This window comes from Leptonotus elevatus, chromosome 7 (genome assembly GCF_054856555.1).
Source record: "Leptonotus elevatus isolate MCC_2025b chromosome 7, RoL_Lele_1.0, whole genome shotgun sequence".
In the NCBI taxonomy this organism is placed as follows: Eukaryota; Metazoa; Chordata; class Actinopteri; order Syngnathiformes; family Syngnathidae; genus Leptonotus; species Leptonotus elevatus.
The window spans coordinates 6,364,452-6,486,347 of record NC_141245.1 but is presented as its reverse complement, the minus strand read 5'-3'; the positions used below and the strand labels follow the sequence as shown (position 1 = coordinate 6,486,347).

The 121,896-nt window shown below is 39.4% G+C and overlaps 3 protein-coding genes and 1 long non-coding RNA gene across 10 annotated transcripts; 1 reads left to right on the top strand and 3 right to left on the bottom strand.

The window, feature by feature from the left end:
• Window positions 1-2,589: 2,589 nt before the first annotated feature.
• LOC147170672 (SPRY domain-containing SOCS box protein 4-like) lies at window positions 2,590-15,713 on the bottom strand. Of its 3 annotated transcripts, XM_086081435.1 has the most exons (4): window positions 15,289-15,713; window positions 13,294-13,358; window positions 7,337-8,187; window positions 2,590-3,746 (listed from the first exon to the last, which is right to left on the bottom strand). In XM_086081435.1, the coding sequence occupies exons 3-4, from the start codon at window positions 8,043-8,045 to the stop codon at window positions 3,619-3,621; spliced, it is 837 nt and encodes a 278-aa protein (XP_085937561.1). In that variant the 5' UTR covers window positions 8,046-8,187; window positions 13,294-13,358; window positions 15,289-15,713; the 3' UTR covers window positions 2,590-3,618. The 3 variants fall into 3 exon arrangements, with proteins under 3 accessions (XP_085937561.1, XP_085937562.1, XP_085937563.1); XM_086081436.1 differs by lacking the exon at window positions 13,294-13,358; XM_086081437.1 differs by lacking the exons at window positions 13,294-13,358; window positions 15,289-15,713 and adding an exon at window positions 10,452-10,641.
• Window positions 15,714-16,308: 595 nt separating this feature from the next.
• LOC147170671 (solute carrier family 25 member 36-A) lies at window positions 16,309-27,784 on the bottom strand. Of its 2 annotated transcripts, none has more exons than XM_086081221.1 (7): window positions 27,340-27,784; window positions 25,437-25,601; window positions 23,909-23,986; window positions 20,631-20,731; window positions 19,424-19,490; window positions 18,663-18,952; window positions 16,309-18,587 (listed from the first exon to the last, which is right to left on the bottom strand). In XM_086081221.1, the coding sequence occupies exons 1-7, from the start codon at window positions 27,378-27,380 to the stop codon at window positions 18,394-18,396; spliced, it is 936 nt and encodes a 311-aa protein (XP_085937347.1). In that variant the 5' UTR covers window positions 27,381-27,784; the 3' UTR covers window positions 16,309-18,393. The 2 variants fall into 2 exon arrangements, with proteins under 2 accessions (XP_085937347.1, XP_085937348.1); XM_086081222.1 differs by having other exon boundaries at window positions 16,309-18,584.
• Window positions 27,785-36,126: 8,342 nt separating this feature from the next.
• On the top strand, window positions 36,127-55,062 carry pxylp1 (2-phosphoxylose phosphatase 1). Of its 3 annotated transcripts, none has more exons than XM_086081160.1 (6): window positions 36,127-36,254; window positions 39,020-39,100; window positions 45,567-45,755; window positions 48,711-48,837; window positions 53,202-53,341; window positions 53,521-55,062. In XM_086081160.1, the coding sequence occupies exons 2-6, from the start codon at window positions 39,079-39,081 to the stop codon at window positions 54,549-54,551; spliced, it is 1,509 nt and encodes a 502-aa protein (XP_085937286.1). In that variant the 5' UTR covers window positions 36,127-36,254; window positions 39,020-39,078; the 3' UTR covers window positions 54,552-55,062. The 3 variants fall into 3 exon arrangements, with proteins under 3 accessions (XP_085937286.1, XP_085937285.1, XP_085937284.1); XM_086081159.1 differs by having other exon boundaries at window positions 39,020-39,146; XM_086081158.1 differs by lacking the exons at window positions 36,127-36,254; window positions 39,020-39,100 and adding an exon at window positions 40,780-42,380.
• A 51,039-nt stretch (window positions 55,063-106,101) lies between these two features.
• LOC147170669 (uncharacterized) lies at window positions 106,102-111,097 on the bottom strand. Of its 2 annotated transcripts, XR_015095640.1 has the most exons (4): window positions 110,932-111,097; window positions 106,812-106,991; window positions 106,481-106,639; window positions 106,102-106,407 (listed from the first exon to the last, which is right to left on the bottom strand). It is a non-coding gene; the product is annotated as an uncharacterized LOC147170669 (long non-coding RNA). The 2 variants fall into 2 exon arrangements; XR_015095639.1 differs by having other exon boundaries at window positions 106,102-106,639.
• Window positions 111,098-121,896: the final 10,799 nt, after the last annotated feature.

The window sequence follows — 121,896 nt, the reverse complement described above, 5'->3', positions numbered from 1 at the left end:
TTAGTGTTGCTTTAAGCAGCAAAATCCACCCGTTTTTATCCATCTCAGTGAGCTGCCATTTTGCCACTGGTTGTCGACTTAAAAGGACATCATAGTTGCTCAGTGCAAAGGTAACGACCAATCACGGCTCACCTATTTCAGAGTTTGGTCAGGTGACGTTTACAACATGAGCCATGATTGGTCGTTATCTGAGCCCTAAGCAACCGTGATGTCATTTTCAGTTCACACCCCCGAAATGGATAATATAAAATATTTATCAGAATATCACGTCTAGACTAGTGGGGCCGCATAGAACATATTATCGTCAAGAACATTTTTGGGTTGACTGTCTCTTTAAGAAAGTTTAAAACGAATAATGGGAAATGATGACAGTGTCACATTTGATATAGTAATTTAAACGGGTGGGTGATGGGTGGTTTTTGCTTCTTCTTATTTTCTCCTCAGCTGTAACTCACCAACACACGGAGAAGTTAATAATATTGTCTGACACTGTTAAAAGAACGCCCCCAAAATGGAGTCTGTGTAGACTGTAGCACTACTATATGTTCATGTAAAATACATGTTGTTTAAAAGTTTACCACATTAGTCTTGTGAGGTCAACCCTTTCACTACCTTGACTCATCTCCTGAAACCTTTCATTAAGCCCTAATGTTGACCTGACGTGTGTTTTAGAAGGGGAGGACAATGCAGTTAACATGGAAAGCTTGTATATTGTGTAAAATGTTGTTTTAATTTAATTTCTTTTTTTTCCTTTTGCTGGACTCTTTTGTCAGTTTTGCTTTGAATGGTCAGTCACTACAGCACTTTCTGTAAATTGGCCAATAAAACCTTGTTTTGGAATCTAGCCATCGTTTGCACATTGATGTGTTTCTATTCGTCATGAAATTCCTATGGAACTTTTTTTTTCTCCAAACACACGCACGCACGCACGTTTTTTCAGTGTGAAAGTTAGCGGGAATTATCCTGATCTGGCAGCTGCGCATATATATCAGCACGGATCTTAATCTGTAGTGTTGCAGATCAACTACAGGTATGAATGATTGAGTACCCCATTCTGAAAGGAGAATTCAATTGAAGCAGACCAAATGTGGCACGGTAACCAGATTCACCAAAATAGTGAAAAGACAGCACACTTAGCCAGCACACAACTACCACACGAAGCTGTTTAAAATCCAGTGAAGTTTAGCTTTTCGCCAGGAGAGGGCGCTATTACAGAAAAGGTGACCCCTGGCCTAAAATGTCATAACTTGTCATAAAACACGTAAGAAGGTGAATGGTAGAATCATCAGCCTATTAATTTTTAGATACAGGTACTTAAACTTAAATCATATGATTTGTTTAAGAAAATGTTACATCTGATGAGGAAAGGACTAGTAAAATGGTTGACTCCTTTAAACATTATCTTGGATTGTACATAGGCTATATGTCTTCCACATCCAATAGCAGCTGAAGAAAATATGTTATGCTTGCGTGAATATTGAAGGTCAAAGTCATCATGACAGAGTATCCATATGTTTGGGTAGACGTACGTCTAAATAAATACAGTATTTATTAAATGCACTCTTCTTCTCCCCTCATACGCCGTCACACTGTCCAACAGAAGAATGTTGCAATAAATAAAGATTACCAGAAGATGGCAGCAGTTTCCTTCTGCAAAATCTGCCTACGTCAGCCTAGTTGCCAAATATAACGAACTTGGGTGTTGCTATGGGTGTGGCGATGTTTTCCAACACAATCACCTTTGGGTGTCAATGGTAGCTTACTGTAACTTTTCCAAACTCATAAAAAGTGATAAAAGTTCTGCATGTGATTATCAGTACATTTCTTCTAATGAACATTTATAATACAAAAGTTTGTAACTTTTTCAGTCAGGGATTATCCAGTTAAATAGACCACTACTCGTTGACCACAAGTACTGTCCAAAGGCGAACCTGGTATCTCAGGAATTCCAAAACAGACCAACATGATAAAATCACACCAAATGTTTATTAGGTTATTTTTGCATCAGAAAATGGTTTCTTGTCCACACTCTTATACACAGGAAATGGTCAGGTCAACAATATGCAAAGTTGAAAATTGCACTCACCCAGTGACCGAGGTACTGCGTGTATCATTGGCATTGCAACGTGTCCCGTTAGACTTGATGAAACACTTCCATACCGTGTTGTTCCTTGTCGAAAACTTCGGGGCTCCCAAGCAGGCGATCGAGGGGCCCCATTAACCCGTTGAGGTCCTATGACTTCCTGAAGACAATTCAACGTAATTCAACAAAATCGTATTTTGCTATAAACAGAAATGCAAAAGCATGCTTTATTTCTCCATCTAACAAGCAAACCATTAATGTATTTTTTTTTTTTTTTTTTTACATCAACCCAAGAATAAAAAATAAATAAGTAAAGCCTGATGTGCCTTATGTACTAATAGAACGCTGGACAGGACCAGTGCCCAACATATGTTTAGAAAACGGATGAATGGAATCATTGTGCCCAGCATGAGTGCAGACACTCAAAGATGGGGGTGGGGGTGCGAGAATCATGTTTGTGTGAAAGTGCGTCATGACATTGAGAGCGCAGACATTGGAAGGAAGCGTGAGTTTAACAAAGTTTATTCTTATTCACATTTAAAGAGACGCTTGTGCCTTAAAAGTTTTCTGATCACTGCAAGTTCCTGCCCTGTAGACAAATATCAAAATATGCATTGTAAAAAACATAATTCAATTATAATTTTAAAAACTAAATTGGGGCTAAACACCACAAATGTAATCGCATGCAATGGAAGAAAAGCAGCATTTAAAAATCTGAAGGTAAAAAAACCGTCAGGTTCTTTTTTGTGTTTCTAAAAGTAAAGCCTTAAAAGATGTCAAAGACTTTCAAATCATCAGTCACTGAGGAGCAAAAGTGTGTCATAGAGTCCTTTGAGGTCATTAAGTATGACAGAAGTTTGTTTCTAACAAGAAAGAAAACTAGAGAACAATTTGGGACGTAGGGAAGACTGCAATTTGAATTTCCCAAACAAGGCAATATTTGTCTGCCTGCAGGCAATTACAGCTGTGATCCATTAATTGCGTGCCTGTAATCCAAGTGAACTAGTGTGGACATGACTGAAAATGGAACCAAAAGCCCTCCATGAATGGGAGTTTTGAGTGTGGGTGGACCATCTTCTCACTCATGATTGCGCAATTTTATTTCCTGTAGCTTGATGTTATTCATGTGCAACCCATGTTACTAGAAAGAATATCAATAACACATTTCCCAGCATGCAAGGCTCCAGAGGCTGTGCAGAACGTTCAGTGCCAGTCCACGGTTTTGCCACATGTTCTCATACTATTGCATGAGAAAATGTATACAAGCTGGTGCTGGAAGTCAAAATAAACTGTATTGCAAAACTACAGAAATTAAGACCTTGAGTTATGCTCATTTGATGTTTCTTATAAACGATCACATTCAAAAACATCTCTAATCATGTCCAGGAAAAGACGTCATCATATTCATGTTTAACCTCTCGTCACAGTCAACGTCCTTGTTAACATATTCAGCAGATATCTGGTGTTCCAATGTCAGTTTGGAGGGTTGCAGTGACAGTGACAGGTGTAGCTCCCACATTTGTGCGTGTGTGTTGTCATTGGTACTGGATGTAGTTCTTGAGAGTCGGAGGCAGCGGGAGTGTGTCGATGTGATGGATACGCTCCCTACCCAAAGCCAGGCGAGCTACTCTTCGGCATAGATGCATGAGGGGGAGGGGTTCCGCTGTGAAAGGAGAAAAACGGTTAGGACCCAGTTGTTACATTTAAACATTAACAACAACCAGCATGCACCGTGTCATCATCTCATTATAATAATCATTATACTAGACCTTTTTAAAATGATAATCAAAAAATGATAATGATAAAAAAATTATTAACAAACACCAAAAGACAAAGTAGGGCTGGGCAATAATCTCGATATTTACAGTAATTCAGGACGATTACGATTTTAATCTAATAAACCCAACAAACATTTAAAGGTTTAATTTGTTCAAAAATAATTCCTGTGCAAAGTGTTTAGACAACAATAATGTATACTGATTCTAAATTAATTTTAACATGAACTTAACATTCATCGTTTTTTCTTAAATGCCACAATTAAGTAGTCTTGTAAAGCAGTCATCCAGCATTCTGCCACAAAATTACAACTTAGAAAAACATTTGATTGTAACAGAGCATAAGAACAGCTTGTAATGATCCAAAAGACAAAATCCGATTTCACGATTAAGCACATTTTCAACGATTAGATTTTTTAAATGACAATGTATCGAATTAATTCAATATATTGCCCAGCCCTAGGACGAAGTAAAAATGTAAATGAATGGCTGTACATTTTGACATTAGAAGGCCAACTGGCATGCGCTTTCTGTGTGTCACAGAAGAACATTCAGTGAAGAAAATACAGTTCAACTAAACTACGAACTTCAAAAGGGTGCAACGATACTAGATGCTAGAGTCCAGTGGTGGGCAAACACGGTCCTCGAGGGCCGGAGTCCTGCAGGTTTTGGATGTTTCCCTGCTCCAACGCAGCGGAATCCAATCAACAGGATCGTTATCAGGCTTATGCAGAGCTTACTGGTGAGCTGATCATATATCAGCTATGTTGGAGAAGGGAAACATCCTAAACTTGCAGGAATCCGGCCCTCGAGGACTGATTGTGTCCACCCCTGTGCTAGACGCACACAGCTGGTCCACATGCCATACTGCATATTTGATTTACACAATATGACTGCCTAAACAGAGTCCTTATAAATCTAGGACCCTGACATGACAGACTTTTGGCTCACTTGGACCTCTGTGGAAATAGGGAGAGTCCAAGCCTCCAAAGACAGACAACTTAATGCTCATTAGCTGGTCAAATATCTCCATTCAAACGCAAACGTTTCCGGCCTCAAATGTAATGTGTTTTCACGTACGTTCACTCCCCACACACATACAATATGTCACACTGAGACATGAGTAGCATCTAAACATGCCTCTGTGACAATATGCTATGACAGGCTTTGTCTCGCATCCAAAAATTCGGATTCGATGTTCGTTTAACGGCCAGCTTGCATCTTATTTCGAGTCACCATCGATTTGTGCCCTCGATTTTAGAGAGATGAATAACAGAATAATCTCAACTACTTTCTTTCAAAACCATATCAAACAGCTACACCGAGGTTACCAAAATATCACATCACATTCATGCAAAGTCCAAACCCACGTCTACAATGACAACCCGGCATATAAACAAACAAGAAAAACTAGAAAAACAAGCCTGGTGTATAAAAAAAAAACACACGCACACACACACAGGAAAAGAAAAAAGCCAGTTAAAAGAAGAGTAGAGTGCACAAGTTGAAAGTCAAATGGGGTTCGCTCACAAAGCAGGTGGCAGTAACGGAGTTTGTGGAATGTTCCCCTTCTCCGGTCTGTTTCCTTCAGTTTAGTTAGTCGACTCAGCATGTTGTCATTAGCTGAAATGCCACCAGGCTTGTTGTCATGGAGATTGTTAATACAGTATAACAATACAACAGTAACAAATTGGGCTGCGGGGACTGTGGAGAGCAGTCAGTAGTGTTTCCTGCTTTGACATGGAGGATAGCCTGCAGACAGGTCCTCATGATTTCTAGTAGTTCTGTTTATTATATATTACATTACATCACTGTGTGCTAGCTTAACTGCATTTTTTTTGCTGCGCTGGGAAAACTTTTCTGAAGGCGATTTTATATGACTGTCTCCCTAAAGTAAACTGAATAAGCAAGCCCATAAACATGCAGGTGTCTGATAAGCCAGACAAAATTGGTAAGTTTTCTTCTCTCTTTTTTTACTTAGCATAATGCAAAAACAGGAAATGGACACTACAGTTTAGTTTTTGTTGTTGTACTGCAGCAAGACCTATGTGTGGGTTACTGTTGACCTTAACATACGCCAACAACAGCATACGTCTCTTTTTAGGACAAGCATAGCAAATAAAACAGGCTTTCTTGTTCTGCACCCATCATAAAGAACTCTCACACTCTGCCACATGCCCAAGTTTACTCTACAGACTCTAGAATTTAGAAATGCCATGAACAAAAACTTTAGCTAACCCCCTAACCGTCCCTGCTAAAATAACCCAGTTTGTAACACTATTTTTGCATTAGGTATTATTTGCTTGATCTGAGGAGTCTGAACAACATAACTGTTTTGTGACTTACAGTATTTGTGTAAATCTATAATATAATAATTGTTATATTACTTTATACATTACTATATACAGTGGATATAAAGTTTGCCCTCTTCAAATGCCGGATATTTGTGATTTAAACCGATTTTTTTTTTTTTAACTCAACTTAACGACCCACATTTGTAGGTTATTTGGAGCCGGACACCGTGCGGCGCACTTAAAATCGGCACATTCCCAAATTCACCAACGTTTAAAAATAAATGTCTTCGCAATCGGGTTTTGGGAACGGACTGCAAAGTCAGACGCGGCGTCCTGTACAGGTCTGTAGCCACCCGGAGATAGTGGCAAGTGTTTACTTGTTTAAAACTGTTGATAGCAATAGTGCTAACATTAGCTGAAGTATTTAGCATGGCCACCAGAATGCAAGTGGAAAAGTGGAAGCGTTCGAGGGGCATCAAAGAGAAAGAAGAAAAAAGAGAAGGCGCTGCAGGAGAAAGAGTGGCTCACCTGTAGTGCAGTACTCGGCAGCGCTCTCTTTTTCGACAGTTTACCAAGCGACGCCCCTGTCCTTCTCTGGTATGCACAATGAAGCTGCCGGTACTCACCACCGCGTTTGGTGTTTAATTCAAACAGACGCTTCCTTGCAGCGTTTTTTTTTGTGTGTGTGCTTGCGTCACCACAACATCCTCTTTCGGACAAATTCTTTTGGCTTGTATTTTATTTCGTCCGAATGCCGAAAACGCACATTTTTGCCATTTTCGGCCGAAAACTTTTGGTGGCCGAATATTATCACTACTTATAACTACAATCTGGCTGTATTCAGAATTAACCAAACAAACTCAAACGTCATCAAACACTTGGCTGGATTCTTTTTACTCCTAGTTTATATTTATAAGGAACTGAGTGGGAGATTGGCAGGTGGCTTGGTGAAATCTCTGCAGGGCCAGCTGATAGATAACTTTGGTGGTCAAAAAGGGCCATGGTATTATAACGACGAAGAAGCAGGGGGAAAAAATGAAAGTGTGATGACAATCACTATAGTATTGTTAAGCTTTTGCAAGGTAAATGACAATGCACAAGTAACCCCATGGCAGCTGGCTTAAAAGCATATACACATTAGCTGGTCTGAGCTCGGTGTTTGTGTCAGAAAGAGATGAACTTACGATCTAGTCCGTTGACGTAGCGAATAGTCACTTCACAGTGTCCCCACACGGCACTGACGATGGGATACAGTCTCTTGCCTTTTAACCCTCGAAACGCTACTCCCAGATACTGTCCGTCTACCATGTAGCTCAGGGAGCCCTCATCCATATCAAGTATGACTGCCAGGGAGTCTGGAAGCACAAAAGACTCATCTGGCTCAAGGAAGCAGGGGTATGTGGGCGTTGTCGATGAAACGGGCTGATTCGTTCCATCGTGGTACAGTCTGTTTCGACCCAGGTCCCAGCCCCAGGACTCCGAATCTGATCCCACTAAAGCAGTGTACCCCACTGAGTGTAAAGGTGCTTCAACTGTGGCCACTCCTACAACAGCGTGGGTGCCTCTCTGTCTTGCTGGCCAGTGAATGCTCCAAACATGGAGGCCCCTGGTGTAGCCCACTTTGCCTCGGATACAGTCTGTGCTCTGTGCTACTGGGTGTCGGTGGAACGTCAGCTTCTCATCTTCTTTGACAAAGACATTGAGGGACCGATCATCAGGATTCCAGGCGTGGCGTAGCTGAGTCTCGGGACTGGCTGGGGGCATGTCCAGCAGTAAATCCAGTCTGGGTGGCCGGCAGAAATCTGGACCTTGCAGTTCTCGTCGCACTGGCCTGTATGAAGGCTCCCCACCTACATCCACTGACTTAATGCTCACCGCAATCCTCTGGCCCATAATGAGGTGTTTTTAAGGGAAAGGGAAGAGAGGGGAGGGGAATGAATGCACTAAGGATCCTAATAAATAAGTGGTAAATCCTGACGTTAACTCATTGGCACAGATGTAGTTGAACACTCTTCTACCTGGGAGAATGTGACTCCTGAAACACAGACATAGCACACACTGATCATTTTCAATCAATAAAGAACAAACAAATGGATGATAACTTTCTACATTAAGCCTTTGATATCTAATTTACCCACTCACAATTAAAATGACAAATGTGCATCACCAAATTCTACATTACCTTCACAGGCATCGGCCAATATTACAGTATCACCGTGTCTCTGTATTAAAATTACAGCTCTAAAGTGACCTTTAAATTAAATACACGCACACGCGTATCTTATATATACACGCACACGCATATATATTATATATACATGCACATACACATGGGTAAATAAAAACAGCATTACCCCCTTAATCTATTTTTAAACAAAATATAGAATATTTAGCACAGAATAAAGATGTTATTTAAAGTAAACATTTTTCTGTTTAAATTTCTAAGAAATTCAAAGAAAGTCAATAGACCAACTACTCATGTTGTCCTTGCGCCTAACTAGTACCCACTGTCACCTTTATTTTTAGGACAATGTACATTAAGCATAAAAGCAACTCCGCAGCATCTCGTCTTGCTCCCTCCTTCCACCACGTGGGAAGATGGGAAAAATAGTTAATTAATGGCAATTAACTTCAAATGCATGGCTTGTTTACTCAACATTGCAAGCAGCCAATCATATTGTGCACTGCTTGGATGTCCCCTCAAAAAAAGAAAAGAAAAGAATACCTCATTACCTGTGATAGTAAATAGAGGTGGGTACGCCACTGGCCCGTCACTGAAAGACCCATGTTTTGTTTTGTTTTGACAAATGAGGAGAAACTTGAAGAAAAATAAATTGCGGACTAATAAACGAAGGACGTGGGTTTTCGTTTGTCTGTGTAATTGTCACTCTTTGGGTCAAATATGGCAACCAGTTCAGGGTGTACCATACCTACTGCCCGAGGACAGCTTGAATAAGCTCCAGCACGGCCACGACCCTTGTGAGGAATAAGCGGTTTGGAAAATGGATTGCAGTGCAGTGCAGTGCGTCTCTGGTGTGTTTGTTCGTGTGTGTTGCTTAAGAGGACTGCAATGAGTGAGTGAGTGAGTGTGTGTGCGTGTGTGAGAGAGTGACTACCGTGTTCAATAAAGGATCTCTGCTGACACTTGTTGGCTAAGGAGGCTTTTATTTTTCTTTGCAATGAATGAACTTTATTTAAACAAACAGTATGTAGAAAATTTGAATGCACTACAGTATACTCATTGCATAAACAACACAAAGGATATAGAATAGAAGCGGAGCAAAATAGATTGGTTAAGGAGGTTGAACAAGCCGAATTAGTAAAGATGATGTCACTTCACTTCGTTAATATGCAATATTTGATTTGTTTGAGTCTACTTATTTTATTTATGTGAATTTATTTGCATATAAACATTTATGGTTATGGGTTAAATTATTTACTTCAAGAATATTTTGTAAACAATTAGTTCAGGTTTGGGTCACAACCACTTTCTGTTTGGGCCCATATGTATGAGAGAATGAGAGAGAGAGAGACAGAGTCTAATCCTGGGTTACAAGGCGCACACAGTATATTTTGTGAATTAAATGTTTGAGTCAAGGAGATGATTGTAAATATGTGTATGATCGTGTATGATGTCACGCCAGTTTATGCTATTTCAGTTATGGCTAGCATGTCAACTAATTTAATGATGAACTTCATGTGACAATATTGACGGAATGCTCACCTTTATCGGTCAGTTCTAAACTAGCCGTGACAACGGAAGTGTGGGTATAATAAAACGGCGGACCAATGGACCAACGATTAGAGGTTGGTTCGGCTTGTAAAAAATGGCGGACTGACAACGACGAAAGGGAGAGATATAATATATCTAAAATGCCCGCCTCTATAAATAAAAATCCACTTATCACCAAAGTTAACAAAAGGATATTCAATTCTGTTCAACATCAATACAGCTCAAAATAGAGATGTTTGTAGCAAACCTGTCTAGCCTGTTTTGTCTAGAATGAGAAATGTAAATCTCAAATTTAATGCTGCTTAAGTATGAAATTGTGTACCATTTTTTGGAAAAACACAGTTAAATGCATTCTCAACTTGGGGAGACCAAGTGTGGATTTTTAATAAAGCAATAAAGGATTTTGCATGTTAAAACTCCTTCCACAATTTCAGTTTTGGAAATAAATTAGGTGATGTCTCTGACGCTCCATCACCCAGGAAAAGCAAGAAAATGTTGCAAGAAAGCATACATAAAAATAAATAAATAAATCATTTAAAAACACAGCGGTTGAAACGACACCTTACCATGAAAACATTTCGCTGAGCAGTCAGGAGTCTCTCACACAGAAATGTGAACACACAATCACAACTGCCAAGTGAAAGAGTGGGAATACAGTCCTGAGTCCAAAAGGAGGTCAGTAAACAGTCAACAGCAAGACGATTGTGGGATAGGACAGAGACAGCAAAGATATTTTGCGTGCGTGCGTATCCGTGTGTGTGTGTGTGTGTGTGTGTGTGCCATAAGTCAGTAAGTTCCAGCTTGTGACGCAAGGATGGAGAAAAACAACCCGGCTTTCCGGTTAAGACAAGAAAACAGCTGCTGGAAGGAGCCAGGCGGGGAAAGAGATGTGGGTTTACAGATTAGCACACTTATATACAAGCAGCGACTCCATTCCTGCTTCGAAATTGCTGGCGCATCAGAGGCATAACAGAGACAGGATTTATTCTCCTGTCCCTTCCAGACAGAACTGACAGAATTGTGACGTTATTTCCAATATCGGTTTACACAGATGAGGTGGCTCAAGCACACAGAGATAAATTTGATGTGCGGCGATGTCAGCATAATAGCGATAATTGCTTTCAACAAAGGGATATGGACAGTGAGCCTTAGGAATTAAACTTCACACATTGGTTACAGCTCTTGACAGAGGACCGCAAATTTGTCAGGAACTATAGCTGACTGAGTGCCTGTGTGAAAGAGACTAATGACTGCATCACCAATTGCAATGAATGCATATCAGGGCTCTAAACTGATTGAGACCAATTTGAGTGCCCAGGCACTTTAATTTCTCAATGATATGCCGACCAAAAACAAACAAAAAAAAAAACTTTCAAAGGGTGGGAGAGGAAGCGGTATGAGTGACGCTCAATACCTCTGAAACAAATGTTTCCTATTTGCTTAAAGGTCCCATAGTATGAAAATGCACTTTAGTGGCGTTTTCTATTAATAATATGCATCCCCTGCCTGTCTACAATCCAACCAGGTATGAAAAAAGTCCGTCCGTGACTTCTTTGGCTTTCGCCTCCTTTCTAAAATGTGTGCTTCAAACGGGCAGATTAAACTTCCGTGATTTAGTGACGTCATAGACACGGAAGTGCACTCGACCCAGCCCCCTCGGGTTAGTGGCACCACCTCTGGTAAAGGTTTGTCACGCCCACTGAAATTCAAGAAGCTGGCTGCTCCTTTCTTTTTCTCCCCTTGCTCGCAAATGCTCCGTGGAGAGGGGTAACAATGATCAGGAAAAAGTGGTTGCTTCCTTCGTCCCAAGTCTTTGAGAAGACAGTGGATTAATTTTATTTTTGAAGGACGTGTACCGACATCATTTCTCAAATAACTGTTTTGTTAGTGAAAGCCTGTTCAGAGCCGGATTAGCAACACGTTTAAACATAATGGAACGGTCCCAACAGTTTGACACGACTGCAAACGAGACAGATGTAAGTTTAACATTTTTGATTTAGCCTTCTTTCCTATCTTTTCTAATAAGAGATGTGCACCTCCTACCATGTTACTAGTGTATTTTTAGTGCCTAAAGTGGGAGCTACATTTGTCGTGTGGAGGTTGTTTGGTTACAAAAGGTCAGATATGATAAAGCAGACAATGGTTGTATAATATGAAGCGGTTGCGTATTGTTTTGTCAAGATACAATCCGCGGTCGTTAATTTGCCGTGACTGGCAACTCGTCACCTAGTTGACATGACTTTGTGATGCTAACCGGCCACCAAGTGGTCTCGACGAGACGGCTTGCACGTTGCAACCTAAATGTGCACATTTGTGGGTTTCATAACCGCTTGTAAATGTCTACAAGCTTTCACAGCAAATCGAAGACATTCACGGCGAAATAACGTTCACGGGAAATTTGCCGGTTGCGGCAAAATAACTATTGCCTAAACAATCACAAACTAACACTGCAACATAGTCTCTGTAGTAACTTCATTCTACTTGTTCTTATGGTAAAACGTTATGCCACTTTTCCACATATTAAAATAGTTCTCAAATGTGTAAAATACATGTCTGTATTTTTATTTTCTTCAGCTCCCATGGCCAGTTGTTTCCATTCACAACATTAGCGCATGGCTACCATGACCGAAATCACCGCCCCTTCGAGAGAGAAGGGTATGGGCCTAGCCGTGGCCTGGTGCAGCTATTTACATAAAAGTGACACACCACTAAAACAGGCTGTTTTGAACAGAGCATTTTTGGGCTAATTTAGGGACAGCAAAAATATTCAATCCAAAGTCAGACTTTGCCGAATGCATGTCACAGACATGTCTTTTACACATTTGAGAATAATTTTAGTATGTTGAAAAGTTGAATAATATGAGACCTTTAAATGAGCATTTGTCCGTTGTAGTTTGCATTTATCTAAGATTAGGGATGTCCGGATCTGATCGTGTGATTCAAAATAGAGTCCGATCACAAGACTTTCAGATGATCCGGTATCAAGTTAAAAATCTGTTCTGTTCATTTTTTTAACATTTAAAAGATCACAAAGCGACAAAAGAAACCATTCCACCAAGTTAGTTCCATTTGCCTCCACAGGAAAAAAAATGTATAAATGAAATTAACATGAAAATGTATTTTTATAATGTGTTCTACACATTTACATGTATTTTGCACAATGGTAACTATTAGCCTGAATGTTAGGGCTAATGTTCCTCCTGCATTTGCTAATTTTAAGATAAAATTGAATAAAATAAATAATAAAACTCTACATATAGTTATCAATCACAATGCCCTGCTTTTCAGACTGCAAGGCATGATGACCAATTTGGATTAGTTTTTTTTAAAGGGGAAGTCAACCAACCACCCACCAGTCCCAACCCCACCCCACTAGTGATGACATTAATTGTGTTAACAGATGAATACCTTGATGTTTGCCTGGAGAATTCTCAGGCACAGTTCTGAATTCATTGTCAGGATTGAGAGTCACTCTGGAATAGGAGCAAAGAAAGCTTTTATTATAAAGACACATTCCACAGATTGTGTAATTTACACTGTTAATTTCAAGAAAAATGTATAACTTAAAATTACTGTATGATAAATTTAACACCTTGTTTTTTAAGATATGGAGGAGTTGAGAGCAGTCAAGTGATGTAGCTTAGGGATCAGATGTTAAAGGTGCATTGTATTCTTTAAAATGTTGATTTTTCTACATCATGCATGCTCCAGCAATGCCCAGAAGAGTACAAAGAGCCCTGACTTTGCAACTGTGACTATCATCTTGCATCTTCTCTTCAGTTCAGAGCATTTCAGGGCAAGCACTAACACAGTATCTTGGGAGGGGGAATTAGCGCCATGCACGAGCTTGACACAGAGGCTGCAGTTCCACTTTAGGCCAAAGGAGACAGTCGCGAGTTAAAAAAAAAGTGACAACATCTGCAGAGCACCTTATCAGTTTTTTTTAAGCTAATGTATATATGTTGTCAGCTCTTTATGCCTGTGAGGGTTATCTAAATGTTTTGCTTCACTGTTAGGTTACATACCAAAAAACACTACTATGGATGCTAACCCTAAGCATGTCAATGGTGCTTTGCATGTTTTTTTCAGCATGAAGCTAAGCATACCTTTACATAAGGCCACACTGCTGATTTAAATACACAATGTGTAATTCTCAGTTTTATGGTTGATGCGACAGTAGACTTCAACTAGAAGCGGCATTAAACAGCTTAACGTGTCTTTTTTGTGAATTTCTAAATATTTCCCAAACTACTGCTCATTTCAAAGTTAGTTCAGTGAGTTCTGTGCAATTAATCAAAATGCAATTACTATTTTGATTACTACACTCTTGATTAAATGACATAATCCTTAAAAAAAAAGGGGGGGGGGGGGCTGAAACAAGTCCTCGCCATTTTTTCTGCCTCGGATACCCACTTAGGAACAGTTAACAGCACCAATGTGGTGAGAAAGCCAACTTCAAAAGATCAATGCCTTGAAATGCTTTTGTTTTGAAGTTGTTCCCGGCAGCAAAATGTGATTTTAAAAGTATTCATTGTACATTAAAAGTAATGAGGTCAGACAACTTTTTTACGGCTGAAGATGGTTAAACGAATCAAGTAACCCTTTAACTGGAGAAATTGTACCACAGCAGCAACCTGGTGCCCGTGGTCATGAGGTCGCCACCAAAAACTACATGAGCATGGCCCACGGACGGCTCTGTTCTAAAAATAGTTGATCAGAGATGGAACAATGTGATTTTCCTGTGTAGAAGCGACAATTTGAAAACGTGTTTTTTATCGATTTGATAGTGCTTAAGTGTTGTACCTTATTAAACCATTGCTGACCATGTGAAATGAATGACATGATCAGCGTCTTCACATAGATCAATATCAAAAAATTGATGAAAACGGTTATTCGAGCAAATCAAATATCGTATCTCTGAAGTACAGTATGTGTCAAACTGGCCCTTTGCATTCAGAACCAAAAAGCAGCTCTCATTTTCAAAACGCCGGGTGACCACAAAGAAGCCACTTCTATTTCCCCCACCAAGAATATTACTCACGAGTCACGACCAACTTCCTGTTCGCTTACACAACAAAACATGCTCAACTGGTATGAGAATACGTCGACAGCCTGTTTTTTTTTTTTCTTCAGTAGCCTATATGTAAGCCGAACGAATACATCCGTATTTAAATATCGGGAAACGTTTTCGCTTTTGTTGCTATGGTTTTGTATATTTTTCAAAGACAAGAAAGCACTAAAAATGACAAGATGTGCATTCGAGTTTGGTCATGGCTCTGCGTCCCCAACGAGAACGGCGCTCGTAACCCCAAACAACCAGTACGTTTTGAGAAAATATCCCTAAAAAATAGATCATGTTTGACACTAGATGTGTCGTCGTGTAAACTGACTTTTTAAACTTACCATAAGCTGACGCTGGGAGAAGTCGCAACAAACCAAGTTTCCCTTTCGGAAAAAACAAAAATCCCAACACACCTAATAACTACAAAGTCCTGAAAACAAACGTAAAACGTGTTTGCTAATACGCCTGCTAACCAGATAGACGAGGCAAGGTAATGAAGCAGCTTTCTTTGTTCTTCGTGGTCACCGTTCTCGTCCGTGGACGTGCATGTACTGAATTATCACTGTCCAAGCGTCCATGCGTGCCTCGCTGCCGCTGATTGGCTGCAGGTTAAGGATCACGAAAAGGTGACTGGTGAGTAATCACGCGTTGTCCTCTCGCGATGTTTGCAACGATAGAAGTTCATTTAGGACGATAGAAGTTCATTTAGGACGATAGAAGTTCATTTGGGATTTTCCATAGATCCATTTGTTTTACATACAAATATACATACAAATACAGAGCCTCTTTATTTAATTAAACAAAAAATATCACAAAAAGTAGATAAAAGTTAATTTTAGTTTTTAGCCTTGTCAGAAATATATGTCACACTAGCTGGATTCTGAAGTATTCGGTTTAGGTGAACGGTATGGGATTTTTAATAGGTTTTAAGTGAACTAATGAATACACACTCACACGCACGCACACATGCAAACGTACACACGCACATGCACATACTCACCCACATACAAAATAAAAATTAATAAAAAAATAAATAATAAAAAGAGAGCAATGATGATATGTCAAATCGGTAAAATTACCGAATGAACAATACTGAGCTCTCCAGAAAAAAAGAAGAAAAAAAGAAAGAAATATATGTCACTTCCGAGTCAAGCCCTTCAGCATTTTATTTGATATTCTAAAATATATTTGTCAATTATGTTCTCATTCTCCGAGTTGCAGGTTGCCGTGTGACTCGGAACGCAAGTCAAATGTTTAAAATTACAAAAAAGAAAAGAAAGAGCAGACTGGACAACTACCACCACCTGCTGTTAAAACGCCGCATTACAAAACTAAAAACCATGAAGACATGGAGACTGTACTTGCACTCTTTCCAGTTTATTGACTCACTTGTTTAACAAAACAAGTTATGGCAATGCATAGACAGAGTCCCACTTAAAAGTAGACTCATCAACAACAACATGGAAAAGGGTCAGCAGGAAAAAGGCAACAATTTATTTAAAAAGATAAAAACCTGCAGTTCCTTAACTGAGTGCATACATAAGTCCTAGTCTCTTACGCTCAAGACATGACTGAATAACATCAGACTGTTATTTGGGCAAGCACACACACAACACGTACATTCACAAGCACACAATGCAAACATGGGTGCAAAACAATAACCATTGGATGAAGGTGAGACTGCATGAACAGCAGGCAGACATGCAGTACAATATAATTGAAAAGATGCATACTGTATTGATATATTTCCAGTTTCGGTTAATTTCGCTGCAATTAAAAGGACATTCTAGTCCTCATGGCACGGAGCAATGTAGATAAGTTTGACTTTTTTAAGGTTTGGTAAAATTAACTCAACCAACCAACATTAGACTATCTGGACTGACTGTCTGACAAGCTTTAAACCCCAATTCAACCAGAACCAGCACCAAATTGCATGGTAACCCAATTAACTTGTGTATTTTGATGTTATGAGTAAGAATGCTTACAATGGGGCTCATCTAAAGCACTCTTCACATACGCATCTGACAAATATTGGGGTAACAGACCAGGGCAGTTTCCACAATCTTTAGTACATGTAAAGCACATCCCATTTAAATGTCTAGCCAAAACTACCCTTCCACTGAAGCTAGGCTGTTAGAATTGTTCAATATGTAGGCAGTGTGAGCTCAATTAAAGTGACCAATGACAGCAAAAATGGACAAATTCGATTTAGTGGTTGTGGGCATTGTCAATATTGTTATTAATTGAACAAAGTAATAGTTTAGCATAATACAGTATAGTATAATGATCACTGTTAACAGGTGGCAAATAGTTTGAAATTAAATATAAGCAGCAAAGAACTTCACTTAAAATGTATAAAATGATTGCCCAACAATTATAATGTATATTTATTATTGTGCGTGTAAGACAGCCATGTGACTTTGTAATTCATCAACATGAACTGACCCTCAAAATTCCAGGGGAAGACTAAGAGGATTGTCCTGAACAACAAGTCTGGATTTTCTAAATGACAAAACAGGAATGAGAATTCAAGAAAATATTGTGAGACACCATGAGTAAATGTAGAGAAATCGCATTTTCACAACTGTCAAATGTTCTCCAATCAACATGAATGGGTGTTTTTAATTTGCCTTTTACCAGTCAGACAAATAGAATTTTACTATTTAAGCAAATATTTAATATATCAATATTACAATGTGTTAGTCAATTCATGAATATATATATTTTGTTTTAAATGTCAAAGTGTACTTCCTTAAGCCTGCATATTTAAATTCCATTAGATAAAAAGCAGGCCCAGTAATGTGGTTTTGCTGACACATTATTGGTCCTGTACTGTAACTCAAGTATAAAGAACTAGTTTCCTACTAATTTCATGTGGGGATAAGATAATTCTAAATGCATGAAAAGCAAGAGCAGAAAGGTTAGGTGGTTGCAAAGCCCAAATCCACTCAACTGTATATATACGACAAAACCCTAAGTTTCCTTAAGTGCCTGAACCTCCACGATACATGTGTGCAAATTCATCAGAGCTTCATATCTCATCCTCATCCTGAACCTCATCTTTCACATCCTGTCTTTTTACACAAGGCACATTCCCCTCCATCTACACTGGACTCAGAATTGCTTCATTTAAGTCAATTATAAATCAGTAGGCATTATTACTTATGAAGTGCAACTACAATTTTAAAAATTTGTATTGTGGGAAATGGAGTAGTATCAATAGTAATGAGATGATGGAGGGCTTTTTTGTACTGCAACACCCCAAATCAGCATGGGTATCTTTCCAACTTCCTTGTGCCTTTGGTGCGAAAAGACAGCGTCGAGATGCTGCCTCTGTTGTCTTGTGAGCATTTGTGTAGCTTGTCAGCAGTTTTTCCAAGTTTTTCTCTCCAAGACTGAACAAGGGCTGGATTACAAGGACGAGTTACAATAAAGGAATGAAGACATTAACCATTCAGGATGTAGACCACCATCTCATAAGTACACATCATGATGGCGGTGTTGGGGATCTGTCGCACCAAGTGGGTGGTGAGGCCGCGGTAGAGGGCACGAAAGCCCTCCTCTTTGGGAACTGTTGTTAAAGTCTGGAAGAAGGAGCGATATTTGGTGCCTTCCTCACGTAGTCGCGTGCGGATCACTTCTGTAAAGGATTGCACAAAAGAGAGATTCAAGTAAATCCAATGACAAATCAAATGAGTATGTGATTTTTATTCACCATGAGGATAAGCAATGGATGTGGCACATGTCTTGGAAGTGGCAGCAGCAAGCATCATCCCCACAAAGTCTGAAGCATCCTTGGCTACCTCCTCTTGCTCGTCCATGTTCTGGGGTGCTTTAGCCTCCAAGAGCCGGCGTTTGATGTTTTCATATATCATAAAGTGGATCACAGTCTCTGAGATGCCGGCGTAAGATGCAGACATGCCCCTATAAAAGCCTCGTAGGCCATCTGACTGATACACCCGGCGCACACATTCAAACGCACTCATCCTATTCTCTCCTAGATTTCTGGAAAGGAACACAAAAAAACCCAGAATACTTTCAGAATAAAGTTTTTACAGCTGCTAGTTTGTTGTAACCATCATGGTTACTTAAGATCTCAAACAGTTCTCAACTTAAATGAACAGGCCAAAGACAATATTTGTTATTTTCCTTTCAGAATAAATATATAGCTTGACTGCAATATGCACACATAAAAACTTCTTTAAAAATAAAAATAAAATAAATTAATACTATTGTAAAAATGAGTACACAATGAACATCTTGCTAAGCCAAATTTTCAATATCAAAATTAATAATCTCCACAAATTTAACCACAGGTGAGTCAAATCATCATAACTTTGAAAGTGGAGTCTTGCGTTCTGTGCCAATTTGATGAGAAACTCATTTCGGGGATGGAACATTTTGTACTTGAAAGCCAACCCTATTTTTTCCCCGCACCAGATAGGTCAGTCTAGCGGTGACATAATGATGACGTACCTGGCATCCAGTTGTAGACGAGTCTTTATTAGCCATATGGGATTGGTTGCTGTAATAGCTGTAAAACCTATAGAAATCGAGAGAGAAAAACAAAATGCTTTAGAAGAAATAGAGCTATCAGGCTGATATGCAGCTAGTTGCTAAAAAAACAACTTTAAGGATTCTTTTTATTATTATTATTAAGAAATATGAAAACCTGGTATTAGCAAAGACAAACTTGACATAGATGCTGTGGAGCTATGGGCATTTGGTTTAATTTCACAGACAAAAAATACATAATTGTCTGCGAATGATTGGCGGCCAGTCCAGAGTATCTCAGGCCAAAGGCAGCTGGAAAGATTCCACCTCACCCGCTACCCTATTATAGAAATCAGATGGGTAGATATCACCCGTCACTGCAGCCCACTCCGGTCTCATTGCAGTTGGTCAGTAGCTTTGCCACCAGGGTGTCAGTGTGACTAATGCTGACTTTGGCTGCAAAAGTCTGAGTCATGCTGAGCTAAAAATAGCACTGTAGTGTACCTGTGAGATTCAGCTTTACACACACTGACGACATTCAGATTTGTAGCTCCAGCAGCATGAATGACCCACACTGTAATGTCGTACCTTCAGTGAAAACAACCTGACCCACAATCTGTACAACTCGATTGACAAATAAACGGACATCGTTGAAGGGGTTTAACACATATGATAACCTGGTGGCATTAATATGCACATCTTTAAACTTGTCATTTGTTGCCGTATTTTTGACATTTATGTAGGAGTCTATGAATTAAGCACATTCTTGTTTTGATTGGATTCTGGTCTACACCCGCAAAGCATAATCAGTTCTCATCTTTGGTGAGCAATTAAACACTTAGTAGCCTTTTCTACAGTCTCAGTGCAGACATTAAACCACAGACCGTCTGCACATGTAAAGCATGAAGCAGAAGAGACAGTTACATATTAATTTAATAATTAATAATTTCGGAAAAATCAGTGCTACAGGTGGTAAGCAATCATTGATCTCCATAAAAAAATATGGACGATCCGTAACATTTGGCAGCTTTGTAAGCCTGATCTTGACTGGTTTTCTGACCTTACCCACATGGTACGAGTCGCCATTTAATTTGTGATGCGTACAGTATTCTGGAAAAGGTCACTGAGTTGAAATACACACACCAAAAAAAACATTACTAAGTGGGGATGAGTGAGATTGTTAATATACCGGCCATTCCAGCTGATACCATGTGAACCTGTGTGGAGTCAGGTTCCAGTACACTGTTCAATTTCTCTTTGGCTGTGGAGTAAGCAGCGAAGTAGATGGCTCTGTTGACACAAAATAAAAAGCTTAAGTTACTTTGACATTACTAGAAAGCAAAATTATTTATTATATGTAAGCCATTATTCCGTGTAAATCTTATTAGTCTCATCTAAGAATATGACTCCAACAGATACATAATAATGCATTGACAACTACGCCTCAATTTACACTGGATGGTTATGTTCTGATTCATATTCTATTTACATGTACTTTCACATGACCCACATTCAGTATCATTGTGTCCCTTTAACCAAGTGAATCAACCCACATGTGCACATGGCCTTAATCTAGTGAACCAGAAAGTGTCAACATTGGGTGGCGACAGCACATAAGTAAACTGCCTCTGGTGATCCTAACTGAGATTTTCCCACTTCATTTCTTGTTTGTTATTGTTGTTGTTGTAGCACACTCCAGACATAAAAAGCCTAAAGATAACTATTACTATTATTCTTAAATTAGTCGCAAATCAAGCGATGCGTCCAAACCTGACTGAACTCTCACACATTGTGTGGGAGTCGGCAAACTAATTTTCATGTGTGGCAGACAATCGGGCACCGTTTTTTTTTTTTTTTACGAGATCCCGAGAAAAGCCCGGCCGCCAGGATACCAACCACACCAAGTGACCAAGGGTGGTCCAACAGGCCACAGAAGCAGAAAATAGTCATTTGTTGAATTTGCAGCATTGCATTGCAGCATAGGATGTTGTATTATCAAAAGCTATTTTCAATTAAAAACATCAACAGGTCAAGGGATGCACGATGTGTATCGGATTCGGACCAATAATTATTAAGGCCCGACCTAATTAATCCTATTAAATTGGCTGATTATGGCCTTTCAAACATTGGCCAAAATAATTGTCCAAATGGCCGATGTTTGCAGATTGTTTTACCTTTATTTACTCGCACTGTAAATTTAATTGTGATTTACATTTTGGCTTTTGTCGATCTTTAAACATTTTAATAAAATAAAAACAATTAACATGCAAGAAAAGCCCGGTGCGTTTACAAGTTTGCGTTGTGAAAGTACCATGAATCCACCATGTTGCTTGCATAGAAAAGCAAGCGTGTAGCATATGTGATTCTGCCGTCTCTGAGCATGCTTTAAGCTGTTTAATGACACTGCAGCAACAAAAATAATTATGCACATTGAGTATTTAATTACAAAACACATGCTACATTTTTAAAACATCATTAAGTTAATTTAATATCCTATTGAAACGCTAATGAGAAATTAGCACAGACTTCGGGAGTGACATTCCTTTAAATAATGAATATTCACACACAAACACTGTGGAACAACATACACACAGGTAAGATAACACTAATCGCACAAATGATTCTCACTATGAAAAACAAGTTATGTTAATAGAGTTCAATCGCAGCTTTCTTCTGTTCTCAAGGTGTGTGTGCGCCATTCATGCATGGCACCACACTGCCCTCAAGAGATTTTTGATTCTGTATTGACTGGAGTTCAGAAAGTAGCAAAACATGCGACTGCACATTGTTGTTGACCACTCTTTTTATGTCATCCTCCAACCCTGCTATATTAGTAGGAAGCAGGATTGGAACATTTAATTATTTTAAGCTGCAACAATAGATATTCGTGTAATTTACAAAAGAAAAAAGGTTGGCGGTTATTGGTATCTGTTTGTAGAAGCAGGAAGTTACTGATGGAAAGAGTCAGTTATCGTGCATCAAAAGCAACATTTTAACGTAGGACCTCTATTTTGATAGAAGCTTGGCAATACTTGCGTCCATTGAACTTGTGAGTTTTTTGCAGTTTCTCTGCTTGAATTTATTTAGCCTCCCAAAAGTTGCTGTTTTGGTGTGAACTGCCTGCCACCCTTAGATCTTTGCAAGAGGCCCTGTTTGCAACTGGTTGGCAAGAGGACTTTGCTCACAATCTGTTCTAGTTCTACCTGAGGATGTTTGATCACAGTCATATTCTTCCATGCCAAGCTCATGGAATCAAGCCTGAATGGATTATGCAAGAACAGACAAAAGACCTGACTGCAGTTTCCACATAGATGATTAAATATTTCATAATGATTATTTTAACAACGTCATACTTTTTAATAAAAATGACATTTCATTTATTTTCCAAGGTTTTATTAGATAAGACAACGTTTTTTTTTTTTTTACAAGGTCAGTTTTTATTTCATTCTATTACATATTGGCGTTTTACAGCCGAATGACTTGGTGTGTTGTCAATCAAAGTCAGTGGGTTGGGCCTCCTGTTTGATCCTCTACGACCGATTAGTTTTCCTAGACACGGGTTATAAGCGTTGTTAGTCGGCAGTGGTTGCGTCGAGTGGTCACCAGCGTTAGCATTTAGCGTCAAGGCTGGACTGTTAATTAAACTTCTAAACTGTGACACAGCCTCATGCTGCAACCCTCTCTCCGGTGAAGGCCTTAAGACGTTATGACCCGATTCCAAACGATTTGCTTCTTCTCGGAGTACTTTTGAAAGTGACTTATCTCCCGCAGCCATTCTTTCACAAACACGTGATTGCCACGGCTCCTCATCAGCCAATAAACTCTCCACGCGTGAATCGATACTGCAAGTTCTGCTACTCCTGTCTGTATAACGGACTCAGCCAATCACGTAACTGGCTCCGCCTCATGTGATTTGATTGACAAGGTCAAGTCATTCGGCTGTAAAACGCCATTATGTAATAGAAATGCCATTGTGGAAAAGGACATCATGAAATAAAAACTGACTTTGTAAAAAAAATAATAAAAAACATTCTTATCTTATAAAACCTTGGAAAATGAATTAAATGTCATGTATGACGTTGTTAACATAATCATTATGAAATATTTAATCAAAATAAAATATTTGTTACATATTAAAGAATAGCATGAACACTTCATAATAATACTAACACATTTTACAATTGAATGGCCACATTACATAATTGCCTGTTATTTATCTAAAATATATTCATTTCAAAATGACGTTTTTATTTATTGAATTTTGACACTTTCGGGCTTCCATAGAAGTGTACCTATGATGAAAATTACAAACCTCTTTCAACATTTTAAATGGGAGAACTTGTGCAATCGTGGCTGGTTAAACACTTTTTTGCCACACAGAATTGTAATGGGATCAAATTGTGAGGTCGCTAAAAATCCCCACCCCTAGTTGCTAATGTGAGGAAAGATATATTGTTATCAACTCACCTGGAAGGTGCCACACCCACCAGGTTTGGTCCCAAGCCTCGGAAGAGTGAGCGGGGTCCTTCCTTCTCTAATATTAATCTGAAAATAACATTGACATAGAAAAATAAAAAATGTGACACAACAACATTGCCTAAATATATTTAACGTTATACCTGTTACTTAGGCATGCCTTTACTTGTGTCAGGTAGTCGAGTTTTGTTTAAAAAAGAAAAAGAAAAACATTGGCCTCCCAAAACTAGTTTTCGCAAGTAGAGAGCTATTACCATGCCTTTTTTGTCAGCAAACGAACATATATCTTACGATGAACAAACTTTTCAATATCAAAGTTTGCGCTCTTCATTCTTAAAAGAACTATCCATCCATCCATTTTCTTAACCACTTAGTCTTCCCAGGGGTCGCGGGAGGCACTGGAGCCTATCCCAGCTGGCTTCGGGCAGTAGGCGGGGTCCACCCTGAACTGGTTGCCAGCCAATCGCAGGGCACACAGAGATGAACAACCACACTCACAATCACACCTATGGACAATTTGGAGTGTTCAATTAATCTGCCATGCATGTCTTTGGAATGTGGGAGGAAACCGGAGTACCCGGAGAAAATAACTAGTTGGGTTCTAAAAATAGAACAACTACTGACATTGCCAACTTGCTGCCAAAGTCCTTTTTTATTTTTATTTTGCGTGTTGTAAAAATAATGTTTTCTACTATGCTTTGAATGGCTCGTGATTAAAATCTACTCAGATTATTAACAAACCACAAGACAAATATTTTTTGTTACATTCTGCCTTCATCACCCACTGATGCTACCTACTCACCTATATTTTGGCCACTATGCTCACATGCTTATCACCTTTATCAAATGATAGGCCAACATATGATAATGAATTTTGTTCAGTATTGTTTTAAATCAAATTATCTAGATACTGGGTATTGGAGACTGTGGATTTTTTTTTTTAAGCAGCTGCCTTGATCACCCGTACTTGAGTGCATTTTGGCTGCTGAATCTACACGCTTCACTATTTCATCCACAGGTAGGCCTACATATATATAATTTGGAATTGTATTACATATTGTTTTAAATCAGGAGCAGTGCCAGTGTTGGCTGGGCCACCACAACTCAGCTCCAGTGTTTCCTCTATATTCATTTAGTAGCAGCAGCCCGCCGCTACTAAATCTTAGCCACCCACTCCTTCAAGGCTGGAGGGGAGGGGGAAGGGAATGCAGCACGCAGCGGTATACCGGATTTATAGTGAAAAAGACGAACAGAAAGCATTGGGAATTTCGTGAGTTTCGTAAACCGGCGGTCCATTTTCGCTTGTCACACAATTTGTGATGCTTTCAAAAACGTGTGATTTTGGCCTTGTTGGACTGAACAAGGCAGTATATTGGACAAGCAAGGAACTGAAAACAAGCTTCTTTGACAGCAGAGAAAACTGGACATGAATGATGCACATTACTGGCTCAATTAATTTATGCAAGATGGATTGAACCGTATAATAAATGCAACATACAGGAGAATTATAGAGACTCACTTGAGGCAGTGCAAGGGACCTGGTGGAGACATCCGGGCCACACTGGCCCCATTAACGGAACTGAGTTGAACCTCAGAAACATAGAGACTGATGGATGATGACTGCAGACGCGTCTTCACTACTTCCAGTGGGCAAGTCAATATGGCTCCCACCGTGCCACCACATCTATTAGAAAACAGCCAAAACGATTTTTTTTGGAATGAGGTAGTTACTTAACGAGATGTAGTCAAGTTGCTACATATGAGAGTAACCTTTTTGGGGGAGGGCTTTGTTTAAATCATTAAACAATACCAAATAAACAACCATCATCAGTCAATAAACAGTTACACAAAAAAATATTTTGTAATACATTTACTTAATCAATGGAATAATCAATAGAACAGTCAACACTAAAATATTGGATGGTGACATCCCTAGCTGCAGCCTGTCCCAGCTGACTTTAGGTGAAAAGCAGGGTACAACCTGGTCTGGTCATCAGCCAATCACAAAGCACATTATCAATGTTGCATAACGTTACCAGTGTCTTATTGGAATTCTAACGATCTGTAGCATGTAGGCTCGCCCAGGCGAGAGAATCGGAATGTTTTGTGTTTCTTGGGAAATAACAACAAGGTTCTATTCAATGTCACAGTCATTTAAAGAGATTTAGGAAAAGTTAAACAAGAGCAAATAAGTTTTTGTTTTGTTGAGAACCTTAAGAATCGAGTCAACTACACACAGGTACAGCTCTGTTCATTTACTAGTTTTTATGTGGAAGAAGCAACTAATAATTATATTATATTCACCAAAGGTATTGCTGGTACACATAAATTATGTTAATATATTACCGTTCATTTTTATTTGAAATGTTGATCATTTAAATATTTAAAATGCTTTTGACAAAATTAACAATGGCTTAGGTGAGGTTGCTGAACCAATTGAAAAACTAGCTAAAAAGAGGGGAAACAAATCGACAAAACTTGTTTCAGGTACGTTCAGTCATTTTTAAAAGGAGGTGAAATTGACAAAAAAAAAAGACAATTCTATTTTTAAGACAATTTTTTTTTACATTTTATTTTAGCCATATTGTATGGCCCTACTATATATACACTGTAGAGCAAAATATCTCTGATAAAATGATACGCTGAAAATCTATAAACACAACACAACTACTGGGTCAGGTCATACCATTGAGAATGTGCAGTTATCTTCAGTCAGGAGGTCATTTTCGACACCAAAGATGAGATAAGAGTTGTCCCGAAGTTTTTGGCATAGGTCAGTTAGTGGTTTTACTGTACAAGCTTCGGATAAAGCAGCTTCATAAAAAAGATAAATCAAATGACTTGCATGTGTTGTTGAACGATAACATTGAACACAATACAGTACACTGATGCAAAATACAGTAGTACAAATGGACGCATAGTCACTCTGACTCACACATTGTCTTTTAATTTTAAGAAATACGGTAGGAAATTCAGTTTAAGTTTCACTTTGAAAGAATGGCGTGGGAATGCGTGTTAAATCAGTCGCATGCCATTACACAACGTGCTTTTCACTTTGCTTCTGTTGACACATGACACATATAATTACACTTCACATAAGGATTTTGTAGTATTTCACGTAAGATTTGAAAGAGTTGGCGAGGTCGCCCTCGCTTATACGCCCACCTCAGTCTGACGTTTCACTCAACCATTGAATTGTCATTGAAACGTAAGGCGTTTACACTTCGATGTTACGTGATGCAAAAGCATGGCCGAGAGAAGCAAGTTAACATGGAACACCACAGAGCAAGGGTATCGCATCAATAGAGCCGTCAAACTGTTTTGGATCTGCGATGACAAGGGACAAGTGGCGACAGACTACGGCGTGGAGCTAGCGCTAGCTTGCTCTCGCTGTAGATGGCATGACAATACATTCTACTCACCCTCCCGCAAACAGATGAACTAGAGAATCTCTTTGACTCATTGTGTCTCATATTCGGGAACCGTCAAAGGGCAGCAACCACGCGGGAGACAAGTGGAGCCGGGTTGAGGAGACGGGCCGATATCAGCTCCACTAATAAATGATACTCAGCACGTCTGTGTGTTGTTGTAGAGGTCAGTGGCAGGGTAAAAACGACGGCATGCAATAGCTACCCTTGATAGATAGCTAGCTTGTAACGCTCGCACTCTCTTCCGGTGGTAAAATCGATGTCAGCGCGACAGGCCTGCGTCTCCAGCTTTACAAGCGGTAAAATTCCCCACTATGCATTATGGCTTGCGTTCATGTTTATGGTTTGTTGTAGCCAGTGGCGCAACAACGCAACGGATGGACACAGCACAGCCTGACTGACTGAGACCCGTGGCTGAAGTCTACTGTTTATCGTTGAATGAGAAACATATACAAACGCGGTGATTGGTTAGGGCTTCCGTAGCCCCGCCCATCGCTTTTACTTCACGTGATAGTGCTTTTATTTTGTGGGCAAAGATCGTCTGCCAGCTGGAAAGTGGAACGAGAAGGGTGCACTGCACGGCTGACCTCTTGTCTACAGATGGACAAATTGTTATTGTAACGTATGCACGTTGTAGATATTGATTGCTCATCAATCCTGGATGTAAAACTGCCTTATTCAAGAGTCCATATCTCTAAAAAGTGTATTTACGCAACAGTTATCATGAAAATTGGGCTGAATAATGAAACTTTGCACACCAGTCTTTTAGAATTGTGTGGGTGGGTGTTATGTAATGTTGGCATTTCCCAAGGGCTGATCCTGACCAAACTGGGGCCCTAAGCAAAAAAAAATTGTTCATGTTGTCATTGTCAGTTTCTTGTGTGACTCCATTGTCTCTGGTCAAGTCCACAGTCAACGCAGCTATCTACCAAGAAGTTTTAGAGCACTTCACGCTTCCCGCTGCCAACAAGCTTTTTGGAGACAATGATTTTATTTTCCAGCAGGATTTAAAGGCGAATTGGTTGAACACCTGTACACTTTTACTCCTGTAAACAATAAAGTATCTCCAACCCAGGATTTGTATTTGTTATTTTTAAGAGTGACAGGCTTTGAAACGAACAACTAATTCCATGCTTTTACACCTGCTACACCTCTCTCTGGGCATTTTCTCTGCATGCAAAATATGGTATCTGTACATATCTTGACAGTCTTATGTCTGTACTGTATTCTTAAACCTATTCAAAAAAAAAAAAAAAGACCTGTGAACTTTGATGAGTTTGTTTTTTACTCTCCTTGTTTGAGCTGTACAGACGTACAGTACATTAGCTAACATATACAGTTTTTCCATGCAGGTCTTGTCTGGAAATGGTCAAATAAAATGTTATTTTGAACTTTGAGAGCAAACATTCTTTTGAGGTTTTTGGTTGGCCCTTGTACACAAACAGACTCACGGCTAAAACATTTGACCCAAAATATAGTTTGTATGGTTGATTATGCTTGTAAGGATTTAAAATGTTTTCATAGATTATACAAACGGCTCTATATCTCTAGGTTAAAAGCTGAACACAAAACAAAAAGCCACATTTATCACATGGTTTTGTAGATTACGATATTGTATACTAGTAGTCACTACTGACCAGACCTGGGTAAAACTGTCATTACATAGGCCCGTCCAAGCTATGTTCCTCTTAAGTAATCTCTAATTGCCTCATTTTAGTATAATTGGACATGGGAGGCCATAACTGAGGAGCTGGGCCTTTCACTGGTGTCTAACTCTCTTGTGTGCTAGTGCTAGCTCCCTAAACTTAACTCAAATGTCGGGTGCTCTGGCCCCAGGAATACATACGTTGGCTGGGTTTTTACGCTTAATCTTACAAGAGATGGAGTCATCTATAACTAAAGTGTCAGTAGAATTAGGTGGAGTGGGCCTAGCTCAGGGGCTGAATATGTTTTGCGTCTGTACAGGCTCACCGTGATTAGCAAGCCTCTTAGGGCTAATACTAACTGGACTAATAGGTTGTCTACAACCTATGCTACAGTATAGTTGTGTCCACCGCATCTACAATTACCAAATTATAGTGCTCTAGTTGATAGACACGTGCCTCTAGCAGGGAATGCCTCTCAGGGAGAAGGGTGCAAGCGGCGCACAAGTTCATACTTAATGTTTAATCGGCTAGAGATTTGGGAACAAAGGCAGTTGAGAAGCCAAACAGCCGAGGCCCCCACCAGTGTCCAAGCAGTGGAGTAGCCGTCAGGCCGAAGTTGGTAGCTTAGCCTGAAAATTAGAATTTCTCTGCTTACAAAAGTTAAAAATAGTCTCCAAAAAAGTAAAAACTAGAAACGTAGGACATAGTTGGGGATTAGAAAGCAATAAGAGGTTGTCTATCAAATGAGCACAATGTATCAACCTGGCATAGAGACTGATTATTTCCTAGTACGGCCCAACAACATAATTTTATCATACATTTTGCATGAAATTTATCTTCGGCTAATCTTTTTTTTCTTTTTTTTTTGAGAAACAATATTTTGAAAGCCATTATAGGCCATTACATATTCAAACGCTTTATTGTGGAACATGGTGTATGTCAACATAGTGTCAATGATCAACCTTTGTTTGACCACAATGGGCTACTGAATGACTTGATTGATCAAATATATCCATATTGTATTTTTACAATACGTTGCCTTAGCTTAGTTCATTTAATATAGTTTATTTCAAAGTGTAATAATTTAGGTGGTTATTCAGTGAAGTGGATGTTTTATCTTTGTTTGAGTGTGTTGCTATATATAGACTGTGAAATCCATGAGAGAAAGGGCAGTTAAAGTTTAACTACTTTTTGGGGGGCGTTCGGTTCATGCTCCAGCACATAACTCGTGAGCCATCAGTCATTGTGTCCCATATTTATTCACATGCCTTTATACCTTGGCTGCTCCCGCCAGCCTTCAGTTTTCATTCATAGGCAGGGAGAAATTTTCTTCTTGGACTAAATTATCTTCATATAACTTTTAGTAAATATTCAACTAAACAACACGACTATGTAGCAATAAATACAGTACATGGATATCTCTCAGTATTGACTCAATCTGATGCCTCAAGCCACGGGAAGTGACAGCTGACCTAAATATAATCATACCCTATTTGAGAAATTAAGCACTTTTTTTTTTAGCTTGACATCTTAACACAAATGAGTTATTGAAATAACTCAAAATTATTTAATTTTATTTAACTGAATGTAGTCATGGTTCTGGCATGAATGACTGGGTAGGCAGCCACACTGAACGCCTCACATATCCTTGTCGTTGCTGCTTACCAAAGACAACAAATCAGGACCATCTTCAGGCAATTTCCAGGAAAGTTAGATTATCATAAGGAGGACATTAAAATGTAAATTCAATGCATTTCATTTTCAACTTCATACCATTCACATAAAACACATTTTTGTGGTTATGATTTTGTCTTCAGTGTTTTCATAGTGATCCACATTCCCTTTCTCTCGCTCAGCCAGGGCAGTGCAGGAAGGCGGGGCAGAGCTACATCTGCATGGAATCAGCAATCGGTGGCTTCTTAAGACGGCTCCAAACTTGTCTCCTTTGCCAGATGATTTTTTTTCCCCAGCAAGCTCTGCAGAAACCTGATAACAATCCTGATATTTTGAATCGGGTGTGGAGGACGTAAACATACAGTATAGCCTGCAGTACTCCGGCCCTGAGGACCAGGGTTGAGGAAGCCTGTTTTAAAGGGAGAGTGTGTAGAAATGTTTGCCATCTAGTGGTGAACTAATAGAATGCAATGACCTAAGATTGAACAGTACCTCAGAGAGACCACACTTCACAAGCCTACCACCAATTACTGCGTTCGCTAAGTCACCTCCTTTGGGTATCCGTAGCAGATATATAGTGGGTTTTTGACATGAACATTGAAAAAACATATATACACACTGTCTCTTTAAAAGGCTCATACATACTCTGCTATTTAGAGACTTTAATTTCACAAAAATACAAATTAAATATCTTTGCTATGCAAATTTGCATTGATGGCTGTGTGTGTTCTCCCCAACAGACATGACGTTGTGGCGTTTTGTGAAAATAATGAATTCACAGAAAACTTTTTGCAGGATGCCTCATGTGCGTATCATGCAAGTATCCAGGAGGAAGTATCAGGCCCAGTCAACCACATTCAGTGTAAGGAGCTTCACTCGAAGCATTACTTTGCATGTAACTTGTTACTTGTCACAAGTCAGATGAAATGTTAAGGACTGGCATTCATTTGAGTGCTATTTAAATTTTTACTATATTGGAGACCCGGTCTGAGAAAGGATTTTAAGGTGGAGGCACACAATGATATTATTTGAGTGAAACAAGTCACATGCCAACAAAGGTGCATTGAACCACTCGTGCAAATGCATGCTATTCCTAATCACCCTTCCTTTCTCAGCCGATCCCATGACTTCTATTCCTAAAAAGATTTGAGTAAATGGTAGCACGTTCACAGATCAGCTCATATGACAGTCATTCCTTCAGAAATTACTGCGTGAAAGGAGTCATCTGAAAACAATGACCTACCAAAGGCCTCTAACTTCCTGTGGCATGTCTTATTTAATCATCAATAATTACAAACGCGCAGGGATGCTGAAAGAAAAAGTCACAAACTTTTTAAGGGCCTTAAAAGAGAGAGAGAGAGAGAGAGAGAGAGAGAGAGAGAGAGAGAGAGAGAGAGAGAGAGAGAGAGAGAGAGAGAGAGAGAGAGAGAGAGACGGGAAAGCTATAAGATACTAACTGGCTGAGTTAGTGAGAGTTTGTACTTTGAGAAAATTATCACATTGGGCTCCACCATGTCAGCACCACGAATGAAAACATATTTATACTGTATATTTTTATTTATTCCCTCATACGGTGCCCCTGTTTGTTAGGCCTGGAGGCCCAATAAGTACTGCTATTGTTGTATTATTTTAGCCAGCAAATAGTGTAAAACAAGCAGTTGCTATACATCGGGGCTTACCAACTTAGTGCCCATAGGCACCTGAGTAGCCTGTTGTCCGGTTCTAAAAATATCTCGCCAGTGATGGGACATTGTGAGTTTCTCTAAATATTTTACAAGCGATCACATGAAAATGTAAACAGTGGCTGAGATTTATAGAAATCAAGTATAGTTGCATGTTGATAATTATTTGTTTCCTAATTATTATAAGTATTTTATATGATCAGTGTCTTCCCATACTGGAAATGTACTGCATGGCATTAATTATTAATAATATAGTCAAAATATTATTAACTGTAATTTAAGCAAATTTGTTATTTCAAAATTATGTATCAAACTGGTAACCTTTTGTATTCATCAGTCTCCAAAAACTAGCTCTCAGACTCAAAAAGGTTGGTGACCCCTACATTATGATTTTACATTTATTAATAAAAGTGCTGAATCAATTGAATTCCAGATGAAAAGAGTATAATGCACGGGTAATGCATTCCTCTAGTGCTTTATTAGCCATAAAATGTGTGCATTATGTCTATTGGTAATGTCAAGGAATGTTTATTGATGAAGCCAAGAATGGGAAGCCAGACATGGTAGTAGACATAAACATTAGCCCAGTGCTAAATAGGAGGGTGGGGGGGGGGGGGGGGCGCAGTTGTGTAACAGCAGACAGGCGTGCTGCTGGAAGGGTGACATTGATTAGCGGATGCCATGTGCTAGTCTGACAAACTGTTAGCAAGCAGTTGTCTTCAGAGGATGGGGCTCATAGCAAGTTTATGGTTTTTCAGTAAAAACCCAGACCCAAATCTGCACTTGTTTCTGCAGTTTGAGTCCTCCTGTGACCAGAACCCTAACAACGTTCTGCTTTACGATTGGTTCAATACCTCAAGGCAGACCCAATGCGTTGTGTAGAAGTCTGACTTTTACAACATCATACCAGGAAGCGTGCGTGCACAGACTGCCCTTTTAAAATCGGAGATCCGAGTTGCGAAGTCGAAAATCAATCAAACAAATTGACACTAAAGAATGCAATTTCTGAAGTAATTGCGTGTGACTGTAAAGGCTGAGGGGCTGAATGAAAAATTGTGAAATGATATCCAGTGGTGTGGAATGTTGAATGACATGAAATATAATATTACATGACCTGGAGTGAGCAGAACATGTTGATGTTGGATTTACATTATCTTTGGTAATAAACAAAAAACAATCAAACAAACAATCAAACAAACAATCAAAAACAAAGAACAAACAAACCAAAAATTCTGAGGAGCTGTTTAGGAACCAAAAGAGCCAACTCTTTTTAGTGAGCAGAGAGCTGGTATTCTGTCAGATCAGCATACCTAGTCAGATAAGCATACCCGTATAGCTGACCTTATGTACAGTAATCTCTATTTGTAGCCTCATCCTAACTCAACCCTAACACCCAACCCGTTTCTACTATGCATGCACAGAAGTGCAAGCTGTATGTTAATCCAACGGATATGCTGTTTTGTAGGTACGCCGGTGTCAGATGCGCGTCCATTGACAGACAAATCTACTTCCGGTGTCGGTACTAGATGTGATTGGGCTGCCAGGTCGTATTGGGGTCGCCTAACGAACACGTCACGCTACAGGATTGACTGGAAATTATCCAGTTGACGTCAAACATTAGAAAGAAAAATATTTAAAATGTAATTTAAGTAACAAAATGTACGGACTGAAATTGTAAAAACGTAAATAAACCTAAGAATATAAAAGCTAGCTATATCGAATAAATAATAAAATAGATTAAATAAATGATAAATACACAAATTAATTGCCTGAGATGTGACAAATATTGTCAGTTTAGATTGCTAATGTGTTCCTATTATCATTAAGACTATTTTTGTGATGTATTGTGATTTGTGAACTGCTAAAAACAAAAACAAAACAAAAAACAGAAGTGAACATGTCTGAATCGCGCATTTCGTTAGCGCCGCTGTAATGACGTCATTGGCAAACTCGAAGGCGCTTCAATCTATTTTTTGTATTTCTTCAATCTTAAAGTATCCTGCTTTTATATCCTTAGGTTTATTTACGTGTTGACAATTTCAGTCCATATATTTGGTTAACTTTATTGAACATTTGTAAACGGATAATCTCCGGATAATCAAGTAGCGTGACGTCATCAGTAGGCGACCCCGATACAATCTGGCAGCCCGATCACATCTGGTACCGACACCGGGTTAGCCAGTGTGCGCTAGCCTGCCGGCTGAATTACCGTCCGGCTTCCACGTCATATTTATGTCGCAAGATGCGTCTGCCGCTGCCTTTTAATGGATTAAAAAAAGTCATGCAAAGCGATGTATTGTAATGGGAGCCACCAAACGTCAATTGACGATGTTTAACATCCATCCAGCCTGACATAGTTGACATTGCGGGAATTCCTGTGAGTCCTCAAGTTACGTGCATAAGCATAAGTGAGTGGCAAACTTTTGTTTTAATCAGTCAAGCCACACACATAACACATGCATGGAATTTTTTTTGTCAAACAACACACACAGTGATGCGGTTAAACAGACTCACACATGCATCAAGGCACACAAGCACAACAGCAATTTATGTTGCAGGATAAAATTATTTATCACATTGCCGTACAATGTGAATTGAATTCTGTTTTTATTGCCAAGCTTGTTAATGTTGAGGACCGTCACCAAGTTCCGATAAACAATGCACTTTACACATGATCCTTTTAGATTGATATTTTGCTTAGTTTTCATTGAACCTATATAATATCGTTCTTGTATCATTATCAGTCTTGCAGTAGAGGCAAGTGAAATGAAATGATACTAAATCAAATTAATATTAATACATTAATAACAAGAAATGGGGAAGTGAATACTTGTAAGTAAATAAGTATCAATAAAATAACAAAAAATACAGCATGCAGACGCCATAAAACACTGTTCAGCCTGAAGAACATTAGATTTAGATTGAAGAAGTGTGCCCCCCCACGGAAAATGTAATGTTCCCTGTAATTTCTTTCTGCAGCCGGGTCTGTTTTCAAACGTCATTCTATGAAAGCAACGTGCATTGCTCGCAGTGCTCCACTAGATGGTGAAGTGGGGTTGGAGTTTGTTTATCACGCTGGCCGCAGGCAGCCAGAGTCTCGATCGTTCTAACAACTGCATTGCAGATTGCAAAAACATGACCGGATATGCATTTTACAGAATAAAAGCACACTATTTGTTCCATAGGGACTATGCAACGAATGCATTTATTTATTCATTCATTCATTCATTCATTCATTCATTCATTCATTCATTTATTTATTTATTTATTTTTAGAGAACGTATAAAAGAAAAAATATGAAATATGATACATTATTTAATAGCAGTTCTGAGATTTTGAGGACAAAAAGTACAATAGTGAAACTTATCGCTTAAACTTGAAACAACTAAACGCACATTAAAGACGTTTTCAATGTCTATGTTTGGTATGTTTGCCCAAAATATCTGGCATGGACTTGATCTGATAACTGTATTTCGTTGTCTGAGTAGCCTACTAAGCAACGACAACAAATTTTAATGGGACTCTTGAAACCAAATTCAACCTTTTACATTCTTAAAGCTGTAGGTACTACTTACAAAATACCAACTATTGCTATCTTATGTAGTATTACCGTCTGGTTAATAATAATAATAATAATAATAATAATAATAATAATAATAATAATAATAATAATAATAATAATAATAATAATAATAATAATAATAATAATAACAATTTTTTTAATGCTTACGTAAAATGTTCGTGCTGTTTTACTATTATAGTTGAAAGCGTGAATCGGAAACGTAGCGCCTTGTCAACGGGTACTTTACACTGATGATCGCGTCGTCAAAGAAACCTAGATAATGTACAAAGTACTACTGTACAGTTAGTTCACAGGTTCCGTGTGGGACCCGTCCAGGATCTGCAGGTAAAAGCTAATGCGTTTATTCCTACAGTGATGTTAAAGATTTTGTGATGAGGTTTCTTCCTCTGGAGTGAGCACATTGTTTATATAACTAAACGATTATTCCGCCGCAACTGATCTGGAGTTCTGAACATGAATGGCACGGGCCGGCTTCCACTCATAAACTTAAAAGTCAACACGACACCCGACATTTGTTCCTACATATTAAGTGCCGTTCACTAATATAATTGTGGGGGGTATTTGTGCTTGCTTTCATTAACGAGTGCAACGTTTATTGCTAGCTAGCATTTCGGTTGTTAAAAAGCTAACCATAGTTGTTAACGTGTTAACAAGACACGTCACTGATAATTGACTGACCCACATCAGCTGGCCATTCTTGCACATACGACTTTGCTTTGCCTTAAAGATAATTTCCCTCCTCGATTAGAGTAGCGATGCTATTGCACAGAATAGACTAAAAACTACACGTATTGTATTGTAGTTGTTGTTGTTATTATTATTATTATTATTACAAAACAAAAAAACTCAACGTTTCAACAGGACATTAATAGAATTGTAATTTCTCAATTTGATCCAACTGGTGATCTTCTCCTCAGTTTACAGGCTTATTTCTTAGCCTACTGGTCTTTTGTGCAAGAAAATGAAAGTTGAAAAAGAGACAATTTGCCAGGAATCAATACAATACATTGTGAGCTAACAACTGCTTTAAGATGCATTGGAGGCGGCAACAACAGTATATTGCATAATAATAATTATAATAATAGTGATAAGACAAACTCCAACACTTGACTTCATTTACATGCCTTTATGATTATTAAAGTGCTTTCAGATTTGCCACAATGTAAACGTTGTAATGATGTAACTCCGTGGGTGCCAAGCAAGTGTGTGTACTCTCTGTTTCCTTTTATGGATGTTTTGTCATTGTTGTGTGCCCCATATATGCAGCTGTCTGGCCTGCTCATCCATACTGGCCTCTTGGTGGAAATGTAAGATGTAAAACAGCCATTATTGTGCCAACAGTTTTCTCTAATTACCTTCTATAGTTACCCGAGCAGTGACACTGCTGTTGGTAACCAACCAGATGGTGTTGTGTGCAGGACAATGTTGGAGAAAGTAGTCTTAGCAGACAGACAGAGAGGCTCGCCACGCGTCATCAGATTCAAAATAATCACATTTTTAAAGGCAGATGCTGATTTGTGCCAAAATGCTGAATATTAAGCCAATGATCAGTCTATCACTATAGTCTTTGTCTCTGTTGGTGCTGCCATTTTGGTGATGTCAGATGACTCCATCTGCTTGAAGATGGGTTCATTGTCCCTTTGAGCAGCATTTTGAAACACTTTTCCTTAAGGGAATTTGACGTGTTCATTTCTGTCTTTGAAAAAAGGGTAGTTAAATAGTCATTGGACCCCTGTAGCGGTGACACTTTATTCATGAAGGAAATAATTTAGGACTGTGTTTATACTTTTAAAGGTAAAATTAACTTGGTGTTAGACCTCCTAGGCATGTTGGACAAAGATGTGATGCATCTTCCAGTGCCATGTTTGTGTGCACAGTCAGTGAAGGGGGTTGTTTGGAAGCAAGCAAGCATCATTTTATGGTGCTTTAGTGAGACCTGTGCTATCTTTAGAATGACTAATGGCAGGGTTTTTTTGTGTGGAGGGCTACATTTACTGCAGTTTTTCCCACTCCAGTGTCAGCATCATTTCCAACCTTCTATTTTCCCTGTGCTGACTATTTGTAGACACAGTATGCATTTGTGTCTGTTGAGGTTTAAAGAAAATGGAACAGGCCTCCACAATTTAGTGGGGGTCATCAAGTGTAAAAAAGAAATGGTGAAATAAAGTGTAAAACGTTTCTATACATTGGTAAAAACTATTCAGGCCAGGGTATGACACGTCTTTTTGAGTGGCCCTGTCAGAATAGGTACTGGCCCATTCTTATTCATAATACAATATGATGAGTTTTCATGATTTTTCATTCTTGCATTCATAGCTATGATGTTCACATGTTACTGATCTTAATAGAAAGTGCTATATAAACTCAGTCCATTACCATTTAATAATCTGGTGATTTGTATTGCCGCCCTTGTTGACTCGTTCTTTGCCATTTCTGTGGCCAATTCTTCTGCTTACTTGAAAAGTGGGTGTGTTCAAACAAAAGGTGCTCTGTCCTGAGTTGTTTGACACCTCTAGCTGTAAATACTATGCTGGAATTCTGAACTTTTGTCATCTGTTGATCTGAAACCCAAATGTCTTCAGCAAAAAACATTATATAGATTATTTTTTAATGTTTGGATAGTGTAATATAATTTTCTAATATTTGTTGTAATGTTGCTAACTATAGTGAATATTGCGCTGAAGCTTCATACGAGGAAAACAAAATTGTGAATCTTATTGAATTGAAATCATACATAGTATCTGTCAGAAAAATTGCAATTCAACCTTTTTCTGAAATTGTTCAGCCCTGTTGCACTATGCATTTTATTGTATTGCTGGCAGGGGAAAAAACCTATGAGGAAAAATGCTTTCTACATTACCCCAATCACCTTTATCCAAATATTACTTAACTTAAATTTAAATTTAGGCTCCTACAAAGTCTTTTTGTCCAGATATCATTAATTTCATTTTTTTCTACAAATATAATTGGGCTGTCCCTATAGTGTCTGTAATTCTTAGGCAATATTTAAAGTGTTGAAAATAGCTTTTATAGCCAGGTTTTCCGGTTTGGCCGTAATTTCTCATTTTCATTCACCTGTATGTTTCCAGACTGCATGGCTAACGGACAGGGACGTGGACCAATCACATGACAGTATGTTGGCTCGTAAATGCTTCCTCCTCCTGCTGGTGGTGAGTGGAGCAGTGTTGGCCATCATCTGTTTTAGCGTCCAGTACTGTAAGTAACTAGTTGAAATGTATATGAAAACTTGCATAAAATCATAGCATATGCATAATATCAACGTACTTTTCCATTATTTCACTTACAACCAATATAATTTGTATCTATTCTCGTGCTTTGCTCGTCCATTCAAATCACAGTTTGTACAAAACAACAGTTGGACATTTATCTGATCTCCCTGATCAATGTTCTGGAACTGGAAGTAATGTAAAAATAAAATAAATAAATACCAGCATTATACTGTGTTTCTTTACACAGTACTCGTGTTTATCACTAGCCTTTTGCAGTGCATTTTCTGCCTCATTTCTTGCATTGAATGATGCACATGCACATCAACTAATCTGATTTGAGAGATTTGAATTACTCATCATTGATTTGATTTAGCTATCCATCCATTTTCCTAAACCGCTTATCCTCTTGAGGGCCGCGGGATTGCTGGAGCCTATGTAATTCCATATTAAACAATTTTTTCTGATATTCTACCATTTCCATTCAAACAATTTCAAGTCCCCTATAGACATCCCAAAAATAACAAGTACTCTGAGAGGACTGCTGTGTTCTCTGAAACACTTGGAAATGTGGTGGCTCAATCACATCTCCTGTGGAATGCCCCTTTGTACACAATAGTAGGTTTTCCGCGTTGTGACATTGTTCAGCATTTCATTTACAGTAGGTATTGTATTGACAAGTATCCCTTCCAGCCGAAGTGAATGCAAGGAAACTGCAATTGCATACATGGAAAGACTGTCGTCACTGCACTAGACAAGAGCTTTATGATTATCAATGATGTGTGTATATGACATACAGGATGAAGAAGCAGACAGTTTGATTTAAAATGTGAAGATGCATCCATGTTATATGATATTCCTGAAGAAAATATGCATTAGTTTTTCAGTTGTTAAAATGTTTTTTGTTGTTGCTTCTATTGGTTCAGGCACTGGGGCCTCCCAAATCTTTGTCACCTTTGTTTTTACACGAAGGGCGACTTTCTTGTTTTAAGCTTTATTGATGTCAATAAAACCAAATTTTCATAAAAGACTGGTTAGATTCTAAGTATACGGTAGTTTAATGACTAAAAACAATTCAACATCTGTTGTCTGCGATTTGAGTCGCGCGCCCTCGCGTCTTTGGTTGTTTCCGGAGCTGTGATGTTACGGTAGCCGCTTCATTCAGTGGCTATTGCAGCGTGAATTTGAGAATGTCATTGTTTAGTGCTTCCATTGTTTTTACTATGCATATGACATCTAAAATTTTGATGAATGGAAAATGGAGTTCAAGACTGCCGCCGTGTTAACATTTCATGTACGGCCGATGCGTTATTATGATCCCCACACGCATGGTAGTGCAGACTGTTCATGTCTCTCATACAATACAGTCAGTACTCTGTGCCATTAACAACATAATTGCAATTTCTTTGAATAAATAAAAACTGTAACTCAAATTAACTGCCTTGATGACTCACAGTATGAGACCTCAAGACAAAGTGTCAAATGAAAAAAAAAGAAGTGAAAAAACAACAACCCAACAACGATGAACTTGACCTGTATGCTTTTTGCTGTCATGAGTCTGAGCGAACAAAGATGACAAGCGGGGTTCCACAAGGGTACATTCTAGAACCACGTCTTCTTATTCATGCTTCCGTTTGCTCAAATTTATACTTATCGCTGGCGGGCTAAAACCTTGTACCTCTAAATGGTCACTTTTCAGGAGACCCCCAAAATAGCATGTTTGTTCAACCATTAAACATTGCATCATCAAGAAAGCAAGCCATTTTCAACACTTTTAGATTGGTCAATAATTTGTAAAATTGACGTAACATTTGTGGCGTGGGCTGACCAAAAGTGTAGATTTTTGAAAAAATATCAAATTGATATCAAATTGACCACATTTTGAATTTGTCAGGTTTTGGCCCAACGGCAGCGTTATGCAGGTGACTTACAGTTACAACCTAATGTTTCAGTGTCATCACATGACTATAGTCCCTTACTTTCATTCCGTATTTATCAAATCAATGTGTGGATGGACCAGAATTTTGTCCAACTCAAGACAAGACACGGAGTAATTGTTTTTTGGCCTCTAAAATGAAAGGTCCACGATCAGTGTTCACCAACAACAGCTACAAATCAAGCCAGAAATCTTGGTATAATTATTGACTCAAACCGGAATTTTAACAACCCTTTAAAAGCTATTAGTAAATCTGCCTTTTACCACTTGAAAAACATAGCACGGATTTTCCATATCAACAAGATACAGAACTTGTTTATGCGTTGATGGTGGTGGAAAAAATCAATCAATCAAATATTCTTTCCTTGGTAGTCAAACATGACATTTATGTTCAACCTGATCTCAGACAGCATTTGTTACAACCCTGGAAACCTATTACTTTTGGACAACACATGCTTAGTTAGCACTACAACTAAATTGTCTCAGTTGTCCAACGCATTTCAGAGAGCTGAGACGCTTTGCGCGCTCCCGCCCATCGGCAGGATCGCGCGGTTGGGGAGCGCAGGGGCTGGGGTGCGAGTGTTGGAATGCGGCCAGCAGTTGCCGGAAACGGCGCTGATGTGTGAAACTCGGAAGTCGGAAGGTTCTGGCATCTACCCCATTTGAACGTGCACTAGCACTAAGCTAACCTAAGTATTCCGTTATTGACGTGATACGACGGAGAGGAGACGAAATACTTATTTGAAATAAGTGGCCAAACTCCCTTTGTATGCCGCTGTGACGGCATGAGAGGGCAGCAGTGAAATAACAAAGTCCAAGGCATTCATACAGTCTAGCTGAGCTTCACTGACTGCTTAGCAGATGAATCTAACGCTCGATTTGGCTAACACGGTTACCCTGTTTTTGAAGGCAGCGGGCTTTAGACATGACATATTTTTCCCTCTTGGTTGGTGGTAAGGTAACGTAATGTGGGGTTTTGTGAGTACGTGCTTGCACTATGCTCTACAGTATTTGGAATTCATTTGTATCCATCCATAATGTTTGTCAGGCCATTACAAAAGCCTTTTTGTGTGCCTGGACAGAGCTGTTTCCAAAAGTTTGTTTAGCTCATGCAGGCGTGTGTCAATTGGTAGGCGGGGGCAACAGCTTATGGGGCACAGAATGTCGAGCGAGACTGGCTGTGGTTCTGAATGGACTACAGTGTGTGTAACTGGTCCTCAAATCTCTGTGCAGTCGACAAAATGGTCTCCGCTGTTGCAGCACGCTTTCTCCTTTTCCTCATCATGGGTAAGTTTGGAGAAAACATACAGATGATTGTATTTAATGATTAATGACACTGGTATAATAGCTCTACTGCTCATTGTTTAATCCAAAAACAAGCATTTCAACATAAAGATGTCATTTTCTTTGGAATTGACTTGCTTGAAATTATTTCAAAAATAAGTTGTGATTGTTGTCACATGTGTAATGTAGACCATTACTATTTATTTTCTTTTAAACTTTGGTTAATACCACAAGGATAGTCAAGGCCGACTGAGTGTGGTTTTTGCTTTCTTCGACATCATAATCATTGTGTCATGTAGAGCTGTGCGTTGTGAGTAATTATATATATGGTAGGCACGATATAAAAAGTCTTATCGTGCAATATAATAATAAATTGTGTATACATAATTTTTTATGTATTTTTTTTACTTTTATGGACAGTGTGTACATTCATCAAAATCAAATTGTATTTGTCTTTCTACTTGTACACAGTATCGATCAACACTACTGTACTATTCTTCGTCTCCTATTATCTACTGACTCCTTTTACATGGTGCCGCTAATGTTGGTGACAATTTTGTGTTCTTAAAACTCAACCTCTGAAACAGTTCATATTATATTATTAGTACTTTTAATAGATAAATCATAAGCATATGGTACTTGAATGATACCTATGTGTTGTCAATATATCTTCCAACCCGTTTATTCAATTTATTTACATCGTTTGTGGTTTGCTACATTCCTTAAAGTGGTTATACTACCAGATATTTACATTGGTATTTATTCGGCCATTATAAATTTTTGTTTTTTTGTTGTTTTTTTATTAATTTTTAGCATGATGATTTTTTATTTTTTTTACAGTTTATTGTGTGATTATGTATTTTAAAAGTAAACTGAGGAAAGATTCCAGAAAATTGCCATTAATTTCATGTAATTTTAAGTAGGCGTGGGACAAAAAAACGATTCGACCGAATATTGTTCGTCAAGGAGTCATAAGGACCGTATTGGTAGCAGTCAACGCCGGGCACGTCACAGCGAGTGACAACATACAACTGCAGACAACATCATATCACATACATCTCGGCATTTCTCATGGCCCTCGGTCCATTGGTACGTTCCTGTGTTGGTACTGGGTGCGACCCAAATTCAGACTCCCGATACAATTTAATGTATGGATTCAAACTTCACACAGGTATGTCCCAAAGCTAACACACAAGCACCAGCTCTAAACTAAGCTAAAAGCTCGCCTCAAGCGTCTAATTTCTCTGTTTGTGGCTCCCTGTCAATGTATACAACTAGGACGAGAAGAGAAGTAGATAAGAGAATCTGCCCGCAATTACGTCATCAAACAAATCTGTTGACGAACATGATTCCGTGGTCATTGTGTCTCAGAACGTATTTTAAAAAATACATAAAATAATGTCGTACATTAACCAAAAAAAAAAAAAATCTATGTGGCGGCAAAATAAAAATAACAATTGTTGATAAAAAGGGATGGTCACTTTCAATCAAATCAATCAGGTGGCTAGGTTTATTTCACGTCTCAAATGTATGTTTCTGAAATACATGGCACTGTGCACATATTTTGATTAATTGTGTTGGTGACTTTTTAAAGGTTAAATATTTATATTTCAAATAAAATGATCAGCCTTTTCTTTTCCTGATCCTTTTTTGAATAGAAAAAAACAACAATTGCAACTGTCAATAACGACTAATAAATACTTAAACTGTGATACATTTTTCAGTCATATCGCCCAGCCCTTTTTTCCGGTCTACTTAAATAATGGATTCAGTATATGAAAATAAAGATGTTTTGTTGTTGTTTTTTTAACATGTTTGAATATACTGTAAGAATTTGTGGTGTTTTATCATTGTCTACAAGCAACAAATGTCAACTATAATATTGTGTTTAATATTGAAATTAATCGTATCAAATCGAAAATCGTATAGCTCCCAAACTTAATCAAACCGTATCGAGCCGTTCTGCTCTGAAAGATATCGTTTTTCAATCGGATCGCAACCTGTGTATTGAGAAACATACCGAATCGGATTCATGTCAGAGATTCCCACCCCTAATTTTAAGGGTGAAATGCTACATGTATTTGCATATTTTTCATAATAGGGAAATGCAATGTACAATGCTCTGTATTTGGTTAGATTTTTTTTTTTTAACCAAATTGCACACAGTCGTGTGATATGGGTTGAAATGATTTAATTGATTAGAATCTTTGCAATTTTCTGTTGGCATGCTGCAACAACACATATGTTATCAGTAATGAATGTTTTTTTTGTGCATTATGTAGTGAAGCTGTCCTGTTAACACCACATTTTGAGTGTTGGCATTTCAAAAACAATTTTGCCTTTTATTAAACTAGCTTTTATCCCCTTAGAGAAGTTCTCTGTACACTGCTGTACATTAAATGGTAGATTACACTACCCAAAGAAGTAGACTACACACAGGCAATAATAAAAGTAGCAAGATTTATTACATTTGTATTTGCCCTGTTACCTCAGAAGGCAGAATTTTGGCAAAATGACTCACACTGCATAATTTGTACCATTGCCTCATGAACTTAGGTTTTTCTAACGTGTGTTTTTTCTTTCTTTCCATGATTTATGTCTCAACATTTGTCTTGCGAAATGGCTTGGACCCAGTATAGCCCCTTTGGCTTAAGAGTAGGGCCCTTTTGAATGGGTCTTCCAATTCATACAATGCCCCTGGAACCTATTGGATTTTCTCACGGGGTTTACAGGTCACTGGTGTCCAGGCAACTTGCTGGTTGCAGTAGAGGGTTTTAATTTGCTCAGATGTTGACATGGGAATACTTCATTGAAACACATTTGTCATTCCTTTATTTAACCAGGTAAGAAACTCATTGAGATTAAAAATCACTTTTCCAAAAGTGACCTGGCCACAGGGGCAACAAACACACAATGGTTACAACAATTTAAGACAAACAACAATATATATGTATACACAAAATCCTCATCATACTATCAATAAATTCAACAAATTTGCAAAAACTTTAAAAACAGTCACATTGCCCAATAGCATTTGTTACGCGTTCCTTGACAATAGCCTTGAATGTGTATTTGCTTTTACTTTTGCTTTATTTTGGATCACTAAAAAGCTTGGAGTTTGAAATGTTCTTTGTTTTTACTTTACTTAATTGCCTGAAATACTTTATCTTTTGTGTGCCATTTTTGCAGTCAATCTAATCCCAACAACTCCTCTTGTGGTGGAGAGACCTCTCGAGGCTGCTGATGGAGTTGTTCGGGTGGCTCAGGGCAAGACAAGGAAGCGGGTGTTCCCAGTGCCCCACACCCAGAAGCCCAACCCTGTATCTGAAGCCTATGGCTACTGCAACAGCCCCAGCCATACTGAACAAGCCTGGGAAGGTGCTCACATCGACAGTTATCCCTTTGTCATACTCAATTATGATGATGTGGTTTCTCACATCATCTTAATTGAGACACCCAGTTCATTGTTTACTCTGCCACACTTGGACTCTGCTGCTGCTGCTCTGACAGCATGATTTTTCTGGAAAAAAATACCCATATGCTTACAATTTAAAGCAACACTAAGCAACTTTCAGTTTATGTTGATTATGGCGGCGCTATATGGATAAAAGCGGTAATGTTATGCAAGCCGGGTCAATGTTGATCCTTGACTGTCATTTTATGTGGGTAGCTTCCCTTTTTCTGCCAGGAAAGCAGTAATTGTGCGTCGACATTCAAATTGACTTCCGTCTTTGTAACGAATGAAGAAATGAGGAAGTGACATATGCCATAAAGCAGTAAGCATATTTGTAGCTTTTATGTGTGGCAGTGTTCGTACCATCTTCCTCAAAGTTGCTTAGTGCCAGTAAAAATGATACAGACCCCCTGAGGCCATGGCAAAGGTACCATTCTATTAGTTTTAAGTCAATGTTTCATTATAAGACTTATGAAAATATTTTATTAACTCTTTGACTGCCAGACGTTTTCAGAAAAGGGATGCCGTCAGTGCCAGCCGATTTAAGCATTTTGACTGATCTTTCAAGGTCCACAGAAAATGTTCTGTTTGGACTATGGAAACACACGTACTACCAAATGAAAGATACAAAAAAGTTTGTTTCTACCTTATTCCGTTCTTTAGTAATCAACAATAGAAAATGGTTAGTTTGACCCAATTTCGCCTGTTTTGGACCAAAATACGGAGAAATCAAGCTTTTAGTGAAACGATATTATTTCATGCATTCTAGTGAATTTGACACTTCTTTTTGTCCATGAATGATGCCACAAACACCTAAATAGTGCTTTACTTCTATAAAACACTACCACCAAGAATGAAAAAGTGTTTTTTGATAGCAAAATACGTTTATTTACATTCAACAGTGTAACAATTTGACAACAATTTGGCAAACTATTTACAAATGTGTGCAACTGTGGTGCTATTTACAAATATGTGGATGTTACAACGACAGTTTTTCTTTGTGTAACACTCTCCTGCGTGCAAGAAGACGCAACAGCATTTGCATGATCCATTTTATCCACTCCATTCATGGTGGCATCGTAGTCCAGAAACAGTGTCTTCTCCGTGATCAGACTGTACCCGCTCCTCCGATGAATATGCATTGGACTCGGGGTACTCTTCATTGTCCGATCGAATGTCCGCTTGTGCAGCTCCGGCGTTAGCAGCGGTAGCCGCGCTTAGCCGGTGAGGCTTACTACGTAATCATAACAGTCGCGTCAAAGCTTCCAACTTTGGCGTCAAGCTCGGAGTCATCATCATCATCATCATCAATCTGCATTGGTCGATGCCAACTCTCCATCGCCCGATCGAATGTCCGATTGTGTAGAAGTACCCGGCCGGCTATTGTGCGCGTTTTCCGGCCTTAGCAGCGCTAGCCGCGCTTAGCCGGTGAGGCTTACTACGTGATCGTAACAGTCGCGCCAAGGCTTCCAACTTTGGCGTCAAGCTCGGAGTCATCATCATCATCATCATCAATCTGCATTGGTCGATGCCAACTCTCCATCGCCCGATCGAATGTCCGATTGTGTAGAAGTACCCGGTCGGCTATTGTGCGCGTTTTCCGGCCTTAGCAGCGCTAGCCGCGCTAGCCGCGCTTAGCCGGTGAGGCTTACTACGTGATCGTAACAGTCGCGCCAAGGCTTCCAACTTTGGCGTCAAGCTCGGAGTCATCATCATCGTCGACATCAATGCGCTTTTTAGTATTGATTGATGCTTTCCGTCTTTGAAAAAAATGCTCAAGCGTGAGTTGCTTGCAACCGGTTGCTTGGTCAAGCCACAATGGCTTGAACCAGCCATTGTCTCCTCAACACTCTAGCTCCGCCTCACGTCTTCTACTGACGCCCACGGTGGGCGGCCCATCCAACCTTGTGCAAAGAGAGTCATCGCTGCCCTCTAGGGGCCAAAACGAGTCTTTTACTAATCAGATCTGCCTGATACTTTCAGCACAGCTGCCCAAGGCTTTCCTGCACCCGTTTTTGAAAAAAACAAAAAAAAAAAACATAGTCTTTTAACGTCCTCGGCGCCCTTCCCTAGGTTTATGCTAAACGTTTTATAACGTTTATGGCAGTCAAAGAGTTAAGGTTAAAAAGTTATTTAATGCTACTTTAATGGTGTTACCTGCTTTCCAAGTGGAAATCTAGTACGACATAAATCATTAAATTAAACTACTGGCTTGCAGGTGTGTGGAAAAAAATTGATTCTCATAAGAATCGCGATTCTCATTTTGTATGATTCAGAATCGATTTTAAATGTCCCAAAATCAATTTTATTTAAATTATTTTATACTGTCTTGCTTTTGTCTGTGTGTGCCTTTTATTTGGAGCGCTGTTCATGTTGTACCCGATTTGGCCGCTTAGGGGCAGTGTGGTTCCACGCGGTCCAACTGTTAAGTTGTAGCCACATTAGAGAGTAGAAGGAAAAAGTCACGATCAAGTTATTCCAATAAAAGTAGTTTTTTTGCAGTGTGGAACTGTTCTTTTGAGTGATAAAAGTGCCACGGGTAGCGCGCTAATTAGCATTAGCGAGTCAGACTATAGTAGATCATTATGATTCCTTGCACATCTATAGATTGAACCAAAAATCATTTTGAATCAAATCATTTTGAATCAAAAATCTTTCTTAATCGAATCGCGGACCCAAAAATCGGAATTGAATCGAATCGTGACACATTTAAAGATTCCCACCCCTACTGGCTTGTATACTGATTATTGGTAAAATAATACATTTGTAGAAATAAATAACACATCTTGTAAAAAATGCAACCTAAAAATATGTAAATATTTCCCCCAATTTTAAGTTCACTTTGTTGAAGTGTGATGTTGTGGATTGTCCACTTTCAGGTCACACTCCAGCAGACTATAAGCTGCTGTCTGCCCAGGTGATGATTCGCCATGGGGACCGTTACCCTCTCTACTCTATACCCAAGACCAAACGACCAGCCATCAACTGCACCTTGTCCGTCAGCAGGTATTCACTCAGCCATGTGTCATATTGATTGGCAATGCCTCACAGGCGGCAGCTGCCAGCTTCACCAAATGTCTTATAGCCCCAGTTGCCACCCCTACTCTTGGCAATTTAAACCAGTTTAAAATTCAACTGCACTCTCTCACTGGCGATCGCTCTCTCAACTAACTTTTTGTCTCGTAAGTAATTCTGGTTCTGTCTTTTGATTTTAAAACCTGCTAGGAAGTATTTGGGTGAACTATAATAGGGCACATTGCCATGCTGTTTATGATATACTTGGTCCAATATTGGCTTAATTATATTTATGAACACATGGAAGCCTGGCCTTTTTTGTTTTTATTGTTTCAGGTTACAAACAAAAATGCATCTATGATTAAGCTGTGTTCAGCATTGACAGCAAGCCTCTTATAAGTACACTACCGGAATACTGTACAGCACCAAGTAACATATACTCAACCTGAATGCAGGTCCAGAAAGTAAAAATCCTGCCACAGTATGGCTTTAGACACAGGTGCTTCTACTCAACCGAGTTCATTTATCTGCCCGTTCAACTTCACTGAATAGAAGGTTTGATTTCACTGGGTCACTACAAAGCTCTCGGGGTGATCCTCGAGCTCTGGCAGTTGACTTGTGTGGTTAAGGGCTTGTTGAAGAGGATGTTCCAAGTGCTCTTCCCTCCACAGGATGGTGAAGCTCTTCTTCACCTCCTCCCACAGTGGCATCAGGCCTTGTGTTTTTGGTGCCAACTTCTGAGGGACTGACTCTCCATGTTCTCCTCCTGCCTACCTTCAGCTGCGTGAGATCCTTCCGTTCTGTGGTGTGTGCGACCTGGCTTTGGGCTTCTTGTGTCTGACCTGTGTTTGCTGCTGGCTTTATCTGTACACCTCGAATCACATTATGAAGTGCGTGACCTTCACCCCCACACTCCTGTATTTCTGTGTGAGCCTTTATCAAGTTCCATTACAGTTGTTGATTTGAAGTTCGCCCATGTTTGGCTCCTTACACCCAGCCTTCATCTTGATGACCCATTATGTATTTTTATCTTACTTATTTATTTTTTGGTACGTAATTGTAGTGAATTTGTCGATGTCAGTTGCAGGACAAGACAAAAAAGCAGAAGTGGCTTTCGTCGAGTCTTAAATGTCAATACTGATTTAACATGTTGATGTTATGTGGTGGAGAATTGCGCTCGTAATCTTATAACATTGGTTTTCTCCATTCATATTCATGAAATTCTTACTGTATGTAGTGCCGGAGTTTTATTGTCCTGTTGATTTTTAATGAATATTTTTCTGGATGTGTTTTGTAACACTTTTTTCTGTTGCACGTGTAAACTTTACGACTTTAAGTTGGTACATCTTTTCTCCAGTGCTGTGGAGTGATGCACATACATCAAGACAAACCCAGCTGCAGCGTATGTCATGTGCAGGAGAATTATTGATAGTATTGCGTGATCCAAGGGAACACTCTACTTCAGTTATCAAAGCAAAGCAATGCACTTCAGCTTGACAAAGTGCTTGGAGAACTGGCTCACTCTCTCCAAGCTGTGAATCTAAAAAAAAACACAGGCATGCTAAGTAACAGTGCTATTCTTTGAATGAGAGATATAAGGTATAAAATGCATATTTTATTTCTCTATACCAGGTTTTTGATTAAAGCATTGAAATCATTTCCCACAGATGTTTTACTGCTCGCTGCAGTGTCTGAACAGCACGATAGTTGTGCTTAATCTTCAGATCTGGCACAGAGGTTGTGATGTGAACATGTCCATTTCATTATTACTGTATGTGTCCTTGAACTTCAGCAAATCAGCAAACCTGGATCTCATAGGGAGGGTTAGATGCTCCCTCACATAGTTTCAGAATCACACTAACTACTGCCGTCACTGACCTTTCCCATACAATACAATGCCATGCTTTAGTCCATTTGGTTTATGTGTATGTTAGTTACCGGTAGGTCGGTTGCATCAGCAATTCTATTGCAAGTGTCCAACATAGCCATTTGTAAAGTAAAATTCCCTTGTGCTAGTCTTTCTTCGTCTCTGTTCTTTCCTTCCTCTCATTATGTCTGCAAGCCTTTTCTGATCTTGCCAGCCCTTACTTTGCCTCTGCACCAACCACTAAAATAATCTTATACAGTGGGTTGGTTTTAGTCATCAAGGATTAGCAACAGCCAAATTGGTCCAGCCACAGGCCCATCAAGACTCACTCTCATTTCATCAGTCCATAAAACCTTAGAAAAATCTGTCTTATATTTCTTGACCCAGTATTGACGTTTTATCTTGAGTGTCTTTTTCAGCCTTCTTACCTTGGCCATGTCAATGAGTATTGCACATTTTGTGCTTTTTGGCACACAGTGATGTTGCAGCTCTGAACTATGGCAAAACTGGTGGCAAGTGGCATCTTGGCAGCTTCACGCTTGATTTTCCTCACTTCACGGGCAGTTATTTTGCGCCTTGTTTTTTCAACACGCTTCTATTTTGAATGAAACGCTTGATTGTTCGATGTTCATGCCTCAAAAGCTTGGCAATTTTAAGAGTGCTGCATCCCTCTGCAAGACATCTCACTATTTTTGACTTTTCGGAGTCCGACAAATCTCTCTTCTCACCCATTTTGCCAAGGGAAAGGACGTTGCCTAATAATTATACACACCTGATATAGGGTGTTGATGTCATTAGACCACACCCCTTCTCATTACAGAGATGCACATCACCTGATATGTTTAATTGGTAGGAGGCTTTCAAGCCTATACCGCTTGGAGTAGGACAGCATTCATAAAGAGGCTGATGTGGTCAAAATACTCATATGCCTAATAATTCTTCACTCCCTGTATTATAGTGTTTAAAAATAGAAATGTGTAGCTCACTAGGTGTGACCAGCTCAGTGGCCTAGTGGTAGAGTACCCTGAAACTGGAAGGTTGTGGGTTCCATCCTTGGCCCGTTCATACCAAAAGCTATAAAAAGGGGGCCCATTTCCCTCCCTCGTATATAAACTCAGTATTCAGGCTTGGAATAGGGGGGTTAGATCACCAAATGATTTCCAAGTGCAGCCCCCGCTGCTGCTCACTGCTCTCTCCCTTTGGGATGGGTCAAATGCGGAGAACGAATTTCACCCCATTTAGGTCTGTGTGGCAATCAGTGGTACTTAAAAATGTCAGCCTCGAACAGATTAACCAATATCTTGGTCAGAAGGACCAATTTGTATCGGTTGGCCCAATCACCAGTATATATTGGTTGAAAACGCCTACCATTTTAGTGGTTGTTTTAACCAAAGGATCTGTCGGACACATAACTACCAGCGAGATTGGTCAATTTGATCAATCTGTTTTTAGGGTGTACATGAATTACATTATGGCCAGACAATGTGCTTCTGAATTGGCTGGCAAACTCCTACTGCCCGAAGCCGGCTGGGATTGGCTCCAGCACCCCTGTGACACTTGTGAAGATTAAGCGGATAAGAAAATGGATGGATGTGCTAATGCAAAGCATAAGGACCTCAAAAGGACTGCCGTTAGTGTAATACTTTGATGCATATTTATTTGTGGTGTGAAAAGCAACAACAAAAAAAGGGCTTTTTTTTTTTGATGATCACTGTGGAAACAGTTGTGTGTGCTGCCACAGATGCCCCCTCCGTTATTTTTAATCTGAGTTGAGCTGCAGCTCCAACAGATTTGTTAAATTTAACCGTAATCTCCAATAATTTCCCATTTCAGAGCAGCAACTGCTCTTCTTGCTGCCCTCATTCGTGTGTTTGTGTTTGTCTCCTTTTGTGCATTCCTGAGAGCATGTGAGTTTTTGTGAATAAATGTAGTAATACAACATATTCTTTAATGTTATTGTAAATCCATGTTACTGCTAGCCATTAGCAGGATTGGCATGTGTTAGAGAGACACCTGGTGGTGAATAAGGGGGAAAAAAGTATCATGCATTTTATATAGAATAGTACACAGTGTAAGAGCTATATTAAATTGTTTAAAATAGATTGCACAAAAATGGATTGATGCTTAATCATATTTTACAGTTACATCACATCATTTTAGAGCCTGTTTTTGACATGCTGAGCATTAAAAAAAAATCCTTAAAAATGTATTTTCAGTGAAGTGGCGATTATATACAGTAAAGTAGACGTTATCATTTAGGAGGAGTTGAAATCACACCTTTACAAAATGAATGTGTTAATTTTGATAACCACTAGTCTGTGGGCAACAGATGAAAATGCATATTTCACCAAATTCTTTCCAAGGGTCAGGCTCAGATATTATTCAGAAAGATAGATGTGTGAATGTCTCATATTGTAATTGGTGTTGGCAGTGCTGTACAACTGAGTCAGAAGCTGAGCATTGCACGTCTGTATTATATTCCCTATAGGAATCCCACACACTCTCTGCTGAGATCCTTCATAAATCACATGGGCAAGGGAAGCCTTGGGCGCTGGGAGTCCCCTTTGGCTTCTGTCCCTCGCCTACCCAACCACAGCCCTTGTGAGATGGGAGAGCTCACACAAACTGGTAGGCAAACATTTTTCCATTTGACTCCAGAGACTTCACAGGTCTTTCAAGTATAGGGTGATAATTGGAAATTTCATTTTAAATCCTACGACTATCTTATTTTTTAGGAAATTGTGGTTGTTTGGTGCATTTACTTGTTACTTAGCATGCAAGTCTTCCATATGTATGCTTCGCTTCAGGTGTGGTGCAGCACCTCCGTAATGGGAAGCTCCTCCGCCAAGCCTACCAGCCTCACAGCCTGGTCCCCTCCGACTGGTCACCTCAACAGGTCTGGGTGGAGACGACCGGGAAAAGCCGCACACTTCAGAGTGCCATGGCTTTTCTCTATGGCTTTCTCCCCGAATTCAACTGGAAGAAGCTGACTGTCCATCACCAGGGCAGCACATTGTTCTGTGGCTCTGCCTGTGATTGCCCTGCCAGGAACCGCTACCTAGAGGAGGAGCAGAAGAGACAATATCGCCTGCGAGTGGCCGATGCAGAATTGGAACGAACTTACGCCGACATGGCACGCACGTTAGGCGTTCCAACGCGCAACCTCCGGGCTGCAAACCCAATCGACTCTCTGCTGTGCCACTTGTGCCACGGACTTTCTTTCCCGTGCGTTTCCAAGACAGACGATAGCAAAGGCTCGTGTCTAACAATGGCACAGTTTGCTGTGATTCGTCGACAACAGCTAGATGATGAAATAGATCGGAGAAGAGTGGGTCTGTATCGTAAATATGCAATCCTGGCAATGTACCCCTACCTCAACCGTACCGCCGCCAAAATGGAACGAGTAGCCAAGGACGCCGCAGGTAACCGTCCGCCAAGAGCAGGAGGCGAGGAGGTGTTCACCCTCTCTTCAGCTCATGATGTAACCGTGGCACCTTTGCTGAGTGCCCTGGGACTGGAGGAGGCCAGGTTCCCACCGTTTGCAGCTCGACTGGTCTTTGAATTGTGGAAAAGCCCCTTAGAGACTCTGGGACAGCAGAAGCAGAAGGCTGGAAAAGGTGAGAGGTCAAAAGCAAGAGATGGAGGATGTTTTATCAGGGTATTGTACAATGGAGAGGATGTCACGTATAACACCACATTCTGTGCCAGCTCATTTGGCCGCCACTCTAGTCACCCTCTCTGCCCTCTGAAGAAGTTCCTTTCTTTTGTCAGGAGAGACATGTTCAATCTTGTCAATGCTACTTCCTACAATGAGGCATGTTATAGTCGTACAGGTTAGCAAACGGCAAAACATGATGAATTAGCTGGTGGTTACACAACATAAATGTCTTGGTTTATGTTTTTTTCTCACTTGCAATAAAGTGTATAGCAAAGTTTTTAATGTTGTGGTATCGCACAAATAATGTTAACATTCCTGACAAACAAACACATCTACCACTACAATTGATCAAATCTTTGTTAAACTTTTTAATGTTTACAGCAAATCAAACTGACAACTCTGTTTTTGTTGTTGTTGTTGTTGTTGTTGTTTTTAGCTATGACATTGTTATAAAGCTGCTGTTTTCATAAGAATCATTCTTTAGCTACTTGGGCAATAAGAATTATCTGAATTATGTCACAAACCTATTTGTAAAACATGGTACTAGGGAATGGTCGTAGCACTAAGACACTTTATTCCTACATTCAATATATGGACCACAAAGGAAATTGTAATTTAAAAACTTTTCTAAATGCTTGAAAAAGGGAACAAGATGGATTTTGTATGCTGGATTAAACATTTCTCAAATTCATTTTGTATGTTTGTGTACCTTTTTTTTAGTTGTATAATTCAAGGTTTTTTTTTTATTTACATTTTCCTTACATATATAAATTTGAACAAATCATAATCTTGCATTCCCCAATCCGCCCCTTGACCTCAATAATTCATGTACTATATAACATAAATACAAACGCACAATGTCTTGATAGTTGAACTTCTTCCGTGTTGAGCTTTAATTTGCTCAGCTGTCAGTGCCAAATTATTATTTTTGCTGCTCTTGGATCAGCCAATAACAACCGGATTTTACATTGTGATGTATGGAGGATAAATTACCTAAACGTTAGAAGATTTGTTTTTTTTTTTCTAAGTAAAGTATTCAGCAGGATGCGGCGGCACATGACGATCTTAACCGCTTGGCCACGGCTGCCATCATTTGCTTTTGGTACCCGACCCCTCAAAAAAGAAGAAAAAAAGCCTGCTGTTAAATGCTTTAGGGGACTGCCAGTAGATGGCACTGGAGTTCCATATTATTCCAAGTCACACCATCCTTTCTGCTACCATCAGTTCTCAACTTTTGTCTTTTCAATAGTGCTGGATACAACATACAGTAGCATTCATATCGATTAGAACTCAAATTCTTAACGTTACATTAATTATACTGCTATTTTTTTGTAGCCACTGGAGCATGCAATTGACATTACTTGCTATATCTATTTGCATGTTTGGATTTTTGTTTGGCCAAATAGAGACCTGAGTTGAATGGCTGATGGTATAAGACTAAAATCAACTGAAAGACTAATGGATAAAAAAAAAAAAGGATATCATGAATTTAAAAGGCAAATATGCAAATTAATTCCAAAAACGTTCTTCCAGACCATTTCCCATGCTATTTTCTGATGTCGTGTCATGTTAATGGCTTGTTAATGATAGTTCCCTTTCTCTGACTAGACTTATCCCACTGTCATCCTGGCCTCTCTGACCAACGCCTTTCCCTCCAGGCTTAGAACCCCCTCTACCGCACTTCTGACATCATCCTGCCAGTGCGAGGTCGAACTACATCATTCCACCGCTGCTTGCTTAATCTTTGATGTTGTCACTGTGCCCCTGGCTTTGGCTATGGCACCGGGACGTATCAAGGTTAATGTATTGGGTGTGTCTGCCTTTTGCTCTTCTGTTTGTTTGGCCCCAAAACCATGCAAACGTGAATCAGCTTGGCTGCAAAACCACAAATACGAATGTTCAAACAGCAACACTGCAGTGATTGGGAAAATAACTCTCGCTAGACATAATATTTTGTATATTAAAGCATATTTTAATGCAGTGTAATAGGACAGTTGTAAGCTGCTTTTAAAAATATATAAATGCTTGGTAGTGTGGTTGTCATTGTGCTTCTGATATTTTATGTGACTGATAAAACAAAATCAGGCAACCATAATATTAGTAATACTTTTGAGGCTGATAGAAGACATTAATGAACAGGTTCATGAAAGTTTAAAAGCAGCTCTCTGGTTTGGGGAAAAGGAGCCAGACATTGACTAGAAAGGCAAGCATACTAATGCTTTTGTTGAACGGACTCCAAGTGGTTTCTGCTTTCAATTTTAATTCACAATCGATGAGCAACCTCAGATAGCCTTATTTAGTTTGATGTCCTACTATACCTTCCATTTCAATATGTATGAAACTTCATTCGAAATCCAGTGTTGGAATTCATCTTCCTGTCAGCAACATTTTCATTCCGAGTTTCTGACATTGTTGCCATATGCATGAGGAAAAACGTTTATTTTTATTTATTTTTTATTATTATTTTTTAAAAAGGTATTTAGAAGTTGAGCTCGATTGTAGATGCTGTTGTTCAAAATCAAATTTTTTAAATATGATCTTGTACTCAGGTTTCCATTAACTATGCAAACTGGCAAGCCGGGTAAAGTAATATTCTTGGCACGTAAGGAGCATTTTAGACTGGGTGACGTGGCACAGGAGGCAGCGTGTGTAAACCTGGGGGTCAGCTAATTGGGGTCCGCAATGTGTGCGTGTCCTGTCTGTCAGTGTCTAGACTGTGCTGCCGGTGTGTTTTCTCAGATGTTAGGCTTTATTAAACCCTTCATTTGCGGAAACTACCAGGTCACCATGAATGTATGTGTTTGTGCGCATCTGCACTCACCCAGTCACTATATTACATACGCCTACACATCCACATAGATCCAATAAAGTTTTCACTGACAAAGATAATTCAATTGCAATATATTAGTGGCATGGAGCTGTACTATATCAGAGGTGCATATCGTATATATCATAGATAGATGTGCACGAAATGGAATAAAAATTGAAAATGCAGATTCAGAATTTTCAGATTTGGTACACGCTGATAAGCTTTCTAAAAAAGTGAATATGACACTATGTAAGGCGCGTTGGACAACATGGTGTAGAGAAAGTGCTGTATAAGTGCAGTCAATGTACCATTAGGATCGAATTGGAGTTTTAATCTTTTGGAAGTGGACGTGTTTTTTTTTGGGCAAAGTACAACTATTAAGCCATTTGAATGGATTTGGAATTTGGTGGTTAATCGTACACAAACATGTGAACCTGCATTTGGGGTACGGGTCCAAGCTATCAAAAATAGTTACCTTATTTGGTCCATGAGAAGAGGATAATATCCAGAACAACTTGCAGTATAGTGACATGCCGTCCTCTCTCTAAGCTATACCCATAATAGCACATATTGTTTCATTTATATCGCTCTAAAAGTCGAAATAAAAAACGGAGCCTTGTAGGACTTAAAAATAATTAGGATTTATGAGTCTCTCTGGCTCTAAGTGGTGGGCAAGAGAATTCATCCCACGTAGATATACCCAAATGCTGCACTAATTGCATTTTGGACATTACTGTCATTCTTCTGTGTAGTGCTCAAGTCATTGATTATGGTTCGTATATATAAAGTATTAAATATATATTTATTTAAATAAAAGTATTTGTCTTTCTGAGTTGGGGTTTTGTGAAACAGCTCATCAAATTTAAATGAACCAGGAACTTTCTCATCATTCCACAGGGAAAGCAAGATGGACAGAAGAATCGAACCGTTGCCAAAGGCAACTAGGTGACAGAGATGCATACAAATGTACAGAAAATCAAACTGGAAGTGAGATTCAACGAATGCGAAGGGGATACAATTGTGTGGAAAATAGGTCAGGAATGTTCAATCCCAAACACATGCACACAGTGTGCTCGCACCAGAGTGAGATTCTGACTACTGCATACTGTTCGAGAACACAAAAGTTGAGGGGAGCAGAAAAGAAATGTAAGAGGTTGCAAGAAGTAATGAGGTCAAAGGAAAATCCAATCAGTTCATTGTAGTTGAAGTTTCCACTACAGGTTTTTGTCATCACACGCACACATACCATAAGTTACCATAACTGCTAGCTTGTCACAGTTAAAAGTGCAGTAAGGAATATACAGTAGTAGACCCCTCATATTTCTGCAGATATTTCCTTATAGTTTTTCATGGGACAACACTGAAGAAATAAAACTTCGACTCAATGATCAGTGTACAGCTTATATAACCGTTTACATTTATGCTTCCCTCATAATAGCCATTAAAGGGGAAATCACCCCCCCCCCCCAGAAAAAAAACAAAAAAAAAGGACAATAATATGTTCTATGCAGCCCCACTGGTCGAAATACGGGATTTTGGTTAATATTATGTTAGTGGAATATGAGATAAGCAGCAAAATTTAGCCGTTTTTATCAATATCAGAAGACTGCCATTTTGCCACTTGCTGTCGAGTGAAAAGGTCTCAGGTAACAACCAATCACAGCTCAGCTTCTGAAAACAGATGAGCTGTGATTCGTCGTTGCCTGAGTCCTGAGTAACTGTGACGCCATCTTCAGTCGACAGCAAATGGCAAAATGGCCGCCCCCCTGAGATGGATAAAAATGGCTGGATTTTGCTGCATAACTCATATTCCACAAATGTAATATTAATCAGAATGTCATGTTTAGACTAGTGAGGTCACATATAACATATTATTGTCAAGAAATGTTTAAGGTTGACTTCCAGCACAGTTAGTTATTTTCACTCCCAAATATCATGTGACTCGCTAGTGTTACAAGGTCTGAGGTGTGAATGGGGAGCAGGTGTGTTAAATTTAGTATTACAGCTCTCACACTCTCTCATACTGGCCGCTGAAAGTTCAACATGGCACCTCATGGCAAAGACCTCTCTGAAGATCTGAAAAACAAAAACCTTTTGCTCTACATCAGGGGTGTCAAACTCATATTAGCTCAGGGGCCGCATTGAATGGTATATAACTTAAAAACAATTGCCGTTTTATATGCAGATTTGAGGGCCAGCCCTAAATTACGGAGCTCATCTGTAATCATATTGTTCCAAAAAATAACACAAATGAAAATGAAACGCGGCAACACTTTGCCTATGAGTTCCGGACGTGTTAAATCTACCTGGTTTGTATATATATTGTTCCCAGAATGCATTGTGTGGCACAGTTAATGAAGTTATAAGGACATATGTATTTTTGTTACCAGTAATGGAATTTGTGTTGTATTTAGCACGTTTATGTCGGTCTATGATTTAAAAAAAATAAAATAATATAATATATATATAATATAATAATAATAACAAGTTGTTTTAAAATAATGACATCCAGAACGATCCCTTGACTTCACTTTGCGAATTTATATGTTTTGATTATGGCCGGCTGATTAATTGGTCCGACATTACAATTTTTTTTTTACTTTACAAAATCGCCTCGCGGGCCGGATTAAACCCCTTTGCGGGCCTAATCCGGCCCGTGGGCCATATGTTTGACACCACTGCTCTACATGAAGATGGCCTAGATTATCAAAAGATTGCCAACCCCCCCAAAACTGAGCTGTAGCACAGCTGCTTAACAGGACAGGTTCCACTCAGAAGAGGCCTCGCCATTGTTGGCCAAAGTAGTTGAGTGCCCTTACATCCAGTGGTTGGCTTTGGAAAACAGACTGAGGGAACCTTAAAATGCCAATTAACGTACTGTGCGAAGTGTTCAAAGTCAGAGTTGTTCGACCTACGAAATATTTTTTCCCATAGGAATTAATGTAAATGCAATTAATTTGTTCCCAAGCTCCAAAAATAGAAAATTTCTATTTATGTTTTTACACACTGTACAGTATTTACACAATAAAAATACCTTACCTTTTTATGTTGTGGTGTGTAAACTGATTGTCTGATTTTATTCACTTGATGTGTGTGGCAACCTTTCTGAAGGTCTCGCACAACTCAAGATTTTGGTTTGAAACACAAAGTAGAAAATCAAAACTCCTCAAAAACATGTTAAATGGGGCATTTGTAAGTTAAGTAAGCACTGTACGTTGCTGTTTTTCTGGTTCCTGATTATTTTTGTAATCATTGTCATCAGAGGGTGAAATGTATAATGTTTTATGATGGATTTCATCACCTATAGAATTGCAATAATTCAACGGAGAAGTATGTATGAAGTGTAGAAAAGCCATCGATTCTGAGCTGAAATCTCAATTGTGGCTCAGGTTGCCGCTGTGAAGGCCACACCAGTCATTTTTTATGGTATACTACTACCTGATGAAAGGACACGGTGAGTTTGTTCTGCATCAAAGAGAGAAGAAAGGAGACTGAGACAGACTGTCACTGATGTGAGAATTTCTCTATGGCTGCTTGCGTTGAACAGATGAAAGGGTTAATTATGTTTGACGTGACACAGCAATAAGTAATGACCCCAGAGTTAGCACCTATTCAAGTCTCGTGCAAGTTTTTTCCTCAAGCATGGCCTTATTTACTCTGCATCCTCAACAACATGTCTTGTTTGCCATCTTTGCTTATGGAAGTCTGTTGCTTGCTTTCTGTGTGTTCCTAAGTAAACACATCATGAATAGAAGCTAATCCATCATGGGTGTGTTTACCCCAAGGCGCTACTGTGCTGCGGTATCAGGTGGAAGGGTTCCACTTCCTGTCTTTGTGGGCAGGTTCCTGGCCCAAAATGGACAATCTCTTTATTGGTCTCCTGTGGATAGAACATAAACCTCAAGGGTTTCAGTACAGCACTGGTTGGCGCCAATAATTAATTTGTGTGTGGTACTTTATGCTATGGCCGCACATATATGGACAAATATCTTTGGACCAAGGTTATAGTTAATAAAAACACGACATAAAATAACTACAACTAAAAAAAAGAAAAAAGAAAAATCAGTTAACAAAATAAATAAGAAAGTAGAGTGCTTAAAAAAAAAACCTTACTAACTGAAATAACATTTTACATTGCTAAAACTAAAACGTGACTGATTATGCAAAATGCCCTTTGTTGTCAATTGATTTCATACATGAGCTTTTGGAGTTTATTTTAAATGTATACAAACTTTTTTTTAGTATTACTGTTCGGCCGTACAGAAGGAAGGTCCAGCAGTGATTTTGGAATTGTAGTTCACGTCATCACACTGTACTTATTGAGAGCTTTTTCTCCTCTTACACTCAACAAATACACCATAAATAAATATAAATAGCTAAAACTAATATAAACTAAATGCAAATGAAGAATTTTCCCAAAAATAAAAACTAACAAACCCACTCCAAAAACTAGTTAAAACTATCTGAAAAAAAATAAATCTAAATGAATAAATAATCCAAAACTGACCCTGCTGTGGACAGACCTAAATCACGTAGTTAATTAATCAGTGGTTAGTTGGGCTGCACCCCTTCAGCCCCCTTCACCCCCCTTATAAACTTGTGATTTAACCAGCACATAAGATTTGCTCGCCATGTGTTAAAATTTGCCATAAATGTACTGTCAGACAGATTTAATTGACTGCACTGTGGGTCAAGAAATAGAGTGTTTGTCATTGTCCCCGCCGCCACCCACAAACCCACCCTCAGACAGACACACACACTTACACACAGGATGTATGCTCTTCGCTAAACTGCACACATTTTAAATTGAATTTCTCTGGTCCACGCTGTGGGTGACCTTCCCTTTCAGGGCTGCATGAGAAAGTCATTGCAGCCTCTGTGATTTCATCCTTACTGAGCCAGACAGTGACAAGCAGGGAGAGAGGTCCAAAGGGAAAGAAGGACTGAGAGACCTTTATCAAATTCCAAGTGCATTGCTTTTCCCTGGCACATTTTATGGATATGAAATCATGTTTTCTAAGTTAGTACTACTAGTTAGGATGAATGACTTGTTAACCAAGTCAATGCCCAACTACTATTTCACTACATGTGCCTGAATTAGATGCGTCATTGCAAAATACAAATAATCCCCATTTTGGTAATCGTATTGTTCTTGGATACACGAAGACTGTTATTCAGTGAAATATCATTCACTCGCTAAATTTGAGACCGGCTTCTAGCCTCAAAGTCATTACTTGTCCAGCGCAAAGCGACTTTGAACACGCAAGTGACAGAACAATAAGCTAGCCTATCTTTTCACTCGAGAGTTTTGCACTTCAGTTAGCTCTGGTGGTTTTGGCCATGGAACACTTGGGAGAACTTAACAAGCACAAGTTTGAAGTAATGGAATTGGAAGTGCAAGTAGACAAACAAATGGTAACCGAACTCTGTAGCCCTAATCATTTTTAGGAGGTCAACAACCACATAAAAGCGCATTTTGGATTGATTTACTGTAACTTGGCTTCACTGTGTGTAAGCTGCTGCCTAACATTGCTTTTAAAAGTTGGGACGGCACACCCAAAGAACTGTTCTGGGAAAGACAAGCACCGGTTGTCACAGTGCATTGAAATCAAAATCATCCAGGCAAAAGGAAAAGCAGTTGAAATGATGAATTTTATTATAAGCGATATTGGAATGACTCCTTTTTGTGTCTGGCTCCAAGACAGCTATCTACCCATTTAAAAGTTAAAAAATTGCTTATGTCATGCAAATTTTTGATTCTGGCATTTCAAAAACGAATTCAAGGAAAAGTTCTCCTCGCTACCTCCAATTTTGCCTGCAGTCCGCTGGCAGCACTGTACGTTTACACTTGTAAAGATGCATAACCACCCATTGCAATTTGTTTCATATTTAATAAATCACATTGTGCATGCTAATTGTATCTAATCTAATATAAAAAAAATTGAGATTGTGATATATATAAGGCTCATGGGAACATTTACACCGATGTGGCCGTAGAAACACCCAAATGGCACAAATGGCTTCTGGAACAAATGGTCACTCCTACCGTTATGGGCGGAGTCAGAAGGATGATAACACAAGCAACATCACAAAGGCCAAAAAGAAGATTCTCTTAGCATTAAATATATAAAAACACAGCATCAACGTGGGTCAAAGGTTTTTCAATTCAAGGTCACATACCGTAAATGAAGAATACAAAGCATTCAAGGACATTTATCTATCGTCACACCAAGAGGCTCATGTTTCAAGGTTTATTTCAAAAATTAAACACGTCAGATATCGCAATCTGCCGCTATCAGGCATCCAACCTTGATAGTTTCAACTCACTCACCGTGATCTCAGAATAATATAATTGTCATTGATTGTTGTCACGAACACTTGGTTCCCATACAATATATATCTTGTTAGTAAGTAAATCTAATATATTGTACTATGATGCTAAGTCTGTAATACATCCTGACAAAACAGGGCCAAAACCCAATATTTATTTATTTATTTTTTAAATATTCTATTGACAGTCTTGCAAAACGTGTTCCAGTTCTTATAAAACTGCTGCAAAATCTAAATCCATGCTGATCTATTCAGAAAAAAAAACTACATTTACAAACTGTTTTGCAACATCAGCCAAATGTATTGCATCAACCACAAAGGATGCTGACAGGTCTATCCATTTGCTCACCAGTCACAGTCTGTAAGATTGTTTACTCATATTGTCCTCAGTCCTTGCAAGATTAATGAGTTCATCTTGCTATGCTGCTCTCTGTTGGATGGATACACTGTGAATGTAGAGGAGACGAGGCAAATATGAATGACACACTAATAGTAAATGCCAGAAATAAGAAAAAAATAAACAAAGTGCAATGCAGCAAAGCTTGTTTACCTGCCTAAAAGAAATGTTGATGCTCTTTTGCTGCGACCAATGAGAAGCCCTGTGGGTACAAGATCAATAAGTCTCAATTCTACTGTGAGCCTGCTGTTACAGTAAAAATCTATAATGCTGTTTGGAATCATTACAAATCCATTACTCTTGTTTTTCCCTAGCGCTGTAAAAGAGGTGGCAAGGTTGTTTAAACAATGAGAGAAAATCAATGACTACGGAAAACAAAATATACCCCGTAGAGCCCTCAGCATAGGTCAAGTCAAGCCATGTAGCATTATGATTAGTGCGATTCAATATTTCCTCTTTTGTTGAGTCGCGGGAAGAAGTTTACGGTCTACCCCGAGAGGAGGCAGAGAATGAAAACTTGTGTAACTATTTTTCAAGGGGTAATGAAGCCAGCATCCACTGTAGATACATGTCTTTCTTTTTTCTTCTCATTGTGAATCATCCACTTGTCAAGCTTTCCCCCACCACAATCCATCCATATCCCATTAACACTCTTATGAATGACATACCACTCTAATATGATGGATATAGTAGGAAGGCAGTGGGCCATGTATGTTTTTATTCTAGATCCACATAACAAATAAAAATATGTGGTCCAAATTTTACATACAGTGGAACCTCTGAGTTTGAATGTCTCGGAACTCGTACTAATGGGACTTCAACCAAAACATTTGAGTAAAAAATGCCTCGGAGTTTGAACTCATTGTCAGAGTTCGAACACCGAAGCAAATCAAGCTAAGCGGAACGTACCTTGAAAACGGGTAGCCAAGTGAAGTCGAGCGATGCCGAATGCTCACATTGTGGTAGTTGAGACGATGCACCGCTCATTTCCAGTCAGAGCGTTAAGACTCCCGGTGGTGCTCCATACATTCGCGAGTGCATTTAGATTTTTCCATACTCAAAGTGCTATTATTAACCAGTATATCAATTTTCCACAAGAGATTTATTTTTGAGAACCTACTGTAGCTGTTTTAAAGCATGCTACTTAACACAAATTGATAGACTAACCTAATGTTGTTTTACTTAAGGAAGAAAAATACAGTATATATGTGCAAACAAAAAGCTGCATTTGAAGAGCAAGCAAGCAAAATGTATTTAATCTTACCATATCCTGACTTTGGGTCTGGACTTGCACCAGGCTAGTACCCCGCGAAGGACGTCAGACCGTCCGGATTCACGCTAGAATAGGCTAGGCTAGGCTAGGCTAGGGTTTCCACATTAAAGGTGATAATAACTTATTATCATCTACTTCCAAACACAGTTGCACTATTTTCTTGTTTAGCCCCGCCGCTCGTGTGGCTAAGTGACGCCATGCCGCACGCTAAAAAAAAATGAAGTTTCACTCTGTGCCACCGCGCAACTCCAGATCTAAGAGAAAGTTATATATATATATATATATATATATATAAAAAAACTCTTATATTTATCCGAGTCCTGAGCGGGAGGCAACGTCCGATTCAGATTGAGTAGGCAACCATGTGATCGGGCCCGATTTCCGACGTGATCGGATCGGGACATCCCTAGTAAAAATTCATATGTACTGTGTATATGTTCTGTATGCATATCCAGATATATTTATTTCAGATCATAGAACAATTTCAAACCAATGATCCAAACTTATCATATTCAACAAATTCCTTACAGCCTAGCGAGGACTACACATTTTTCATCAGAATTTACTGTATAACATATAACATATTACAATTACGGTAATATCCTTCTAAAAGTGTCTTCGGTGGGCTGGTAGTTTTGTCCTATGGAAACAACGCAATATAGTTCAAGTTCTAGTGTAAATACACAAGGGTAGACTTCAAAATAACCAGCTGAATCACAGATGAGTCAGTGAAACATTTTAGTGGCCAGCACTTTAAAAGGGAGGATCCTGGGAATGCTTGAGAAATAAAGCACAGCTGACATCTTTTCTCGACAGATGTCATTGCTCTCCGAGAAACCAAAGTGGTTAGATTTGTTCATAAGGAGGACTTTCACACCCAGCTGACTCACTTTTTCAACAGACATGCATGCGCAGGAAGCTGTTAGATGAAGCATGAATGCATATCCATCTCTCTCATCGAGACTTAATGATGGAGCACCAGGTGTTAATGTACTGAAAGCCACACATAAGTCCTTTGGCATCACAGTTTTATATTGTGAACTTACAGGACCATTTGTACACAAGGGACACATACAATGAGTAAGAGCTGGAGGGACACAAAATAAACTGTAAGTAATATGAGAACTGACTTGTTGGACATGTGGGCTAATGGTAACGTGTGCGTTCCTCTCTCAGGAGTGGATATATAGTTTAGCAAGTATTCTATGACTGTAAAGCCGCCACGTCTTCCAAATGGCGTGTGCCCATGTGAATAAGCTCTCTAATCCTATTTCCTCTTTTCCGGAGTGCCTGTGTAATTGTGTAGGAACACAAGTAGGAAGAAAAGGCTTCATAGGTTTAGAACGCAGAGGCTACACACATGCCTGCACACACATTTCCAATGGTTGAACAATCTTTGGCTCAGAAGGCTAAGTACCTTGATGATCGCATGACACAGCATCATGGGGTTTATGGATGTGTGCCTATTTCACTAACTCAAAGTGTTATCGGGGTGGTGGTGTAGGGGGTTGGAATGCATGAACTACAACCTGAGAGTAAACAGCATGTGCTGCTTGACAAGCAGGAAGTGTCTCCACCTAACATCAGTTACTTCAAAGGAGATGTATCGTAGGGATGTCACGATATCCAAACATCACAATACGCTAATTATCACAATAGTGTGGAGAGGTTGGCGACATAAAAAAAGCTCACAATATATATATATATTTTAAAATAACTCATACTAAAAAAACACACACACAATATTGTGTTTTTGTACATAAACAGTAATGCATATAAACAACCTACAATCTATAATAACACTTAATATTGAGATACTTACTTGCTAATGCAGGCACACATTGAGTTCCTCCACATATTGACTCGGTTCACAAGCATATTACATCCCCTTCATCTGTCAGGGCTGGAAAAATTTCAGAATTTCAGAATTCAGTTTATTTCAGTTGATGCATTTGAATTGACTCCACCCCACAGTATGTTGAATTCAATTTAAATTACAGGAAGTGGACCTGAATTTAGCGCAATTTTGAGAAATTAATTCTCTTCACAGAGACTTTGAGACTTTTAACATTTTTTTCTGGTTAGCACGTCCGCCTCCCAGTGCACAGGACGTGAGATCGAGTCCGGGTTTCGGCCTTCCTGGGTGGAGTTTGCATGTTCTACCCGTGCTTGCGTGGGTTTTCTCCGGGTACTCCGGTTTCCTCCCACATTCCAAAGACATGCATGTCAGGTTAATTGAACTGTCCAAGTTGTCCATAGGTGTGATAGTGAGTGTGGATGGTTGTTTGTCTCTGTGTGCCCTGCGATTGGCTGGCAACCAGTTCAGGGTGTACCCCGCCTACTGCCCGAAGCCAACTGGGATAGACTCCAGCACCACCCGCGACCCTTGTGAGGAAAAGCGGTTAAGAAAATGGATGGATGGATGGATGAAAGTGCAGAGACAAACATTAAGTATATATATTTTTTAATGTTGGAAAGCTGAGCAATATGGTAATGAAATTAAACAATGTTTTTGTAATTAAGGGCAGGGTGGCCATTGGGAATTTTGGGAGTACGAGATCTCGCGATTTGGGAAGTTATGAGAATACTGAACACTCTTCAATGGAAACATCTATAAGTAGAAATTGTACTTTATCAAAAATAGTAGAACTATTGCTTTTATTTAGCGAAAAACTGTAAAGGAAATCCAGCTACAGCCCATTTCTTTTTCTTGTTTTAGCACACTGTTGTGCATTATTGGAAACAACATGTTGGTAAAAAATTGCTTCACTTTACGCCGCTACCCTCCTTCCCTGCTGCTAGTCCCGCAAATCATTTAAGACTAGCAGCGAACAAAATAGTCAAAAACTGTGATGTATGAAGACAGCTTGTCTTGTTGGACGGACTTTTCACTGCAGACGGCGGCAGAAGATGGGCGAGTCGAAAGCTTCCTGCAAATTGGCCAATTGGGAGGCAAAACACCCAAAACGTGATAAGTGATTTGTTGACAAGTAGAGTAGTAAAGTCGACTCATCCACTAGTTGACTAATTGGTTCAACCGCTTGTGGGCAGTATACAAGTCAATTTGCTATAATAGGATCCTTTTAAAACTTTTAAGATAAAAGCTTGCAATCGTTAGTTTTTGGCATTGCCATTATTTTCAAATAGTGTTTGCAGCGTCTCGGTACTCTAGTCAGTGTCATTATGTTTTTTCAAACGAGGCCCAGACAATCAACGAAATATTGTAAGTAACTTCATTTTTAATGATTTGTTCAACAAATCCATTCCCACTCTAATATCTTTCCTTGAAATTTTGACCTTTCAGTTTTCTTATTCTTACCCTCTTTAACTATCCTCTCTTTGATGTCCCCGTGGTGTTCTGCGTTCCTCTCGACAGACTCCGCTCGCTTAGCTGCAATTGATTGAGTCATCACAGCTTCATTCCCCCTTTCACCTTGTTGGATGCAGCCCCTGGGCAGAGCTCCAGCGGCAGTCTTGAAAGAGACATGCTCAGGTTATGTGTCGACTCCGAAAATATTTAATTTTTCGCTGACTTATCTGCTCATTCCAGCTACAGAGTGCGCTTGAAACATTGTCCGCCCATCACCCCATCCATGGATTTACTTTTATGACGATGTGTCAGAGAAAAACCTGAGATGAAGACTCAATTTAGGAGCATGTACGTGCATATTGTTGTGCATTAAACAGTTCTCTTGAGTATAGTAGTGATCTTCTGACCTGTGTCAATGTTAGATAGATTTAATTTTAACTTTGGTTTTACCCCATACAACAGTGCTCTTCTGAATAAAAATGGATGTTTGCACCTGAACAGACGCATAGAAAGTTGACATTCTATTGCCCAAAACAATCTCTTGAGGGGGTTACGTCACCCAGAGCATCTGTCTATTTATGACGTTTTCACATCTTGAATGAAAATTCAAACTTTCACATATCATAGATAAAAGGATTATACTCAACGTACTCAATAAAGAATGGTATAATTTAATAAGATACTCAGAAACACCGGACTTGACTGTAAGGCACATGTGCTAAACACTAGCCACCATGCTACCCCTAATGCGGACTAAATCCACGGTAATAAACATAGCGTTCAACTTCAAAAAGATATTTGAAAGTTGAGGTACTACTTGAATGATGATGTCACATTCCCGCGTATAAACACATTTTCTGTTTTGCTTTCTCCTTGTAAAATCACTTAACTTCAGTCACTGGCTCAAGATATTTTACAGATGCCGTCTCAGACTTGTGCGTTTCCTGTTTTCACTTATTCACGACACAATGGTCTCGAAAGAGCTGCTGCATCTGGGTGCAGAAGTTAATTAAACACTTGCGCAATATTGCAGGTGTGAACGTTGATCACCTTGTTCCAAATGGCAATCTATGTTGCCACAGGTGGCTATATTAAGCCAAGGCAGACGTACACTTTACAAAGCCTCACACTCACCCACTCACACACACATCCATACACCAGTGGTCGGCTGCTGCCATGAAGGGTGCTGCCACGTCCACTGGGAGCAAATTAGGATTCAGTGTCTTGCTCAAGGACACTTCGACATGGTCACGGGCTGAGGATCGAACCCACAACCTCGCGGATGGGAGACGACCACTCTACCACTGAGCCATGCCGCTCCACAATTAGATTTATTGGCCAATTACGTTTAAAAAAAGAACACGTAATTTGTCTTCACAGTCATAAACCGTCCAAGAAACATGAAAAATGACAATGGCCAACAGAGGGAGACAGAACGGGAAGCCTGGCGGTTTGCTAATTAGCGCCTCGAGTTTCTTAGATGGGAAAAAAAGAGATACAGGGGGAAAAACAATCTTAATGCTTTCTTCGTACAAACTTTCCTGTTATTACATTCTATGTAAGGTGTGTGCAACTGAAAATTTGATTATACATGTACTTATCATATACCATTGAACATATTTTTCTTAAAGTCCAATGTCATATTTAAAATGTAATTATACAAAAAGAAAACAATGAGCGTGGAGGAATCAATATACAAAATTAACAAAGTCAATGGAAGAAAAAAAAGGAACGAACTGAGCGATAAAAAAAGGGAATCTTCAAAGCAGCACATACCGTCCACTTGTTATTTTAATTTTTTTTTAACTTAATTAATAGTGACCACCCTGCTACAACCCCCCCACCCCTGCCCCCGGCCCTATACTAACTGCCTACAAGCTGTATATGTATAATCTATACGTATACCGTATAATTTATATAGTAGTCTGCTTGCGAGATGGGAGGAGCAACATGGGCTATCCAGTCATATATTCAGATCAGTGGTCTCTCCTTTCTCAATTGTGATGATCTTGCAAGGTCAGCTGGGTGATACTGCCCTCTAATGGATTATCCGTGCAATGCATGTATCGGATCATATACGTCAGGGATTTGAAGGGGGAAAAAAATATTATACTCATGAAATAGAGGGCTTCAAATGTCTTGTATCTAACATGATACATTTGGCTTTATAGGGTTAAACATCTTTTACTTTTCTCCTTGTCGGCTCAGTCACTCCCTTTCACTTCCACAGGTTCCAAGATTGTGTGTTAATGTGTGTGTGTGCATATGTAGTGATGTTTAACGTTAAGTGCCTCACTTGGCACCCCCCCTTGTCATGACGGCAGGGAGTGTATGAGCTGGGAGGGCTGGTTTGGTTCTCCAGCAGACTCCTGTTTATTTAGCCCCACATTCCACTACTCCTCCATGAATGAGAGAACCGACGACCCTGCCTGCTTCATCACGCGTGTGTGTGAAGACGCATGTTTCATTGCTGCCGTGTGGAGGTGCTAACAGGGCCATAATGACAGTATCACTCAAAAGTGTCTCAATAGTGCTTGTCTTCATGTGTGCTTTCATATTGAACAGGCTGTCATTATCATCATCATCATAATCATCGTCATTATGCCCTTGTTGGAGTGCTACAAAGTCATATGTGGGAGCCAAACTTGTTGAAAGATTGCATTTTTTACACAGCCTCCTCAATATGAATGTCACACTAAAAAATAAAGCATCATTTTCAGGATGTTCTGTCCTGTCTCACCCGCAATGGGAGTTTATTTACCCTTCACTTTTCATTAGGCAACCGACTGCGGGCTCGCTGCACGGTGGCCATTTCGGATCATTGACTAGCCGCAGTCCACAGAGGCCTCTAATGAGTCAACTAGAGTTTCTGTCAATACTACGCACACGTACGTCTTCATTTGCCTCTGTTTAGGATTTTCTCTAATTGATATTGAGTGCTGACTCGCCTTTTGCCGGCCTTGGGTTGAGCTGTTTGTCACTCAAAATTAGTACTTTTTAACAAGCTGTAATGTGTATTCTGGAACCAGTTCTTAATGTGTGCTTAGCGTCACTGTCTAGGATACGTTTCCTCTTCCTTGACATTTCGCTGTGGTTGATTAAAAAATGCTTTTGTTTCTGTTTTATTTCTTCTGGAAAAGCCAGATCCATATTTCAGTCTGCATTGGGACTTTGGAGCCAGAGCTTTGTTTTTCTCATCAGAAATGCTCCAACTCCATAAAATCCCTCTGTTCGAGCTTATTTATTTTATGTGCACAAATGTGTGTGCTTCAAGCGGACATTTGATTCAGATCCGCCGTAGGCTGTTATTGTGGGAGCATTTCAGTGGAGGAGTGTGCATGTTTCTCTCGACCACTTCTGGTTTGTCTCACTCATTACCCTGTCATAACAAACACTCTGGTGCTGTATGTCAGCTTACATGTGCATCGCCAGAAAATACACACTGAGTTTTTTCTCACCTCATTAAGCTGAAGAAGAGTGAAGAGAAGAAGCAAGCTGGAGGATATGGACAAAATGAGACAACGTGGAAGGTCTCGTGCAAGGGGACTGCAACTTGTGACTGTGGAGCCAAATGTGACTCTTTGGTCGCTCTCCTGCGGCTCCCTGTGGATCAATTTTTTTTTTGTAGAAATTAATGTTTTTTACATAATTATTTTTTTTGATAAAATATTGTTTAAATGAATTATTGATTGAATAAAAAATTAATAATGAAGAAAAAGAGAGATGAAAAAAACCAAACTAAATATGTCCAAAAAGTGAACATAAAATGTCCAAAAAGGAAGAGGAAAAGCAGAAAATTGCCAAAAGTGTCAGAAAATTTAGTTTAAAAAAAGCCTAAAAGAAAACGTTCAAAAAGTAACCACAAACATGTCCAAAAACAAAAGAAAAAAAAATCTTGAAAATGACCACAAAACTGCCAGAAATGTTAGAAAATTGATAGCAAAAAAGGCAGAAAAAGTTGCCATAAAATGACCAGATGAAGAAGAGAGGAACCTGACCATATGTCTAAAAATATATAGAAAATGAAGTATGAAAAATTACAACAACAAAATAATCCAAAAATGGAAGAAGCAAATGAATCTCAAAGTATAGGATGCTGTATATGTTTCTGTTCTGGTGCAGCTCTAATTAGCTCTTGGGCCGTCAGTACATTCGACTAACACTAACACACTGTTTCGTTCATCACAATGTTGAAATGTTTTGCGGCTCCAAACTGATTTTTTGTTATTTATTTGGCCTAAAACGGCTCTTTTGATAGTAAAGGTTGCTGACCCCTGGTCTAGTGTTGTCTTTACCCCGGAAATAAAAGTGCTCAGACAGATCTCGCATATTTTCTAAAAGCCTTGGAAATGAGAGTACTTACTGTGTTATTATGTTTTTTTTTTCATTATTATTATTATTTAGGTGAAAGGCACACTACACCCTGGATTGGCCATCACCAATATTCACCCTCACACTCCCACCTCATGGAGTTTTTGAGTGTTCAATTAACCTACCATGCTTTTGTGGAATGTGGGAGGAAACCGGCAGCACCTGGAGAAAATCTATGTAAGAAAGGGGAGAACATGCAAACTCCACACAGGAAGGTCTGAGCTGAGATTCAAACCAGAACCTCTGACTGTGAGGCTGACATGCTAACCACATACTCAGTCAAGCTTTGGCTCCTCCATTGATAGTCCTGATCATGAGTTGCCAGACTTTTACTTACAGTTTTTTTGTGGAAAAAACATTAAAGCATGGCGTAGATAGTCAAAGAAAATTAAATACTGCTTAAAATTTTGCAAGCTCAGCATGCACTTCAAACGCCCTGATTTTAATGCAAATGGGGGGGGGGGGGGGGGGTCTACGCCCAATTGTACCTGCACACAGTCTATGAAAATTAGTGGTGGGTGGATCGATCCAAATATCGAGTCGGTGTCGATATCGTATCGATACTGGCACTATAATATCGATCTAGTAGTTTTGTTTCAGTTTGACTCTTTTATGCACTGCTGCGGTTTGGTCAAAGAGATAACAGGCATGTCATAGTAGCCACAAGCAAACTTGCTCCCGCTCTCCCTCCTCCCCTCCTGTGTTTTGATCACGTGCTGCCACGTGAATTAGCATCTCATCTATGTAGTAGATTGCATGAACACATACAGTATTTTACGTGAATTTTTTTATTTTATTTTTTGGGGGAAAAAGAAGTGATGAAGGTTTTTTTTTGTGTTTCTAGTTTCTGAACTGTATATGATAAAGTATTTGTTAAAATTTATTTTCCTATGATCACTTTATGCACTTTGTTTAAGAAAGTAAAAAAAAACATTGTTATGTTGTAATGTTTCTGGGGGAAAAACATTGATAAAGTATTTTCTATTTATCAACAATCTTTGTCCTAATTTTGTCCTTTGCTTAAAAAGGAAACAACACAAAAACACTTAAAGGTTGAAAATTTATTGTAAACAAGCAATTTCAATGATACAGCTACCTTAATTTGAAAAAATAATTATATACCATAACAGGGTTTTTCCTGGCTTAAATTGAGGCAGAGGTGATATCACCCTGACTATGATGGGTGACTACCGATACCAGGTATCTGTATCTTATTTTAAGGTATCGGTACTCATGGTGGCGACCGATACCATTATCGGCCACCTTTCTGTGGCCGTTTTACGATCAGGGACAAGAAATTTTAAATTATATGAATACAAATTTGCCATTAATTTCATACAATTTTAAGGAAAAACGATATACTGTATTGGGATATATAGGTCTTTCTTTAAAATTATCTGTCATTTATGGGAGGGGGATTTTATTTACTAGTGATATCGGTATTTGGTATCAGTAGCGGTGACTGTTGACCATGCGCCATGACGTGCACGTATTCTGTAAATTCAACTGACTCGCTTCCATTTTTTACAGGCAACATATAATAAATCCATGTTTCAATAATAAGAATACTAGTTCCAATAAGAATATATGACTATTATCATGTTAAAGCATTCATTCCTTATCAGTCCCTCAAGCTGGAGGTGGCAAGCAAATAAGGTGGAGGTGGCCGCCTCTGAATTTTGTACACAGGAAAAACCCTGCATAGCATAATTTTCAAAAAGTATCGCTATCAGGATCAGATACTGGCCATGTATCTACTATTTACTCAGTATCGGATCGATACCAACATTTGCAGTATCGCACACTACTAATGAAAATACCAAAATAAAACTCCAGTGATGCACATTTAGGCTGCGCTGTGCACTCGACTTGCGCAGGGAACAATCATTTGCTTTCTCTTTTGTGTTTGTTATTGATGTCATGCAATGGCCACGGCAGTTTTAGAACAATTTAGACCAAAAAGATGGACATGTTTTAGCACGAGCTACGTAATAATGTTCACGTGACAAAATGGTCACTGCCCAATGTAATGTAATTATTTAGATACTTAACCTGCTTACACTTTTTTTTCAGGTTATCAGACGGCATCGATTTTTTTTTGTAGGCTTATTTTTTTACGCACTGCTTAATCGAATGTTAGAGATTGAATTTTCGGTTTAATCAGTGGTGTGTTCCATTAAGGTATGTTTTATTATTATTTATTGTGTGTGTGCGTGTTGTTGCTGTGATTTTACATGTCCTAAAACTGACTGATAGAAGGTATTAATTCCATTCAACAATAAAAGCGAAAGTATTAATTCCATTCCTAAATGATCATACCAAGAGAATGCCCTTGATCCAAGACTCATTCTACGATAAATATTACGGTGGCAGCTGTGTTATTTCCTGTCAGAGAGCTGATTGTGGTGGTTTGGCATTCTGACAGGAGTCTTGGTCGGCAGGGGATGATGAGCCTGCAGCCTCAGGGTCTGGATGCCAATGCAAATACCTTACCTGCTTCACCCCTGGGCTGTGCCAGTTTGACAAGGCCAGTGAGAAAATAACACCCCCACCCCCTTCCCCCCACATGCAGCCCACAGCAAGATAGATTTATCAATTTCAATCTGGTTTTGGTCTTGGCAGCAGCAGTGATAGACGTGTCATACTTCATCACTGTCAGTCAGAGTCGCTCTGATGGATGGCCGACTAACTTACACTGATTAAATGAACTGTTGAGTCATTCGGTCTGAGTAGTCCTTTCCTGTTGATCAGGGCCAGGAATGATGAGCTGCTTAAAAAAGGGAAACTTGACAAAGGTTCCGATTTTTTATTCGGTTTTAAAAGCACAAGTAGGTTTAGAGAACAGGTGTCAAACTCAAGGCCCACGGGCCAGATCCTACCCTTCATGTAATATAATGTGGCCTATAAAAACTTCCCCCCAAAAATTCTTGACATTAGTTCAAACTAGTTATTTGTCATAAAAAAATATGACAATCAAATGCATGGATAATACAATATGATGGGGTCGTCGATGAGCGTTCCTACACAGAACATATTTGGTAAGAGACAAAAAATATAACTGTCATTGCGCTCTACTCACACACTTAAATAACCAGATCTCGTTGGGGATGTCGCCAGGCCACACACACTTTCACCTCCCTCCACAGATTTTCTATGGGATAGAGGTCTGGAGACTGACTAGGCCACTTCAGGGCTTTGAAATGCTTCTTAGTGAGCCACTCAAACCACTGGGTTTGAACAGATCCCGGCCACATTTCATCTTCGATGTTCTAACTGATGGGGGGAGATTTTGGCTCAATACATGGATACATGGCTCCATTCATTCTCTCCTCAACACTGATCAGTCATCCTGTTGACTTTGGAGAAAAAAACAGGCCTAAAGCATGATGTTTCCACCCTCATGATACACAATAGGTATTGTGTTCTTGGGATGAAACTCAAGGTTGTTCTTCTTCCAAACACGAGTTGAGTTTGGACCAAAAAAGTTATATTTTGGTTTCAACTGACCACATGACATTCTCACAATCCTTTTCTGGTTCATCCATATGCACTCTGGCAAACTTCAGACGGGTCCGGACATGAACTGGCTTAAGCAGGGGACGCGTCTGACACCGGAGGATTTGATTTTGTCAGTATAGTGTGATAGTGATGGAAACCTTTTGTTACTTTGGTCACAGCCTTCTGCAGGTCATTCACAAGATCCCCTTATGTGGTTCTGGGATTTTTGCTCACTTTTTGAGCCCATGGGATGAGATCTAGCGTGGAGCCCCAAACTATCCTTTGCTATTTTGTAGGTGACCAAATACTTATTTTCCATTATAATTTCCAAATAAATGTGGTTCCAATTCTTTTTTTATTTCCACATTCTGTCTCTCACAGTTGAAGTGTGCCTATGAACAATTACAAAGCTCTGCCTTTAATAACAGCTATTAAAATGAATCATTTTTGCTGATGATGCAAACTTATTTTACTCAGGGGATAACATGAAACAACTAATAACAACTGTAGAAAGGGAATGTTAAAAATTGTATAATTCTAATCATTAAATGAAAATAAAATCATATTTATGGTTTTTGGTGGTATGCAGCTCAACTGTGACATAAAACTAAATTTAAATGGTATTGAAATAGAAAGTGCCACTGAACTAAATCAGTGTTGTTCTTTATAATTTTTTTGCTAAATAAGAAAGGCCTCCATATATTGTAGTCTTCTCTTGTGATGACTCATATGTCATATCGTGCTGAAGTTTGGGAAATGTAGAGACTCAATTATTAAACTACAGAAAAAAAAGAAATTAAAATGATGAATAAAGTTGGCTCTAGAGAATCAAAAATTAATAGAAATTGTGTATATTCGATGACATTGGAAATGCTTTGTAAAATTGCGGAATTGATGATGTGTTGAAGCTCTGCTGGGGTTTAAGAAAAACTCAAAATATAAATTAATGAATGCTTAGATTGCCATTGACAAAATGTAAAACAGCTCAGGATTATAACGTGACAGTGGTATTCATTTATGCGCTATTGAAATTCTAGGTAATTCATTGGACAGTACAGTATAACCAATAAGCTTGATGTTTCAATCTATATCTTTTTCGGTTATTCATTGATTTGTTTGAAAAGATCTTCGTGTTTTCTTTTCCTGCACCATGTATACCACTGAAATAGACCATTCATTCATTTTAAATGCAGAACATGCACAATCGGTGGCTGACTAAATACTTTTTTGTATAATTATAATCTCTCTCTCTCTCTCTCTCTCTCTCTCTCTCTCTCTATATATATATATATATATATATATATATATATATATGGGTTTTTACTATTATTGTGGGGAGCATGTGTCCTTGTGGGGACATTTTAATGGTCCCCATGAGTCAAACCTCTTTTTGAGGGTCAAAACTTGGTTTTAGAGTTTAGGTTTGAATTGGGTTTTGGTTGGGGTTAGGGTTAGAGTTAGGATAAGGCAGTCAGTTGTGATGGTAAAGGTTAGGGTAAGGGTCTAGGAAATGCATTATGTCAATGAGATGTCCCCACTAGAAATATAAACCCAATATGTGTGTGTGTGTGTGTGTTTGCTCTTCGTGGGTGTGTCATGTGTGAGCTTTGTTTTTCCCCTTTTGCCAGTTGCTCCCCATGCATCTTCCTTCCACTTTGTTCCAATCATAACTAGTGGAGAGAGGAGCTTAGGTTGAAGGACTTGGAGGCAGGAGGTGATGGATGATTTTGTGTATCGCATATCTTCTGCTGCAGCTGCAGACAGCAGGAAAAACAACAGGCTGGCATGAGTGAAATCAGATACAGAGAGGCGCGCACATAAATAATAAGGATTAGATTACGGATGGATGATGCTGTTGAACTATATTTTATAGACAAAAGTATTGAGACACAGTTGTCAATGATTTAAAGCATCAGTCATCTGTGGTGCTCGATGGTGTTTTCAACTCTCTGGAGCTCTGACCATTTGTAGATGGCTCTTTTCTGAAGAATGTGACTTGCCAGCACCGAGTCCTGAACTCAACCCGATCAAACATTAGCAAGAAGCCAACCAAGCTTACTCTTGTCTAATATCAGTGACCTGTGACCTCACAAATACTCCACATGATAACAATTATATATTTTACACAATTTGCAACAAACCACAGTATTGTGCTAATTAACTTCCATCCAAGGGTTTGGACACATTTTCTCATTCATTAGCATCAGACTGGACTAACAACTCAGAATAACAAGTAGAAAGAGCTGATCTGATTTTGAAATTTAAAAAGCAAAAACCTTTTTTTCTTTCCCCATTTTTCAAAATACCAAATTATAAAGAGAAATAAACCAGTCATAAGCAGCCAATGGAAAACAATATCAGTCTAGTTTTTGCCAGCAGCAAGATCATTGTTTGCATATTATTGCAGTTACTCTAATGTAAATAAACCCATTGTCTAACCTTTTCCGTGAAATTTGCCCAGTTATTGTTCTACACATCCCCTTTCTGACCATTAATTTTTAATCGTCAAAGTTTATTTTGATATAATCATGAACAAAAAAGACTGCACACATATTCAAAATATTCAAAAACAAATCTAAGCAAATAGAGATTAGTGTTGCAAAACCAAATTATGACAATACAGGGACAAATAATGAGAAAAAAAGAACATTATGTTCCTAATGCTGCTCCTTCTAACATCTAATACAGAAAATGATTCACAGACATACACATATTTTTAATTGTAACATCTCTAATTGAGTTGATAGCCTCAAGTGGTCAATTGTATAGTTACAATATTAATGTTAGCGTAAAATGACTGTTCTCATAATATTTTGACCTGATTATTAGAAAATGTGGACATTTTTCTTGTCATTAATTGTTAAAAAATTTTGAATTATTAATTATTTTTCCATTAGTTATATTTAGTATGACTTTAATCCTCCAACATTACACACACACACGCTGAATGCATGTGTATTTTTTTTTTTTCTCAACAACAACGAAATAACTTTTGCACAAGTTTGCCCTACAAAAAAAACAACCAATCACCAACAAACTAAACAAAACAGAACTTTGGCAGTCATAAGTGAAAAGCTCTAATCTAGCAGTTTATTGAAAAAAATCAGATTGCAAATCAGAAACAGCACCCCTCTTTTTCTGTTTCTTCTCCGTGCTGTGTACGGCTGCGAAGGAGGTGATTGGAAGTGACTGCGCAGGGTAAGAGGGGTTTCCGCTAACACGAGACAAGGAGCAGCCTATGTGTTTGTGCTTGCGTGTGTGATCCAAGTGACTAGATTAGATGTGGCTGCCAGAGTGTGGAAGCGGACTTGTGTCAGTGGCCCCACCAGCCACTGCTCGCCACGGAACAGAGGAAAGAAAGACGTGAAGCACGAGTTGACAGTCGGGTCTTTGTATCGTCCGCAGTCAGCGAATGAATGATCGCAGGTCGAGAGGTCACAGCTCAGGAGAGGACTACACGGTTTATCCCCACATTTGAACTTTTTACCGTAATGGGTGAAGAATAATTTATACCTCAAATCGTTTGCACGCAACACTAGCATGATAATGAAAACCATGCACGCGTTGTTTTGCGTCGCCTGTTTCGGAAAGGGAGAGCTGCTCTCTTTATTTCCTCTCAAAAAGAAACGGCATACTTGTCTGCTTTGTCGCCACGTGTGAAGACTGAACGGAGTTGGCAGAGTATGGATAGGGTTTCATATAGGCCATGTGGTCAAAACGACCTCATAAAGAAAGTCAGCTATTGATCTGAGCAGCAGACAGCCATATGATATCAGTAATGACTCCGTCACACACACTAAGACCCGCACTTACTCCATTCAGCATGGCAGAAATCAATTCTGTGCCGTGGACCAATTAATCACTCTCAGGCGACAGATACATGCCACTTTGCTTTTGTGTGTTCAATTGGGAACACGCAATGCCTGTTAACATGATTTTTTCTTTCAAGATCTGCCATGTCGACATGGGATGGGCAGTAAGTAAACAAAAACATAATACAATAAATGTGCCAATATAGTCTTTATTCATCCATTTAATTGTTAAAATGGTTACTGCTGGCAGGTTTATACTGACAATTTTAACAAATATTACATACAAAAACAGATTTTTTTTAAGTGCCCACCATAATTTATTGACTGAATTTTTAATTACTGATTTTTCACAAATGAATCATCATTTACTTTTGACTTTGAAGTATAATGTTTTTTTCTTGTATTTACTCTTTTAAGTAGCAAAAAGAACAACAACAACACTGAAAACACATTGTCACAAGCTGTGAGAATCATGACTCAAACATTGGTTAGTCATGCAAATCCTTTCTAAGTGGATGCTTCATAATATTAATCAAAGCATTACAATTCACATGAATATGTGGCTGTGAAAACATGTTGCTCTTAAACAGCTTTATATAATGGCTACATTAAATAGTGGTAAACCAAAGTGGTCTTGGCATGCTCTTGTGATGAAAGCTCATTGTATTTTCTTTTTTCCTCCTTTCTTTTTTTTGGGGGGGTGGGGGGGTACTTTTTACTTTTGGGGGGGGGGGGTACTTTTTACTTCTGCAAAGCATATTTTAATTTGAAAACTAAACCTATATGACATTCATCTAATAAGGGGCTTTGTAATAACTTGTATCTCAATCTAAAAGATTGGACACATTAAACAATAATTTGCATTTATATGGGTCAACAAATTGACAAACAGTACCAAAAAAATAAATAAAATAAATCTAAAATTACAAGTAGTATTTTCCATTAAGTATATGCATGGGAAATGCAAAGTGGGTTGGCAGATGGAAGCCTCTTACAAGAGCGCTACCAATTTTTTTTCTGTATTTGCCATTTAATGTTCACTGTACATCGTGTGGACCCATTGTGGAGTGATTTTAACATTTTTGGCTTGGAGGAGATTATCAGTGTTTGTTGGTATGACATGCGAAAAGCCGTGGCTGCGAAATGCGTCACCAACGTGCAGCCGAGTGCGTCCCCAGAGGAAATGTTAAGAGGAATGAGAGTCTGCACTAAAAAGTCAAATGAAGTGAGAGAGATAATTGACTGGGACTGGAGAATTTAACCCATTTTTTCTCTGAGTGTTACTTCGCAATGGACAAACTTACGTTCTTTTCTGTTAGAAAACCACACTTGCTTATTTGCTTTCAAACTCAGCTTGTAGCAATCGTGACATCTGTGATCACGACGCCCTCATACTGTTCAATGGAGATTTCATTCTAATTCCTCTCTCATCTCCAGTATAACAACTTTGCATATATGCTTTGTTTTGTCTACATGTCATTGTAGAGTTTGTTGTCAATATTTATATATATATATATTTGTATTTACTTTCATTTTCATTTGTTTACTGTAGTTAGGTTTGCATTGCAAATGAGAATTGCCTCAATTGCGTGACTTGGATAAATCAATAATAATAATAATATGCAGGTCGTGTGTGGGTACATTCTGCTGCTTTTCATGGCGGCAGGATAACGTTTGGCAGTGAAAGAGTTAATAAATCAATAAAATAGTTAATTAAAATTTAAATTTAAATTTAAAAACTGCATTATATGTTTACTTGGGGCACATGCTAGATTCCCAACCATTTCCCCGATACCCAATCACTCGCAGTCTCAAGTGAAAATTGGTGGATTGCATCAGGAAGAGTATCTGATGTAAAAACCGTAGAAAACAAATCATGTGATTGACTTGCTGTGGTGAGCCATGACAGGGAAAAGTCCAAAGTCCCTTCTTCTTCATATGGAGGCTAATGTGCAGGGATACCTGAACTTCAGGGCTAATTACCCATTTTCTCCTCACTGGAATGGCCACACACCCCAGTCATGGTTGTCTCACTTTTTCACCCCCTCGCTCCCTCCTCAAGTGGACTGGCCCCATGGCACAATATAATAGGCCAGGGGTTTCCAAACATTTTCCTCTGAGGGCCACAAACAGAGACCATGTAACCCACCAGAAAATATCAGCACCAGCACTGAACAGCAGCCGAGCCCCATGTCTAAATTCAGAACCAAAACAGGAGCAACCTCTTGTGTTTAAGCGGTTATGTGGGAATAAGTTACATTTTACTTTCCACTTAGACAATCTTCAAAAAAGGGCCAGCAACGACTGTCCTGTCTGAGGAAACTTTCCAAGTTCCACATAGATAAATCCTTGATGATTTGATTTTATAAATCATACATTAAATCTGTGTTGACTTTCTCTCTTCTTTGCTGGTTTGGCAACCTTAACACCAAATCCCAAAAATGGACTAAGCAAAAAAAAGTAATACAAGCAGTAAAATATTGGGAGTTCATCAAAGCTCACTTACAGATTTGTTCAACAGGCATGTATCGAGGAAAGCCAATGCCGTTCTTTCGGGTGACTCCCATCCTTTATATCGTGAGTTTGAGATGTTGCCGTCTGGATCTCGGTTTGAATTTCCGAGGATTAAAAGCAACAGGTTTGTCCATTTCTTTGTCCCTTTAGCCATTTCTCTCTTGAACTCCGGTCAGGAGAGGAATTGGAACTGATTGATTGACAATTGTTGTTTTTTTACTGATTTTTATTGAATTGCTTGATATGTTATGAGTATGCTAATTATGCAGAAATTGCTGTTTGCACTGATTGAACTTTAAATGTTGTTCACTGCTTGCTGCAACAGCAATTGCCCTACGGGGACACAAATCAATTTGAACTTGAATCCTTAATATGATACCTTAACAAAGTGAATCTTAACACAGAACAGAAAATGGAGGAAAACACATTTATAATAATAATAATAATAACAATGCATCGGATTTATATAGTGCTTTTCTAGACACCAAACATTCGCACCTTCCATACACCAGGGTGATTAGCACTGGTGTATGTGATTGGTATTTGTATAGTGCAGAGGTGGGCAATCTCGGTCCTTGAGGGCCGGAGTCCTGCAGGTTTTGGAGGATTCTCACTTCTAACACAAGCTGATTCCAGTCAACAGGATCGTTATCAGGCTTATGCAGAGCTTGCTGATGAGCTGATCATATATCAGCTGTGTTGGAGAAGGGCAACATGCAAAACCTGCAGGATTCCGGCCCTCTAGGCCCACCTCTGGTATAGTGTATGGTATTTGCTTGTAAACAATTATTATTTATTAAGGGTTATGAAGTACAATATATAAAACAAATGTAGCCTATTAGTAGCAAATGTTTTGCAAATTTTTTAGAATATGCCGCTGGTCACTTAAAATCGGACAGTGGGCCACAGTTTGAAAAGTTGTCACAATTCATCAATGTGTTTTATTCAAAAAGAAAAAAAAAGAGATTTGCCTTGAAGCTTTTTAACAATTTATTTTCAAAAACTAATGCAATAATCATGTTTTCTGTCAAAATTATGTTGTGAGTAAACAGTTATCCTGCACACTGTTTAGAGTGTTTTACCAGTAGTGTTTTACCGGATTTATGCCAACATTGTTATTCATAGGAAAGGAAACAAGACTGTGGTGTGTTTTGGGCCTCTGCCCAACTTGTTTTTCTATTGTTTTGCACCCCTTGCGGTGCACTTACTTTACTCTTGAAAGGAGTTGCTTGAGGTTGATTGGATTTTCAGATTTCGCTTGCATATCCTTGAGCTGTATTGTGGTTTATCTGCTGACTCAGATTTTTAAGGTGATGCTCAGTCTACCCTTATTCCCATAACTTACAAAGTTTACTTCCAAATTCCACACTCTTAGACTGGAAGGAGAAGAGGAGTAAAGTTAGAGAGGTGGGGGTGAGGAAAGGATAACTACTTTCCTGTTCTCTGCAATGGTTCATAATTACCTGGTGAACGAAGTTTGTATGTGTGTATGTCTGTGTGTGTTTAAAAGAGGGTACCTTTGGGGTGGTCCTGTAGCCTTTGTGCGGATGAAATGCTGATGCAGTGTGGAGACAGCTGGGCAGAGTGGAACAAGGGTCATTAAGGTTCTACTGGCAAGAGCAAAAACAACCATCCACACACACTGATTTCCCCCACCACTCAATGAACCTTTTACTTTGGAAAACAGAGAACGCAAAAAAAAAAAAGAATGAAAACTTTGCTGGTGACAGGCTCTCTATGGGGTCTTGGAGTAGAAGGATGAGGGAGAGGGGAGAAAATGTGAGGGAGAAACAGTGAGGTGAGGGTGTGTGTGTGTGTGTGGGGGGGGGGGTTGTCTTGAGAAGGCAGACAGCAACAGAAGTGTGTATTTGGACAAGCAAAAGGTTTTGAGTGGAGTCCAAAACAAAGTAGAGGATTATGGAAGATCAGAGGAGAACCGCCGCCATGACACCCACTGTCCTGTCTTACTCCTCCCACCCTCTCAAAAGATCTACCCTGTCAGCATGCACTTCCACTTCAAACCGGGGTCCTGCAAAAACAATGGGCCTTTGTGTGATGGCTGCACTCGAACAGCAATATATTTATGTGTAGAATATCGACAATGTGGTTAAGGTACATGATCAGCTGCGAAGTTAAAATTTTCTAGTAAAGCCCGTATCTCACTGAGCGGCAATTGCTTGCGAACGTAGCAAAATTTGTGTCAGGGTTTGTAAAAGGTTGCAAAGATGTTCACAAACTGTTTTTCTTCTCACCTGAAGTACAGAATTTGTACCCAAAAGCAGACATGATCAGTTTTGCCAACTTCCCAGTAAGGAAATTAGTTGTTGGCTGTCTGTCCTGAATGTTGCTTAATGATATAATTGTCTAATTTGCATAATTGGCTAGTTGCATGTAGTAGTATTGAACACTATAGGAGGGAGGAATCATCAACACCCTAAAGTCCGTATCTCACTGAGCGGCGCAGGTTTACGAGGGTACGCAGTGAGTGTTGATTATGCAAACATTTTCAAAGCCTCTTTCCAAACTCTCTCAAAACCTCTTTATCCTCTCAAACCATTTTTTTTGTCCCAAAGAAATTTTAAATATCAAGCAAATACCATATTAAGGCACAAAACATTAGGAAATTTGTTTCACATCAGATGCTATGCTTGGTACAAATAATATCTGTTGTTTTAGCAATGACATATTCAATGCCAAAACAATATGTACATTCACTTCAGTTCAGTTTACACCTGTTTGCAACTGTTGGCAACTGAATTAATGACTCAATAAAGAAAAGAAAAAAAGAACGGTAATTTATTTGCACTTTTCAATCTGTATTTGCAACACCACTTTTAGCTTTGCATAAGATGGTAGCGGCGAGTGTTGTTGCTGTTAAAGGTTGCAAAGACATTCGCAAACACTTTTAATGGTCGCAAACAGTTTTTCTTGTCATCTGAAATTTTTGGAACATATCCTATTCAAATTCTTCCACATGAAGTTGCAGAGGTGTGCCAACCAAGACAGCACCAGCCAGAAAGCATTTCGGGCTCAGATGCCAAACTCAAGGCTGGTGAGCCACATCTGGCCCTCCACATCATTTTATGTAGCTCGTGAAAGCCTGCCACAATTTCTCAAAATAAGACATACAAATCATAACAAAATGCAGGGGCAGAGAAGAAGTGTAACTGATTCATGCTTTCAAGCACTTCTAGTCAGCAGCTAGTTTTCTGGATACATTTCTTTTACGTGTGCAAAAATGATGATGTTAGGAGCTTCATCACTAAAGTAATTGTGTAATTAGTTAGTTGAGCTGCACTGCTGCAGTCTGCGGTGGTTGTCAGCCGCCGTTATACCTTCCAATCTAATTTTATTAACTGTGATTTGTTTCTGTTTATCCGCTGCAGTGTAGGGGAGGGGCAGCGAGTGGAGGGAAAGATAGAGTGTGGGGGCGGGAAAAGAAAGCGAGAGAAAGATAAATGAATGAGTGAGAGTGAAGCAAAGTATGTGTGAGAGAAACAGAAGGCTTTGGAAGAGCAATTATTGCGGTGGTATCCATCACTGGAACTGCACTGCACTGGTAGATTGCCAAAGACACCGAGGAACACTTTATCATATATAGGCTATACTGTACACAACCTGTACACAACCCCCCCCCCCCCCAAGTGCCCATCAATTACTGCCTTCAACCGCTTTTTTTTCCTTCTTCAACTTTATAGTTCATGCCTGTTAACTTTTTGCCATGTTTTATTATTCCTAACTTTTATAGCCTGGGATGCTCTTTGGAGAATGCCCCTATGTCTGGCTTTACTCTCTAAAAGACTAAATGAAGCAACGCTGCTTAGCCTTTTATTTATATATTTTTTTATCTACCCATATGCATATTGTAACACCATATTACATCACCTGGAGAGGACTTTTTTTTTTATATAGTATGTATCCATGTAGTTGTGGAGTCTTTGGGGTGGTGATGGCACGCACTGCTTAATGTGTATAATGTATTAGTTTATTGCTATTAAGGTAATTATCAACCTTAAGTAACTATTCACACAGCTCATATTTAGCTCAGTAACACTCTATGGGCCCTACAGGTTCCCATGCTCTCAGCATTAAAACGGGTGCATCTTGATGTTCATGCTGAGGCAAGTCGAGTGTACTGCAGCAGCCCCGATGCATCTCGCAGTTTGGTCACAAAAAGTAGACTACATTTTAGACTCGTAAAAAGCCAGTCCAACTTGTGGCACAGGTGGCGTCATGAGATTTTGGTGGGTTTAAATCCACCGCGGATGTCACCGTATTTCATTCATGAGAACTGCGTGGGACAATCCCTCTGAATCATTGTAGAAGTAAATTAAATACACTAATTATCATTTTCATCTTATACTAAAATACAATATATATTAAATATTTTAATAGCAGCCACGTGGCACCATTATGTGGAGGTTGTTTTCATATATATATATTTTTTAATAAAATACATTTTTAAAACAACATTTTATGTGTCTTGACTTACAAAATGCCTTGCTGAAACCAATATGTTCCTAATTTGAGGACTAACCCTCAACATATATCACCTATTGCAGTATTTTACAATATTGTGGTTAGTAAAAGAGAACTTCGCCAACTCATCTAAGTCTCGAAATTTTGCTCGTCTTGACTCTACAGATTAAACTCCGTCATTGCTTAGTTTGTCATCAAGTGTGTGTGTGCGTGCGTGCATTTATGCACGATTGAGTGTGTGTGTGAGACAGCTATGTATGGGAGCAATTAGAAACCAAGTGTGTGTTCAGCCGACAAGTCTGGTGAAAAAGGAAGTATTAGGCCAGATTGAAGCCATTACGTTCATCCGTTGGCTGCTCTTTCTGAAAATCACTCCTCTTCCTCTCGGTTTGGATCCTTGTTTTCCTTATGGCTACAATGTAAATACATGATACAAAATAAATATAAAAAAAGGAATATTATGGAGTATCATCCATTTTCTGGTACTTTTTTAATTGTACAAGCAAATTTTCGTGATCTATTTTACATGATCATATATTAAAGGTCAAAGATATTTTGGAAAAATCCATCCAAAGTTGCAGGTAATGGGAAACACAGAGGGTTCCATGTTTCCAAGTAAAGAAAACAAGAGCGGACAAAAAGTTTGCTCGCTGCTGTTGGCGGTGGTGTCTGAGAAGGATTTATTTCCCATCAGGGGCCAAGGCTGGCAGAAGGAAGACGACGGTGGCTCAGTGGCGCTGCAGGGGCACGGTGCCAAGCATAAATCACCCACCTGGAAGAGCAACAAAGACTGGCATCGGTTGTGGCACTACGAGCCGTTTGTGGGAAATGGAGGAAACAGGTATAGTGATAATGGAAAATAAATCAGATTTCACTTCCCAGACTGTAACAACGCTACCGTCCAACATTTTGTAAGGTCTCCACAGAGGGAAGTCAAGCCAAAATGTGATGAAAGTATATCGTATCGTATCGTAAAGTGCCACAAGAGGGAGCGATTAATAGGACATTAAAGAACATAAGGTAGAGGACAAAAGGAAAAAAAAGAAAGCTTTCAATCCCAAAGACGATTACAAATCAGCACAGCATCAAGTGCCAAACACATAAAAGACACGTACAACGATGAAAAATCTCACCTTCGGTCTGCCTGTAAGACATCGACAAGTCCAAATCCTCTAAATCATTTGCCTCTTGGGTAGAGGTACGAGGAGGAACGTTGGATGCACTTCAATGTACGTCTTGCACAATCATCTCCAACAGACCATGGGAATGGTCGTAAGACTGATTTTAAAAGCACCTCTATAGCAAAAAAAGCCACCTCATTTATTTCATTGAACTTTCAAATAAATAGCAACATTCAGTAGCAGAGACTGCAGCAGATGTTACAAATATATGGCAGGAAGAGCAACTACTTTTGTAAATGGAGTGAACTGAAATGTTGGCAAGACATTTGACAAGTACTGCATAACATCAAATTCAGTCATTTAATGAAATGTTTATTGCGAACCACACTGCATCATGATGAAAACCGAGGAGGTGTGATGCAATGCACCTGCAGACGACAAACGCAGTTATTACGTTTATTGATTGTGCAGCTGTACCTTATGAAGTGGCCAGGGAGCCGACAAACACTGACTTTTAAGTCTTATATACATTCTGTTGCCCGCAACTCTTAAGGGAAATATATTGGTTCAACATCGTCAGCAAGATCTCCATACCCGTTTTGCTAACTTTAATATAAACAGCTGCCTCTAAATGCTGTGCAGGCAGGCACTATGCAATCAGTTTTTAGGCCTACACTATTTTTTACACTTCGATGAGGCTGATGAGAGGTGGTCAAATCAATGAAATTGCAGATCGCAAAAAAAGCTATATACCACTAAGTAATGCAATCCATGCGGTTGTCATGATCTACTTACAACATTAACCACTGGCAAATAAAATATATAAAAATGTCAAATAAAAGTTTGAATGGAAAAGTGTACAGAAACTGGGGAGACATGAATTTGATCTCAGCAAGAACACACTTTGGTACAGAATAGTGAGACAATGACACTTTTAATGATTTTTGCATCAGTACATTTTCAAGGGCTTAAACATATTTGGACAAATTGACAGCTGTAAAAAAATAATAAAAGTTTTGTATTATTTTATTGAAAATCCTTTGCCTAAAGTCTACAGTCAATGGATAAAATCCTGAGATTCTTTTTTGGAGAAGCTTTGCTAGGCTTTCTCTGAAGCCATCTTCATTGGCTACTAGATTGAGACTCTTGTTGTTTTCACTTTTGTAGTTAATATTTTGATATCAGTTTATAACTATCTTTGGAATTTCTGAGTTCAAATTTGGGTTTTTGGGTTTTCCCAATGTCTTATCTAAGTATTCTGACTTCCTCCAACTTTCCAAAAACATGCTTGCTCGGCTAATTGAGACTCCATTGGTGTGAATGTGACTGTCAATAGGGATGTTTGATACCACTTTACCCCCCAAACCGATACCAGTACGAGTACTTGAGTAGTCACCAATACCAAGTACCGATACCGCTAGTACTTTTGATTTAAAAACAACAACAACCTAAAAACAGTGACAGATAATTTAAGAGAAAGTCCTATATATATATATATATATTATCCTAGCAATGATAATTGTGTTTTACTCAAGGGAGTTCTTAACATTATCAATCTGGAACTTCACTCGGCAGATCTGTTCAGGATGAATCTAATTTTATAACTTTGAAAATGATATAAAATCTTCATGAACTCCCAGTGAAGGGTTAAAGTAGATGTCATTTCACAAATATTACATGCGCCATGAATGCACCCACTGTCTTTCAATCTCTCTGACCCACATATACACACACAGGCACGCACACTCATTTCAAACTCCATCAGCATTCAAAGGGGTGGCTCAGTGTCAGCGGTGCTTTGACATCAAAGACACAAAGAGAAAGAGGGGTAAAACAGAATCGGGGTGAAAAGAGCCAAAAAAGAGAGGAAGAAGAAAGCAACAATGAGGGTTGGAGAGGAGGTGATTTTAAAAAGTGAACAGCACAAGCTTTGATATTTGATGCAAGTGAGACAGAGTGACAGGTATAAAGTTATGGGGGGGGGGGAGGGTGGAGGCTGCACGGGGAGCTGAAATATGACATTGGGATATTTCACAGAATACAAACTTCAACCTCTGGGCATGGCTCTGACAAGCTCAGACTGCTTATCACTTCCGCTGTCGGCCAGTGACTAATGTCTGTCGAATGTTCTGGATAGGGAAAAGAGGAGAATAAAAAATTAAAGGGAGCTAGAGCAACAACAGAATAAAAACTTTGGGCTTGAATAGCTGCATTTACTTGAGTCTGGTCGAACTTCAGAGTGATCGCTTCAATTTGCAAGGTGAGAAATATCACATTGTGGACAAAGAGTATTTTGGACTTGGCGTTACATAACAGTTGCAAATGTGTGCGCTTGTCCATGTGTGTGTGTGTGTGTGTGTTTTAAATATGACAGCAGACTCACCGTCTCACCCAAATGATGCCACCTGTCTATGTGTGTGTTTATCAACTCACACAAATGATGCCACCTGTTTGTTTGTGTGTGTTTTCACAGGTGATGTCGACATGAAAGAGCGGGAAACAGCCGTGTCCATTTTCGCAATGGTGATGTTTGAAACTAAAATGTCCCAAAATAAAGCATAACATACTTTGATCCAGTATGGTCTTCTTCATATTTCCGTGATTTAAAAATAGGATAACTAACAGGAAGTAAGACACTTGCTCCACCCCTCACCGTGGAGGACCGTTGGGTTGCGAATGGGGAGAGGTTTAGGCGCCGTCTGGCTGTGATTGACAACAGCAACTCGCTAAGAAGCCGTTTAAGGAGGCATGTACGAGAATGAGCCTGTGGGTGGCGGGGGAGAATACGTCATGCGGAACACGTGACGTAGTATGTATTGTCTCGTGTAATGAGAGGACAAACAGCCAAATTGAGTTTATCCCAGTGTGTTACCTGAAGATGGCGCCAAACACACGATTTCTGCCCCAAATTCAAGCTTTAAACAAACATGCACTAAAATGTCAAAGTAATGACTAGGACGTGTAGACAACATGTGTAGACACCAGTTTATACAGTTTATCAGCAAAAAAAAGTTGATTTGGCGTTGAGTTATTCTTTAACACAGAGCTGCAATTGAATTATTATTATTATTAATGTTGGTGTATTCGTTACCATCTCATAATAGGGATGTTTGATACCACTTTATTTTTTATCAGACCGATACTACTACTAAGTTCTCTTGGGTAGTCACCGATACCAAGTACTGATACCACTGGTTACGTTTGATACCTCAAATTTCCCCACAAAAAACAATGCCAGATAATTTTAAAGACTTATAAATCCTAGTTTAGCATTTTTTTCTTAAAATTGCATGACATTAATGGCAATTTTCTATTCTTTTAACTCATTTGCTCCTAAAAACGTATGAATACGTTTTATTTTTATTTTAAGTATCCCAAAGATGTATTTATAAGTTTTTTATTTTCTTTTTGTGCTAGAGCATACAGAAGGCTTTGATGCAGCCTCTGAACTGCAGAGGATGGGTGAAGCAATGGTAGCAATTATAAAAACGGCCAGCTGGCTTGCAGTAAAGCGGCGTCACTTTACAATCAATGCGCATCGGACAACTTAAATATATATCAAATAAAAGTGTACAACATCGTGAAAAGGAGTCACTATAACAAAATTTAGCTGTAATAAATTAAACAATAATGCATATATTTGTGGGGACTGGCGTCAAGTTGTATTTTATTTAAAAAATGTGCAGAAGTTCGCAAGTTACTTCATGTTAAAAATTAGATAGCTCTTAATATGCAAAGAACACAACCATCTATGATGGTTCGTTTCCAGTAATGTTGCGTCATTTTACAATGCGCATCTGTATTGAACTTAACAAAATAAAAGCATTCAATGTTGTGCAAAGGGGTCACTGTAACACAATTTAGCAGTACAGAATTAAATAACAATGCATATATTTGTGGGGACTGGGGTCAAGTTGTATTTTACAGTTTTTAAAATGTGCAGAATTTCACAAGTTACTTCATATTGAAAATTAGTAAGCTCTTTATATGAAAAGAAAAATGCACTGAGCTGTAACCATTGTCTTACAAACACAATTATGTCATGTAGTGAAAGAAAAATGACCAACACAAATCAATTTCACACTTGTTTTTTTTTTTACAGTACAGTACCTAATTTTAATGAAGGAATTATTATGAATTGTTATGAAATTACTGTATCAGTGACTAAGAAATGCAACCAAATTTCTATTAGATTAACATTTCTTCCCAGTTGTATCTTAAGAGTATGATAAATTTGGGGATTTTTTTTTTCCGACTGACACCTCTGGTTATAAGTATTAAGAATGATTCGTTTTCATAATTAATTAGGCTTGTCTGGATAGTTTATTTAACAAACAAAATATCATTTGTGAGCTTGTACTATAATTTTTTGGGGTATGTAACACAACCTGTAGTACAGGGGTGGCCAAGTTCGGTCCTCGAGAGCCGCTATCCAGCCTGATTTCTACGTTTCTCTCCACTAACACACCTGATTCTTGATCGGGATCGTTATCAGGCTTCTGCAAAACTTGCTGATGAGCTGATCATTAGGTTCAGGAAGGAGGGAGACATGATAGTGGCTCTCGAGGACCGAACTTGGCCACCCCTGCTGTAGTATATAAATTGGTGCCCTACCAATTCATCCATGTAATACTCACTTCATTTACATAGCAACTTCCTTCCTGTGACATAAATTCATGTAGCATCATTTACATAGCAACTTCCTTCCTGTGACATAAATTCATGTACCATCTTGGTTATACAAAGTTTGCAGCTGACAGCATCCATCAAACTGCCTCCTCTCATCCAAATCTGATAAAATGCTTTTCATGCAGCAATCAGTTTTACACATCCATAGTGTCTATGTGTACGCAGTAAGTGATTTTGGTCGGAAGCTTTTGCGCTCATCCAGCACATGTCACTTAGACAGCTGCAACTCAGCAGGGATCCACAGACTGATTGGAACAAGGACCTGCTGCAAATTCACACGAGCTACTTCCTTCATGCACACAATGTGGTTTGCCAATCTTTGCACAAATGTGAATGGAAATGGTTTCTAGGAGCACAGCGGCACATTTTCTTTTGTGAGTGCGTGTGTGTGTGTGTGCTAGTAGCAGACTAAACAGTAGTGAACACTGTTGTGTGTCTCCTGAACGTGTGTGCCTGTCTGTGATGGAAATCTGTTTAACCGAGCTCGGTCAACAGAGGGCACTACCACGCCTCTGTGTGCACATCACACACGCACACATACAGTAAGCAGACCGGACGCATACTGATGGACTTTTCTACTGAATTGTCACTAGACTTCCTTGTGGCTTATTTCATTTTTCAAATTGAATTCTTGGCAGTAGTTTTAAACAAACACATTTGTACATGCGGAAACTATGACGAGAGGTCTTGTACACACTTAAATGGGTACTGCAGTTCATTCTGTTGACAGTAGCATATAGTTATCTCATTCTATTTGCACAGGTGGCGATATGGGAGGCTCTTGACAGGTTTAGTGTAGTTTGGGGGCTATAAATAGCAATGCATTAGTTGGTGGGCTCTTGAGTTGGCCGTCAAGCAGCCACACAAAGTCTTTGGACCGTTACCATTGGGACACACGCACAAGTTGCGCGTCAATGACAGAGACAGATTCATAAAATGTCTGGCATCTGTCACCCCTTGATTGTAGGACTTATTTATCTGTGTGTGGGTTTTTTGTCCATGCATCCTATGCTATGTTTACAACTGGGAGTAAATTCCAGGGCCACAATTACCTGTCCCATGGCGAGCTATCACATCACTAGTCTTTTTGTGTGTTCAAGTGTTCTGATGAAGTCCTTCCAGCTCCTCAGTTTCTATCGATGCATTGTGGCTGAGAGGATCCTTCTAACTTTCACTCATCTGCTCTCTCTTGCTCCACAGTCCTAATTACCAAGCCTCCCCACTCCTTCACAGCCTTTGAAGTTATTTCAGCACAAATTCTACTAAGCTGCACTGCAGACAAAACAGGGGAAGTACTGCTTTCGAGGGCCTCTGTGTTCATTTTGTATTTCTTTGTGCAAACCGCATCAGCAGTGTATCCAGTTTCACGTGTGTTTACGTCTAAGTGAGTGTGTATACAGAGACGCCAACAAAGCAGGTTTGTGCATGTGTCTGTACGCTGGCTGAATTAGAGTAAAATAGAGTTCCCTGTCCTATTTTGAGATAATATCTGTATACTCCGTCGTGTGTATGTTTATAAATGGCATATGTCTAAGTGTGTCTCCGTGAGTAATTCCGCAACATTAATGCTGGCCTTTTGGTGTTTGTTGAATGGCCTTCCTGTTTGTCACAATTGTGTTGAAGTGAGTGACCAATACAGTAGAAGACAAAGTAGTGTTACCTAGAGAATAACAAATTGATTCACAAATAGCCAAACACAGTCAGAAATAGTTTCTTTGTCTTGCAATGCATACTTCAATATAAAGAATATCTACAACTAAACTGGAGGCATTGTGTTAAAGTTCATCAACTCCAAAGACATCTGATTTGATTTGGAACCAAACAAAAATATATGTATACACAGTGATGCCAGTTACTCAAAAATAGTTACTATTCAAAGATTAAATATATTAATTAAGGATTTAATGTATTACATTGAGGCTAAACAAGTGAACCACATCAGGTACATAGCCACATGTATAACTGTAATGTGTCTTTTTTCAAGGTACCTAGTGGCCACTAGGCACATGTGGTACAACTCCTTGACCACCACACCAAATTCAGCCATGGTCTGCACATGGCATAGTTAGACATAGCTAATAGATAACAAATAATAAAAGAGATAAAACACACCCTCCTAACTAACCAATTGGCACACAAACAACTCTATATTTTGGAACAAAAGAAATGAAGTGGGAAGATTTACATCTTAAACTGTGAAGCATTCTGGTAATGAGATCATCTACTCCCAATTATTTGGGGGAGTGACGTCACTCATGCGCCAAGTAACGTTTTCAGCACGTTGACATCTAATGCACATTTTTTTTTTTTTTATTGAATTTTATTATGTTGTTCTTAACATTGTATTTGTATGTTTTTAACTGTTGTTGTAAGGTGACCTTGAGTGTCCAGAAAGGCGCCTACAAATAAAGTGTATTATTATTGTTAATATTGTCCATACCAATGAAGGAAGGACACGTTTTGCATTTTCAAGCTGAAATGCAGTCCCTATGTTGAGTTTGTGACAGCTAAAGATGAAATTGTTGGTTGTAAGCAGAATTGTCGGCATCTGCTGAAAATAACAAATAAAGTAACTTGTAAAATTAACTCATCGATAAAGTAACTAAGTTACTTTTAAAATCAAGTAAACAGTAAAGTAACGTGTGGCAACACTGAATGAGTTTGAATGGGTGTCTGTCTCTTTAAGTGCCCCACAACTAACTTGTAACCAGTTGTCGAGAATGGATGGAAGGATGGACATAATCATGCTCTAAACTAATTTTTAGAAAATAAAAATATCAGACCAACAGACAAACACACTGCTGATAGCATTGTAGTACAGAAAATATATTGGCAAGTTAATATTACATTTGATACTTAGACGTGTGACTTAATAGCTCTGAAAATTCACTTTAGAGTCATTTTTACTATCCCTGAAAAGTCTGAAGCCTTTTTTCATCTTCCTTCATCTCGCTTTGTCCTTCAGAGCTTAGCAAAGTATTTTTTCCTCAAGGGTTGTAAGTGTTTTATTATCTTCTGTGGTGGAAAAAAAAACTCCAGCGAACGAATGAGTAACAAGTCACATACTGCTGAGAAATAAGAGACATAAGAATGTGAGTGTTTCAGGCAAAAGAGAGTAAAATAATAAGTGGGCAGCAAAGCCACGTGGGACAAGAAATGCCACCAGCGGGAGGGAAAAAAAAGACAAGAAGACTGACAAGAGGTGTTGGATTTATGTGACAAGTGTCGAGGTGTTTGGCGAGTAGACAATAATTCCCATCCGACCCCGCTTGACCCGCAAACCAAGAAACACAAACACTTGCATGTAGCCCAAACATTGTGCATTGGTGCCCACTTTGCAGCCTTGGTCTTTTTCCAGGCATTTTTCCTCTCTGGTGTCGCATCAGCACTTACAGCAAACACCCACCCCTACATACACGTTCAGTGTCCTATGAGAAAAGAGGAAGTGCTGGTTCACCACACAACATTACATTGGGAGTGATGATGGGCTGTGACCCACTGTGAGGCAGACACACAGTTTGCCTGCGGCAGTTGTTGCTGCGAGACCGAAATGCAGTCCCCTGCTGTGCACAGCGACATATGGAAGCATGCATGGATGTACAGTACAAATACTCATTGAACTTTACACATGAAAGCAAAATCATTGCACTTATTTACAGTGTCTTACAATTTTAGAGAGAGAAGCAATTACAAGTAAATAAAATGGCTGATTTGAAGTAATTTTGAATAAAATTTTCTTCAAAAATACAAATGAATAAATTAAAAAATATTTTAAATTAATTAATTAATTTCTTTATTTATTTCAGTGATTTCTCAACATTCTACAATTTTTTCACCTTTTTAAAATAACAGCATAAGTCATATTTTGACAATTTTTTGTTTTGTTTTGCCTGAAAGGATCTTTGTGCAGTTTGTCACTTTTTTACTCGCGACTGCCACCTCTGGCCCAAAGCGTAACTGCAGCATCTGTGTCATGCTCGTTCATGGTGCGCGTGCAAGTACGTGCACGATCTTAAGTGCACGCCACATGTCTACTATTCCGCGAGGACGCGTATTACGTCATCCTCCACCACTCCATCCCTTTCCTCCCCAAAGAAACTGTGGAGTGTGAGGGTCCGCACACTCTACTGTAAAGCAAGTCAAGGGAAGATAAAAGCTGATAGGTGCAGTCAGAGTAAAACAGTCAGTGCTCTTCGTACTCATCTGGGCATTGGTGGACCATGCATGATGTAGAAAAAGCTTTAATATCACCTTTTTAAACGGCACATTGCACCTTTAAACATCTCATGATGTGTGGCCATTTTATTATTATTAATAAATTTAATATATGGCGGTGCGATTGCACTTTATAGTCAATGTAGTTCGCACAGGCGGGCACGGATGCGTGGGGCGGGACAAGGTGTGGCACAATTAAAATCGGCACATTCACATATTCGCCAACGTTTAAAAATAAATAAATACATTTGTTCGCACCAGCTAATCGCCTTTGGGAACGGACTGCAAAGTCAAACACACCGTCCTGTACGGTCTAAAGTGTTTCCGTGTTTAAAACTGTTGATAGCATTAGTGCTAGCGTTAGCTAAAGTATTTACCACGGCCACCGGGATGCCAGTGAAAAAGTGGAAGCGTTCAAGGGGCACTAATCAAAAAAAAAAAAGAGAGAGAAGGCGCTGCAGGAGAAAGAGTAGCTGACCTGTACTGCAGTACTCGGCAGTTCTGTCTTTTTTCGACCCGCTGAAATGCTGTACACCAAGCGACACCCCTCTCCTCCGGTGTGCGCAATGAAGCTGCTGTAACCGACCGGTACAAACTCACGGAGACGCCAGCGAGAAGCGAAGCGGATACTCACCCACGCGTTTGCTTTTTAATTCAAACAGACGGTTTTTTGCTTGCGTCACCACAACATCCTATTTTGGGCATATTCTTTCGGCTTGAATTTTATTTCTATTTAAATACAATATATTATTTAAATATTTAAATACTTTTAACTAACGCTAGCACTATTGCTATCAACAGTTTTAAACACGGAAACACTTGCCGCTATCCCCGGGTGGCTACAGACCTGTATATTTGACCAATATCTTCGTTAAGCACAACTACCAAGTTCGCTTTGTAGCATCAGGAGCATACCACAGTAAATGTGCAACATTTAAAGTTCTAGAGTGCATCTTCTTGAGCATTTCAAAAACATTCAACATAAATGCTGAAGTATGCTGGTGTAACCATTATACACAGAATAATGCCGACGACTCTAGATAAGACTACGGACTACGGAGCTAAGTGGGCTGTGACCATCAATGAACACATCAGATAACGTGACTTAAAAAAGTGCTTTAGTGACATTATGTCATCAATAACAATAGCACCACACAAATTCTATTAAAGAAAATAAAAATGGGCTCTTGAAAAATAAAGAGTCGTTTTACGTAGTCTGTAAATTAAGTCTTAAAGTCTGTGATCACTTCTTTTTCCACTTGAATCCTTAAGGTGTGTCTTTTCCAAAATTTTGTGTCGGAGTTCTATTTGTTGGTAGTGTCCTGTTGAGAGAAGCTGGGTGGCTCGCTATCAATGGTACAGGAATCTTCCACGAAGTTTCAATCTGTTCAAAAGACCTGACCTGTTTTTTACAAACAGGATTTTTACTCATCTCAAATAATGAGATAACCCTATTTGTCTATCTGAAACACATCTATGTTGTACAACCATTTCAACTAATGCTATTACTAAAAAAATTTAATTGTAATGTATCTGAACAAAACAATGACAATTCTCATATCAAAAAGTATGATGCATCTTTTCATTTCTTATTTAACAAAGAACAATAGTGGTGGTCACAATAGCGCAATTTATTTACAGCTTATGCATTGTGTAACTGACTGCAATGCTTATTTATACTCCAACATATATGCAACAGGCAATAGGAATGACTGTTAATGGCATTCAATGGCACTGTGTATCAGATTACTTCAAAACATACAAAAAGATAACTTTCAGTAACATTTCTTCTCATATGTAAAAGCTTCCTTCATCACATTAACTTAAAAAAATTCACGCAACCATCTTTTGCATCAATAAACGTTTTAAAAACACTTAACAATGAGCTGGTAATATAGCATGGCTAAGCTTTAGCATAGCTTAGCAATTAGCTCGTCTGCGTATGTAAGGTAACTTGGCATGGTTTAGTTTATCGAGGCCAATGATCAAAAACACGGTTTCGTCCGATTCCTGGTCACTTCTCCTGTCTTCAACAGCTGTCTTTGGCGATTTATTTGTGCATAAAATAGGTTTTATTGACTTTAAACGTTTCTGAGTGTTTGGTCTCTCTGCTGCGGTGGCACCGTCTAGCGTGCTCGTTCCTCGCCGCTGTCGAAAGTTCTCTCTTGACCTATCAATCAAGTGACCATGAGGGAGGGGCTTCTGGTTTAAATAAATCTCAACGGCAAAATAATAATAAAATACTACTACTACTACTACTACTACTACTACTAATAATAATAATATAAAAAACACTTTAAGGATTTATGAATATTCTGATGATGTAATAAATTTTAGTTTTTCAATTTTTATCTTTTTTTTATTTTAACCCTTAGTTGGTCACAGGGTTACATCGGGATAGGCTCCTGCTCACCCACGACTTTAGTCAGGAGAAGCAGTATACAAAAAGGATAAACAAACACGTAAAACATAAAGTGATGGCTGTGAAAAGATCGATTTACATTCTTGGTGCTAAAGCTGTCTCATAACAGTCATTTGTGGAGTGCTTTGATGAAAAACATTTTGAACCATTGGTTAGGAGTCAGAACTCACACAGAGGTTCATGTTCAGCTCTCGTTTACGGCTGTCAAAAACTCAGACTTTATGCCGGTAAATCTGATCTATCTGGCGAGACGAGACAGGGCATTGGGTTTCTTTCTCTTCTCTTCTTCCTCACTCTCCTTCCTGCTAAATATGCAGATACAGCAGTGCATATGACTGCTTGCCAGTTTGTTGCAAGAATTGGGTCAGTGGCTACATCACAGGAGTTTAAGGGGAGGCAGAGCTCTGGCAGCAGAGACAAACTGTCTGCAGCTGAACTGTGATCCGCGCTCGGCTAGGATTGATGTTGGTTATACTGAGCTTGTGCTAAGTTCAAGGAACTCAGTGGAATATTAATCACAAATAAGTCCAGCGATGTCACGTCTTGCTACGCAAAGCACATCAACTTTCATGGGCTTGTACACGCCCATTAACATTTTCAAAGATACGTTTGCTTCAATATTAATAATGAGAGTAGTAACAGTATATACTGTATGTCACACATCGTGCCAGCTGACAATCTCATCAATCCGATTGATGGGTGACACAGAGACCTCCCATAACATGCGGCTCAACTGTTGCCGGGAACCACAGGGCTCCGATTTGCTCTCACTCATCTGTATTGATCAGTCAGCCTGGAATAAAGATTGATTGCCCTGTCGGCACGCGCGACCCCAAGCATTGACCTTCCACAGTGATTACACAATGCACGCTCGGTTCTATACATACATCACAGTCAACATACAAATAACAACTAGAATGGCAGACCTCCACTGACTCATCAATGCCCTACTTGGTTCCCATGCCAAATGAATATATCGCTGAAAAGTGAAAATAAATTCCTTCATTCTTATCTTTGTTTGATATTCACCATTCAATTAATAAACTAAATAATAAACTAACTATTAATGATCAACACACAAGGGCTTGCTTGTGTTTTTTTATGCTTGACTCAAACTTAACTTAAACTTTCCACTTTCACATGTCATTGCGGGTTTGCTCTGAGAGACTTTGGTACAAGTTACTTAATATCAGAGAGAGTGAGAGGTGACCCACAGCAATGTGAAATTCAAAATAAGATGTCTTCCATATCTGGTTTATTTTTCCAAGACATAACTGAACTCCATTTAACATCAATCTGAGATTCTCGCTGTTTTCTTATGGTTGTTAAACTCAGCTCCATAAAGATGATGATGGCCTTGCTTTTGTCTCAGACTGATCATAGTTTATGATCTTAAAACACAAATTGCTTTCACTGCACTTTTCATTTGTGTGAAATAACCGGCTCACTAAGATCCAAAAGGAAACTTGATTGGCTCATAAATTAACTCTTACAATTTTATCTCAGTGATCAAATCCAAGTCTCAATTCTGCGTATTTGATTCTCTCTATCTCTTCTGTCTCTCTCTCTCTTCTGTCTGTCTCTCTCTCTCTCTCTCTGCTTGGATTTATTTTGTCTTGCTCATAAATATTTGCCAAGAATACAAATATTTTCAAAACAATCAACACGGGTGTTCCTAAGATTATTTCTCAACATTATCTTAATACCATATGTACCATGTTTATAATACACAAGTAGTGAGAGAATACACTAAAGAAAGTCAGGGTAGTTAAAACTATTTTTGTCCTTAAGTTCTGAGCTGCAGCCAGCTATGTACTTTATTTGAACAGAGAAGTTATTGAACGTGACATATTGTTGTCACATGTTGTTACCTGTTCCTTCTTTCTCCTTGAATGTATGTTAGAGAAAAGTCCAACAAAAACATGGCTGAGGATGAAGGGTACATAAATGAAAAACAAATTCTCCTTGCATACTTACTGTTATATTGCAACCATACTTCCAGGGGTTCCCATCAGGAATTTGAAAACAATTACATGTACTTGCAGTTCCCAGTTCAAGCCATAGGTAGGGTTACTGGTGAAGAAAATGAACAAGAAGAGTAGCCTTTTCATCGAATCTGGCTCTCTTCACCTTGAATAAGAAAGTGTTGTGTTCTTGCATTTCCCGTCTATAAGCAGCTTAAGAAAGTGGTTCTTTACTTTTGCTGGACAAGAATTGCTCAACTTGGCATTGCAAATCATGCAGTTAGGATGACTCCCATTACTCAACTCAACACTGTATTTATTTATAGAGCACTTTAAAACAACCACATTTTTTCCCCTAAGATGTAGCCCAGAGGCAGCAGATAGATTGAAAACAGGAAAGGGCACAGAATTGAACCCTGTGGAACACCATACTTCAGTTAAACATATGACTTCATATTGCAAATATTCGTCTGACCACTTTTTTTTGCTCATCATAGTTAGTATTAAGGGATTACAAATAGTAAAGAAGGTCAACTGTATGACCACCCGTAACGTTTTCTTGCTTGACATTTTTTTGGACTAACTAGCTATTTATTTGTAAATTATTACACTTTTTCTTGGCTTGTCCTTAGCAAAATTCCCATCCTAAAGTATAACATCAACTGAAATAAAACTTTCTATACTTTGTTTTTCTGCTACGTTACCTACTGTGTATTAGTGAGGATAACACAGGTGACATCTACTGTGTTATCGTTATCACACAGTGAAAACTGCATACAATACTTGTCTTGAAAGCTGGGCTTTCGTGCTTTATTCACTTTTCTTTTAAATGTAAAATACTCAAATAGTCATAGCAAGGCGATTCAGAAGCCTGCATACATTTTCTTCAGCTTCTCAAGCTGAAGAAAAAAAAAAAAAGTGAAGGTGCTCTGAAAACTGGCAACTTGCACAGATTACACCCCATCTGACATTAAATGTTGGATGGGATTGGCGGGTTGAATTGTTGCTGTAGAAGCATCATCCAAACTAGATTGAACAAAACATACCTTTTATTATGAAATGAAATCTGACATGAGCACAATTAGACATCTAAACAATGCTGTCAAGGTGAAATCTCCATAATTCTGCCTTTGAGGTGTTCGAGATGTCTCACTCAGTTGTTATAGACTTGCCTCCAGCGCAGCTTAACAGCTCCTTTCGCTGCCTAACACCGGCTTGCTCAGTCTCAGACGCATGAATTATGGATCAGTAAAATATTTGTGGCTCTTTTTTTAGAGTGCAATACTTCTGGATTCTGTCTGGCTCTCCAGAACCAGCCCAGGGACAATCATATGGCCCAGTTGGAGTTGAGTATAATCAAATGGGACAGCTCCAAGCAGGACACAACTTAGAAAACTGTAGATCACAATAAATATTCAGCAGACTGATAATGACCATGGGCAGCCATTATAAACAAAGAGCTCAGGTCACTGACCTACCTGCCCCAAACAAAAAATTGAGACATGAGTGCTGGATAGTGGCAGTGAACTCAACTTCAACTCAACTCACTTCACAATAAGCATCGGTTTGGCAGATGGTCAACAATTCTTCTTTTTCAAAAAAAAAGAGAAAGAAAGAAGAAGAAGCACCATGCTTGTTGTATTTGAATGTGTATTTAAAAACACACACAACGTCTGCTACCTTAATACTATCACATATTGGGAAATACCATAGACAGTCCAAGCAATTAATATTTAAACACAAACGGTGCGTCAACACATGTACAGACAATATCACGGGTAAATAGGCATCGTCCTCTGCAAGAAACTAGAGTAAAAGAGAGAGAGAGAGAGAGAGAGAGAGCGAGAGAGAGAGAGATAGAGAGAGAGAGAGAGAGAGAGAGAGAGCGAGAGAGAGAGAACCAGTAAGTACCAGTGCTGACTGAGAGCATTAGTAGAGTCTGTTGTCTGTATCTTAATGAGGGGATTACAAATCAAACCATTATACAGGCTTTGATAGGTGACCGGCCTCGTCCATCCACAGCTGCCAGACGGAAAGGCCAAGGGGTAATGGAGGAAAGTTGGTCACTACTTTGTCTCTGTCTTCACCTCTCTTTGTTTCGGTAGCTTGTACTCCATCATTTTCCAAAGCCAGACTATCCATTTGTCAGCTATTTTAATATTGGTTACTGTGATAGGCTGGCGACCATTTCAGGACGTACACTGCCCAACCGCCAAAAGTCATCTGGGAAGGCTCAAGGAAACCCGCATCCCAAATGTGCAGAAGTAGTACAGAATGTAGAAGGATGTATTATTTCGATTTTGTTGGGATCACATAGGAAGACATTGGCTCTGTTAAGAATCATTCACTTATTTTCTGTATTGGTGCAATGGATCATGTGATCTAATTTATTTTCTTTTTTTCTTTTTCTTTTTCTTTTTTTTTCAGAGAGAGAGCTCAGTATTGTTCATTCGGTAATCTTACCGATTCAACATGTCATCATCATTGTTCTAGTATTGTTAGTAGAATGACAACCTTTAATAAAGCCTGCTTATCGCTATTAATGATTGTCGAGATTACTGTTTCTAGTCTAGATGCGATGGCTTTAGCGATAGTTTTAATGTCAGTATTAATAAGTGATATCGGACGGTAATATGACAGAAGGGTGGGGTCTTTTTCTGGCTTTAATAAAAGTTTAATTGCTGCTGTATTCATGTGTGGACGTATGTAACTAGTAATTAATTTAATTGATGTTACTACTCTTAAGAATAATGGAGCAAGCATTGACCAAAAGTGCTTAAAAAATATGGCCGGATAACCATAACTGTAGTTGTTGTATCTCAATTGTTGTATTATAAACTCCACCTTTTTGGATAACATATCGCCTAACTGTATTTTTGCATTTTGTAAGTCAGTCCATATTTGGTTATTTGGGTTTACTGCGTACTCATCCGTCAGTTTTTTTTATTTTATCTTCCAGGTCTTTTTCAAAAATGTTATATTGTTTCTTTTTACAAGATGAATATGATATAATTTTACCTCTAACTACCGCTTTTTCCCAGCTTCCTCGAGAAGAGATGAAGATAAGTTTGGAGAGTCATTTATTTCCATAAAGTCTGCCCACTCTCTTATAATTTTGTCAAACTCTGCATCATTTAGCGGTGAGATGTTAAAACGCCATGTCGGGGTGTGGTTTGAAGGTGTAATCAACGTGTAGGGTGAGGGAGACTGGTCGCGGATGGGAGGATGTATTTTTGTACCAATTTTATCAGCAATATAATTATTTGTAAGGAAAAAAATTAATTCTTGAAAATGACCGGTGCACCGCGGAAAAGAAGGTAAATTCCTTCTTAGTTGGGTTTTTAATTCTCCAGCTGTCGACAAGGCCAAAATCATCCATATATTCCCCTATTACTTTAGTAGATTGTAATCGCCTTGTACGTGTCGTATTATTAGAACGATCTATTAATGGATTTAAGATTGTGTTAAAGTCTCTTCCAATAATAATAGTAGAGTTCGCTAAATCAAACAGCTGAGAGAAAAAAATATATGGAAAAAGGCCGGATCATCATTATTAGGGGCATATAAATTACCAAATGTATATACTTTAATAAATATGTATCGGCCCTCTGGGTCTGGTACTGTATTATTTAAAGTAAATAATAAATTCTTGTGTATGAGTATACAGACTCCTCTGTCTACTGTTATAAGAGGCAGAGTACACTTTACTGAAATTCCTATCAATATTTTTTCTTCTGATTTTTGTGTTTCTCAAATTTTTATTGTTTTTACCTGTAAGCGCCACACACATTCCAGGAAACCAGAACACATTTATGCGTACAGACAATATCAACTCAGTTCTGTGTGTATATCTGAGTAAGCCACTCGTTAGTATTGGCATATTATAGGATGGAATCAGAGTGGTTGGGTGGTTCATGTGATTTGTGTGAATGAAGAGATGACGTGTAAGTAAATATGACAGTGAAAAAACAGGGAGGGAAGTGGATGTGAAGGAAATTGGTGGGATTTTTTAAATATATATATTTTAGATATAGTTATGTATTAATATTATATTTGTAATATAGCCTATACATAAGTATTCATATTTTAGGTTTTATAACAAAATATATGTGCATACATCTAATAATCAAACAAAGTTCAGTTCCACCAATGCCAATTAGAACACCAGGGAGTGAGTTGTGTGAGCTGTGAGTCTGGGTTGCCTTCATGCTTTCATCAAGCCTGGGTGTTGTTCAACAAACTTTATTTGCATTAGCGTCGTCGATGTCATAAGCTTGGTGGTTGGTTTGCGGCGCACGCACACATCGACATGACGTCACTCAAATACACAGATGGAGCCGCGGTGGACAGAACTCCGTGGAATACGGATAAATACAATAATAAATATTGGTGGAAACAGATTAGCTACGCAAGCAGACTGGAACGATTCAGAAGCACTTTATTAGACTTGTTAACACTTGTGTTGTAAATCTGACGTTAATAGATGCTTGTGTGGCAGCCTGGCAGGTTATTTACCATGGGTTTTTTGACAGTTGCGTAGCAGTCATATTTTCGTGACCAAAGCACCATTCCAGATTGTTCCGGCCCACTTTCACCCCTGCCTTTAATTCTTTGACATCCTCGCGAATGAGGCAGAGGACATCTAGTTTTTTGTTTTTGGAATCCAGCATACTGACCGAGACGTCTGTATTAGCTAGATTATCATTGTACGTTGCTGAGTCATTTTTTTCTTCTCGGAAGGTTTCTTGTTGGTAGGATCTTCCATTGCGCAGCTGTAAAAGTATCCGTCGATGAAGCGATCGAGGTCCTTCATGCTGAATGGCATTCCAAATCTGCTATATGAAAGAGAGATGTGACGGCGTGGTGGACTTCTAGTTTTTTGTTCATGGAATCCAGCATACTGACCGAGATGTCTGTACTAGCTCGATCATCAGTAAACGTCGCAGAGTCATTTTTTTCTTCTCGGAAGGTTTCTCGTAGGTAGGATCTTCCATTGTGCAGCTGTAAAAGTATCCGTCGATGAAACGATCAAGGGCCTCCATGCTGGGTGATATTCCAAATCTGCTGTATGAAAGAGATGTGACGGCGTGGTCAATGGCAAGGACCCAGATGCAAAATCGTGAACAAAAGTTTATTAAACAAACAAAAAAAATCACCTTCTCAGGGAAAAAAATGCTTCTTGCAAAAGGTTAAAAACACAAAATCACCATAAGGGAAAAATCAACATAAATCTCACCTCTATAAACAGGCTGGAGAGCAACTGGAAAGCAGGGTTGAATGATCTTGGGGCAAAAATCATCTAGCACAGGTGGAGCGTTTGGAGCCAGCTTAAGAAGCCGGCTGATTGCTGATGTCCTGCAGGTGTGCAGAACGAGCCCTGCTCTCCAGCAGCTCTGCCCCGCCCTCTCACACTGCCCTGGTGAATAGAAAAGGGTGTTGGTCAATATTGCAATCAAAATAGGCACAAATCACAACCACAACAAGAGAACAGAAAAGCCAAGTTATATGGTGGTTAAATTCGGATTTGGTTTAGCAAAATAGAGCTAGTTTTATCTTAGCAGCAGGGCGCCGCCATATTGGTTATTCCCGGTCTCGCTGCAGGTCTCGGAATAGTAACAGCATCTCGCGATCTCTTTAGAGGTTCGTCTTTTTGATTTTCTAGCGACCATCCTTGTTCTTTTTTGTACTTCACAAGAGACCCTCTTGCCTTATTATTTAGAAATGCTCCAATAATTTGTCATCAATTATTTCATTTATGACTGTGTCTATGTGTGTATATACAGTATCAGTGAACAGTTTGGTTACACCTTCTTTTTCTTTTAATTGAATGTGAAGGCATGTCCAAACGATTGGCTGTACGACTAAAAGCTGTCTGCCATGGGACACGGAGAGACCCTGAGAGGAAAGGAAAGAGGGAAGTTCCTGTCAGTTGATGAAAGAGACGGAAAACAAGAAGTGGAGAGGTAACTGGGGACTCATTTTGATGTGTGCCTCTTAATAAATCTGTCATAACGAGACAGAAAGAGAGCACGAAAGACAGAGTGATGGAAGGAGGGAGACACTTAGGATGAGGACAGGGAGTGAGGTCCATCTACTGAGCACTTCACCTGCTGGTTTAAAGTTCAGATCCAAGTGATTGCTCTCCCTTCTCTCTTGTGCCTGGTACTATATATCAAAGTGTTGTAAATCATCTCACTGTCACTTTATGTGCAAATTTGTAATACAGTATTCTTTAATTTTCCACTGCGAATCTGGTTTTTGCCTTGCCTTGGTTTTGGGTTTAATTTTCACTTTAAAACAATATAGAGAGTATGCTACATTGAGCCCAAACAAGACATGCTCATAAACACCAACAATGGAGGAGAAAAGATTCTCTATACAGTATTTACTTTTCAACATATGGCTGTTCACCATGATAGAGATAAAAAGCCCTGTATCGAACTTCAAACCGTTGAATATAATACCACAATGTCCTGATGTAAGGCACAGCAACTGGGAAATTAAGCTAACATTAGCATATCCCATACAAAGTGCCCCAAGGGATTGGAATTGAATTTTGAGCGTCTTTTAAATGTTATTACAATAAACTTACAATGCTCGTGCTGAGATAAGAATATTTTAGTTGACAGTATTTCGCCAGAGACTATCAGATTGTCTGTAAATAATTATAGTTCTGGGAAAAAAAAGTAGCATATACAGTCTATGTTTTATCAGCCAAGACATATTACAAATTGTATGCCAAATTTACAAAACAAACCACTTTAATAATGGAATAGAATACATGATTTGTTAGTAGAGCAAGCAACTCATCACTTTTCTTCCCCATAGTATTTCAAATGGGATCACATTAAGGAACAGTTAATGTAAATTAATCCACATTTCAAATAATTTCACTAATTGAATTACATCTAAGGCTTCATTCTTTGACTTGGATCAAAATTAAAAACATGTTTTTCTTCTTGTAGACAATTATTAATTAGTCCCCAAACACAGACATATGATCTCTGGTGCACTTGCCACATTTCTTCTTCTATTGTTATTGTAAACCATTAATAGATTCCTCTTTTACACAAGCTCGTGTGCATTCTCCCCATGTTGGCCTCATCTTGATTGTCCTTCCCTCTCTTGTAACCAACCGTACTATAATCAACATACTATAATGATATAGGTTTAAATTATATTTTATATTAGGGTGACAAGTTTTGTCCAAGTCAGTCCCGTTTTTTAGTCTTGGATCCCGCGTCCGACAGATTTCACCAACTTTATTGTTTTGTCCCAATATTATGCAGGTCCCCTCCCGGCGTCCAGTTTTTCTGCCATGTGTAGGAATATTATAGCATCCCGGTTTTCAATTTTGATGATATGGTCTCCCTATTTTATATGTCAAATCTCTTAAGCATCAAATACTAAGCACTATGCAGACTTTATTTCTGAACGACTTGTATTTATTATTGTGTCATATGACTTCAATTTTATTGATGACTCAGAGTTGGAGATTACGATTGTGTGTGTCTGTGCATGTATTGTTATACCACTTCCCATTGGCAGTCTATAGTCTATAATTCAGGTTAATGCTATTTTATTCTGCAACGCTTAAAGGCAACCTCAGGGAGCAAATGATTGGGAGCGATCTTATTACTTTTCATTAGGCTAATGTGACGTGTGCAGGGATTTATAACAAAGGAGGAGGGTATGCACACATTGTGAAACACTTTACTGCATCCACATCTTTGTGTGTGCAATCCACTTGGAAGGCAAGCCATAAATACAATTATTGATGAAGATGTTTGTGGACTACACATGGGAAGAGGGATTCAAAGTGCTGCCTAGGGGGTTGTGGGTATGACTTTTCAGAAGGTGTGTGCTGACAAACAAATGAGAGGAAATGAAGTGTAATAATGAATAAGTGCATGGATGTGTCAGGTCATTATGCGGGCATTGTTGTTTGTTTCGCAACATGACACAGAAAAGGCATGATGATGTGTCAAGACTTTTTCAATTTTCAAACTAGATTTGTCATGTTGTCTAGCAATCTCCCCTGTCAGAAGGCCTTTCAGCTCCCACCAAGTGAACCATGTCCCTTGCCTCCATTTTTGAGAATACAGATCACTGCTGTGGTCGCAAGGTGTTTAGTGCGTGTCGAGGTGGCAGTCCCTGATCCTATTGGTAGAAGCCAGTGGCGATGAATACCGTCAAGATGAAAAGGAAGTCCTATGCGGCATTTTTGGCCAATGTGATTCCAAAGGCATTTGCTAAGTACCAGCAGGCTAAGTAGAATGTGGCTTTGGTGATTGCCAAAAAATTTGGGCATGGGAGGGATTCGTTCAAATCATGGTGAACAACTTCTGGATTGCATAGTGGAAATTCTGGTCCACCAGTTAGTGCCTCAGGATGGTTGAAGCAATGCACCATCAACACTGTATATAGAAGGGATCGGATGCTGCCTGTGGATCAGAGGTTCAGGTCCAGAATGTAAAAACCCTACTACAGTTTAGCTTTAGCCCCAGGTGCTAGCTGGCTAGTTCCCTAGCAGTAAACGAGCACCCAGGGAGCTAGCTAGCTAGCACAAGGGGCTGGGTTTGGCATCTCTGCTCTGGATTGGTAGATTGGCAGTCCCTGTCTTTAAGAAGTTAGAATGAATGGTGCCGTCGTTAAGATCTTTACTTCTCAGCTTTCCATTTCCTATGCTGTTTTATGACCTGGAGCTTTTTCCTGATTTTGGGCAAGCAGCGGGGTGCATCCCAGATTGATTGCCTCGGCTGCATGTTTTTGGAATGTGGGAGGAAGCCAGAGTACATAGAAAAAAACTTCATACATTAATGCCAGCTAAACCGAGATTAAAACTTGGGACGTGCTAAATAAATATACCATGCCAGTGTACAGCCATCAACCTTTCATTACTGCAAAAAGGACAAAAAAGTTGTTCCTTCCAATGCACTACCTGTAATATATGTTAAGAGACATTATTAAAACCTGACCTCCATCTTACTTTCATAATAATACTATATTCGAGCAACATGGTTACATCATGGCATAATGGTAAAATAGTTATAAAACACTCTTTAAACAGGCAAAATAATAATTTATAATGAATTTATCTCTAATGGTTAGAGAAGTAATTGATTATTTTCCATGACATTATTATACATATTTAAAAAGAAAAACTGCTTTAATCAACCAGATTTTTCACCTAATCATTGATTACTTGCAAAACTCTAATCAGTACAGGCTATAGACTGACATTAGTTAACAAGCATTGTTCCCAATTCTGTTTTATGAAAATGATCGGGTGTAGTTACAAAGCTGCAATCCAGCTACGATGAACCAAATCAATAAAAGCGGTTTATGCGTCTTACCTCACTGTCTCATCTCCATCTGCTCTCCAGGCAGCGAGGCCTCTGATGTTTAAGTCCATCATTTCTCTCCTTTCTTCTGTCCCTCAACTCTTTACAGTAAACACCTGCACACATGCTGAATGAAAAAAAACATGATGAATAGCTTTGGTGAAAAGCTGCTGTCAGCAATGAGATCCCTTTCACATGCACAAACGGTGAAGAAAAAGGAGGCGGGAAACTCACTGGCATGTGTCTGAGAGGCCAGGATGGGAGACATGACCTCAATTTACATACACACTATTATCTGTCATTGTAGCGAATTGAAGTTACATGTATTGTTCTTAATTGCCACCTTTCTTTTAAAGATAGTTAGTTATTGTTTTTGCTTTTAACCACCAGTATCTGATGGATGTTTTTCAGAGAATGAGAATGAGCGTGCAGATGAAAAGTTATGTTGTAAATTTGTCGTTTTAACACACACCTCTCTGACAATGTTCTTGTTTTTCCAAGTCTTCATTGTTTTTTTGAACTGAGTACTCAAGTTCCTCCTGACTGGTTAAGGTAAACATCCCATTCTACAAACAATAAAGTGAAACTGGGGAATATGTTGAGATATGATTGAATGCAAAACGGTTTTTTTTCTTTTTTAAGAAGGTCCATGTTTTAAGGGGGCAGTAGCCAAGTCGTAATCCGGGTGGAAAATTGTGATTTGAGTCACAGATGTCTCCTGATTTGTCTAAGTCTGAAATAGTGGATTCAAAGTGCTAAACTATTTTCGGCAATTCCAATGCTGCAGGAAATACATGCTAACATCAGCAAAACTAAATATGATAGTAATTTGATTGTTGTGTTAAGAACTTGCTTGCAGTGACGTGCAGTGAGCTATAGGTTTGGGTAAGCAGGCAGTCGCAAATTGAGACGCACACACCAATTACAAATATGTGTGTCAGCAGGCGAGTGTACAACGTATCCTGGGGTGACCATATTTTCATTTCCAAAACAAAGAGGACACTCAGCCTGACCTCGAGATACTTGATACCCATATACAAGATGCCATACATTCAAACTATTTTAACATATGCCTCCTCTGTATGGGTAGAAAAACAAAACAAAAACATTACTCTCTTTTGAAGTCATATATTTTTAACTCCGCAATTATTATTTTTTACTTTGAGCACTTGCCACTCGCTATACACACACGCTAAAGTTCTGGGCCACCGTCACAGCCAGTGCGCAGTCTGCCAGCCACAGTGAACATTGCAGTTGTTAGCAGTCTAAAATGAAAGAAATAATTAAAATAAATAGAAAAAGCCAAACGGTTTCAACTTTCATTTCAGCCTGGGGTAGGCAGTGCCTACCTTGCCTATCCTGACCGCACGTCACTGCTTGCTTGCTATACATCATGGTCTAATACTAACTAACTAGCTTATAATAGTAGATCAGCAATATCTTGAGAAAACAGATAAAAGCACACTGAAAATTTCAAAGTTTGATATTCAAGCTCAAAACTTTCTTGCTGTGAGGCAGATGTGCTAACCACCATGAAAAACATATTTGATTCGCCTTGAAACAAAAGTCTGCCTTTGGCAAGTAACTACTGAATGGAATATCCCTCAAACAAACTGCTCAAAAGAAACAACTGCCAGACATGTTGCTCTGGGCTGGACAAACAGATGGGAACATCCCTGCAGTGAGCACAGGCCAACTCATGTAAAGTACAAGAGCTTTTTTGGCTGAATCACAATGCAATACAGTACAATACAGACCCACAGTTCATATTATGGAACTCAGCTTCCAGAGTGGTCATTATTTTGATATATACACCTGCTCATAATACACTCACTGGCTCTCAAATATGTAGTAGAACCAATGAATGGCATTACATCAAAGCGAGACACTTTTACAGACAGAATTGCAAATCAATTCAAACAACTTTTGTCATAATTTCTTAAGTTCTACTTCCATCAGCTGTTAACTAGTGGTGTACATTTGAGACTTTTACTAGTAACAGCTTTGATGTCATTTTATGCTTTAATGGCTTGAATATATGAGGACGTCTGCTGCCTCCCTTATACTGTGATAGGGAAGGAGGTGGCTCATTCGATCTATACAAACGCGGCCTTAGGAAAGCAAGGTGGGAGTTTAAGATGGGATCAAGACCCAAAAAACACTTACCCACACAGACTAACAAATGTGGAGGCTGGTTGCAAAAATTGCTCATTAACCACGTTGCCATGCAATTAATATTCGGGTTAAGGTCAGAATTCCAGTTTTTGAAACACTCGCGATAACCCATTTACATGCGTGGTGAACAGAGCTACTACCGTAAACATGGTCATTGTGCCTGGAATACCCTGTTTGTAAGTGCAATGCACGGACAACATCATTATGTAAATATACGTCATTTTACCTTTCTACAGCCAATAAAATACATTACAGTATATCAATGTCACTCACCACGCTTAATTAAGTAGTCGGTTTCTTCCTCGCTCCAAAAGTGTGCTCCTTTGAATTGGGAAACAGTGAGTCTTCATATTAGTTGGCCTTATAAGCCAAGCCGCTGCGGACAGGTGGCATCGAAGTATTCTCCTTGCTGCTTTGCTTGCTGCTTACGAAGAATTCTAAGTCCTGGTTTTGCTATAAGTGCACTCGCTTCATATTGTTACACGCTTAGTTTCGTATTTTTCCGCAGCGGCTTAGACCTCTTGCGCGCTCTTTGTTGATATTTTGATGGTTACGTTTTAAGTTAACCTTGTTGTGTATTGCAGCCTTTTGTACTAGTGTCCACGGCTTGTTACGTGCACTTTCCGTTTGACTTTTCTTACGTTTTACTATGATACATTCTCCCGTGTGTTTTTGCCACGTTCCTTATCTATCCAGCATCTACCGATTATCCGGGGTCGGGTCGCGGGGGCAGCAGCTTTAGCAGGGAAGACACTTCCCTCTCCCCAGCCACTTCAACCAACTCCTTCGACGGGATCCCAAGGCGTTCCCAGGCCAGCCGAAAGACATAGTTTCTCCAGCGTGTCCTGGGTCGTCCCTGGATGACCGAGCTTCTCACCCTATCTCTAAGGGAGAGCCCGGATACCCTGCGGAGGAAACTCATTTCGGCCGCTTGTATCGGGATCTTGTTCTTTCGGTCACGACCCACAGCTCGTGACCATAGATGTGGGTAGGAACGTAGATCGACCGGTAAATCGAGAGCTTTGCCTTTCGGCTCAGCTCCTTCCTTACCACAACGGACCGATACAGAGTCTGCATCACTGCAGACGCAGCACCGATCCGCCTGTCGATATTCCCCTCCAACCTACCCTCTTTCGTGAACAAAACTCCAAGATACTTGAACTCCTCCACTTGGGGCAGGATCTCATCCCCGACCCGGAGAAGAGCACTCCACCCATTTGCGTCTGAGGACCATGATCTCGGATTTGGAGGTGCTGATTTTTATCCCAACTGCTTCACAATCAGCTGCGAACCGCTCCAGCGAGAGTTGGAGATCACGACTTGAAGAAGCCAACAGCACCACATCATCTGCAAAAAGCAGAGATGCAATGTTGAAGCCACCAAACCGGTCCCACTCAACGCCTCGGCCGCGCCTAGAAATTCTGTCCATAAAAGTTAGGAACAGAATCGGTGACAAAGGGCAACCTTGACTGAGTCCAACCCTCACTGGAAACAAATTCGACTTACTGCCGGCAATTCGGACCAAACCCTGACATCGGTCGTACAGAGACCGAACAGCCTGTATCAGGGGGCTCGGTACCCCATACTCCCAAAGCACCCCCCAAAGACTCCCCGAGGGACATGGTCAAACGCCTTCTCCAAGTCCACAAAGTACATGAGGACTGGTTGGGCGAACTCCCATGCACCCTCGAGGATCCTGCCGAGGGTATAGGGCTGGTCCACTGTTCCACGGCCGGGACGAAAACCACACTGTTTCTCCTGAATCCGAGATTCGACTTCCCAATGGACCCTCCTCCAGCACCCCTGAATAGACCTTACCAGGGATGCTGAGGAGTGTGATCCCTCTATAGTTGAAACACACCCTCCGGTCCACCTTCTTAAAAAGGGGGACCAGCACCCCGGTCTGCCAATCAAGAGACACTGTCCCAGATGTCCATGCGATGTTGTAGAGGCGTGTCAACCACGACAGCCCCACAACATCCAGAGCCCTTGGGAACTCCGGGTGGATCTCATCCACCCCCAGGGCCTTGCCACCGAGGAGCTTTTCCAACCACCTCAGTGACTTCGACTCCAGAGATAGCGCAGCCCACCTCAGAGTCCCCAGACACTGCTTCCTCATAGGAAGACATGTCAGTGGAATTGAGGAGGTCTTTAAAGTATTCTCCCCACCGATTCATGACGTCCTGAGTCTATGTCAACAGAACCAGGGAGTCCCCAGAGGGAGCGCTCTACAGCACACCCTCCAAGGACTCCAGAAAGGGTGGGTACTCTAAGCTGCTGTTTGGTGCATAAGCACAAACAACAGTCAGGACCCGTCCCCTTACGTGAAGGCAGAGGGAGGCTACCCTCTCGTTCAGCGGGTTAAACACCAACGTACAGGCGCCTAGCCGGGGGGCAATAAGTATGCCCACACCTGCTCTGCGCCTCTCACCATGGGCAACTCCACAGTGGAAGAGAGTCCAGCCCCTCTCGAGAGGATTGGTACCAGAACCCAAGCTGTGTGTGGAGGCGAGTCCGACTATATCTAGTCGGATCTTCTCGGCCTCGCACACCAGCACAGGCTCCTTTCCTGCCAGAGAGGTGACATTCCATGTCCCCAGAGCTAGCTTCAGTAGCCGAGGGTTGGACAGCCAAGGCCCCCCGCCTTTGGCTGCCACCCAGCTCACTGCGCACTGACCCCTTTGGCCCCTCCCACAGGTAGTGAGCTCATGGGAAGCCTTTTTGGGCTGTGCCCGGCCGGGCCCCATGGTTATAGGCACGCATACTTCTGACAATTATCATCATAAGGGACGTAGTAGCTGCATAGCAACTACAAAATAAGAATGACTAGACAAACTAAGAGTTGCTAATACATCATCACTAATACATCATCATCATCATCATACAAATATCATAAGGGACAGAGAAACTGCATAGCAACTGACAACATCAACATCATAACACATTGGCCCCATTACCCAACCCAAAACACAGTCATAACAATCTATGTGCAGCCCCATCATACTTTTTGCCTTGCTTGTGTGTGAAGTCATATCATGCAAAACATGAGCATGTCGTGGTGAAATCAAGAGCGTAAAGGAACTTTCCGCATGTGGGCCGAATAAAGGAGGTCCACCCTTCTTCTGGTAAATGCAATACATACGTATTATGTTTTCATTATGGTATTTAGAATTGATTGTAATATTTGTCATTGTTACTAAAAGGGAACAAGGGATCTTGATTGGATTTTGTAATTCAAGCCCAATACACAGCCTCAACGAAAGATGATGCAATATTCATGAATCAAAACATTTCCTTTAATCAGGTTCTCACAGTGGAGATAGGTTTGAGTGTTCAATCAGAAAATGCAATTGTTAATAACTTTCTTTTTGTTATTTTATTATTGATGACAGCTTGCTGATCGCCTAATCCCAAGAGGCCAAAAGCATGAAACACTTCTTCCTCACATTGTTCACTCTCATCATACACTGCGTGTAATTCATCATAATCTCTCTCAGCTATCCTTCCCTCTAAATCCCCAGCAGCACTGCATGTGGTTTCATTGCTAACCTACAGGAGGCATGTCATATATACTGAATGCTGATTTAATAGCTTTAGTGGCTCGGCATAAACTGACTTGCCTGGCACATTACACGTTAATATCATGTTATGCTGCGACCTCAACGGTGCTTTCTCGTTATTAGTGTCTTGTCATTGGCATGTCACTGTCTACCATCCATCTGCTGGTCCCGATGCACCTCTCCATGGTGTTTCTGGGATATCCTCCCAATGACCTCAGTGGCATCACTGAGCTCCTTAGCATCGCCACCTGATGACTGCACTTGCAATCAGGCTACCTGAAGGACATCCAAGTGTCGCTGTTGTGTGTTCTAATCACTGATAAACAAACATACACACACGCGGCTGGATGTAATCAATGATGTTTGCTTGGATACACACACACTGGATGGATTTACATGACGAGCTGTTACTTAAATTATTTTCCCCGACACATTCTTGATGGTGTGTGATAGCTTTAAAACAGAAGTAAATCATTTTACCAGTTTTATGCCTATCAAGAGCAGATGCTGGAAACGCTTCTTCATTTAGGTTGAAGTAGTTTGACATTCTCTTCAGTCTCCAAGGTATAGCTGTCATATTTAGTTTCGGCTCCCAGTGGGGAGAAATGGCAGCAGTGCAGAAAGAGAGCCTGGAATCTCAGAAGGCCAAGCTGTCTGCTTGAGATGGGAGGGTGGCTGAGGCAGATAGTGTTACACGGCTCCCATGGGAGACAAGGTGATATGACCAGAGGGATGCAGAGTCATGTGTTGTCATGGAGATATAGACTGTAACTTGGAATTTAAAAGAAGCTCAAAGCGAATTTAGCATGAGCTCGGTTGACAAACTGCGATTTTTGAATTGTGTCAGTTCAGTATCTTTTTTTCATTTATTGGGCTTCTCCGGCACTCTTTGGGAAGCAAACTGTTCCCATGCTCTCTGTCTCCTTTCCAGCCTCCTTCTCCTCCCAAAAGGCCGATGTTTGTAAGGAACTGAAGTGGTTTCTCTATGATTTGAATGAATAGGATCACTCTTTGCCAACTTTGACATTGTGACATGCAAGATAGCAGGAGGAGAGAAAGAGGGACATGTGGAAATGGTGAGCTTGTGGAGAGGGGGAATGGTGCTTGACAGAGTGGAAAGTGTTGAGGAGGGTTTACAGGAGATGAGAGCTGCTTCTCAAAAGATTAAATGCATTAAAAAAAATGCTGGGGCTGCAAAAAGAGAAAACTGGTGGGATGGGAGAAAACCACATTGATTGGTGGTAGTTCTAATACTGTAAAACTGTAACAAACATAACGTAATTATCATTTAAGAGCACTGTGCCTTTAAGTAGGACAACCTTCTCATTGGTTTTGTAGTTTGCAGGGTTAAAAGAATAGCTCAGATGCTATGGGTTGTTATCAGACTTGCCTTATTTGCAACAATCTTTAATTTGTTTCTTACTCTCTCTCTCTCGTTGCTTTGATTTGCTGTGCTAACTGGGTCGCTTCCTACTAATTGGGGTCAATGCAGAATTGAATTGGGTTGATATGGGCTAATTTATATGTCTATTTCAGTTGACAAGCCGGGGAATAGGATTTGTGCTCTGCTTGGGTTTTGTGCACTGCTAATACAGTGTGAACTGTCAGGTTAGGATCCTTTCATATTCACTCTGACGCTGTGTTCTCATCTTTTAAGTGTGAGAGATTTCGACTAGTCTTACCCATCAAGAGGAACTTTCTTCCTCACTAATTTAGCTGATTTTCTTGTCCCTGAGCCTCATTTGACTTCAATAAATGCTCTTTTCGATTGTTTGGTGCATGGATAGAAGCCATATGTTCTCTTTGTGACTAAAGTGTCTTTTATCCTGCATCAGGGTCACAGGAAGCTTTTTGCACTGCTCGGAACAGCACAGCTCAACTCACAATTAATGATTCAAAAGCAGGTACCATGTACTATAAGGTACTTTTTGTAGTATCTGGCCGGAAGGGGGAAGTGTGCTGATTTGATTGCATATAAAGAACTTCTGTGTGCTTATTGATCCAGCAGATTGGCATGACAATAGTTGAGTTTCCCCAACAGGCGGTTGTAGTAATTGATGTATGACAATAGCCTGGTTTACATGGAGCCATGTATTCCGATTAGACTGAATCCGTACGGCCAAATGGAATGAAAATGCTCCATATAAACACCTCAATCGGAATGAAAAGGCTGAATCCGAATTGAATTTTATTCGGAATCACAGGGGTGGCATATTCCTTTCGTCAATCTGAACGAGCGTCATGTATACAGTTCATTCGGCTCTGTCCGGCATGCGCATGCTCTGTCTTGACGTAAATGTGTCATGACGTCATCTTTTCCACCCACTAAAATGGCGGCGTCTCCCCAAAGCTTGTCTGCGAGGGGAGAACTTGTTTTTAAGTACTTTAAACTTGTTTTTATCAAGATGTTGCTTCAATAAAAGTGTTAACACTGTCACAACTATTGTCCTAAATGACAAATGAACTCCATCTTGATAAATCACGTGATTGATGTCCGTGTGTCCCGCGGCTGCCGCGGCCCTGATTTGATTAAATGGGGGAGCATATAAACGGCAGATCAGAATGGATCACGTCACATGTAAAAAGGTGACCAGAAATCTTAATTTGGAATTATTTCAATCGGAATGACTAAAAAGTCTCCATGTAAACCCGGCAGAACATTTAGCATTACCTAATAACACACTCTCCCCATTTCCCCCCTTATTTCCATGGAAAACGTATATTGAATGTTTACCAGCGTTTTTTATTTATTTTTTGGTTTGTAGACTTTTTAAAAATTAATTAATTAATTAATTTATTTTTTACTTTTTTTTTTTTTAATGACAAACAGGATGTAATCTGAGGAAAATAGCATTTTATTTTATACCACTAGCAAAATGTAAAACTGCTCAAATGGTGTATTTCAAGAATTTGTCGCCATGGTAAAATACACGTAAGGGCAAGCAAGCCACAGAGGCCTTTTTTTCAGAGCCAGATGTCCACTGCCCACCTGCACACAGTGTATTTAGAAATGAATGTGTGGGAGAGCGTGTGGGTGGGATCAATCGATGCTAGAGGATATTCAATGTCAGTGTGTTAGCACTTCTTTGAGCCGAGGGAATATATATGAGTGTTAAAGAGCATCTAAATTCCCGCTAAGTGTAAAGTATACTAATTGATCGAGATTGAGTTGACTCTGTGTCTCACATGTATGGCGCTAAACATGCTGGTGGAATTTGTCAGAGAATACAACATGCAGTATATTCTTTGCTCGCAGTTTAGAATTTGGCTGGTTTAACTGGCTTATTGGTGAGTGTAAGGTGTGCATTTAAATCTGTTGTAAAATCCCCAAAGTCAAAATAATTTGCCCAAACGTGACACATTTTCTTAAAGTGGAAGTCAACCTTAAAGATTTCTTGACAATAATATGTTGTATGTGACCTCACTAGTCTAAACATGACATTCTGAGTAATATTACATTTGTGGAATATGAGTTATGAAGAAAATTCCAGCCATTTTTATCCATCTCAGGGGGCGGCCATTTTGCCACTTGCTGTCGACTGAAGATGATATCAATGTTGCTCAGGTCTCAGGTAACAACCAATCACAGCTCAGCTTCAGGAAACAGGTGAGCTGTGATTGGTCATTGCCTGAGCCCTGAGCAACATTGATGTCATCTTCAGTCGACAGCAAGTGGCAAAATGGCCGCCACCTGAGATGGATCCAAATAGCTGGAATTGTCTTCATAACTCATATTCCACAAATGTAATATTACTCAGAATGTCATGTTTAGACTAGTGAGGTCACATACAACATATTATGGTCAAAAACATTTGGGGGGTTGACTTCCTCTTTAAACTCGAATGTAGTCATGAAAATATAATTATTACTTGGATGGACAAGTCTTATATCACTGTCAAATATTTGACACAGCTGTATAATGAGCATCTTCTTTTTACCTTTCTAATCTGATAAATGCAATCCATGTGTGGAATTTTTAACGACATCAATCTCATGTTCAAACAGACCGTTTTTGTATATAAAGTATAATTAACATTTTATTGCCATTCCATAATCATCATCATCTTCATCTTCATTGTGCTTTAATTTCCTCACACTTTTAGTTCACTGTAGTGGAAATGCCTGCCAGCTTGACCACTTAAGACGGAAAATGACTCATCATTCTCTATTAGCAGGGATCGTGTAAGTGTATGTGTGTGTCTTGTGTCCAGCTCCTTCACTTGTAGACCAATGACTTCCAGATGTTCATCCATCTCCTTAGGTAGTCCACAGTGAACGGTGAACTTTCTCCTGTCTGCAAGAGATGGGCGACCATCATTCATTCTTATAACCCTCCAAGTGATGACTGTGACCACACGCACACACACACACACACACACACACACACAAACTCGCGCAACGTTCAACAAACAAGATCCACATGTTAAACTTGGCATTAACCCATAAACCATTATAAACTTGTAAGTTATATATGTGAGCGGTTCCACACTTGAGCACACAAACACAAGCGCCGTTGCGCAGGAGATTTGAACCACACCGCCACTTCCCAGACACACACATGATGGAGTTTGACTTGGTCATGTGGCTAGTCCGTCTTCCCGCCACTCTTTTTTTGTCCTGACCTACCTGAGCCATAAACTTATTTTATGTGATAATAAGTGAGCGCCAGCAGAGACCAATTCATCAAATTCCTTTTAGAGGACCTCAGTGGAGAGAAAAAAAACAACAACAACTCATAAGCGTTATCAGTCCAGTTTTAAAGAGACGTCCGACTTGAATTATATAACAAAAATTTGTTTTGACATTTGCTGATTGTGTTATTTTACTTTTCATCACTCAATATGTTAAAGTACTGACTATAGGCCTATTGATGCTAAATTTGGGGAGCTCTGAGAATATTGTATTTAGAAAGAATGTAGAATGCAAAACCACTAAAAGAGAAAATGAGAAGAGAGAAATGAAAGAGTGAGAGTAGAACATGGAAGAACATTAAGACAATTAAAATAACGTGGTTGACAACCTCACTGTTTGCTGCTCTGACAGAAACCACAATGACAGGACTGGGACACGCTGACGCATGCATTGGCAGCCACTCATGCAGGATTTGGAAAGTGGACGAGGGACTTTCTGGTTTCTCTCTGTGTGCGTGGTTCCGTTCTAATGTCTTCCAATTCACCTCACCTGTTCAACTCTTTGACTGTCTCTTTCTTGCATTGGGGAAGAATCAGAAATGCTTTGATGT

Bases quoted from the DNA above. Each gene is read 5' to 3' on its own strand.
- LOC147170671 (XM_086081221.1), bottom strand. From the start codon at position 27,380: ATGAGTCAAAGAGATTCTCTAGTTCATCTGTTTGCGGGAGG. The intron at 25,602-27,339 runs GTGAGTAGAATG...GTTTTCTAATAG, and splicing joins GTTCATCTGTTTGCGGGAGG to ATGTGGTGGCACGGTGGGAG. The intron at 23,987-25,436 runs GTGAGTCTCTAT...TGTTATTTTCAG, and splicing joins GGTCCCTTGCACTGCCTCAA to ATTAATATTAGAGAAGGAAG.
- LOC147170672 (XM_086081435.1), bottom strand. From the start codon at position 8,045: ATGGGCCAGAGGATTGCGGTGAGCATTAAGTCAGTGGATGTAGGTGGG. The intron at 3,747-7,336 runs GTAAGTTCATCT...CTCCTTTCACAG, and splicing joins CTACGTCAACGGACTAGATC to CGGAACCCCTCCCCCTCATG.
- pxylp1 (XM_086081158.1), top strand. From the start codon at position 42,284: ATGGACTACAGTGTGTGTAACTGGTCCTCAAATCTCTGTGCAGTCGAC. The intron at 42,381-45,566 runs GTAAGTTTGGAG...CCATTTTTGCAG, and splicing joins TCTCCTTTTCCTCATCATGG to TCAATCTAATCCCAACAACT. The intron at 53,342-53,520 runs GTAGGCAAACAT...GCTTCGCTTCAG, and splicing joins GGGAGAGCTCACACAAACTG to GTGTGGTGCAGCACCTCCGT.